Below are 144179 nucleotides of genomic sequence, written 5' to 3' on the forward strand. Positions count from 1 at the left end.
GGTTCAAGGTTCGAGTCTTGCTTGAACATTTTTCATTACTTATCCTCATCGCCACGACACGTCTGAAGAGATAGAAAATCGACCTATTTTTTAATGTTTTCAATGAACGTTGAAGAAGAAACCAAACTAAACAAACAGAATGTTAAAATAGCATTTGGAAACCTAAATAATATGCAATCGATGAGGAAGAATGCCACTATTTATGTGTGTTTGTACTAAACGGTATGTGGTTTCAAGCACTAAGGCTGGACACTGGAATGAAGTTGCTCAATTTTCATGGGGGGATGTTTTAGATTATAATTGTTTCTTGTTAATATGGAGTAATAAGTAAACAACCACACGATTACCTACTGACATAACTCTTTCTCCATTGTTAAAATTGTTAGTTTTTTTCCTGAAAGAAGGAAGCATTATAAATTCCTAAAATCAGTCAAAACCTTATTCAAGGGAACTAACTCATGGCTGTAAAGGTAATTTCCATGCAACGGTTATGGCTTCCACATGCCGCTGCATGTCTAGAACAATTCCCATACACACAGATTGCATTACACCGAAAGACGGTAGCTGGTTCTGCAAACAAAGCAAGTGCCCCTTCCTTCCTTTATATTTTGCAAAGTCAAGTCCCGTTACATTCCCGTTTTAGCTGCTGCGGGTGGCGAGTGACAAGCACAAGACAACCCTCTTGTAACATCCACATCAAAGTTTATTGACTTTCCCGAAAGATTCTTCTCTGATCTGATTGGATCTCGTAGGCAGGCCTCCTGCATTCCAGAAAAGCAAACATATGTTCTAGTCGGCCGCTCGTTTCTGACCGGGTCGAGCCAAGCTGATCCGGATCAGTGAATTCGTTCGCGAACGGATTCGAGGAAACAGAACATCCAGCTTGTCAGTCTTTTCTGAACCGGATCAGTGAATTCGTTCGCGAACGAATCTTTTGAACGAATCCCAGTGCTGAACTAGTTCACAAAGAACGAATCCCAAAAATGAACGGAACTTTCCATCTCTAATTACAATTCTTCTCACACTGCTGAAAGAAACACCACATGCGCGAGCCACCCTCCTTTGCAACTGTTTTTCGGACATACGAACTCCCACCTTGCCTTTCATAAATGTATATACATTATATACAATTTCTCGCCCTTAGCTGTGGATTACTTTCCTTCCCCCGAGTATACTTGCTTTCTCTGAACTGCAAGCTTCCATGATAGCAAGTACACTGCACACAAAACTAGGAAGTTGATCACGTTGTTTCTTCGTGCTCGCACAGCATATATGACGTTCGGCAACCCTGCCTGTGTGCACGATAAGGGGAAGTTCGCGCATGCGCTAGCCGCGTTTCCGACCCAGCACACGGGTGGGAGAGTTTCTTGTCTCACACACAAAAGACAAGAAAAAATAAAATTAACAGAATATGGGGTTATTCCTGAGTAAACAAAAAATAACCGATCAGACAATTCGATTATAGATGGCGGGGAAAGAACTTCCGGTTTGGGCAATTTCCCAATGTAAACAAGTGGAATCAGATCCTCGCCAAGCTTATTTTGGCTCTGTCCGAAAGGTACGAAGTACATACTTGAAGCATGGTTTTGGCGGAAGTGACGTCACCTAGTACAATTCGAAAGCGCCAAGTACAGGAGTGCGCAAGTGTATATCTCGCAGTGCAGATGGAAGCTGACTCGGTCACGTGATTTCCACACTCGTTGTTCGTTTGTTTTATAATCGCGGAGGTAGAAAGCCAGCAACACAGGTTAAATATACGTTATGGGTCAGCAAGTTGTTGCTTAAAGTGCTTCTAATGTGTGGAAATGTATGTGTACGAACATTTGAAATTGCAACGTGCTTTCTATGGTGAAAAACAAGTGTTTATAACGTGGGGAAAACAACGAGTACTCAGCTTTATCTACTGATCGTATTTGGCGCTGCAGTCGAAGTGCAATTCGAAAGACTTTCACTTCCAGTCCACGACTTCAAGACCGCACTCCAAGACCATACTCGGAGGATGCTCGCTTCAAGTACGGTCTTGCACCTTTGGGACACGGCCTCTATTACAAAAGATCGGATACAAAATGGATCACTTGAAATTTTCGAGTGGTATAGAGAAACAAAGGTACCTAGAAAAGATTGGCAATTTCCCGGATCCTTTGGATGAAGATTTACAGAAAAATGGTAGTATTTTCCAGGACAATGTTGATCTTCTACAGTTTCGTGTTAAGACTTCTGCAGGTTGAAATAAAGCTTACATAAATTATAAACATTGAAATACTTCAATTCCACCTATGCTATTAGTACTCATTTTTCAAAATTGTTCCAAATATATTTTACAAAAAAATTAAAAAGCAGGGAAAAACACTCGCAAATAGACTCAAACACACGCTCGAAAATACACTAAAAGACCCACGCACAAAGAATTAAAATCATACACACGAACAACGCATTTTTCGCCGCGGGAGACGGCTTCCGAAATGGTAAGATGCCGACCGAACCGAACCGAACAAATTATGCAGATAGTTAAAGGAAAGAATAACTGGACATTGATAAACCGGCCCTACGGATTGCATCTGACTTTCGACCCGACGTCATATCATGGTCATATCCAGAAGGAAGAACGGACTTTTTAAATTTTGATCTGGCAACTCTGCAGCCGTTTAAGCGCTTTGGTTACTGTTTTGTTTCTTCGTCTCTCTCGTTTATGTTTACCTCGAACACAACACATGAAGGTGTATAAGGCTGGTTATTTTGTTCCCGTGTACGAAAATTAGTACCTTCAGTGGTATATACTTTGGGTGTAATGTAATTCCACTGCCTATCAGTGCCAGGGGTTTATGAAGAATTGTTTATCTATGTGTGTTGTTTAGAAGCATGAAATTAGCATTGAATTCAAGCTGGAAGAGAGCGGAGCCTAAAACCGAAGGGGCCCAAGTTCCTTTTGTTTTATTGCGATTTAATTGCTACGAATGCAATTTGGAGCGAATGAAGAATACAGAGAATGTCTCCAATTTCGTTAATATTTGTTATAGTAACTAAATTTTTCTTTCTAATCACGAATCTGGGTACTTATCCGATATGGCCCGAACACTTCTCACTCGTTTATTTCCTTAATTTTAGCATTGATACTTACCTATTCTGCATTGCGGAAGATTCTTTAGGTGTAGTTATGACTTTTTCCATAAAATAATGTCAACTTTTCATATTACGAGTCATTATTTGTCTTCCTTGTTATGCTTGGGTAACAGACAATGTGGCGTGCACTGGTCATGGAATATCACACGTTGTGCTTGTGTTTTTTCGATTTGGAGTTGGTATGCAGTGTTTCAATCTTCTTAACCGAAAAATACCTACTTTCGTGTTCATTATGTCATCACAAACCATTGATGGATAGCCCCAAAATCCATCCACGGGTAGCCCCACAAACCATTGAATTAGCCCCAAAATCCATCTTTGGGTAGCCCCACAAACCACTGACATTAGCCCCAAAAACCATCCACAGCTAGCCCCACAAACCATTCACACAAGGTTAGGTTAGGTTCCATTAGCACTTATTTCACCCCTAAATTCATCGAAAAAAGAAAGCGCGGCGAACATAGTTAAAAATAGAAATTTTCGTAATAAGAAGGCATGTTTGGAAACACTGCAGAGATCGCGTGACTTTCAACGCTCTCGCCATCTGCACGCACACAATGGAAACAACGGCATAATGTGGCAGGCAATGCCAATTTCTTACGTAAAAAGTGATTAATTCTTGTTTGGCAGCATTAAACCCCGAAGTTTTTACTTTCCGTGAAAGAAAATACCTCCAAAAATGCCCAGAATGCTAAAGAAACTGATTTCATTAAGTACTTTCTCCAGTAAATTTGAAGAAATCCATCCGGGTGATATCGCATATTTACCAAAATAATTTTAAAAAAATCTCGTAAAAACAGGCACGTTTGAAATCACTGGCAAGACCATGTGACTTTCGACGCTCGCGCCATCTGCATGTACATAATGGAAACAATGGCCTTATGTTACAGAAGATGCAAATTCCTTACGTAACAAGTGATTATTTCTTGTTCTGCAGCATTCTATGGTGAAGTTTTCAGTTTCCACGAAAGAAAATACTTCCAAGAACTTCAACAATACTGCAGAAACTGATTTCAGTAAGTTGTTTCTCCTGTAAATTTGAATAAATCTGTTCGGGCGATATCGGATAGTTACCCAAATCTGTTGTTGAATGCTGCAGTCACGTCTGAAAATCGTGAAAAAGCAGATATAATTTGATTTTTTTTTTTTTTTAAATCTGTAACGCATTGTTTTACGGACAAAATTAAAAGGTAACACTTGCATATAGGTGAGACGGATTTCTTACTTTTTACAGGAGAAAGTACTTATGCAAATAATTTTCTGTAGCGTTGTGGAAGTTCGTTAATGTTAGTTTTGTTCCATTTTAATTTGAATGCATGTTGTTTTCTGTGATAATCTCTGCCCGACATGCTGTTGCTGCTGCCGCCATTTGCTTTCCGCATGAGAGCACAATGTTCCGTGTGTTGGATGACGTAAACCCCGGAGTCAGTGTTTCAAACCATACCGTGTTATCGCTACAAGATGATGCATCAAGGAAGCGCCGTGAAGTTGTTGCCAGGTGTGGAAGATGCCGTTGAATTTTTAATTCAACACTGAATCATGAAGAAAGAAGTGGAATGAAGGACATGGAAAGTTAAAATTCAAAAGAATTCCATGTATTTTCTTTCATCGAGAAAAAAAACGATGTTGTCAATATATGCTAAATTGGACGAAATGAGTGCTAATGAAACCTAACCTAACAGGCCTAACCTAACCTCGTAGGCATACCTTGTCCCCATGATGGTTCGTGGGGCTACCTGTGGATGGTTTTTGGGGCTAACGTCGTTGGTTTTTGGAGCTGATGCCAATGGTTTAATAATTAATCTTTATGTCAAACATTGAACTTTTTTCATGAAAAAATCCAGGCACGAAAGTAGGTATTCTTCAGTGAACATGGTTGCAACACTGCATGCACACTGGAAATCGACAAAACACTGGCACAGCGTGTGATGAATGGGTACGCTATCGCCATATTGTGTGTGGAAATAATGAAGAACAGTAAGTACTCGGTAATGTAAGAAATAGACATTATTTTTGGTAGAAATTCATTACTTCACCTAAATAAATGTTCCGCGATACATAGTAGTATGATATCAGTGTAAAAGAGTAAGAAATAAATGTTTTGAAGGTGTCTCACCTATTTGAAAGTAGTACCAATTATTACTGATCAGAAGGCAAATAGTAGTTAATATACCAAATATTAATGAAATTCAAGATAGTTATTTACTCTAAGCTTCGAAAAGGTTTCGTGGCAATATCAGTTAAACCTTTTCCCATTGGGTAAAACACCGAAATCTATCCATTCCACGTCCATCCTCCTCCGCACTCCACTTAAGTAAATCTTGCACATTATCAATTTTATCACCCCTCTCCTCCTCCATGCTTCAACGAATAAATAATGTTCTACAAGTGCAATACAACAACTAATGCTCTGCAAGTAAGGAAGGAACAGTGTGGCAATGCTGTAGACAGCACAACGAATGTTGAATGTCACATTTTCATATCATCAAAGATGGCTGTTATGTTTACGTATGGAGAATGAATGTGGTAATGAAGAATGTAATTTTGCAATATATATAGTCGTAAGTAAACAATTTTTACATGTGACCGCAGCATTTCAACAACAGATTCGTTATTAGAAGGCCAAATGTAGTTAGTATACCAAATATTAACGAAATTGGAGACATTCTCTATATTCTTCATTCATACCAGCAATTTTTACATGGTTCGATTCAATTGAGATTTATGTCTGTTAACATCAGTGATGTGCGGTGACCTTGACATTTGGTGGAGCAATCCGAGGGGTGCCAAAGGGTGGTTGGTGTGGGTGATAGCCCCCCCCCCCCACCCACCCACACACACACATGCACACACACTTTAGTGCCCAGTATTTGTAAAGAAAGTACACAACTCCCACCACCTTTAGAAAATATAAAACGATTTCATTTGACTACTAAACCAGACATCCCTGCTTGCCATGGGTGTTCTTTGTGTGTGTGTCCCTTCATCAATTTATCATCTTCGCAATTAGCCAAAAGTGACAGGAAAGTGAAGTAAAATAAACCAAATATAACAATGAATCAATGATTTGATTTGATTTTTGTTACTTAGCATAGATTTTTTGTCACATTAAGTTAATCACGAAGATGATGCGATATAATTAAGGACTGGATAAACACAAAGAACACCCATCCCCAGGTGGGGGTTCGAACATGGAACTCCTGGTGTCATAGTGCACTGTGATAACCACTCCCCCACGGTTGGTTGATTTGGAGTATTAAGCCCACTTTATGTACAGAAAGGCTAATCGGGAGTGGCCCTACAGCTTAAAGTGGGAATTGAACCACTATGTGCCTCCACTGGGTACCACTGGCCCGCCGTAGCACATCGCGCTAAGACATTAGGGGCCCCAGATTCAAATCCCAGCAAGGGCATGGATGTTTGTGAGTGTCCATTCATCAATTTCATCATGTCAAAACTCATCCCTATTTTCGCAAATTAGTCAAAAGTGGCACAAGAAGCAAAGATTAATAAAGGAAATAAAAAATCCACTGGCTTGCATTCCCTAGATGAAAGGGATAACCATTCAGATACGTGGATATCGGTAAAGCAAACTGCATTTTCCCCCAGTGATAATTTTCAATTTGTTTTTGAAACACCATCTTTGTGTATGATTAACTTTTTTCCAAAAGTTTGCATTGCTTGATTTCCCTTATTTCTCCATTTCACGATCACATTACTGAAAGATCAGATTTCAAGCCCTGGTCTGTGCATGAGTGTCTCTTTGTATCCACCCTTCACCCATTAAATTTAATCAACATTCCATTGTCATTACAGAAGTTAGGTAACGTTATGGAAGAGCAATGCTAACAAAAAGAGGTACTATTATAGTATGGGGGTGACACCTATAAATCATTTATTTCACACTTTTTTACATTGCTAACATACTATTTTGCAATGCGGAACATTTCCTAAGGTGAAATAATGAATTTCCAACTAAGATAATGTCTATTTCTTACATTTACGAGTACTTACTGTTACTTGTTATTTTGATTCTGTAACACACATTATGGCGATAGTGTACTGCTTCATCGCGCGTTGTGCGAGTGTTTTGTCGATTTATGCAGTGTTGGAACCTTGTTCACTGGAAAATACCTACTTTCGTGTTTGGATTATAAATTATGCCTCACAAACCATTGACGTTAGCCCCACAAACCATTCATGTTAGCCCCACAAACCATTCACGTTAACCCCAAAAACCACGTTATCCCCACAAACCATTTTCCGTAAGATTAGGTTAGGCAAAAAGAATTTTAAAAAATTCGAAATTCTCGTCACGTCATGTTCTAGTGAGAACAGGACGAGTTTGAAACACTGACTAAGGTGTTTACGTCATCTAACACATGGAACATTGTGTTCTCGTGCAGAAAGCAAATGGCGGCAGCAGAAACAGCGTGTCAGACAGAGATTTTTGCAGAAAACAACATGTATTCGCATTAAAATGGATCAAAACTAATTCACAAACTTCCACAATGCTACAGAAAATGATTTCCATAAATACTTTCTCCTGTAAATTTCAAGAAATCCATCATCACCCATAGTAAACTATTACCCGAAAAGAAAATATAAATACAAATAATTTTCTCCAAGTGCATCTGCAGGGCACTGTGAAATCTGGAGTCCAGAGTCCTCTGTTTATGATTGCCCTCATGACTTAAGTTCATTAGCTACTTATTGCGATTAAATCTATACAGCTAGAAAAGTGATGGGAGGTAGCAAAAATACAATATATTTAAAGGGATAAACAGGTATCAATACACACCTTTTTGTAGTTTCTTCAATCATATTCATTTGGTTTTTGAGTTTTGGAATACATTTTTCACTTCATTATTCACAACAGAGTACAACACACAGGAACAAGAATACATACTTGTCATGTGTTCGAATCCCAGCCTTTATCATTTCCATCATATATCACTCTCATCCTCATTTTTACAATAACCAAGTGTGGCAGAAAAACGAAGCAAAATAAACCTAATCAACAACAATAATAAGAACACTCATTCTCTTGCCCAAATAAATACATACTTGTTTTCATCGGAGGCCAAGAGATACTATATTTAAATAAAACACTACTAATACGAGAGTGAACGTGAGCAAATATTTGTTATTTAATCATTATGTATTCCATATTTGGAAAAACCATAACATTTTTGTCTGCACATAATAAGTTCCCATTTCATAAATAATGAAACTACATCCCATATTATACATACACATTGTACAACGTGAAAAAATGTTGAAAAAAAATCATTCAGCATTCGAAACCATTACCCACGTAGGGCTGGTGGCCAAATGTACCGCTCTAAATTTATGTTGAATTTTTTTTTCAATTAATATATGTTCATGTTTTACATAAAATTTGTTCACAATCCAGAATCTCGAATATCTGATGTATTTAGTCATGATATGTTTCCCACGTACTTCTATCGTGAAATACTTCCACAATTTTTATGTGTCTGAACCAGTTGCATGCACATTCAAAATGTGTAGAACCATGTGTAAATGCTAAGAAATGCAAAAATATGCAAATTTCAAGAATGTGTTTGCAATTATGCATTGTGTAAATGCTCAAGGATCACGTATGAACTACAAACACAGCCACGCAGGGGCCTACAGGTATATGGCAACAATATGCTAAATGATATTCCTGAATTATCAGCATCCTCGTGACAAGCATTTTTCCAATTTGTATCGAAGGTCAATTTTGCTGACTCTGTGGCCAAGCATATCAATTGTTTGACTTTTAATCCCATCAACAAAATTTTCAGGTTCGAAACTTTGTCTGTACCTTTATCAATTTCATCTGATCATCACTCATCCTCATCATCATGATTAGTAAAGAGTGGCAGAAAATCAAGAGTGATACAACCAAGAAATTGTTGAAATTCTAACAGAATTAAACCAACATGTGTAACTCGACAAAAAAAAAGGTAGAATTATTTTCAGCAGCAGCAACTGAATTTCAGTCGCAGCAAGATCTTTATCATTATCAGCAACTGCCTGTCCAAGTGCCTATTGTTTAATTCCAATTCTTTCATGGCCACTGCATTTTTTACGTAGTAAGGTAAAAGGTAAAGCCCCCTGCTTAGCACCATGCTATGAAGGCACATTTAGGGGATGTTTGGGGTAGGGCCTCACACATTTTCGATCTCTGCTCTTTTGGAGGTGATGTGACCAGCACTATGCTCCATCTGCCTTTATCCCCCAATGTTGTGCCCCAGAAAAAAACCCAGAACCACTTTTTGCAGGGACAAGGCCAGAAAAATTCCAACCTTAGGTCACCCACCTTGGAAACTGAACCTGGGTCTCCCACGTGACAGTCAAATGACCTACCAACTAGAGTGTGAGTGATTTGCTTTCTGTGCCATTTTTTACTAATTTCCGAAGATGGGGATGAGTGATGATATGATGAAATTGATGAATGAACACTCACAAACATTCATGCCTAGACCTGAATTCAAAACCGGGGCCCCTGGCATTGTAGCACGATGTGCTAATCACTCCGTCACGGGCTGGTCCTTACCGACTAGATTGCTGTGGTATATTACATGGTTTGATTTCTAATTATGTCTGTTAAAACATACTTCAGAAGTTTCGTGACTACTTAATACACTTTTTCTGGAGAACAATTTTTCCCTCCCATGCACTTCTATCTGATTGTTTGCAAGCAGTCATTCATTTACTGTTGTCTTAGATACAGACTTCTGCTTCCATCTTATTTCACATGCGTGCGATGTGAAGGAGTATTATTTCACTCCTAAATGTTTTTCTTATTGTTAGTCAGGTTAGGTTTAGGGCTCTTGGTATTAAAAATATATTCTGAAATACTTTGATTGTTAGATTAGGTGGGTCACCTTTAGGTCTCCTAGTAGTAGGAAAATGCGCCTAAACTCTTTAAACACCTGATCACATCTTGATCTGGCCTTGAGCACAAAACTTCCTTCGAGCCTCTCATGATAGTTTGCAAATAATTGACGAAAGTTCAGCAGGGGAAAGAGAAACTACATTCCATCTTACTATTTCACAAATTTTGTATTACATCAAAAACAGGGGTGTTGCTAGTATAATTCCCAACAATACCATGCCTGTCTACATTTAGTGCAATTTTGCTTGTAATTACATAGTGTACATTTCATACTTCTGATGCAGAAATGTAACCCGTATTAACCATGTAAAGAAAACCAAACTAAACGTTTCACTACTCACATGGTTGCAAATTGACCAAACATATATGTACAAAAAAATCCTTTCAAAAATATTATATCAAATTGGCTTACAGGGTGTCGCGAAATGTTCCAACATTTTCACTGAAATGATACTTCCAAATATGTGATTATTTAGTACTTTATACATGTAAAATGTTTCTGAATTTGAAATATGTGTTTATTTTTTCAACTTAAAGCAAGCAACCAAGCTACACTAACTGAGCCTTGCAAGTGCTAATTAGTCTTACATTCTGACTTAGGTGCTGCAGAAGTATCTTGAAACACTAAGGGTGACATGAAATGAAACAGTTTGAGAACCCCTGTTCCATCATACAGTGTTTATTCCATTTACTAGGTCACAGATACATTTGATCACATAAGAAGAGTGCTCCCTCATTGCTTGAAAATGCTTTGTCTTTTCTTTTCAAGAGTATAGGACCCGTTCCGAAAGTTGCACGAGTTTAACACATTAAACGAGTTATGGTAACTGGCTGTCCCACAGCTGCTTCCGTGCATTTCGTGAGATTCATTGTGCTGTCCCAAAAGTCGCATTCCGTACGTTTCGTACAAGAACGAGATTCACCAAACGCACTGGCCACGAGGCTGGTTTGTTCGGTGAGAATCATCTGCTGCTTGCAGACAACGTCGGTACTTGATGGATTCAAACTGAACTACTTCGAAAATGTTTTATAATTTTAACAGATAGCAACATGAAGCAACATGCACAAGATGAGTATGCCTCAACTGTCCTTAGAATGTGATTAGAATGAGTAACAGTGTCCACAGTAGTGTTTATTTTTGCCATTAAAGACATTCCTTCCACAGGACACCATGTGGAAACGTTCTCTAAAAAAAAGCTATGCCTGCTCTTCACCAAATTCACGAGCCCAGTTATTTTCATTGAATGTGTTTGTTTCGTTAAGACTTTCGGAATGCACCCATAATATTGTGCTTATATTAACCTGCAATCGGTCATGGGTGCATGCCACACTCACAATTTAATAAAGTGTCATTTTAATAATATTTAAAATATTGGCCTGCTGCACACACTACCAACTTTTAGAGTACCACTGGAAATACAACAACTTAATTGCAAAATATTAAAATTTGAATTTTAAATTCTTATACAATTAACATTTTTTTTGTTGATTAATGTATTCCTTAACATTTGTGACGTGTGTTTGTAGATGTATGTATTCTGAGCATGAACAAGTGAAATGGCAAATGTAAACTACTCCGCACTTGAAATTAAATATTATATATGTATAAATATATATATGTGAGTGTGTACATATGCCATATAATTGAATTAGTATTTTGTGGATATGTTGTATTGGCCGACACGCATATCTCTGCTGCGATCGGTGCAGCACAATGTGAGAACCAGTGTTGCTAATCTGTTCAATAGAGAAATTGCTACAGTGCACCGAAGCACATCTGTTCATAGAACAAGGAAATTAGAGAACTCAGCTCTATCTAAACATTGAGTTTTAGACACCATGTATTATAATGATTGCTGGAATTAATATGTGCTAACAAGTGGCTTGATATGTACATACATATGGACTAAAACTTTGCTAAATTTGGACTAACACATGCGTAAAATTACCCAAAATGATGCAAAGAAGACTTCTTCATAGTGATTCATTATTTGTGTGATTTCAAATAAAGTAAACACTGTATTATTTTTCCATTGCATTAATTGGCCTGGTGGCATTTTAACTGTTCACTCCCAATAAGCTCATCCACACTGGTACTGGAACTGCAACAACATGTGATACATGACTGACACTACTACTGGTTTGAGAACTAATAATCTGCACTGCGAACGTGTTAAACCTCGACAATTGGACCACAAACACTTCTCCTTATGCAGTATTATTGCCTCTCTATGATGGGCGACAGTCAGCTGCCTTTGTTGTACATTTACAAGCTATACTGGCTTCCGCAACAAGAATAAGAAGAAAACAAGTACATATATTGCCACCAGACGATAAGCTGTGTGGATTTCTCTTTTGTTATGAACTTGCCATCAAAGCATGCCAATTTTAACAAAGAAAACAATATGCATCGCATTAAGCAGTAAAAATACCAGCTTCCTTCCTTCGTACAATTCCTACAAGAACATGTGATGGAGCCAAGAGTTGAAACACAGAAATGCTCATGCATCCACATAATTTCTTTCTTTTGAACAATTCTAAAGAGATGAAGTATGAACAATAGTACTGGAGGCATTATGGAATTCAATGTTTACTAACCAAACACTCACATACACACACAAGCACACAACATCAAACCGGTCAAGTACTTAAAATAATGTTATGGTGCTTCCAATCCAACAAAACTCACAGTCACTTTGTCTTTGTCCTTACGTGATAGAAAAGTACTTCATTAATACAATTGGCCACTCTAGTTTCTAACTAGCCAATGAAAATGCACTGCCTAAAAGAAGTAACCATTACGCCATGCTATATTGTCACATTAATGTCCCTGTTGAACGGTGTGAACTGTGAGCTGGAGCGCTATTCAATTGTTTTCAATTATGTTTGCGCGAGTGTGTCCAGGAATAGAATGACAATCAGCAACAATGGCAAAGGTTGGCGAGCAGGATAGAACATGTGATGCTAAGAGGCAGGGAGATGAAATGAAAATTGTGATCTGCACTGCAGCAGAGATGTGTGTGTTGGCCTTTAATCACACAGACCCTTTAGATTGTTAATTATATTTGTGGGAGGGTGAGAGGTGGTAATATGTAAGGTTGAAATAGAGAAAACATTTACTGAGTAAGAGATGTGAATGTAGCTAGGAAAGTGAGGATATGTAATATATAACTGGAATGACCGAAATATAATAGGAATAGAAATATACAAAGCTTTGTATAATTTAAAAATGCAGTTTACAATAAATTTTACAGGTTTGGTAGGGAATCCAGATGTTCAACTGTAACAATTGCAAAGAGGAATGTTTATATTTTTGTCTCAAGACAAAATATAAAGGGAACATTTAATTTGTAATAAATATCTACTTTTGAGGTAGGTAACTAAAAAAAATAAAAAGGCCAAGGTATCCATGTTTGTTGTGCACACATGATGTGAAGGCACATGGCGTGTGTGGAGGTATAGAGCTCCAGATATTCTTGATCATAGCCATAGTTGTGATGTTGATTAGCATCCTGCCTTTTCCCTACAGGTACTGATTTATATGAGTCTGGGTGAACCTCAGAGCCATGCAGAAACAGGAAAAATTTTCTCTTGTGAAGACCACCTGCCCCGGGATGAGCTTAGGTCTTGCGAGTGATAGCCAGATGCTCTACGAACTGAGCTATGGTGGTTCTTGGTAGATGACTATAATTTTCATAAATACCCTGCATTTACCCAAATTTTATTTAGCTACCCAGTGTTTAAATACCCATGTCCCAACCCTACCCTACTTATGACTTCAGTTTTCTTCATTCTAGGTTTGAGAGGTTGACAGTTTTTCCAAAGTTTGTGTGCTATCCATGCATAGACAAGCCAGAGAATCTTGCAGGACTTCCATAACATGTCTTCTGAATCAGAAAACCTTCTGAATGAAAACCCATCATCTGCAGACGAGAAGCCGAGAAGGGAGATGGGCTTTGAGGTAAAGTTACTATTTTTTACTTGAAGGAGTTGTGATGTACTTAAAAATACAGTCAACCCTTATTTGCTCTTGGGGTGGTAATAGATGTATTTCTAAGAAATGAAAAAGTATTATTTTTACACCTGCTGTTACTATAATAATAATGTAATCATGTATACTTTCTTGAAGAACCACTGTGAAAGGGATATGTAAGTATCAGGGTTCTTGTGAACAAAATTGTGTTTCATATTACACTATTCTCTCCTGTTTGGCACAGCAAATCAATTTTGTGTGTGGCATGGACCTCATTGTACAACTATTTTAAAATACACGAGGAATGGAATATATCTACAGAACAAGATATTGCCATGTTTAAAAATATATTTAAAATTCAATTGAGTTACGTAATGTGCAAGAGTTGCATGTGTTCATTATATTTTACCATACATTCTTGATAAATGTCTATGTTAATGCACTCATCATAATAAAATACTAGTAATGGAAGATGTACCTAGAGTGGGTAATAATAAACACGTAGTTTTTTTTATATATACAGTGTTTCCAAAAGTCACGCAACCCGGTGTTTACGACCGTATAACGTAATAGCGAAATGGAATGAGAAGAAACGCTTTCTGCCAAGAGAATGCCCTGTATATATTGGGAAAATTTAGAGAGACAAACGTATGTAAGGACATGCATGTTTTAATAACAAATAAGCAAAGTGTTGCCAAAGGCGGAAAAAAAATATTTGCAAATCGTGTATATTGATGCATAGAACTCACTGAGGTAAATTATTGCAAGATTTCACAATACCAACGAACAATTTGGATGGCCATCTATTGAATTTTACAGAAAAAGAACTTTGACGAAGTTTCAAAAACATTGCAGAAGGGAATAAATGGGCTGTTCCAAAAATCGATGTTTTCACAATATTACGAGGGACACTGGCAACACTGTTGGTGTCACGTGTCACTAACAGACGTGTTTCACCTCAGGCTATCACACTAAGGCACTTTTAACGACAAAGGAGAAAGTTGGTTATTCTCGAACATATGCAATAAATTACATATAACTTGCAACCCTGAAATGTGGGTATCACCTCAAATTAAAGCAAATGTTTGAAGTGTCCACCATTTTCTTGGATACGTAAGTTGGTTCGCTTGATCATGTTCTCAGATACCTTCCTGAGGGTTGCAGCACCAATATTATTAATTTCCTTTGTAATGTTTCGTTTCAGCTCCTCCAATGTTCTGGGTCCCGTTTGGTATACTTTCCCCTTTAAGTAACCCCACAGAAAAAAATCTCCAGATGTTAAATCGGGCGAGCGACTGGGCCATAAATCCTTGGATATTAGACGATCACCAAAAAATTCTCTCAGCATACGAAGAGATTCATTAGATGTATGGCAAGTTGTTGTAGCCAAACATCACGTTCGTCTTCTTTCAGGAGAGCAACGAATTGCATTATGAGATCCCTATACACAGCAGTATCCACTGTTGTCTCAAAGAATAACGGTCCCACAATACGACGTTGCGATATTCCACACCATATACCGATTTTTGGAGAGTGCAAGGGTAGTTCATGCTACTGATGTGGGTTTTCTGTCGACCAATGCCTGGAATTTTGGCTGTTGACATACCCATCCAATTGAAACCAGGCTTCGTCGCTAAAAAAAAATTATTCAGTACATTGACACCATTTTGTCGAATTATTGAAACCAATGACGGTAACGCAACCATGCCGGGACATCCACCGCTTTCAATTCATGAACAACACAAACTCTATACGGGTAAAATTTCAATTGCCGTATAGCCTTGTGAGCAGTTGACTTGCGTAAGTCCAATTATGAGGCGAGCTTCCGAACAGACTTTTGTGGCAACGTCACCATTCTTTGTTTAACACACTGCAGAACAACATCTCCTAACACAGAAGGTTGCCCTGAAAGTTGCCTGTCATGTACTGACCCAGTTTGGCGAAACCTTTGCACAAGACGAAAAATTGACGACATATCTGGAGAGGGAGTAGTCAGAAACTTGGCACGAAATGCTTCTCTTTCGCAAGAATATGACGATGTTCGGATATATTCTTCAACAATAAACACTCTTTCCTGTGTAGAATATGGCATTTTAAAAACACACACACGACGTCAGCATAAGTAGACACAATCTGGAATGCCGTTCGCGGCAAACAGCAACCACCTAAGGATCAGAAAACATAACAATTGATACATGTTCTTCTGTACCCACATTTCAGGGTTGCAAGGTGTATGTAATTTATTGCATATGTTCGAGAATAACCAACTTTCTCCTTTGTCGTTAAAAGTGCCTTAGTGTAATAGCCTGAGGTGAAACACATCTGTTAGTGACACGTGACAGCAACAGTGTTGCCAGTGTCCTGCGTAATATTGTGAAAACATCAATTTTTGGAACAGCCCATTTATTCCCTTCTGCAATGTTTTTGAAATTTCATCAAAGTTCTTTTTCTGTCAAATTCAATAGATGGCCATCCAAATTGTTCGTTGGTATTGTGAAATGTTGCAATAATTTACCTCAATGAGTTCTGTGCATCAATACACACGATTTACAAATATTTTTTTTCTGCCTTTGGCAACACTTTGCTTATTTGTTATTAAAACATGCATGTCCTTACATACGTTTGTCTCTCTAAATTTTCCCAATATACAGGGCATTCTTTTGGCAGAAAGCATTTCTTCTCATTCCGTTTCGCTATTCCGTTATACGGTCGTAAACACTGGGTTGCGTGACTTTTCGGACACTCTGTATAACATCCCTGATGGAAACCTTTGTTCAGAAGATCAAAACACTGCATTTTATCATTTAATAACCAGTCATAGAAGATATTTTTTAGCTATTGTATATTTTACATAACAAAATCGGATCACACATACACTGGAACCCCAAGTTCAAGTTTAGTTTAGTTTACCTCTTTAGCTACTACCTTCTGAGGAATATTTATTCTAAGTTACACTGTAAATGCATAGCTTGTAATGATTTTCTTAATTGGAGCAGCATTCAGATACAGCATGGACAAAATGGACCAAAGAATTATTTACCACTCTTATATTAGATTGCTCCATTGGAACATGCTGACTGTCTTCTGTATTATTTCAAGTATTCTGCCTGTCTATTGAAGTCTCTGCCCATCTGTCTTTTTACTGAAACCATAGAGCATTTCTCATGCCAAGGTGAGTGATCTGAGGTCAGATCACCCAGACTCAAATATATAGGGTAAAGGCAGCTGGAGAATGGTGCTGTTTACATCACCTACATTGTGAACCAAGATCGAGAATGTGTGTAGCTCTATCCCCCACATCCCGTTCCCCTAAATGTGTCTTAATGACAGTCTTAATGGCACAATGCAATATGCATGGGGGACTTTACTATAGTGTACGCCACAATTGACATTCAAAAGAGTTGCTACATCTGGTTATAGCCAATTTTCTTTGTCCCTGTATCCACTAGGGTGTATCAAACCTCACATCCCCTTTGTTTTAGAAAGTCTTAAGACATGCAGTGTGCAGAAGTTTCTGTGGTGTTTTTTTTTAACAACCTGTGATTTTTTAGGCTGTCAATAAATAATGAGGCAAAGGATATTACACCAAAACTATGGTAGTTAGAAATGGGTCGATGGGCCTGAAATCAAGGTGCAGGTGTGACAAAACTGATTCACACATGTATTCCCGCCGGATGGCGTTACGTGTCTGGCAAGGTATGCGCAAAGGCTGCTAACTGAGCAGCGGCCATGTCCAGTAATTCCATGTTTGACTGTGACGCGTAATGGAGGCATCCAAAGAGGAGCAATGTGGGTGTTGTGTGTTTCTTGACAGCGGAAGGTGTAGGGGGTCATGAAATCCATCGACGAATGGAAATAATATATGGGTATATGGGTTGCACTGTATGTCCCATGCAGGAGTGGAACAAACTCTTTGGCGAAGGACATGTGGAGTGGGGCACCAAAGTGTGTCACAGACCAGCATGTTATGCAGGTGGATGAACTCATCAAGACAGACCGTCATGTATGAGTGGATGACATTTTGGCATCATGATACTGCCCACACAATCATCAAGGACACCTTGATGTTCTGTAAAGTGTGCACTCAATGGGTCTCGCAATGTCCAATTGCCAGGGTTGGCTCAGGTGGGCCCATCCCAGTTTTCCCCATGCATTTTTTTTTAGAAAAACCCAACAAAAAAGACAGACAAAATGTGTAGTTTTTTTAAGAAAATGTTGTAAATTATTGCTTTAAATACTTGTGAGGTTCTACAATTGTCAAAACTTTTTGGAAAACTTGTAAAGAAAAGGCTTAGCAGAGCTTTAAATACTAAAAATGATGAATGTAGTACAAGTCTCAGTGAGTTTTTTCAGGCTATTTTCCTCAAATCATGCTAGAAATGGACTTCTATATATCTGAGAAACAAAATAGAAAAAGTATCACAAATTTTTAGATAAAACTTTTGCTTTTATTGATGTAGCATAGTTTAATAAAGCTTATAATTTTTAAATGTGGGAACATTTTGGTTATCAGTTACTTCCTTATGTGAGTGGAAACGATAGTGGCAGATCATAGTTTCAACTGTGACAATCAATTGATACAATCAATTTTTGCATGTATAAACATTACAAGAGAGAATTGAGTACATTTTATTGAAATGTCGTTAATTGTGGCATAATTAACTTGGAACACACTTTAAATGATTTTTGTCATTTCTCATCCTAATGGGTTGCTTGCCTATGCAGTAAAATGTTTTTTATGTCTGGTTAGGAGCTCTATACCCATGTTAGTCGTGCATCTTCATAATACTGTATGATAGTAATACCTATCATAATTGGAGGATTTGGAAATTGATTAGTACCTCTAATAATTGGGGCCCCCGACATATCCTTCCCACGATTAAATAATATAAGATTTTTACTACTACCACCATCATTAACTCTGCTATTATCAGGAAGAGTTGTAGAAATTGGTGCAGGAACTGGTTGAACAGTGTATCCTCCCCTATCTGCAGGAATTGCACATGCCGGAGCCTCTGTAGATCTATCAATTTTTTCATTACATTTAGCAGGAGTCTCCTCTATTCTAGGGGCAGTAAATTTTATTACAACAGTAATTAATATATGAACTATAGGAATATCTATAGAACGAGTGCCATTATTTGTATGATCAGTAGTAATTACTGCAGTTCTCCTATTATTATCACTACCAGTTCTAGCAGGAGCAATCACCATACTACTAACAGATCGAAATTTAAACACCTCATTTTTTGATCCATCTGGTGGTGGAGATCCTATCTTATATCAACATCTATTCTGATTCTTTGGACATCCAGAAGTATATATTCTAATTTTACCAGGATTTGGAATAATTTCACATATTGTAACTCAAGAAAGAGGTAAAAAAGAAACATTTGGAGTTCTTGGAATAATTTATGCAATAATAGCAATCGGATTTCTAGGATTTATTGTATGGGCACATCATATATTTAATGTAGGAATAGATGTTAACACGCGAGCATACTTTACTGCAGCTACAATAATCATTGCCGTACCAACAGGAATTAAAGTATTTAGATGAATTGCCACACTCCACGGAACACAAATTAATTACTCCCCATCAATATTATGAGCATTAGGATTTATTTTCTTATTTACAATAGGAGGATTGACAGGAGTAGTACTAGCAAATTCATCATTAGACATTGTACTACACGATACATATTATGTTGTAGCACATTTTCATTATGTATTATCTATAGGAGTAGTATTTGCTATTATAGCAGGACTAGTACATTGGTTTCCACTATTTACAGGAGTAATAATAAACCCAGATTGATTTAAAATTCAATTTATCTCCATATTTATTGGAGTCAACTTACCATTTTTTCCACAACATTTTCTAGGATTAAGGGGAATACCACGACGATACTCGGATTATCCAGATGCATATGCAATATGAAATATTGTATCAAGATTAGGATCAATCTTATCATTTACAGCAGTAATTATTATAATTTTTATTACCTGAGAGGGTATAACAAGTGCTCGACCAACATCATTTAACCTACAACAAGCATCATCAATTGAATGATATCAAATATCACCTCCTTCTGAGCATACATACTCAGAACTTCCGATACTACTTATTAACAACTAATTTTTAAGGTGGCAGAGAAGTGCATTGAATTTAAGCTTCAAATATAAGGATTACTCTTATTTAAAAGTGGCAACCTGAAATCAAATAGGACTACAAGATAGATCCTCTCCACTAATAGAACAAATAATATTCTTCCATGACCACACAATATTAATTTTAATTATAATTACAGTATTAGTAGGATATCTAATAACATCATTATTTAATAATAAATTAACAAACTGAATACTTTTAGAAGGACAAGTTCTAGAAACAATATGAACAATTATGCCAGCAATTACCCTAGTTTTTATTGCACTACCCTCACTACGTTTATTATACTTATTAGATGAAATTAATCAACCTTCATTAACCCTAAAAACTATTGGGCATCAATGATACTGAAGCTATGAATACTCCGATTTTATAAAAGCAGAATTTGATTCATACATGACCCCGACAAATGAAATAACAATAGTCTCATTTCGATTATTAGATGTGGATAATCGAACAGTATTACCAATTAATATAGATATTCGAGTACTAACTACATCTGCAGATGTATTACATTCATGAGCCATGCCATCCATAGGAATTAAAATAGATGCCACTCCTGGATGGCTTAACCAAGCAGGAGTAAACATTAGTCGAATTGGTCTATTATTTGGACAATGTTCAGAAATTTGTGGATCTAATCATAGATTTATACCAATTATTATTGAAACTACAACTCACAAATCTTTTATTAATTAATAAAAATTATACAAGAATCATTAGATGACTGAAAAGTAAGTAATGGTCTCTTAAACCACAAAATAGTAATATAACAACTACTTCTAATGAAAAGAGTTAGTTAATACATAACATAGGGTGTCAAACCTAAATTATCTTTATGGATACGTTTTTATCCCACAAATATATCCGTTAAACTGAATTATTCTATTTACAACATTTATATTAATTTATTTTCTATTTATAATTATTAACTACTATAATTATAATAAATTATTAAATAATAACAATTTTAAAATAGAAAATAAACCAAAAATTAATTACTGAAAATGATAACAAGATTATTCTCGTCATTCGACCCAACATCATCAATTATACATTTATCACTAAATTGAATAAGAACATTCTTGGGATTATTAATAATCCCAACTCCATTTTGATTAATACAGTCACGGACCTCTATGTTATATAACACAATAATAGTAAAATTACATGAAGAATTCAAAACATTTTTAGGAATAATTAATTACCAAGGAAGAACTCTAATATTTATTAGTATATTTTCAATAATCTTATTTAATAATTCAATAGGATTACTCCCCTTTGTATTTACTAGATCAAGTCACTTAGTTTTTACCCTAACCTTAGCCTTACCGATATGATTATCATTTATACTATTTGGGTGAATTAATAATAGATCATGAGAATTGCCATTCTTATAGCATTTGAAAGCTTATTGTGGAGTAGTTGGAATAAAGCCAACTTACGAAAGGTGTTCACATTTTGGTATGATTGCATTTGCAAATTCTCTCGATCAAGCAGGAGTAATTACTCGTTCTCTTTCTTATTCAGCATTAATGCTAGCCAGATATTTGGAAGATGTATAAATTATTCCATTTGGATGAAATCAGCCAGACAATTAAAAACGACAAACTTATAATTTGGCATGGTTAATACATAAAGGAGGTATTTATGCTTGAAAAGTCCAAAAAATAATGGGAAAACACAACTGTGAACAAACTGTTTTGAAGCAGATTTAAAACATTGTGTTACATAGTATTTTTGGATTATTTTATGGTCTCTGGCATATGAAATAAATTAGAAAAACTGTGTTTGTAGCATAATTCATTCTTACATATGTACAACACTGCATTCGCAAAATAATTTGTTTCATAAACTGAAGTTCAGAATGGATTTGATTGATTGATTTGGTTTATTTTACTTTGCTTTTTGTGCAACTTTTGGCTAATTTGCAAAGATAGGGATGAGTGATGATGTGATGAAATTGATGAATGGAAACTCACAAACATCCATGCCCAGACCGGGATTTGAACCCAGGACCCAGATGTTCTAACTACTCCACCACAGGGACCGGCGAAGTTCAGAATGAAATATTCACTAATGGTATTAACTGAAAAAGTGCATAACCTTGAAAAACATGTAATTTAACATCTAAATTTGAGTATCATTATGGAGGAAGAAAGTAGCAAACCTAATTAAGAAAATTCCTGCATTATTAAAGTTGTTATGTTATGTTACCGTGTTGTTTGTTAATGCGTTCATCGAAACAACTACTCAAATTTGTGTCATGTTCATAAACGATGATGCATCCAAGTACACACACACACACACATATACATACATATGGATTTCTCTTGTTTGTTGTTTCACTGGTTGATCGATTGATTTGCTTTATTTTACTCCTCTTTTCTGCCACATTTGGCTAATTGCAAAGATGAAAACTAGTGATACGATGAAATTGATGAAGGGACATACAAAGAATATCCATGCCCAGGCTGGGATTCGAACCCAGGACCTCTGGCATCCTAGGCATTTCTCATCTTAGAGTAAAATGTTATTAGTCCTCACCTATAATCAGTTGGCAGTGTAGAGTACCGTTGTTGACTACCAGAAAGACAGAAAACACTGGTAATGACATATTCTGTACCCCCCACCCCCGTTAATTTGATTATTGGATACACCAAAGTATGTGCCTCCTCTGGGAATGCAACCCTGAAAACTGATCACAAAGCAACAGCATTAACTATTACACCATCCAGGAAGAGTTGAATCAAGTTGTTGGACAAATATTTTAGAACAGAAATATTAAATAACTATTCCCTCTGGAGCAAGGGTGCGCATAGCATCAGAAAAGGAAAGGAAATAGAGTGGTCTCAACAGAGCAGTACATGCTGCTGTGAAGGTTGGTAACTGTAGTCGCTTACTCCTCTCCAGGCAATCCATTTCTCTCTCCCATGTTCATTGATGGAGCCATCTCACTTTGCTACTTGCACAGAGACTTGTTTTTGTTTGCTTCCTCCAGAGAGAGTTGGGACAGAGTGTAAAGCAATACAAATTCAATGTTATGATACATTACTACTAGGGGAAAAATGTATTTCATTGAGCTGGCCGCGGTGGCTCAGTCGGTAATGCGTCTGACTACCATGCTAAAGGTCCCGGGTTCGATCCCCGGCCGGTTCAAATCCGGGAACTTTTCTAACGATGGAAGCGGCCCTGGCACCCACCCAGCGTCGAATAACATGGGTACCTGGGGAAACCTGGGGGGTAAAGGCGGTCAGGGGTGTGGTGCTGATCACATCACCCCCACTCACGACCGGATCAAGAAAGTGTGGGGCATTACCCCCACACCCCCTATACGCCTTCATGGCATGGTGCTAAGCACAGGGGAACACTTTACTTTTTTCACTTTTACTTTTTTTTTAAATATAACCTGAAAAGAAAACAATAAAACCCAGTTTTGCCCGGTTTTTATCTGAAAAAAATAATAATGAAAAACTCACCTGGAAAAAACCTGGGCAAAATACCAATCTTGCCTATTGCATGACAATGCTAAACCACACACAACCAACACAACAAATAATAATAATAATATTTTTTGTCATTAAGCTTGTACAGCAATAGACAACATCAAGAACAAAATACATGTAAAATATATTATAAAATAATATAAAATTATAACCCCTTTTATGTTTAAGTTGCACTAGAATACAATATTTTTAATTTCAAAAAATTCTTGAGTTGAGTACAATGGTGTAGCAACTAACCAGGCATACACTTTATGCTTAAATACATTCATAGGCATATTTGTCACATCAAGAGGTAGCTTACTAAATAGCATAACTGTTTAAATAAAAATGTATAAATAACTTACGTGAGTGAGTACTCACTCACGTAAGTTATTTATATATTTTTATTTGAATTGATAGTGAGTAAAATGCACCATTGTAATATGTTTTATAACTGTTCAGGGATTTTGAGAGTCTAGGATAGGGTATATTTATACGCCTGCTATTTCTTGTAGTATATGAATGTGCATCTTTTCTACTTTGTAGTTGTGGCAATTTTTTTTTTACATACAACAACACTGTGTAAATATATAGATTTATCACAGTCATAAATTTTAACTTAATGAACAGTGGTTTACAATGAACTAATTTGTGTGAGATGGTAATTATTCTCATGTCTTTTTTCTGCAGTATTAAAATTTCTTGTACATAACTGCAGTTCCCCTAAAGTAAAATTCCATATGAAATAATGCTTTGATAGAAAGCAAAGTAAGCTGATCTTACGTAATCTTTCGGTACATGACTGTTTAGATTCCTTAACAAATATATCACCCTGGAGAGCTTGGCAGTTATGTATTTAATATGTGGCTCCCATGATAATTTATTATCAATGACAATACCTAGAAATTTCACATTGTCTGAGCTATTATCAATCGGGATGTCTCTAAGACTGAAAAACGTGTGCTGGGTTTTACTTTCATTCAGCAAAAACCATTAGCTCTGAACCATAAAGAAGATTGATACAGGGTATTATCAGTTATGGCTTTAATAGTGTTAAAGTCAGAGCTGGCATTAAAGAAGGTAGTATCATCTGCATACAGTATTGTGTGAGCAGTGACACAAAATTGTAAATCATTCATCATGAGAGCAAACAATAAAGGTCCAAGAACGGAACCTTGAGGTACACCACATTTGACCTCTCCATTCCTATGCAGACAATTTGTTTACGGTTCTGAAGGTATGAATGAAATAGTTTAAGATCTGTACCACCAATGCCGTAGTATGTGATCTTTTTTAAAAGTGAAGTGTTCTCTACACAAAAAAGCCCTGCTCAGGTCACAGAAAGAAGCCTGAGCAAAGTCCTTAGTTTTGAAAGCCTTAAGTACATTTTTGACTAAAGAGTCCATGGCATCAACTGTTAACTTACCCTTCCTGAAACCAAACTTTGATTTGCAAATTAAGTTATTATGGTCCAAGTAATTGCATAATTGAGAATGCATAATTGATTCTAAAACTTTTGAAAATGCTGAAGTCAGTGAGATGGGACGGTAGCTGGCTAAACAATTTTTCTCACCTTTTTTATAAATTGGTACAACACTTGATAATTTCAACACATTTGGAAAAGTTCCTTCCCTAAGACACATATTTATACAAAAGGTCAGTGGAAGAATTATACAATGTATGATTTTTTTCACAAGATTACTGGATATATCATAGATATCTACACTATCTGATGGTTTCAGCTTTTCCACAACATCTATAATTATCTCTGGAGTTATTTCAGAAAAACAAATGTTATTTCAGATTGTCTTACGCTATACTGTTCAAGTAAGTCGGATACTGTTTCAGAGGGTCGTACAATGTTGTTGCGAATTTCCTCAACAGAATTAATACAAAACTTATTAAAGTCATTAGGGGAGATTTCTATAACATCTTTTTTGCTGTATTTGGCAATCAAATTAATTAATTTCCAGCCAGTCTTGCATTTATTCCTGGATGCCTTAATATTAGTTAGATTATACAATTTCTTTGATTCATTTATAGCCCATTTGTATTCCTTTCTTGCCCTCAGGTAGATTGATTTAGCCAGATCTGTCTTATCCCTCTTAAACAAATCTAAGTATAATAAAACCCTACATTTCATACTGACTAACTTAGGAGTGTACCAACCAGCATTATTTTTGGTATTTTCTTCTTATTAACTTTGAGACTAACTTTACACTTTTTCTGGGGAATACCCCTATCATCAATATCTAAATATACTGTTAGAAACTTTTCAAATGTTACATCAGCCAATGTGGGTTCTGTATCCAAGGACTAGAGGTTTACTTAACAGATCTAGCCAGTTTATATTACAGAGCAAGTTCCTGAAGTTTAATATTTTATCATCCGTTATTGGTCTTGAGATCTCTATTTTAGATTCCTTACAGTTACAATCACACGGTTTTAAGTTATATATTTTTAGCCAAGGAGAATCATGATCTGAGTATGCAAATTCAGTTACATCACATGTTATACGAGATGTTTTTATATTTGTAAATATATTATCCAGTCATGCTGAACCCCTAGTGTGTTAATTATTCATATAGTTAAAAGTTAAACTGCCCGAGCAGTTTTTTAAATCCAGTCACACTTTGTTTATCTTCTGTTACATCAAAATGAGAGTTTAGATCACCACCAATTACAATACTAAAGTGTTTCCATTGAGACTTACTGATAAATGTAACATTTCCTCAAGTTTTTAAAGAAAAAGAGTAGGATTACCATTTGGTGATCTACTAGTTTCAGGTCTCTAATAAATGAACATGTGGCTTCAAAGTTTAATTCACTACAGAGGAATTCAAAACCTAACTTATGACCAGCATGTACAAATGCATTTTTTACATATATAGACACTCCACCTTGTTGAATTTTTCCCTACTATAACTGTTAAACAGATAGAAGTCATCTAGTGTTTCGAAGGAATTTTCACTTTTATAACACAAATCCTCACTTAGACAAACAGCATCAAAACTATTTCCATTAGCAAAATCATTAATAAATATCATGTTCTTTGCCGAATCCCTGTATATTGAGATAACCTATCTTTAAATTTAATGGAGTGTGAGAATTAGAACAACATGCTCTAACTTCCCCATGAGCATTCTCAAAACCAAAATTAACACCTGATTTTAAAGAATATGAAGAAGTGATACATTTGGGTTTACTGATGATATTGTTAGGCATATATAAGTTAGATTGGGTTGCAGATATAGATATAGGCCAAGTTTCACTAGTATTACACTTGGCCACTATTACAGGTTTCCCTGCTCCGTATGATCAGTTACAGCAATATTCATATGTTGTCTAACAATTAGCCTATCCTGAATAATCCTGTGTATAATTTTACACAATTCCAATTTTCCATTTGCATTCAAATGTTGGCCATGCCTGGTATGCATTTGTTTAGCAAGTTTGGAACTATCAATAACCGTTACATTTTCAAAATTTTTACATACATTACTGTACATGCTATTAGCTTTCTCTACTTCTTTATTGACAATAGACCAGCTTCTGAGATCATGGCAGTGTGGAACATTTACTACAATCACATTTGTGTGAATCAGCCTCCCCAAAGTCTTTCGCAGTGTAGCTACAGCATCAAATGTTTGATCTTTGCTTACGTCATTTTATCCACCAATTAGTATGGCAAAGTCATCAGATGATAATTCTGAATATTCTTTGTTCCCTACCACCTGTTCAAAAGTTGCACCTGGTTTCACAACACTTTCAATTTTTAGATTATCAGCACATTTTGAAGAAGTTAGCATTGAAGATAAACCATGCCCATGACTATCAGAGTATATCTTGATCCTACCCATTATTTTATTCTTATTTCTTTGTATCTTAGGTTGCACTTCACCTATTTCAACTTTCCCAGTGAGCCCTGGTTCACCAACCTGGTCCCCTTATGTATCCTCCTCTCTGCCCAAAACTTCATATCTATTATCACTAATAACAACACCATCACCCATTATGCGATTCCTCTTCTGGCTCATAGAGTGTATTCTCTTCCCATGTGAAACAATTTGCCACACAGTTGAGCCCTCGATACCACTTCACCACAAGATAATCCCTTGCCCAACTGCAGGTCACATGCCTGCAGGTTTTTATTTAACTGCACATTCTCACCCAGCAATGTTTCAATATCAGCACAGATATTATCTCCAGAAGAGTGCCTTCTTCCCCCTTACCACCACCACTCTGTGCACTCGCCACATGTGTAACGGCCATATTGGACTGTAGACCAACATACCTCGGACACATCCATTCAGTTCCCTTACTTGGCAACTCGTTGTCACTTATACCTACTCATCTAAAAATGGTTCCACAAATTGCATAAGATACCATTTCGAACAGTTCTACATTTAACACACCTAATATCGGTGATCACATGATTTTTTTAAAGAGCTACACAGGATTCGACCGACTCAACTGGTGCCATCTTGTTTCCTCTCATTCCTCCTCAGAAAAAAATCAAGTGGGAAGTCCTGAACCACCTCCCCACCACCCCCCTCTCTATAGTCCAGATCTGTCCCCGTGTGACTTCCACATCTTCGGTGAGCTCAAAAAAGAAAATGCTGCGGAGACAACAGTTTCAATTGGATGATGACGTCAAGGAGTACGTGTCCAGTTGGTTCCAACAGCAGCCAAAGGAGTTCTACGAGCATTCCATTTTGTGACTGGTGTCACAATGGGATAAATGCCTAACAGTGGCAGGCACTACTTCTGAGGGACGTTACGTAAGTACTGTGAAATATCCTCTGCCTCATTATTTATTGACTGAGCCTCATAAATAAAAAAAATCTGATTGTTTTTTATAAGAAGTAAAAAAGACATTTAAATTAAAGATCATAATTTTTAATCCACGCTGCTGTGATTGTCTTTCAGAAGGTTTCTGCATCCTGGTCTGATGATTGTGAAGACAGTTTGGCTGTTCAAGTGTCTGACAGAAGTTTCTCTCCTGTGAAAGTGCTCATAAAGTCTGAATCAGAAAGTGCCGATCCGTTCATTTGTGAACAAACATCTCTGGAGAATGTGTGGCTTCCGGATGAGTCATGTGTCAAGACTGAAACAGAATCATTCAAGGAGCCTCCTGATGTTAATATCTCTGTTGACATCAAACCATCTAATCAGTGCATACAGGATGTTTCTGTTGACATCAAACTATCTAATCAGTGCATACAGGATGCTTCTGTTGACATCAAACTATCGAGTGAGTACATGAAAGAAAATGTAGTTTGTAAAGTGGAAAATGTGAGTGGTGATAGTTGGATTCAATTTGAAGGCAGAAATCAGGAAGTTCCTAGTGGGCAAAATGTTCATGAAAGTGAAGGATTTTATCCATGTTATCATGGACAACTTGTTAAAAAAATGCCATCTGAGGACAGTGACAATGGTGAATTAATTTTAAGTGAAGATCAAGACATGAAGTATTCTGTAGAGAATCCTGATGAGGTGGAAGGCGAAATGGCAGATCCTGCAGATAGGTAGGTGAAGAAAATTTTAGTACAAGGATTGAAAATGAGCATGGCAGTACTAAGGTTCAAAATTGGACCTTATTGCTTGTAGATTATGATTCATGTAATTTCAATTTCTGTATTGTGCCACCAGTGCTGCAGGGTTACTGGTCATTCAATATAAGATTTTCCAAAAGTGTCCATCCCACCATGTCAGATTGGGATAAAATTTGTTACATGATATCCTTAGACATATATTCCTCGAATTCTGGGAATTATGCATGAATTATTGGCTCCGGGAATTATGCGTGAATTCTACTTGAATTTTTTTCCATAGACGTGAAAAATTACAATTTTTATTACCGCCCACAACTTCACCTTTTATGCAAATAAAAATATTTGCATAAAATTTTCTTAGTCTTCCGAACCGCTGTCCCATGTGCCTCCACTGGGTATCGAACCCGGGACCCTTTGATCACAAGGCAACGATGTTACCACTATACCATCGGGGTGCACAAAAGTTGTAAAAGAGAGAATGCATTTGCATCCCGTTAAATTAGTTGCAATGTATTAAATCAATATTGATTTCAGGCTGCAAAAAATTGGATCATTGGAAATTGGTCAAAAGTGGCACAAGAAGCAAAGTGAAATAAAGCAAATCAATAATAATAATAATGTTATAGTAATAACATTATTATTAACACTATTATTATTATTATTATTAGTTTATTCTGGTACTTGCCCCCCAACAAAAATTCGTGGTTTTGCCTCTGATAGTAAATAGAAGCTTAGCACCTTAAATTAAGTATTTTAATTATATTGCGTATACCGTTTAATTGAATCAGAATTTTTGGATGTTGGAATCACATAGACCCTTTATGTTATTAAGATATTTGTGTGTGGATGTTGAGAGGCGGTAATATATGTAAGGTTGAAATAATAAAATAAAATCTGCTTGAATTTTTGGAAAGTTTGCCTTGAAAACCGGGAATTATACTTGAATTTTATCATGGTTCTAAAGTAGCCACCCTGTATAGGAACCCATATATTTATTTTTGCTTTTGGAATATGAACTCTAGTTTTGAATTTATAGTCCTCTGAAATTTCCTTCCATTTGATGCCTTTTTTTATGAGATCAAGCCATGTGTAGAGTGGTGTATCCAGGATTTTTGGAAGAAGGAGGGGGGTTATATATACTTTTTTGGTAGTCAGCCCTCATTTTGTCATCTTTTCCTGCCTTTAATTTTTTTTAGGAATACAAGGCTAAAGGGGAATTATGTCCCCTGCCTTTTCCCATCCCCTTGAGGTTACACAGCATGTAAATATTTTAGGTTCAAGTTCTTTATGTTTTATTGCGATTTCATCATGTGGTACGAATGCAATATTTACATGGTTTGTTTTAAATTTATGTTTGTTAACACATACTGGGGAGTTTTACCATTAAAATAAAGTCCCCAAATGCATTCTACTAAGGTTCTGATTTGCTTCTACATTCATTCCCACAAGTCTACAATGCTAAATGTCGCTTGTCAATGAAGAATACCTTGTCCATGGGAAGCACGCATGCTTGTGTAAGGTAATTTTTAAGTTTTATTTTTCAACATAAATAAAGGGCCTCCCCTATGGTGTGGTGGCAACATCGTCTCCTTGTGGTCAAGGTGTCCCGGTGGAGGCACATAGTGGTTCAGATCCCACTTTAAATTGAAGGTTCAGTACCGATTAGCTTACTGTGCTTAAAGTGGACTTAAAACAACAATTCAATCAATCAATCTACATAAATAATTTTTTTTTAGAATCCAAGCAGTTCTTCTTTAAGAAAGTTTCAAATTTCGAGTGACAATGATTTCCAAAATTCTACGATAATTAGTCTTTCTGCTAGGAGAATTTTTTAAAAAAAAATCATAAAACTGTCGGAACCATTACCATATTTTGGTTGCCTGACAGCAGAATTATACACTTGCATGATGATATGTCATGTGGCGTTTCCCCTTATACTATTTAAAATAGTAGAAAAAAAAAATTAGTTTGATGCAGCATGCATATCACCATGCCAAACAACATAAATGTTGTTATCAATGTTTTAAGCAAAACTGTGTACACTCGAGATGAGATACCACATTGTGGCATTACGTGCGTAGTAGGAGTGTTCAGAAAAAAAAAATCTGTGGTGGAATTTCACATAGTGGCTTATTTTGTTGCTTTCACATTAAAGAATATACCTACCAAAATTCAAGAAGATGGTTTGTGTTTAGAGGTTGCTCAGCGACCTTGAAATAATACTACTAAATTGATTTACGGAACATGTATTTTTTCTATATCTCAACTGCTTTTAGACACTAAGAAATACAATAATTAGTCTAAAATATTGAAGTAAGAGTTTGTAGATGTGTTGTTCATGAAAGAAATCAATAACATTTCTTTAAACTTCCTGATGAACAAATTAAGAAATATAAAGGAAGACATAATTTTTAAGATAAGTAACTAAAAACGTCAATTACACTAATGATTATGTGTCTTATAAGTAACTTTTTGCAATTTCAGGGATCTCTTTGTAGCAGCAGGGATTTTCTTCCTGTTTTCTTCTACAACTTGAATCAGTCTCTGCATTTCAGATTCCTTTTTAGTAATGGCTTCATTAAAACTACTCATGAGGACAACAGACCGTTCTGCTGCATCATTGATGACCTTTAATGAATTTACTATCTTTTTTGCTTCCTTGTATTCTTCAATATAATTCCACAATTGAGGGTCTATATTAAACATGAAATCAGTATTGACTTTCAAAGAGGTTAAGGCAGAAGTAAAGGCAGAGTCTATCAGATCATGTAGGTTCTTGCTTTCTAGTCCATCTGCAGTTGTGAGCTTAATTCCCCGTCTTTTCCAATCTTCTCCACTGCTTTTCATCCTTGCAATAACCAAATTTTTTTCTCTTCAGGAGACAGCTTATCTGAAAATAAACATAGTGGTACCAGATTTGAACCTAAAATACCATAGGAGTGATTCCAATTTCTTTGATGATGCTAGAGCCACAGATTTATTGACTGCTTCATAGTATTTCAGTTCCTTGTAAAGATGCAAATCATTTACTGCGGCATCACTTGCTATGGGAGAGCATAACCAAGCTTTTACATAAATTATACTGGCAAAAAAGCAAAACTCATTGGCTGTTAAATTCAGTTGCTCACGGAACATGTAAATCTCGAAACTGTAGATTACTTTCACCATCCATCTAGCCATATGATATGCTCCAGGAGCTCAGAAGCTGTAAACTTTGCCTCTGGGTAGAACAGCAAGAATAAAAAAACATAGCTCTGCAATTTACAGGTAATCATCTTGAGGTATATATCCTTTTTTAGATGAAAGAAAATCTGTAAGATATTCTGTGACATTTCCTTTTAATCCCATCATATGTGGATCATCAAGACGTTGATTAGAAAGAGAATTGAAATCATTTTGGTTGATTTCTGGCCATTTCAGTATGAATCGTTGAAACAGAGCTATATTTGGATCACTAGTTGGCCCAAACAATACCGAAAAAAATGCAGCTAATACAATTTCATGTATATCCCTGGATTAAAGATAAGATCTACATTACGAATAAGGATATTAATTAGGCACCTGGAATGTTCTGAGCCTTTACCGGCCTGGGGCATTTCAGTGTACAGTTAATGAGGTAGTTAAGTATAAATTAGATGTAGTAGCTGTTCATAAAGTTAGGTGGCCAGGAGAAGGGAATTGTAAAACTAAAAATTATACTTTTTCCAATGGTGGTACTGAAAATCATAATTTTGGAACAGGCTTTTTCATAAATAATAGAATTATCTCGGCTCTTAAAACAGTAGAATTTAATAATTATATCATATCATATGCAGTTTTACAGGGTAGGTGGTGTAAAATTATTTAAATAAACATACATGCACCAACAGAAGATAAAGATGATAATACTAAAGATGATTTTTATGAAGAATTAAAACAGGTCTTTGATAAATTTTCTCAGTATGATATGAAAATTCTGTTAGGTGACTGTAATGCACAGATTGGCAAAGAAGATACATTTAAACCCACGATTGGTAAAGAAAGTCTTTATGAATTAAGTAATGACAGAGGTATAAGATTGATTACTTTTGCAACCTCAAAGAATTTAATTGTGAGATGTACCACTTTTTAACATAAAGATATCTATAAATATACCTGGTCTTCTCCAGATGGTAAAATTCATAATCAGATAGATCATATTCTCATTGATAAGACAAGACATACTAGTATAATTGATGTTCGAACACATAGAGGTGCTGACTGTGCCAGTGACCATTATCTAGTAATTGCTAAATTAAGAGAAAGACTCTCAGTGATAAATCATAAGCAACAAAATCTAAAAGTTATAAAGTTTAATACAGGAAAATTTTCTGATGAAAGAATTAAGAAAGATTACCAAATTAAACTGTCAAATAGATTTGGTGTTTTGCAGGATTTAAATGATGAAAATATAAATGAAACAGACATAAATAAGAATTGGGAGCACATACGTAATGCAATAGAATCAGCAGCTAAAGAAAGTATAGGATACCATAAACCAAGAAAAAGTAAGCCATGGTTTGATAATGAATGTCATAATCTAATAGAAATAAGAAATCAGGCTAGACTTAGGTTGTTAAATAACTCTGATGATACAAATCTAAGCAATTATAATAGAATAAAGCAAGAAGTTAACCACATGTTTAGAAGTAAAAAAAGAGATTTCTTGAAAAGCAAAATTAACGAAATTGAAACAAACAGCAAAAAACAAAAATATCAAAGATTTATATAAAGGTGTAAATGAGTTTAGAAAGGGGGGGCAACCTAAAGTAAACCTGATAAAAGATAAAGACGGTGATTTTCTAGCTGACCCAAGCGATATTCTAAATAGATGGAAGAACTACTTTAATGACCTTTTAAATGTTCATGTAGGAGATAAATCAGAAGTAAATGAAGTCCACACAGCAGAACCTTTAGTTCCAGAACCTAACTTGACTGAAGTTAAAGATGCTATTAAAAGGCTAAAGAATAACAAAGCACCTGGCATCGATTTAATACCAGCTGAGTTAATTAAATATGGTGGAAATTCGTTAATATGTCAAATTCATAAATTAATTTGTTTAATATGGAATAAAGAAGAAATCCCTCTACAGTGGAAAGAAACCATAAATGTCCCTGTGTTTAAAAAAGGTGATAAAATGACCTGCAATAATTACCGTGGAATTTCTCTACTCTCAACAACATATAAAATATTATCTAACATTCTTTTAACAAGATTAACCCCATAAACAAAACAGATCAATTACAGATCAAATTTTTCACATCAGACAGACACTTGAAAAAAAGTGGGAATATAATGAAAATGTCCATCAGCTATTCATTAACTTCAAAAAAGCATATGATTCAGTCAAAAGAGATAAATTATATAATATATTAGTCGAGTTTGGAATACCTAAGAAGCTTGTTAGTATGATAAAAGTATGCACCAGTGAAACAGAAAGTAAAATTCGTGTGGGTATTAATGTGTCTGACAAACTTACAATTCATAATGGGTTAAAACCAGGAGATGCATTATCTCCATTGTACTTTAATTTTGCGTTAGAATATGCTGTTAGGAAGGTAAGAGAAACCAAAGAAGGTCTAAAATTAAATGGTGTGACTCAGTTGTTAGCATATGCAGATGATGTAGACTTTTTAGGGGATGATATAAATACAATTAAGAATAATGCTACAATATTTTTCAAAACTGCTAAAGAGATAGGTTTGGAAGTTAACAAAGAGAAAACTAAATATATGCTTACAGGCCGAAACCAAGTGTTAGGTAATAATCAAAATCTAATTATTGATAACAATTCGTTTGAACCAGTTTCTAAATTCAATTACTTAGGAGTAATACTAACAAATGAAAATTATATTAAAGAGGAAATAAAAAGTAGGCTTAATTCAGGAAATACATGTTACTTCTCTCTTCATAAACTTTTGTCTTCTCGTTTAATATCTAAGAAACTAAAAGTTAAAATGTACAAAATAGTAATTTTGCCTGTAGTATTATATGGGTGTGAAACTTGGTCCCTTACATTGAAAGAGGAACATAAATTGAGAGTATTTGAAAACAAGATCCTTAGGAAAATCTTTGGACCTAAAAGGGATGAGGAGACTGGTGAGTGGAGAAGGTTACATAATTTAGAACTACATAATTTGTATTAATGTCCAGATATTATTAGAATAATTAAATCAAGAAGGCTTATGTGGACAGGCCATGTGGCATGAATGGGAGAGGAAAGAGGAGTTTACAGGATTTTTGTTGGGAAACCTGATGGTTAGAGACCTGTAGGAAGGCCAAGATGAAGATGGAGGGACAACGTTGAGATGGACCTAAGGGAAATCTTTAGGGATGGAAAAGAGTATATAGGTCTTGCTCAAGATAAGGACAGATGGAAGGCCTGTGTTGCTGCATCCATGAACCTTCGGGTTTAAGAAGACTAGAGACAAGGTGGCGACAGACCTGGAAAACCTGGAAAACCGGGAAAAGTCAGGGAATTTGAGGTGTCAAAAAAAGTCAGGGAAATGTCAGGGAATTTCGTCTTCATTTACTTTATTTATTTATTTATTTAAAGATATCGTTATGGAACTCTGCACGGGAACAGGAAACAGGAAATCTCGTTCGTAAATTTCGGCCTCAACTTTTAGGCCCCTTTTATGCGCAACTCAACCACGGCGCCAGAAAACAGTGATGGCAGGAGGAGAGAGAGAGAGAGAGAGAGAGAGAGAGAGAGAGTAATTTTTCTCGCCCGGTCTTCTCGGCGGGAATTTTAAATTCGAACACTCTTTGAAGGAAAATTGTTATAACTCGGGCACTATGGGAGCAATCTACTTCGGATAAGTTTTGTTTTGCAGCTAAAACATCAGCGCATGCAACCGTGTACAACTTAGAACACCGGACCGAGGATGTCGGCTTGGGTGTGTGTGGGGGGTGGGGGGGCACGTACGCCGAATTTCAATGGAAAAAACATAAAAATTTGGAGTTTGCCCCCTCTTCTCCCGCTACCTTGGGGAGAAGGCGCAAACCTTAGGATTCTCTTCAAAGAATGGACGTTTCCAAAGAGATTGAAACATGTTTCATGTTCCTGGGTGCCATACAAGTTGAATAATGAGCCCAAATGTGAAACTCTGTTCGGAAATGTGGCATGGATATGTTGTGGAAAAGGGGGGGGGGGGTTGGTCATCAATATGAATTTCCCAGGCTTTCTCCAGACCTGTGTCAGAGTTTCCACCCAAACATAAGAGTATGAAGGTCCAAAAAGCCCATTCATTTCGTAATCAGCACCATGATACCATATGTATCATCGGGCCAGTATGACCTTACTCTGATGATACCATATGGTATCATCGGGGGAGTAAAGGTTAAGCCTCTAAATATTACCTGGAAAATGCATTGAATTATCATTTTTTCTTGTCCGTATGGGTGTGGTAAGGGGACTTGTCAACAGATGGAGGGGATAAGAGCGGGTGGCACTGTCCGATAGTTGTCTGACGTCGTAGTAACGCATTTTGTTGGGCAAACTGAAGGAACATGGAAACAACTATGTTCCATTGATACATACGATTTTTGTCGAATATCGCCACCCGACAAAGTATCTCACTACAACATGCGACAGAAATTGCATGGACTGCAACATCCAACAAAAATCGCATACATAAACAAGAAGAGCTTTAGACTGCAAATATGCTGCTGGAATTTTATTGCTCTTCTCGCTCACTTCACCTTATTTAATGTAGCAGTGCTTACGAAGGTTTACTTTCATCATCCTGACGTATTACTGGTTTCGCACAAGTTTACAATGACATTGCACTGTTCTTAGATATCAAGAAGAATCCAACCAAACGGGATATATATTGAATACTATCACGAAAAAGTGAAACTTAAATCTGCATTGGTGAATGAGAGCATGCTCCCAACCTCAAATTTACTGCAACACTAGTATTGCAATGAAATTAACGCCACACTCTGTCTTGTCTGTTTAAACTGGTGAGAGATGGTCATTAATCTCTCACTGAGTTAGGTTAATGTCCAATATTATGAAATAAAATACTAATAATAAATACGTAAATATTTTAATATCATATTTACTCGAATCATTCAATCATAAAAGCAAATCACATTCTTCAAGAATTGACTCTTCTCTGCCAGCCCTGCTAAATTTTCACTTTACATCTACTGATTTATACGAGGGGTAGCCAGAAAGTAATTTCCGATTAGTAGGGACATTGATTTTTCGCAAACGCCAAAACCGTGAAAAATGGTAATTGCTGTGAAGTTATGTTTAGGAATGCGCAGTGATGTCTGGACACATTTTTCGCGCTTTCGAAATATCGAAATAATGCGAATTTGGCATAAAATGCGAATTGTTGGCATTTTTACCGATTTTTTTTAAAAGAAATGTCGTAAAACAACGAAAAATTCCATGAAATCCAACATTCTTGTCTTTTCTAGGCCATGTTTGTGTACATAGAACATGCAAGTTTTCCAACATTTTACTCAAGAGTAAACTATAGAGTTATACGTACGTGGAATAATTCCGACAGCCACATTAAATCATTTATTTCCCACGATTTTTTCAACTTCTATCAAAACCATTTGCATCACAGAGCAAAGTGGCAGGGTTCTAACAGGAGATCGAATGCGTATCTACCGTCACACGGGAGCCACATCTTCGTATTTGTCGCACGAGATATGTTTTGAATTACCAAACTAAGTGCTCACCATCGGCATTTGTCGAGCGAGTAATAATGGAGCTCAGTCGTTAAGGCGTCTGACTACTATGCAAGAGACCCGGGGTCGATCCCCTGCGGGGGAGAACCGCGATGTTTTCCACCTATTCAAATTGCTCCAGCACCCACCCAGCATCATATGAAGCTGGTATCTTGAGGAAACTTTGAGGGATAAAGGTAGCCAGGAGCATGGTGCTGATCACATCACCCCCACCTTCAGCCGTAATCAAGAAAGTGTGGGGCCCTAACTCCACACCCCTATACACCGTCATGGAAAAGTGCAGCGGAGCACTTTACTTTTACTTCCTCAAAAATCTGTTCCAACATATCAAACTGTCACGAAAATACGTATTCCATGTGACCTACAATTTAAAATAATAGTTTAAAAGCACAATGGAGTATTAAGTTTCGGTATATTTGGCAGATAAATGTTCTAAAACAAAAACGCGAATTTTGGGAAATGTAACACTAACAAGTCAAAAAAAGATAATGCCAATTTTTCGTGCCATAATATATCGGTATCTGTCACGTGAGATTGATTGGTTTTAATTGTTTGGGTGCGTCGTCACTTATGGTCATTATGCACCCTTCAGTATACCAGCTGGTCCATTTATAATGATAGTATGGAATATCGCATGCAGAATGCATCCAATCGAAGAATTGCACAAAAAAAAAATTGTTACTATTGAGGGGGTAAGTCAATGCCGCAATGTGAAATTTCAAATGGAACACCCCCATTCGTTTTACATATTTGGATTCCATGTTGAAAAAGAAGTATTTTTGTTAGAAAAATTTTGTTAAAAAATTGCAACCTTCAAACATTTATAAACATTTGGTAGTTTCAGTTTCATTTTGTTCCCTTTATGGAATAACAGTTTTGGTTTCCGTTGAGAACATTGCAAAAACGAATTTTATTCATATTCATATTCTTTATTTTGTTCGATTCAATTGTTTCACTTATATGCAAGAGTTAAGTTGTTTGCTTTACAGAGAAGAGAGAAGTAGCTTTATGCATTGAGAAATGAGTCCGCACTCATGGTTCTTGCAAGCAGAGGGTTCCAAACCTCAGTGGAAATATCAACATATAATACCGAGAATGTATAAATAGACTGATAAATTACAAATTGTATTTCTTAATCAATCACTCTTCACTCTTATCTCATTTAGTCGTAACTTTAAAAATAATCAAGTATTTTATTTTAATCTTACTGCGTATGACAAAATTCCGTAATCCTTCCCTAGTTTGTGAATTATAATAATTTTCCAAATTCACTATTTTGCAGTTTGAATTCAAATCATAGAGAATAGAGAAATTAAGTCAATTTCATAGAAGATAATATTGGTACTTAACAAAACCATACGTGGATCTGTATGAATTTATTGTTTCCCTTTGCAAATACATCAATTTACTTTATTTTGTAATTGTCAGGGAAAAATGTAAATTTTGTCCTCGAAAAGTCAGGGAATTTCATTTCTGCTTGTTTGTAGCCACCCTGAGAGAGTTTGTTAGTTGGATATGGTGACAACAAGCAAAATATAGCAAGTTACGATCGATGTTATTTTCGAGAAGTGAACAAGCACCTTTTCTTAGTCCTGTATTTGATGCAGTAGTGTTGAAACTCATCCCTACAATGTCATCACACACTTCCCACAATTGAAGCAGCTCATAAGTAGCTTTGCTTGTGGTTCTCCTGTTCCAGATGGTATTTTGGCAATTCCGAGTATTTTTTCCAAGTTATGGCCAGTGACAATGACAGCCAGTCTCTCTAAACTAGTTGTTCTGGTAGCAGTTTCATCAGCTGTACTGTTTTTCATAATTCTTCCATCTCAGTGAACAGTAAGGGGTGGTTTCGTTGCTTGTGTGAAATCTACTTTTATTTTACCTGTGGTTTTGGCACTATGAGCTGACCTTCTACATTGCACAGTTAGCGTCTGCAAGATCCTGACAATCTGCTTTTGCTACAGCTGCAGCTAAAATTGTAAATTTGGTGTCTGACAAATTAATATGATCTTCTGGGTAACTGAGCATGTTTTGTAAAATTCGGGACTTCTTGGAGGTACTTGGGCCAGGACCATCAGATTCAGCCAGAGATATGTCACTTTTTTTTTATAATACAGTGGTATCTGAATCTGATAAGCGTCATCATCACTATTTGCATCACCACCATTGTCTTCCTCACTGCTAGTGGAAATGCCAACTGCTGCAATGGGCGTCATTTCCTCTTTTCTTCGTTTCTGACATTCCATTCACTTTTCTTCTGCTTCTTTCCGTAATTTTGCCCTTTCTTCCTGTTTTGCCAAATGCACATCTACACCAGCCATTCACATCTTTCTGTCTTCACGCTGATCCTTCAGGAACTGTCTGTCTTCTTCAATCTTGATCAAAGTCATTGCTTCTTTATGAGCAATGTCAAAAATTTTTGACATTCTCTTTGAAAATACTTCCTCCCTGTCTCTCTGTGCTTGTGACACTCGTGATTTGTTTTTCTTGATCAAATTATATTCATCTACAACACCCTTCATCTTCGAGATGTTTGGCTCAAGAGCAGTAGGGATACTGGCTTTTCTTCATATGGTCACCAGCTCCTCACAAGTGCTCTTCAAACTGTCAGAAACTGTCTCTTTCAGTGAGATATGGTAATGGAAGAAGGTTCGAAGAACATCTCCTGTTGTAGGTAACACATAATCTGGTAGATGAGGCTCTTGATGTCCAATAAGCCATACAGCAGTCTTGTTTCTAGTGGTGAGGTTGCTCAAAACAGTTCAGTAACCTGGAAAAGTAATATTATTTCAGTAACACTGTCAACATTTTCAACAGTACAACTGCACACAAAAATATTCATTTCTTCTCAGTACAGAGACTTTCATAGTGTAAGAAAGCTATACAAAAGTAATACCACAGTCAAAATATATGTGCCTTGAGCAACCTCTGAATGTTATCCAATCTGAAAAAAAATTCACTCATTAGTTTATTGGACAAAGTGGAACAAAATGAGCAACTATGCAAAAAGATCAGAAAAGATTTTTTAACCCATATGTGTATGAGCAGCCCTAGTTTTGAATGCAGAAAGGGCATTTCTGGTGTAGTCTTGTGCGATTTTGCAAGTTTAATTTTGTGGACATTATGCCTATATGTACAGTGGGATCCATGAGTATTACCATGCAAATTGTTCATCACCATGTTCATGCCCTCTATTTGACCCAATAATAGCCCGACCCTGTGGCCGAGTGGTTAGTACATCGTGCTGCGATGCCAAGGGTCCCGGGTTCGAATCCCGGTCGGGCTTGGTTGTTTGTGAATGTCCATTCATCAATTTCATCATTTCATCACTCATCCCCATCTTCTCAAATTAGCCAAGAGGGACAAAACGCGAAGTAAAATAAACTAAATCAATCAATTGACCCAATAATAGCTTCAATAATGAAAAGAAAACTCAACACAAGCTGTTGACAACTTCTGCACAAGCATACATAAAAATACATTGCTTAAAATCACACAGGTTGAAAGAGAAATATTAATGAAAATAGTCGTGGACAATTTGCACAGTAATACTCATGGATCCCACTGTACTGTCTAGATTATAATTTTACCTCATGAAACTAACCTGTTTTCTTCTCTCTTCATGTGATGGTTATAACCAAAATCTCATGAGATAACTCAAACCACCTTAACTATGGGACTCACAATTTTTGCACTTCATTTTGATTTATTTATCCAATTCTCAAACAAGCTTGAGTTTTTGCATATTTATTGTGCAAATGAAATATGAAACTTATTTTTTAGTAATAACTCCTGTAACCAAACTGAAGCATATAACTTGACTTTACAATTTTGACCAGTATTTTCCCCTCCCATCCAAAAATTACTGAAGCAAGTATGGACCCAGCCACTAAAGCCCACATCACACAGAACTGGATTTCCAGTAGGTATGCCCTAGTTGGCGCTGGACTGACTACCAATTTACTAGTTTTCGCCTCACACAATACTTATCAGCGTACTTGTCGATAGACTTTTGTTCCCATACGAGGGAAGTTGTAATGGCAGCTGCATGAGATGTAAACAATGTATCCATACGAGGGAAGTTGTAATGGCAGCTGCGTGAGATGTAAACAATGTATCACTTCACATTTTTAAAAGCTGATAACTATTCAACCGAACGTTATTAGATACAAAACAATGGCGCTGCTTAAATACATACTTTACAACTTTTACTGTACACGTATGGAAGAATATTTTACTTGTTTCAAATGTAAACACCATGAACTCAGCATAGATGGTGTAACTCAACACACCTTTCATGCTGTATATGTTATACATTGCTGGATTAACACTCGGAAACCACAGACAAAAGTGCTCTTTGGACACCCACAGATTATCTTCACATGGCAAAACTTTGCTCTGATTGGCTGTTCCACAGAATCCAGTCGAGGAAAGCAAGTAGCAATTAGAACATGTCCTATTCCTCCAAACTAGTGAAGCAGTCAGCCAGGCGGCCATGATTGCTACCTAGAAAGTTAGTTCAGCACCAACTAGGGCATTCCTACTAGAAATCCAGTCCCGTGTGATAGGGGCTTTACATATATGTGTGTGTGTGTTAAACAAGGGAAGTACTGCATGAATGACAGAGCACACTGACCAATATCATCCACAATTTTTGTTTTTGCACTTCAGTGGCCTTTGTTTTTTATTTATAATATTAATGTTTTTATCTTCCAGTACATTTTATTGCCATGTTCTTATAGCACTGATTGTTGTAATCACTGAATGTTAGCAGTAACACAATAAAGAAACTATGGTCCAGATTCAAAATTGTAAATTGAGTAACTGTTACAATCAATGAATGTGTAATTATGTTGATAATGAACACAAACAAAGCATATGGCCACAGTATTGAGATGGCAGTGAAATATTTTACAATACACCCAGTTGGCAGGGAGGAAAAATATTTCTTTGACCATTTGGGGAATCAAGACTTAGTATTAGTACTTATAGACAACACTACGGAGCCAAAGTTTTGTCATCATACAGAAGCGTCATGTGCCTAATATTGGCCATATATTTATATAACCCATGGTGCAACAACCCAATGAAGGCCCAGGCCTACCACCAACTGTCGGCCTCACTCCCACCTGATCCTACTCACTCGCCCGAGGTGGCAGATCATCCAACCAGTTACTGGGGTTCGTGTGGTCAGCATGACGAACCCCCAGTCTTTGCTGTAGGTTTCCATGGCTGGGTTACGCTACTCAATTGTAGCTCCCCAATTTCCTCACGATGGTGGGTGGCCACCGGTCCCACACATAGGCCGAAATCTCTTGTTGCGCTTTCCCTAGGAGACTCAAACCTGTGCATGTCTCGTAGCGTGAGCGCAAAGCATGGCACCTTAGACTTTACAGCCATGGTGTGGGACCATATATTTACAAGGAAAATCATAAAAGAGAAGCGTTTCAATTGTTCAATTTGCAACAAGGATTTCCCTGTAAGTGAGATGTTAGTAAACACATGAGGGTTCACACAAAAAAGAGAAGCCTTTCAATTGTTGAATTTGCAACAAGGATTTTGCTCGTAAATGGGAGCTTAAGGTACATGTGAGGGTTCATACCAATGAGAAGCTTTTTGGTTGTTTAATTTGCAAGATAGACTTTACTCATAAAGGAGTTCTCAGTATACATGTGATGGTTCACTCAAAAAAGAAGCTTTTTAATTGTTCAATTTGCAACAAAGATTTTGCCTGAAAAGAAGATCTTAGTGTACATAGGAGGGTTCACTTGAAAGAAAAGCCTTTAATTGTTCACTTTGCACTGAAGGTTTTGACCATAATGATGGACTTAATGCACATTTAAACATTCACACTAACTACTAGCCTTTCCACTGTTCAATTTGCAATAAATGTTTTGTCTGGAGATATACACTCAATATACATATGAAGCTACACAGTCAAGAGAAATCTTTGAAGTGTTCAATTTGCAACAAAAGCTTTGCAATAAAGGATGTCTTAATTCACATATGTGCATTCACACTAAAGAGAAGCTTTCAATTATACAATTTGCAGCAAATGTTTGGCTGGAGACATAACTTGAATAGACATATGAGGAAGTTTCCCATCAAAGAGAAACATCTTAAATGTTGATTTGTGACAAGGAATTTTCTGTAAAGGTATCTTCAGTGTACATATGATGAGACACACAAAAAATAAGCTTTGTAATGGTTCAATTTGCATAAAATATTTTGTCTGTAAATATAAATTATAATGCATGTGAGGAGATTACACATCAAACAGAAGTCATTAAGGCTGTATGGATGCGAGAAGTAGTGATTTGCCAAACAGTGATCTCTTGACTCTCAACACATCTTACTTGCTTTAGAATCTAAACATCTGTTTTATCAAAATGAATTGTCTACACATCAGGAGGAATGTTTTTATTATCCAGCAGTGATCTCACTTGTACTTTCACAGAGGTCACAGTAGTTGCAAGCCATTTCGTGTGCCCATTCTTTAACCAAGATACCAAACAATGATGCTGCCACAGCAGGCACTCACTCTTACCTGTACATATTGGCTGTTGTGGTCAAGGATGGTATGGCCTTGAGCTGCGTGTAATGTCTCTTTATGTACACATGGTTGTAGTTCTTATGTGACATATGGTTCATAGAGCTGATTACATAATACAGCATGTTAAAATGGTGTTTTGAAAACCACTGATATTTCTCTCACCACAAAGAACTCAAGCTATACTCCTTCCTCTACTGATGCACCAAGATAAATTAATATTATATAATTTAATTTGAATTTAGAATTGATAATCTTAAATTTCGTCTTTTGACTTTTTCCTCAAGTGTGCCTATAAATATCAACAAAATAAGCATTGCTATAGAACTTTGTAGATAATTTATGTTGCGAGAGATACAAATTATAATTTTTAGTTTGTATTCTTGGTTTCACACACTGATGCTTGGGAAATTTTCTTGTGACATTATAAATGTTCATGCACAGAAATATTCCAATGGGTTGTTTTTACAATTTTTAATGTTGATAAAATTTAATAAGTTGATGTAGATACTAGTTCCTTGTTTTCAAATAGTGTCCATATTCATAGTTTGCTCTAATGTAGTGCAGTAAAATTAGATTTTTTTAACAAAACACTAAGTCCAATGGTGCAGTGCCACCTTTCCAACATTGTAAGCCTAGCATCAGTGATTTATCCACACCTTCCTTAACATTTTTTACTGAGGCTAATTTACGGTCATTTTGGCTCTAAATTTACCATTACACCCCTCCCTCTAAATTCTAACTTTTACTCCATCAGATGGAAAATTTTGGATAAGCCTCTGCCCACAGTCCCATGCGAATTAATCGGAACAAGATATTTTTATGCATGATAGAGTCTCAAACTTGACTATGGTTTCATGATGATGAATCTATGACAAATCGTGTAATACAAATTATATAACAGAAAGAAGAACATATTAGCTATTAAAAAATATTACGAATATGTAATTTATTGTTTCTGAATAGTGTAATTTATGAATTAGGGTATAAGTATTTGGTCTAGGAATTAATTTGTGCGTCTGGACAATAGATGGCGTAACGAGCGTATCGTCCCACAGTTCCGTGTGTCCACACATGCGTTGAAAACTCCTGTCAGCGCGCATCGTTCGTAGTATAGGGCAGTTGATTGACGCATCAACAACAGCATTTTGTAGTCAACTGAACATGGCGCAGTTCGTGCCAGATAAAGTGTTTTTGCGGGGTGTTCTGCTTCATTACTTTAACATGCAGAAAAGTGCTACCGAAAGTCATCGTATTTTGGTGGAAGTGTATGGTGACCATGCGCTAGCTGAGCGAACGTGTCAGAAGTGGTTTGCACAATTTAGAAGTGGTAATTTCGGCCTGGAAGACCAAGAGCGACCTGGACAGCCAAAAAAATTTGAAGACGAAGAATTGAGAGCATTGCTCGATCAGGATTCGTGTCAAATGCAGGAAGAACTTGCAGACGCATTTGGCGTTGATCAAACAACAGTTTCCAAACGCCTCAAAGCCATGGGAATGATTCAAAAGATGTCACATTGGGTTCCACATGAATTGAAAGACAGAGGCGTTGAAAGACGAAAAACCATTTGCGAATTGCTGCTTCAAAGACAGAAAAGAAAGGGGTTTTTGCATCGCATTGTTACTGGCGATGAGAAGTGGATCCATCATGAGAACCCGAAATTAAAAAAGGCCTGGGTGAAGCCAGGTGAACCAGGTCCTTCACAACCGAAACAAGATATTCACTGTGCAAAGGTTATGCTGTGCATATGGTGGGATATGAAAGGTGTGGTGTACTATGAGCTGCTGCAACCGGGTGAAACTATTAATGGAGAACGTTATCGACGACAATTAATGCGTTTGAAGCAAGCTCTGGCCAGGAAACGACCAGAATGGGAGAACAGACATGATAAACTTATTTTTCAACATGATAACGCTCGCCCACATGTCGCAAAACCGGTCAAAACCTATTTAGAAAATGTCGGATGGGAAGTTTTACCCTACCCGCCGTATTCACCAGACATTGCTCCTTCGGACTACTACTTGTTCGATTGCATGAATAACGATTTGATTGGACAGTGGTTCACTTCTTCAGAAGATATCGAAAAATGGGTCTCTGACTGGATTGCTTCAATGGATGAGGACTTCTTTAGCGACGGAATCCGTAACTTGCCTGACAGATGGGCGAAAGTGGTGGCTCACGATGGACAATATTTTTCTTAAGGTATTTATGTATTTTGTGTTTGAACTACAGCTTCAATGTGTGCGTAACAAGCGCACGAATTAATTCCTAGACCTAAATACAAAAAAATACATAACGTATGTAGTTATTGTCATATTTCAATCAATTCACACGGGACTGTAGACCTCATTTCTGATTGGCCTACTTCATTTGAAATATTTTCTCAATGTTCATACATTTATTAGTGGGCGAATTCACATACACACACATACAGTCCTGTGTGAATTAATTGAAATACGACAATAACTACACACTTTATGTATTTTTTTGTACTTATACCCTAATTCATCAATTACACTAATCAGAAACAATATATTACATATTCGTAATATTTCTTAATAGCTAATATGTTCTTCTTTCTGTTATATAATTTCTATACACGATTTGTCATAGATTCATTATCATGAAACTATAGTCAAGTTTGAGACTCTTATCATGCATAAAAATATCTTGTTCTGATTAATTCACATGGGCCTGTAGCATTTTGCCTGTTGTATTCATTTCTGGATTTTTGGACAGGCATGGTCAGTGATCTATCCCCATACTTCCAACCCCATATGTCCTATTTTTTTTTTCAAAACAGCTTCCTAGATTTTTTTTTCACAAATGTTCACTTTTTTGTTTTCACTAAATTTACCCTTACACCACTTATGCAAAAGTTTAACACATTAATATTATTATAACTAATAGTATTGTTATATCTAACAATAATTAGTATTTCTGATTTTCCCGTTACTTGCTCATTTTTATGTGTTTCATCTTTTTCCCCTTTTTGTAATTTTTCGGCTTCAATATTCCCTGTTTCTGGAAAAGATCCTTCAGGAAACAACACTGGCTCAAACCAAAATAATGGACTGACTTGACATTCAAGTCTTTTTGGCTCAAACCTCCGTTCCCACCCAGATGCTGCAGTTCCAACAGACAGAAAGTCATCTGCTATTCTTTGGGTAAGAATTTTGACTATATATTGTTGTAATTCCGTCTTACCAGGGATCTGAGGTCACAGGGATGCTTCAATAACACATTTTAGGTAGAGCTTAAATATACTTGTGAGTTGAACTTGCTCCGACTAAGAGGAATGAGATATGGAAGGTTGAATTTAAGGTTATTTACGCTTGTTCATACCTGGCAGGCGAATGATGTTCTTGTCCAGATGCTTCTTGCAGACTGAATTGTTACTGATGTCAAGGTTCGATACTGTGACCCTTGACTCACTATTCCGAGCAATCCCACGCGAAGGGCTGCATGCTTATGCAGTCGTAAACTTCGTACACCGTGTCGTAGTTTAGTTCGTTGTATTGAGTACTAGTAATATAAGAGTAATGAGAGCAAGCTCTAGGCTGAGCTTGCTTTTATAATCTTTTGCTTCAAAAGGTTATTACACCTTTCGAACATGCTGGATCATGTTAGATCCACGTATTTGCCTCACGGAAGTTACGAAGTTTGCGCATTCTTGAGATTGCTCACTGGTCGGACAATTCCAGTGAATAAACAAGCATAAAATAATCTCTTGACGAGGTTTTCTCGTATTTTTAATCACCATATCTCTACAATATGTACAGTTCTTGAAATGAGGAGGGGAAGGGGTTGCTATCCCTGATCTGATAACTTCCTTATTGGTGTTTGTCATGTGTGGTCTTGAACTACATTATTTGTTAAAATGCCACGAATGTCAAGATCGCCTTGCTAAAGAATGCACTCTAGCATTTTCCTCTTCTTTACTGACATCAGTGGAACAAGGAACTTCCCCTGCTTGTGGGAAATTTGTGTCACTTGCACGTGAACACTGTTTAGGAGCAATGCCAACCCCAACATAATGGTGCTAAGTCTCGCACAAGCTTTAACTTTGTTGGCATGTTCAGTATGATGAGATATCTGGAATCAGCAAGTTACCATTGTCAAGCTCTTGACCGCTGTGTATGCCATTTTCCGCACCACACTGTGACTTTCGGTATGCCTTGAATCATTTCTAATGTAGTCCAATGTTGATTGATGTTGATCCAGTTGCATGTGTTGTAGGGATTGTCCTCCCCATCCAAAAGAAGTTGGCTGTGTTCTGGATCATCCTTACTCATATCATGTATCATTGGCAGTTTATAATGATGCCATTTGCGTTGTGATAGACACATGGAGATTTATCTGGGGTCACCTTATTGTGCCAAGTGTCAAGTGATCATTATTAGTTTTTTCACAAGCACTTCCAAAACCGTGGTTTAGTGTGCTGCATTGAGGCTTTTTTACCCGATTATATCATAGTTCGCACAGATGACACTAGATGGCTTACGGAATCGACTGTTTCTTCGCTCAAGCGAATAACGCTTGAGCAAGTAAACCATGAGTATACACTTGAAGCCCAGTAGTTCACGTACACCATAATTTGTCTGTAGTGGTGGGGCTTCAAATAGGCTTCGTGAAGTGAAAGATGCAGTGAAATTGAAACTAAAGTGAAGATAGTCAAGTTGAAGTGTAATTTAGTCTTACCAATACATAGCAATATATGAAAATGAAAAGATGATCATGGGCTGAAACTACCAACACAAATTTTATACATATATTTGTAGGATTATTGTCACATTGAAATGATATTTCGTGTTCTATATATTCAAGCGAATCACGCTCGAGCGTGGGACATTCGATCGAGTTAGAGCGAGCAAAAGTGGTCCAATGCATTACTCTAACGTGGTTGCTTCATTGTAGTAACCACACACACTTTCCCTTTGCTTCAATTTCTAAACGAGTTTCACCACTGCACCACAGATTAACAAGATCGTTTACTTCCTATCTCTTCTTTGTAATCTATGTGTATACCAAAAAGGGCATGTGGAGCCACCTTAGCATTGTCATAGCAACCTCTCCACCAAACACATCTTACTCTTGGCAGTGACAGTTGAATGCATCTCAGCACAATGATCCGCTCACCCCATCCTTCCATTCCTGCTTTTATTTTACGTTTGAATGATTTCTACATCTAAGTTATGACATATACAGAATTAATAGCCCAGAAGCACAATATAGGAAAATAATTACAAATTCCTGAAATTCCTGCACGTAAATCAGTCCGTTGTGCATGAAAAATGGTCTTTGTATTATCTGTGGTAATAAGTATTTTTATTTCGTATTCTCCCTATTATGCGTTGCTTTTCTGACATTTTGGGCAAATTGCGATTGTATTTTGTGTAAACTCTACAGCGATTACTTTGTTCGTAGATCAATGCATTTTACCCCCTCCCTCATCGTTTATTATTAAGGTTGCATTTTTCACTTTTAGGCTAATTGCGACGATGGTATGAAAAATTGATGGCACAAAGAAAGCTCTAACCAGGATTCGAACCCAGGATGCCTGTATTAACTGAACAATGGTATTTATCCTTGTAGAATATTTTTATGTACTTAAATAAAATAAATAATACGACCTTATGAGATATGTCTGAAATATTAGCAGAAAATAAAAGCAGGAATGGAAGGGTAGGGTGAGCGGATCATTGCGCTACCCAAAGTGTTCTAAAGGGCGTTCGAGCCATCTTGGAACATTTCCCAAATTGTCTCTTTCTCTTCATAACAATTGCTGCCACGTGGGTGTCAATCTGCAGGATACAGCACACTTAATATCAGCACCTGTTTCTGGTGCCATCACTGAATGTCTAGTATTATAGAGGGGTCATCTGTAATTTTCTCCCTTGTGTACCATATTCAATTGCAAGATATAGACACTTGTGATTTACCAACGTAGAAAAGTCCATTCATCTGTCTATGGACTCATAAAACAAAAGACAAATGCATTCACTTTCTCTGCAATTGATATCAGTGAAGTACCCATTTGATGCTGAAAATGCCAGGGAAACAAAAGACAGGATTTGGAAGGTTTTGTCTCAGGAAATAAGAATAAAACATAAAACGTATTATTAAAAACTACTGATTGAACATTAGCACTATTCATCTAACGCAACAATTACAAATTGGCTGGGGGCTTGTAGGTATGAAATATACTGGAATAAAATATATGTACATATAGCCAGTACTTGTTTTCCAAACTTAAAATGTGATGTAATATATTAACAGGCCTTTCATCACACATTTTTTTTTATTATGGGCTTGAGTCCACGTGGGTTCAGTCTCTGGGTTTTCAGCCTGTGTATAGGACTGGTGGCAACCCACCATCCTGAGAAAATTGGGGACCTACAAGTGAGTATCGTACCCCAGTCTGGGAAATCTCCTATAACAGCTGAGGGTTCGATGTGCTGACCCCACGTCATCCCATTACTGGTTGAAGATCTCCACACCTCTAGGTAGGGTTGGAGGCTGATAGGCAGTCAGAAGATAGGCCAAGGCCCTTCTAGTGCTGTAGAGCAGTGGATCTCAACCTTCTTCAGTCGGGGACCCACCATAAGACGGGCACCAGCGGAATTACTTCGTAGGGGTGTGCACCCAGTTTATAATCATGTATTTGCTAATATCAAAGTCCTCTTTTACAACAACATGGCCTGAATTTAAATTGTTAAAACAATATATCTAAGTAATTGAATGTAATAGGTTTTTAAAACCCAGTAAACAAAGTTTCGAGCCCAACTTCCCGTCCCACCAAATGTCCCCTCAGAACCCAGGAGTGCATCGCTCCCTATAGGTTGAGAAACGATGCTGTAGAACCATGGGTTATGTTAAAGTCCACACGTTTATTATGTCCCCATCGGCAACCCTTTCATGAAACTTAACACTGGCAACAATAGCAAACAATAGCCAAACCGCTCCCGATAAGCCCGTGCACTCAGACGTTGTTGCCACATTTTCTTTACATTTCTTGTAGTTGCAAGGCGCTTCTCATTATTTTTGTGCCATAACCACGTGCGGGGTTGATTTTTTTAACTAGTTGTGTTGTGTTATTTCTTTGTTGTGTTATGGTGTTGTTTTGTTGCTTTGCTATAGTGTTGTGCTTTTAGTTTTTCCTTAGACTTTGCATAATGCAAGTTGTCAATCACAGCTGCTAGTGAAAATCCCAAGTATGAAGACAACATTGCAGGATATTATTTCCTTCATGGAGAGCAGAGGTGCCCCCCCCCCAGAAATCATGTCATGCGTCCCCCCAAAAAACACCATTCGCGCCCTCAAACCATATTGTAATCCCCACAAAGTATTTAATTACCAAAGTGTGTGTACCGAAAGTAACATTTTTCTTAGCTTTACAGAACACTATACTTGATATGCTCTTATTCCCTAAACAGGGGTGCCCATCACTCAAGATCACCCCTAAAATCATTCATCATAATCTCCAGAAAATAGTTTGGATGAATGTGTAATAGTTGATGTCTATTTGAATGAAATACGATGTTACATTGTCCATAATTTTTTTTTTATTTTCAAAAAAAATTTAAGCTAGCACATTGATTGGTTAAATGTAGTAAATTAAAATATGAAAATATGCATATAAATAGTATTTTTGAGTTGGTTTATAAAACTCAATTTGAGTATTTAACACGAATTGTTACACAACTTAAGATAAAGATATATTAATTCACCTTTGGCAAACCAAATAATATGCTCCAGCTGTATGGCAGATTCAATTTGTTTCACGAGACATTACAGAACCCTAGCTAGAAATTCTTAACCTCAGGGCGATAATATAACAGGGTTCCTCTTTCAAAGAACTCACCCCACCTGCTGTTTTCCTGGGGTAAATATAATTATTTTAGTAACAAACCATAATCCATAACAATAATTACTTGGATTTTATCTTTAGTGCAAATTTAAAATTTTCCTGTGACAAGTTAGAAATGCGGATTCGATATATTTTTGTCCCAAATGATGCACCTGGCTTAAATTAATATACCAACACTAAGCATTATATTTTAAAAAGTGATGTTATTAATGAACATCGAGAATATCGCCTATGTCTTGTAATGCAGCTATAGTACAAAACTTCACATTCACCTCAGTAAAGCACCAAACATGCATTCTCGCAACACATGATTGCGAATGAAGCGAGCAAGAAAATGTTCACACCCATTTCTTTGCAGGCTTTCAAGAATATTAATTTAATGGGGTGTCAATACTTCTATAAGATCCCGAGATATTTAGTCTTTTCCAGCTTCTCTTTTGGCACGTTTGGGGTCGAAAACATGTACATACAATATCGCTAAATACAGTCTCCAAAATTTAATGTTCGAACTCTCTCTGCACTACAGAAATCTCTCGACAATCTAAGATTTAACACTTTATCAAGAGCTTCCTATACCCTCCTTTAAATTTAATACTCAATCCTACCACCAAAATTTCCATGTTAATTTTAGACATCATTGCCTCCTCCAAAAAAATTAATTCTCAGTCTCCACACCAGAATTTCTGCAACAGTCTAAGACAATAGTAATACACAAGAATTAAATACCCCCTCAATTTAATGTTCAATCCCTCTCTAACTAAAATACTAGCCATAATGTAAAACCTAGAGTTGGATACTGCCCCCCACGTTTAATTCAGAATCTCCCCAGAACCCTCATGTCAATTAAGGCCTAATATGTAAGAGTTGGATATTTCTCCCCCCCACCATAATACCCTTAAACACTTCCTTTGTAATCTTTATCTGTATTTCTTTTCTCTTTGCACATTCTTTAATTTTGTTTCTCTTTCTTTTTTCTTTACCATTCCCTTCTGCTTTTCCTCTTTATCTCTTCCTCAATTTGCCAACATCGCTTTCCTACTCCAGTTTGTTGCTTCTACTTCAAGAGAAAACCACCAGCTATGGTGTTTCTTTTAACAAAGAGTACTGCTCCCTTTGTTAACCGCTGGGGATATAATGAACACGCAGACTTTATGCTGTACATAAAAGTAAATATTTTGGAATATTTTACACTACAGTTAATTTCTATCATAACGTACATTCAGTGTTCTGTAGATGAAATAATATTTTGGAAAATACGACATAGAAACTAGTTCCGTGCCATGAGAGAATAGAATAAAATAATAGCTATGAGTTGGGGAAGTTATCAAACAGAATAATTTCTGGAATTAAATTGTAATTGTTTTTAATTCTATCAGTCTATTTCACTGTAAAATCTACTTTGATGATGATAATGAATAGTTATGGGAAAATAGAGTAAGATAAGATCACGCCTTATACTTGCTAACCTAGAATGCCTATGTAGCAACCACCTCATCTCGAAGTTGTAGGTCCTCCCTGATGGTGCAGTGGTAATGTGGTTGCCTTGTAATAAAGGGGTCCCAGGTTCGATACCCGGTGGAGGCACATAGTGGTTCGGATCCCACTTTAAACTGTAGGTCCAGTCCCGATTAGCCTTACTGTGCATAACGTGGACTTAAAACACCAAACCAACCAACCAAAACAAAGTTGTATAAAATTTCAATTTTCTGGTTTCCATGGGAGTAATTTCAACCCATTTCTAAAAACGTATGGATGTTTGTAAGATATATTATTAACTAATCACTGCATGCTTATTCATGTAGTATTTGTCAAACATCCCTAATTTGTAATCTAGAATGGGAGTAGGAATATGTCATACAAGGGAGTTTTGTTTGAAGTTACTTACTGGAACCATTCTACATATTGACTACGATTTCATCATATGGCATTACATATTTCATAGTTACACAAAATTCTGCACTTGAAATACGAATGTCTTAGAATACAAAACCAATGCAGTCATGGAGTATGCAGGATCAAGAATCATACTGAATGAAATTAATTATATATACACCACTGAAAGATCATATTACTTATGATCCTGCATATACATGTATTTTATACATGCATATATTTAATACAGTATTGAACATGATGTAATTCATATATTCAGCATAAATATTGCATGAATGAATTTTAGAGTTGAAAGAGTTAAGTGACAAACAAGAAATGCCCAAATTTCAAGCTGATGACAAATAAACGAAGAGGTGACATATGTCACTCTGTATGTAGAAGTTTTAATGTCTTCTTAACTTTCTAACATGCTGCGCAAATCCCCTGATGGTCCCTTTACAAGCTTGCATTTGTAAACTTTCTCAAGGGACTCTTTACATCCCTTTTCAACTTTAAGGCAAGGGTTTGAGATAAAGAGGATTCTTCCTCGTATACTTTGAAGGGTACAAAATGCTCATACATTCCGATGCACCCTAAAATTTTATCTCGTTCATTCATTCATTTGTTTCAAACATCTTACTTGCTATTCCGAATGTAAATTATATTGTTAACATTAAATATACATGGAATGTAGAATAAGAGACTGAAATAAGTCTTAAAAATCCTAGATCAATTAATTTCCACTATATTCAATGCTGTTAATGAAACTCCAACAAATGAGAGTGATAATAAACAAACACATTGTTATACAGGTACATGTATTTATTGAAACATTGGCAATTAATATACTTTTCTTTACATAACTTATGACAATACATTGAAGTCCTCCAGACTTCTTTATAAAAATATAAGACTTTAAACAGAACAGTAAAAGTTTAAAATCATATTTTATATAAACTTAAAGTAACTTGCAGCATCCCATTTAAATTTCCTACAAATTTTTCCATACATGAAAAAGCATGAAAATAACCTCAAAAATTGTAAGATTGAATGATTTAGATCATGTCTGCAGTTGAGGTCTGTAACTATGGCTAGACTGCACAATCGACTATTGTGTTTTACCGTTTGAAGGTGAAAATAATGTTCGCTAATAGTATATATTTCACACTTCGAATTGCGACTGTTTTTCTCAATTCTAAGTTACACTTCTACGAAATAATGAAAAATTTACTACTACATTACTCACCATAGCTGTTTACCTAATCCGTTTTAAACACACGGTATTGCAGGTAGAACTTTGGTTTTCAACATTGATATTTATACGAATTTCCACTAGGATTGAACTTTTTTAAAATCATGTTTTCATTCGTATTTTTTTTATTTACATTTGTTGAGAAATAGTGTTGCGCAGGTTCTAACATGCCTTTAAAGGGTCTTTTTAGAAAATGGCAGGCAGGCGGAGATTAGCGGAGGCAGGGTCGCAGTAGTGGTAGGGGGTGGTAGGTCAATTACCCCAGGGGCAGAGCCCGGAATTGGAGGGCAATTTTTATGAAATTTTTACATTTCCAATTGTTTCCTCACCTTAAATCATACATTTCTGGAATCCTTGATTCCTACATTTTCCAACGATGTATGATACATATTTCTATTCAGAAGGGTCGATTCGACATCCTTACCGTAACTATCCTTGCACTCTGACCACCACAATGTAAGCTAATGTTAATGTTCTCTACATTGATCAATGACAACTAGTTTCACTACATAACAAGGAACTAACATTTGTGAATGGCATGCAATTAATAATGGCAGTCTTTTTTATTAACATTGAATAACTCGAAACTGATTGTAAAATGAATTTCACTATTCTATTTTGCAGAAGATTTAACTTGATTTTAACCTGGCACTACTTGTGATCAGATCTGCCATGCTGTTATTCGCGGCTGAGCGTGGCACTCAACCCAAGTAGTTTCGTATTTGTAATGAATGATTTTGGTTGCTAAATTAGAGTCAGATGAGGAAGTTTATGCAATATATGTATATTTTGTTTATGAATAATACACTTTTTAATGGTTCACTTACTTTATTTAAAAATAAAATAAAATCAATTGTAACTCATTTGCCACATGAAAATACAGTTAGTCATGAGCGAGCTTCGTGCTCCTTTCTTTTCTCGCCTCTGACACATATGAAAAACAGAGATGGCTCAGAAAGCATTAGCGATGACATATTTTATGTTGTGTTATTTTATTGCATGAGGATACTCGGAAAGGAAGGTTGATGAGAGTTAGGCTCTCACACTTCCATGAAGCTCGAATTACAAGCATTTGAAATGAAAAGTAAGCGCAGCACTCACCCGTGAGTAAAGGCAGGTTAAAGTGTCACTTGCTCCTATTTCCATGTGAAAAGTTCAAGATGTTGCATTGGGTGTGTAACATGCATCAGGGATGAAGCAATTGGTCTTTTACATACTGCATATGTTCATTGATGTCTGCAGAAATTATATGGGTGGTTCCACACTTTTGACTCACCATGTATTTTGTATTCAAATTGGGGTTTGTTGTAGAGGTACGCCTTGCGTATTAGAATATATTGATTTATACATGTTGAAGAATTATGTAAGTAACGAAATACAATACATTCCGAACATTTCAATTTTGCTGGTTAATGTGAACTGGCAGAAACTTCAAAGTATGCTTTCTTTTTCTTTTTTGCACTCCGTATGCAATAAGTGGCTTTTTATAATAAAACACCATATATATCTGTATTATTTATTTTATTATGAATACTTTGGAAGATTGGTGTTGAAATGCACACCTAAGTATTCATCACAGTGAAAACCAAGTACCAAGATTCCGAGGCTTTTAGTTTAAGCATTCACGTCCAGTAATAAGTCTGTCCAATTTTAACTGTCAGACCTAAAGCTCCATGGTCTCGCACCTACATTGGGCTATAAATCTAGGTTCATCCTTTCATCAAATACAGCACACTTTTCATTTTTATGAATTTTTGTATACTTAATTTATTTGTATCTCATTAATATAAAAGTTAAAGTAGACAGCATTTCATTTTATCCTGTCACTAATTTTGCTTTGGTACTGCACCAGCATTGAGCAAATATATTAGCAGTAATCAGAAGGCTACACTTTAAAAGTAGCTTTTCTACAGCTACAGCTAATCTTCCAAAAATGTAGCTTTGTTACAGCTACATCTACGTTTACCAAAAATACACTTTGTTCTATGTGATAATGGCCACCTTACTGCCTCTGTATAAGAAATAAACCAACCATATGGATATTCAAAATAATCTCTTAGCACTTGTGCTTACTAGATAATAGGTTCCGTTATTATTAACATGAGACTCTTAATGGCAACAGACATCAAATCGAAATATTAATGTACATTGATAATATCTTCAAAAATGATTGAATTTTGGACATTTTATACAAAAAAATTGCATTGAATGCAGTTGCTTTTTTTCTCAACTTATGGTGCAATAGCCATAAAGTACAGGGCCTGCCTAATGACTCCCACATGCCTCAGCAGAGGTGGGCGATCATCCAACCAGCTATGATATGTTGTGTGGTCAGCGCAACAAACCCCCAGTTGTTGTAGGTCTCCATGGCTGTATTATAGTACTCCTTCATAGCTCTCCAATTTTCTCATGATGGAAGGTTGCATGGTCCCATGCACTGGCCGAAATCTCATGAGGAAAGTTGTTACAGTTTACCCAGGAAACTTGTACCTATAAATATGTAGAGAATATGTATGGAAGCGATTGGTAATTTCTATGTCATTCATCTTTACAAGGAATTACAATTTTGAAAGCATTGTAGGCCTCCTTGATGGTGCAGTGGTAGCGTCGTTTCCTTGTAATCAAGAGGTCCAGTGGAGACACATAGTGGTTCAGATCCCACTGTAAACTGTAATTCCAGTCCTAGTTAGGTGGACTTAAAACACCAAATCAAAAAAATTTGAATCATTGTAAAGAAAGAGAAGAGGGAATGGTAACATGTACTTGTGCCTAATAAAAGTTTTTGGTGTGGACATAGTGTGGCTGAAAAGGTCAGGTGAATACAACACCTAAATAATTTTCTGAATTACTTGAGGCATCCCCCAATTCCGACTACTGTGATTGAATTACTCTTGCAAATGTTCAGCTTCCAGAGATTGCTCTCCAGCCTGCAAGAGACTCACAAGTGTGAGTTCATGTTAGACCAGGGGTTTACCTTGAGCACTAAGATGGATGAGACCCAGACGGAGTTCAGAGGGCTGAGGGCATGTGAGGATGGAGGTTGAACTTGTACTTTGGCACTGTGTAGTGCAGCCCTAAGTCAAATGGACATATCTGGTCCCAAGTAGATATGGTTGTAGTAACTCTTTTTTACCCTACAACAGAAAGAAGAAAAGGAAGATTGAATGAATGTAACTGTGCGAGGCAATGACAACATATTGTCATACCATTGATATGAACCAACCTTTATGGCAAACCTAATGAAAATTACAGCAAAAATATGAATATTTTTTAACTAAGTGGTAAAAAAAAATATTATGTATTAATTATTGAAGGAATAATATACATTAAATTAGGCACACAAACAGGAGATGCACTACGCAGAACTCTAAGTGAAAAATGCAGCCTCGACAGTTTTCCACAAAGAACAGGAAAAGTGAAAAATCAGGCAAAGTCAGGCCAGATCGGTAGCTCAGTGGTAGAGCAATGGCATGGAATGCCAGAGACCTGGGTTCGAGTCCTGGTCGAGCCTGCATTTTTCCCTGAACATTCTACATAATAATATACATGTATTTACCTTTTCATGAGTACATCCCATCAAAAGTCTATTCTACTCTCCTTTCTTTTCATTGATTTGTACATGTCAGTCATTCTCATTATTTACAAACTGAAACTACATTTGTATCATATTTTTTTCAGCTACCTGATCGAGAACTATGTGGAAGAACAGGTACAAGATGTCCCAAGGTCAGTTCCACATTTGTCAGTGTCTGCAGGAAACTTAAGAGAACAAGAGCAGCCGAAAGAAATTACAGAATGTATCAGTAGAGAAGAAAAATTTGAGGCTGAACCTGCACCAAAAACCCTTGCAAGCAAGGCACATGTTGGTTCCAAGCCTATTAACAGGAGAAATCAATGTATAGCCCCCATCTCCAACACCACCTTCTCTTACAAAGGAGTATTGATAACCCATCAACCAGAGATGCTTTTTAATTGTTCAGTTTCCAAGAAAACGTTTGTCCATGAACCTGAGCGTAATACATTTATGAGTGTTCCTGCACAAGAGAGACATTTTAGTTGTTCAATTTGCGACAAGGATTTTGCCCTTAAAGTTCATCTTAATGAGCATGTGAGAGTTCACACAAAAGAGAAGCCTTTCAATTGTTCAATTTGCAATAAATATTATGCACGTAAAGGTGATCTTAGCAAACATATGAAATTTCACTCAAAAGAGAATCCTTTTAATTGTTCAATTTGCAATAGATATTTTGCCCGTAAAGGAGATCTTAATAAGCATGCGAGGGTTCACACTGGAGAGAAGCCTTTCAATTGTTCAATTTGCAATAAATATTTTGCCCGTAAAGGAGATCTTAATAAGCATGCGAGAGTTCACACTGGAGAGAAGCCTTTCAATTGTTCAATTTGCAATAAATATTTTGCCCATAAAGGAGATCTTAATAAGCATGCGAGGGTTCACACTGGAGAGAAGCCTTTCAATTGCTCAATTTGCAACAAAGATTTTGCCCGTAAAGATTTTCTTAATGAGCATATGAGGATACACACTAAAATGAAGCCTTTCAGTTGTTCAATTTGCAATAAATATTTTCCACGGAAAGGAGATCTTAATAAACATGTGAGGGTTCACACTGGAGAGAAGCCTTTCAATTGTCCAATTTGCAATAACTATTTTACCTGTAAAGTTCATCTTAATGAGCATGTAAAAGGTCACACTGGAGACAAGCGTTTCAATTGTTCAATTTGCAATAAATATTTTGCCCGTAAAGGAGATTTTAATAGGCATCTGATGGGTCACACTGGAGAGAAGCCTTTCAGTTGTTCAATTTGCAACAAAAATTTTGCTCGTAAAGTTCAACTCAATGAGCATTTGTGGGTTCACACTGGAGACAAGCCTTTCAATTGTTCAATTTGCAATAAATATTTTGCCCGTAAAGGAGATCTTAATAGGCATCTGATGGGTCACACTGGAGAGAAGCCTTTCAGTTGTTGAATTTGCAACAAAAATTTTGCTCGTAAAGTTCAACTCAATGAGCATTTGTGAGTTCACACTGGAGACAAGCCTTTCAATTGTTCAATTTGCAATAAATATTTTGCCCATAAAAGAGATCTTAATAAGCATTTGAGGGTTCACACTGGAGAGAAGCCTTTCAATTGTTCAATTTGCAACAAAGATTTTGCCCGTAAAGATTTTCTTAATGAGCATATGAAGATACACACTAAAATGAAGCCATTCATTTATTCAATTTGCAATAAATATTTTGCCCGTAAAGGAGATCTTAATAGGCATCTGATGGGTCACACTGGAGAGAAGCCTTTCAGTTGTTCAATTTGCAACAAAAATTTTGCTCATCAAGTTCAACTCAATGAGCATTTGTGGGTTCACACTGGAGACAAGCCTTTAAATTGTTCTATTTGCAATAAATATTTTGTCCATAAAGGAGATCTTAATGAGCATGTGAGAGTTCACACTAAAGAGAAGCCTTTGAATTGTTGAACTTGCAATAAGTATTTTGCCTGTAAAGGAAATCTTAGTTTTCATATGAATGTTCACACAAAATAGAAGCCTTTCAATTGTTCAATTTGGAACAAATATTTTTCCTGTAAAATTCATCTTAATAGGCATGTGAAGGTTCACACTGGAGAGAAGCCTTTCAATTGTTCAATTTGCAACAAAGATTTTCCAGGTAAATATGATATTAATGAGCATATGAGTGGTCACACAGGAGAGAAGCCTTTCAATGTTCAATTTGCAATAAATACTTTCCTGTAAAATAGATCTTAATAAGCATGTGAGGTGTCACACAGGAGAGAAGCCTTTCAATGTTCAATTTGCAATGAATATTTTGCCTGTAAAGGAGATCTTAATAAGCAATTTGAGGTGTCACACTGGAGAGAAACCTTTCTATGGTTCAATTTGAAACAAAGGTTTTTGCTCGTAAAGTTCATTTTAATGAGCATGTTAGACGTCACACTGGATTTAGACCTTTCAATTGTTCAATTTGTAATACAAATTTTTGCCCATAATGGAGAACTTAATAAACATCTGATGGGTCACACTGGCGAGAAGCCTTTCAGTTGTTCAATTTGCAACGAAGATTTTGCCCGTAAAGTTCAACTCAATGAGCAATTGTAGGTTCACACTGGAGAGAAGCCTTACAATTGTTCAATTTGCAATAAATATTTTGTCCGTAAAGGAGATCTTAATGAGCATGTGAGAGTTCACAGTAAAGAGAAGCCTTTCAATTGTTGAACTTGCAATAAATATTTTGCCCGTAAAGGAAATCTTAGTTTACATATGAATGTTCACTCAAAACAGAAGCCTTTCAATTGTTCAGTTTGCAAGAAAGATTTTGCCTGTAAAGTTAATCTTAATGAACATGTTAGACGTGACACTGGAGATAGGCCTTTCAATTGTTTAATTTGTAATAAAAATTTTGCCCGTCAAGGAGAACTTAGTATACATACAAGGTGTGGCTAGAAAAAAACCGGACTGTTGCTACAAAATATTTTATTGGTTATTTTGTACAATACGAACATTATCCCCTTCAAAGTACTCCCCTGAACTATTGATACACCGCTCCATACGAATCTTCCATTTCTGGAAGCAGTGCTGGAAATCATTTTCTGAAACCATGTTCATGACCTCCGTCGCTTTGATTTTCACAGATTCTACGGTCGTAAATCTGGTTGATTTCAGTGCTGATTTGACCTTTGGGAATAAAAAAAAAAATCGCACGGAGTTATATCCGGCGAATAGGGTGGATGTTCTAACACTGGTATCCATCCCATGGTTGGCCAAAAAAGCCTTGACTGACAATGCCATGTGGAAGGAAGCATTGTCCTGATGAAGAATCCATTACTTGCTTTTCAACAAATCAGGTCGTCGTCTTCTTATTCGCTCACGAAGGGTCATCAGCACCGTAATGTAATAATGTTGGTTGTTTTGCAATAGCTCGAATACTCAAGTGACGATCTTTTCGAATCAGTTCACCGACATTTGCAATGTTTGATTCCGTTTTTGACATGCAAGGCCGTCCAGGACGCGAGTCGTCCGCGATCACTTCTCGTCCCTCTTTAAACCCATGAAACCACTCAAACACTTGTGTGCGTGATAAACACTCATCTCCGTATACTTCCTTCAACAAACCATAAGTTTCTGTGGTGGATTTTTCGAGTTTCATAAGAAACTTCAAATTGATATGCTGTTCCACTTTCACACTTAACATTTTTCCGACGGCGCAAAGATTCACGGTTCACTTCGTTCACAAGCTACAGCGGAACTGAGCGCCGCACACCCTGGAAAATCACACAGTCGATAGGCAGGATATCACGTTATGCACCGCTTGACCTTGACGCGCTTGTCGTTTGTCAACAGCAACATCAATCCGTTTTTTTTCTAGCCACACCTCGTATGACTGTTCACACTAAGAAGAATCATTCCAATTTGTTCAATTTGCAACAAAAATTTTCCAGGTAAATATCATCTTAATGAGCATATGAGTGGTCACACAGGAGAGAAGCCTTTCAATGTTCAATTTGCAATAAATATTTTCCTGTAAAGGAGATCTTAATAAGCATGTGAGGTGTCACACTGGATAGAAACCTTTCTATGGTTCAATTTGCAATAAATATTTTGCCTGTAAAGGAGATCTTAATAAGCATGTGAGGTGTCACACTGGAGAGAAACCTTTCTATGGTTCAATTTGAAACAAAGGTTTTTGCTCGTAAAGTTCATCTTAATGAGCATGTTAGACGTCACACTGGAGATAGGCCTTTCAATTGTTCAATTTGTAATACAAATTTTTGCCCATAATGGAGAACTTAATAAGCATCTAATGGGTCACACTGGCGAGAAGCCTTTCAGTTGTTCAATTTGCAACAAAGATTTTGCCCGTAAAGTTCAACTCAATGAGCAATTGTGGGTTCACACTGGAGGGAAGCCTTTCAATTGTTCAATTTGCAATAAATATTTTGTCCGTAAAGGAGATCTTAATGAGCATGTGAGAGTTCACACTAAAGAGAAGCCTTTCAATTGTTGAATTTGAAATAAGTATTTTGCCCATAAAGGAATCTTAGTTTACATATGAATGTTCACTCAAAACAGAAGCCTTTCAATTGTTCAGTTTGCAACAAGGATTTTGCCTGTAAAGTTAATCTTAATGAACATGTTAGACGTCACACTGGAGAGAAGCCTTTCAATTGTTCAATTTGCAATAAATATTTTGCCTGTAAGATACATCTTAATGTATATATGAATATTCACTCAAAAGAGAAGCCTTTTAATTGTTGATTTTACAACAAGGGTTTTGCTTCTATGGGCCAACTTAACCCTTCATAACCCACTCTGAAATTTTGAATTATTTTCCTTACCAATGAAACAATGGTCTGGAAAGCACTAGGTACCTCATCTACACTTTTTCCATGAAAACAGAGACATTCGCACATTGTTTCTAGTGCTCTTTCAATTGTTTACACGCCTCTGAAGTGACCAGTCATCCTTAGGCGGCACTCAGTACCTCGCGTGGGAATGTTTCCCATCTTAAATCATAGCACTCCAACCATGAATTTTGCGGATATAAGAAGAATAAAATGACGGTACATTGTTTGGAATGCAAATTAATTGTATGAAGAAACCATCGCAGAACCCATACGAAATGTCAGAGTTGTGAAAATAATGATATTGAAAAGTGACAAAATTCGGTTAATTTTATTTGCGTTTGGATATCACTTTCCACGTAGATCTCGTAAAAGTAGAAGGAACATATGGAGATTTGAAAATTTTAATATTTTGTAATTAACTTTGAGTTGTGTTTTACTCATTTCATTCCTTTTTCTGAGATTCAGGAAGTTTTTGACTGAATTTTAGAACAAATAGTTCCTTTCTAAGCCCATATAAGTTGTATGATTTCAAACCATTTTGAAAAACATGTTGAAAATTTTGTAAATGTTGAGTTCAATTTTGTGTTCCTTCATTATATGGGAACATTATAATTACCTTTGAATAATATTTTGGTGCCTTTGCTTCAAGAGTCTAAGTGTATACTTCTGTGTGATATTTTCTGTAATGTTTTTAGATTATATAGTTTTAGTTAAGCAAATGAAAATGTCCAAAATGGACTGTTTTCATTCAAATATATATCGCCTGACTTCCAGTAAGTGCTTTGCATCAATAATTCATTTAAATAAGGTTGGTTTTGCCGAGGCGGCACTGAGTGCTGCATGCAGGACATTTGTGCTACTTTGATGGTGTGGATGACGGAGGGATAATACGTATATGAGCATTCACGGTATGGAGAAGCTTTTCTATAGTTGAATTTCTTAAGATGTTTTGTCTGTAGGTGTACACTTAATGTACACATAAAGCTTGACACTCAAGAGTAATATTTAAAATGTTCAATTTGCAACAAAGGTTTTGGGAATGAAACACATCTTAATTTGCCTATGTGCATTCATGCTAAAGAAAAGCCTTTCAATTGTTCAATTTGTAACAAATATTTTGGATGGAAAGATAAGTTTAATAGACATGTGAGGATGTTTCATCTCAGAGAAACTGAATTTGTGACAATATTTTCCAATAAAGATATATTCAGAGTACGTATGGAGACGCACACATGAAACAAAATCTGTTAATTGTTTAATTTGAATCAAATATTTTGTCTGCAAACTTACAGTTATTATGCATGTGAGGAGATTACACACCAAACAGAAGTCATTAAGGAAGTATTGCAAACAGAGATCTGTATTGAATGTTTAGAAATCATACCATCAGTGTTTCTAAATGGATTTCTAAATAGAAAACTCTTGACTGTGCACATCTCACATGCTTTAGGATCTTGACATCTGCATTATCAGAATTAATTGTCTGCACATCAAGAGGAATATATCTGTATCCTACAGAGATCTCAACCATTCTTTCAAACATGCCACCAGTAGTTGAAAGATGATACTGATGTTTGAATTTTAACAGACGAACCATTTCTTATGCCTATACCTTCTTCAGGATACAAAACAGAGAAGGAAGCAGTAATAGCAGGCACTTTCACCTGTAAATTGTGACCATTGTGGATAGGGATTTTATTGGCCTGATCTGTGCACATTGTCAGCTATGTACACATGATTATATTTCAGGAGATTACATAATACAACATGTTAAAATGATATTTAGAAACCAGTGATGTATTTCATAAAAATATCTTTCTCTCACCAACTTCTGTTGCACTGAGAAAAAAAAAAAATTGTAACATTTATTGTGAGCTTAAAATTGATGAATTTAATTTTCGTTGGTTGAATTTTTCCCAGATGTGCTTCTAAATATCAACAATATCAGCATTCGTACAGAACTTTTTTCACAAGCATTACCTAAACCAATGGTTGCTGCTTTAGTGACCACACACACGTTCCCTTTGCATCAATTTCAGTGCGAGTTTCATCACTGCTGTATGAACAATTAGCCAACCACCTCTCAATGTGTCTGTAGTTGAAGAGATCTGCAACTTTTCTTGCACTGTCCACCACAATGTAAGCTAGAGTCAATGTGCTCTTTGATCAATGGCATCTTGGTACAGTCAGAGAAAGTAGTTCTTGGGCCACGAGACCTACATTATCGTAACATCTTAAAGCCTGTTGTCTATGCAATCCAAATAACAAAATTGTTGCTTAGGTTTGCCTGGTGAACCTGGCGTCTTCGGAAGGACTGAGTATTGACAGCAGCATGGGTCATACCCCCAGGCCCAGTCATAACAAGCACCAGCTGGGTGCCGTGAGTCCACCAGAAAAAGTTTCAGGAATTGTTTCTTAACAACAGCTACTCGTAAGGAAATGTTCTCTTTACTGATATTAGTCATTGTCAAGAAAGTTCACTGAAATGGTGGTTTTCATCGAATCATCATCGTGCAACACACATGCTGTCAACCCAGAAGTCCTTTAAAAAGATTGGAGTTAAAAACAACTACTTGACAAAAGATAAGACAAATCGATATTCATTAGTCTAAACTAATGAATGTAGACATTAATCGTTACCAAGGGCCCCCCTCATTCTGCTTCATTGTCATTTTCCCTCCACTTTGACTGCCGCAATTAACCTGATGTTGATTAATGCAACATTAATTAAGACAACCAACCAATGAAACAATCCACAAAGTGCACCAAAGAGGCTCATATTATGAATTGATAAACTATGTGATATTATGCTAATTTAGTAATAAAATAGTAATTTTTAGGGGTTCAGTTAAGTGGCTGCACATCAATTATGTAATTGCGATATCATGAAATTGTACAAAGCGTTTCTACACCTGCGTAAAGTGCCAGTCCCCGTGATGGAATTTGTAGCCCAAAGCCAGGGCTTTAAGATCAAATTTTGTTTTGTTATTGTTTTCATTAGTAATTACCTCAGTTTTCCTCCTCTGAAGTTAAATTATTCATGACGACGATTTATAATTACATTAAAGACATGAATGAACATACACAATGAACCCATTTTGGTCGGAACTCGAACTCGGAACCTTGTTCCTCTACTTCCATCATTTTATCACTAATATTTTTCTTTATTATACAATAATACATCACAACTACCTAAAAATAAATATTATTTTACATTTTCAAATGCATATGTTTTTTTTACAGTTAGAGTGCGAACTGGCACCTGTTTATTTAGATTGTTCTTTATGTTTCGTGTGTAGTTAAAGATAGGAAAAATGATTGTGGAACGATTAGGGCTCTAAGAATTCCATCCGTGATGGAGTGGTTAGCACAGTGTGCTATGATGTCTGATGTCCTGGGTTCGAATCCCATTGTGCGTATGGGTGTTCTTTGTGAGTGCTCCTTCATTAATTTCATCATATCACCCATCCTCGTTGTCGCGATTAGCAAAAGGTGAAAGAAGAATGACGCTAAATAAGAAAATAAAAAGAGTTTATAAAAAACATTCTTATTTCCAGATGTGTCCTAGATTTTAGAGTTGTGTCTGGCCTCTGGAAGGAATTTGAAACAAATCACAAATGTCTTACACATATTTTTAGCATCACGTAACTTTAAATTAGATTGAGAAACAGAAAATCTGATGGGAGTCTGAGATAACGTGGTGCCTTGGATAATTATGATTAAATCAAAGAGTGTGCATGGTTGCTACTGAATGTTTGGAAAAACAATTACAATCCCAGCTCAGAAATTACTTCCGAATTTTCTAGATCCGGAAAAGTCAATTTCTGATATAATTTATTCCAGCATTTCCTTCAACTTCTATTACCTTGTTATTATCTCCAATGCTTACACAACTTTTTCTTCGTGCTCGACCTTTTGGTTCAGAAATGTTTACAACACCCCCATCTCCCTTATGTAAATAGCAGGCAACAACACTCTGGAAGACCATAATGTATACAACTTGTTTACTACATATTTTACGAAAATATTAGAATGTTATAACTGTGGATTGGAAGGAAGAAAATAAAATACTCACACTGGAACAAGCGCAGGCCTTCTGTGAGTCACTCCGGCATAGAAGATCACTGATCGAAGCAGTTGGTGCTTGCTTGCTACAAGCAGGTGCCTTATCTTTGCTCAAGGAAACACCGAAATCTTTGTTACTTTTTTTTCACCAGACTAATGGTGAACATTTACAGGAACGTAAGGCGTAGTATCGTATTCTATTGGTATTGTTTTTGTGACATTTAAAAGATATCATAACAATATGTAAATCTCTTTTTTGACCTACACTGAACTTATGTTAGTTTCATTGACAAGTGAAAGCGGAAATTTAGAGATCCCTCTTCCTTACAATTTCTAAACAACCAAAGAGTTTGGTGAACGTGAAACCCCTTATTGTTCGCAACAACGATATGTATTATACAAATGGTCTCTAATCAAAAACCCTATTACATCACAGGAAGTGATTTTTAAGACAATTCTACCATGTATCCAACGTAACCAATATTCAGATTGATTCCAAGCATCTGTTTGGCTTATTTTATGTCACATTTTTACCTCTTGCGATAATCGCGACAATGAATATGATGGGTAATGATACGAATGCAATACTACATCTAAGCCTCAACAGGTTTCGAACCTGGATCCTCTGGCTTTGTAGAGAGTTACGGTGATTTTTATTTTTATTTTCATTTGGTATTTTAAGACCACTTTATGCACAGTAAGGCTAATCGAAACTGCATCTACAGTTCAAAGTGGGATCCGAACCACTATGTGCCTCCACCGGATATCGAACCTGGGACTCCTGGATTATAAGGTAACGACACTACCACTGCACCATCGGGAAACCTAAGACAGACGGTTACGGTGACTACACTAATGAAGAATTTAAAGTAGCAGAACGACTAACCTATTCTTTAGTCAATATTTGGATTGTTAATGAATATTATGAATGTCAGTTCAAATTGGGGAAAAAACTATGAAATTTCCAGAGTGCCATTACAAATCGTTATTTTTTCTCTTTCCACACATTACTTTGCTACTAGATATTTGCATGCTAAGATGTAGAAAGTGCTACATTTTCAGTGTGTGGAATTGAGATTTATTTCTGAGAATGGAGTAGTGGGAAAAGGATCACCTTACATGTTTGGATTATACCCCCCTCCACCCCACACACAGGATATCGGCTGTTGTTCTTAAAAGGAAATATAACATGTATAAATTGTGTCAAGAAAAACTGGAGCCTATTCACATCCCAATGGAACTTGGAAGAAAGCCCACATAGAGATTGGGATGTTCTGTTCCTACAAAATCGGGATGTATAATAAATTAAAAAGCAAAGTGCTACCTTGTGCTTTGTACCAAGCCATGAATGCATGTAGGGGGTGTGGAGTTAGGGCCCCAAGCTTTCTTCATCAGGCCGAAGGTGGGGATGATGTGATCATCACCATGCCCCTGGCTACCTTACACCCCCAGAGTTTCCTCCAGGTACTCAGTTTATACGATGCTGGGTGGGCACTGGAGCAGTTTGAACAGGTGGACAAAATCCCGATTTTCCCTCGTCGGTGATGAAACCCAGATCTCTCGCATGGTAATAAAACGCCCTAATGACTGAGCTACTGTGGCACATATAGTATATTAGCCTATGTAATTAAGGCAATAATTGTTTTAACGTTTCGTTCAATGTTTTTAGGCGAATCATTTTTGGAGATATAATGTGTAGCTGTTGTCGGTTCTGCGACCTGGCTTGAGAAAAGGCAATTTTCTGACTAACAACATTCCACCTGACAAGTCACGTGACTTTCCTACATTTCCTGTGCCTGTTGGCTTTTGCATGAAAGACAAATTGCTCTTGAGACAGACAGAATCACCCAATCACCTAAAGGTGCAATGTGTGTTGCCTGCCCTTCAGGCATTATTTACTGCCATTAAAGTCTTATGGGGAATAACTTTTTTCCACCACTGTACACTGCATAACAAGGAACAAACATTGATGAATAGCAGTCTTTGTTTTTAATATAGAATAAATTGAAAATGATTAAGGACATTGTTAATTGTATTTCACCATTTTCTTTTTCCAGAAAATTTCGCATGACTTTGAACTGTCAATTTGTTCCTATTCCGATCTGAAGAAGTTAAGTTGAATTCAAGATATATTTGATTAGGTTTGTAAAATAAGTCTGGGATAAAGCAATTTGTCATCCAGTTGCTTCATATGGTTCCATTCATGTTCACTGATATCTGAAGAAATTATATGGGTGGTTCCATGCTTTTGAATCACACTGAATTTGTGATCAAGTTTATGTTACTCTAAGTGAATCCAAATAAATATATTGTTTTGTGCATGTTAAGTAATTCTGTAAGTTATAACATGTAATATATTTAAAAAGTTCTGTTCTACAGAAATCAGCATATATTTTTACTGGTTCATCTGAACTGACAGAACATTAAAATTATATGTTTTGTTTTCTATTTTTTTCACTCTGTATGTAATATCCTGTATTTTTGTAATAAAATACTGTATATGACTGTCTTATTTATTTTATTGTGAATACTTCAAAAGATTGTTGTTGAAACACAGTTTTAAGTATTCATCACAATGAAGAACCTTTTAAATCCCAACAGTAAAATTTCCATACATTATGTGCAAGTTAGGTTTCACATCAAAGAGAATACTTTTAATTGTTTAATTTTGAACATAGATTTTACCTATGAAGATACTTAATATACATGTGAGACTTCATAGGAAAGGAAATTCAAATGGAAAAAAATATGACCGCCACACAAGAAGAAAGGACAGCATGATACAAAAATTATCAATTTTTTCTTCCTAAAGCATTCATGTGTACTTTTGTAAAATGATTCAATGAAATTAATGAATACTATACTTGAACCTCAGCTTTATTGAATATCATAATTAGGACAGACTTGATACTATTTCCAATAATCTTATAGTCCACCTCCTCCCCCTTTGATCGTGATGATACAACACTGTAACAAATATACACGTTCAGAACATTTATCCATACTGAAATATATGTTTTCTGCAGCAACTGTAATAAATAAAGGTGGCTAATTATGCGTGAATTTTATGTAAAAAATTGCAACTTTTGTAAATCAAAATGAATTCATACATTTACAAATGCCCCGAGGTAAGTTTTTCACAGTTTAGCTTTTTTTTATCTAGGAAGGAAGGAAAGGAAAGATGCATCAAAAATATAACAGCATTTTCTCTCCATACGTTTATTTTGTTAGTGCCCTTTGCAGAACAATCTATCTGACAGACAGATTATTGCAAGATATCATGAAGTTGATTGTGTAATTTGTTTTTGAAATTCTTATACAATTGACAATTTTTCATAGAATGATATATTCCATAACATTTATGGCTTTTGTTTGTACATGTATTTGAAGCCTGAGTATTTGAAATGGCAAATGTAAACTCTACATCTTAAATTGAATACATTGAATTTTATATATACACACCATACTGTTTCATTGAAATAAATTAGAATTTTTGGATTCATAGGAATCGCACAGACCCATTATTTTGTTAATATATGTGTGTGTGTGGCTGGTGAACGTCGGTAATACATAATGTTGAAATAGAGGAAGCATCTGCTTGTACCCTTGAATTTTTTGATAGTTTGCCTTGAAAACTGGGAATTATATTGAATTTTATCATGTTCCTAGAGTAACCACCCTGTATATTGATCTATTAGAGTTCCTCTTTATTACTTTTGAACCAAGATATGCACCGGGATTTTTTTTCCAGTACTGAGTTGCACTGTACCTTTTGGCTTTTTTTTTTTTACTCTGATAGATTTAGATTTATTTCGTGCATGAATCACATTTGCATTTTCATGCTGTGATATTGGACATGTCAGTCAAACATTACAATATATACTAATACAATGAAATATAATAATGTAATATAGATACAATGAAATGATACCTTATCCTATTACAGATTTATACTTGGAGGTGTGTACTTGTATTAGTTTTACTGTCAATACATAAAAGTAACACCAGTTAGACATGTTAAAGTTACAATATAAAAATAATATTCTGTAATGGATTATAATATTAAATATTGAGAGATCATATAAAGATAAGACTAATAACATTATAATATGATACTAAATTTGCACTCATGTGATAAGCATAACAGGTACAGCATTTAAGATTGCATCCAGCACTCTTTTGGATGAATCCATGAACCTCCACTCCATCAACCCAAACTGAGTTAATGGATTAGATGTCCAAAAATTCACTCGCTGAGTAAAAATAATGGTACAACAGATCATTTGTTAATTTCTTTTTGAATTTGGCTACTGGTTCAGTAGTTTTTATATCTGATAACTTGTTGTATTGTTGGATTCCTGTGGATTTTGGACCTTTTTCAAGCAGTGATGTGTTATGCATTGGAACTGCAAGATTGGAGTTATTCTTCGTGTTGTAATGATGTACTTCCTTGTTGTATTTGGAGAACTTTGACAGATCCATTTTTACATGCCATAATAAAGTAAGTATATAGAGGCAGGGTAGTGGTAGAATGCCAAGTTCCCTGAAGATTTCCCTACATGGTTTATTCCATTTCTTTCTCATCATAATTCTTAATAATTTTTTTCTGAAGATTAAATACTTTTGTGCTGTTTGCTGCATTTCCCCAGAATATAATGCCATATGTTAGTTGTGATTGGAACAGACTGAAATATATGGTTTTTATTGTGTTCCTTTCTGTAATATCTTTCATGATTCTTATGCCATATATGATTTTGCTTAATTTTCCTGCTAGATAGTTAATATGGGTGTCCCAATTGAGATTATCTTGTATCCATATGCCCAGAAATTTTGTGGAATTTTCAAATTTAATGTCTTCATTTTCTATATTTACAGTTGATATGTTGTTGCTTTTATTTCTTGGATGGCGGAATTTTATTGCTACTGTTTTGTTTTTATTTATTGTTAGTTTGTTGCTGCTGAACAACTCTGAATGTCTGTCTGTTGTGTGTTTGATTTTAGAATTAAGTGTTTGCTCATTTTTGCTAGTCAGCACTATACTTGTGTCATCAGCATATAAAGTTGGCTCTAAGTTTGATGGCATGTCATTTATGTAGATAAAAAATAAATTGGTCCCAGGATCGAGCCTTGGGGACTCCACATGATACTTTACAAGGTTTAGAAAGGCATCCAGATACAGAAGTATGTAAGATTTCAACAATTTGACTGCGGTTTTGTAAATAAGACTTGAACCATGCCACTGCCCTCTTATAACATAGTGGTTTAGTTTATTTGTGAATTGGTCATGCAATACTGTGTCAAAAGCTTTTGTTAAGTCTAGAAATAGTCCAACGCATTGTTCTCTATTGTCTAAGAGTGTTCTGACATGTTCCATGTATTCAAATATTGCTGTATTTATGGATTTGCCTTTCCAAAAGCCATGTTTTGAATTTGAGATTGTGTTGTTCTTTTTTAAAAAGGTTGTTAATTGTTTGTTCATTGCAGTTTTTATGATTTTAGAGAAGGGGTAGAGTAATGCTATGGGTCTGCAGTTACTTATGTTGTGCTTATCACCCTCTTTGTATATTGGTTTAATTTTTGTCATCTTTAATTTGTTGGGGAAAACTCCTGTGGAGAAAGATAGGTTGACTAGATAGCACAATGGGTGGAGGATATGGGTAAGACTCTTCTTCATGACTGTTGAAGGTATATCATCCAGACTAGTGGACCATTTACTTTTCATATTTGAAATGATGTTTCCCATTTCCTTTTCAGTGACTGGTTGTAGTACATTGATGTGCTACAGAATTTTTTGTTTATTTCTGAATAGGTTTGATGTGGTTTGAGTTTGTTTATATCTAATTCAGTGAGGTACTTGTTGAACATGTTTGCCACTGCCTGGGGGTCTTTTATGGTTAACTCATTGTGCTGCAGTGTGATGTTCTCTTGTACTCTGTTGTTTCTACCTAATTCTTTGTTTACTACATCCCACATAGCTTTGGATTTGTTGGAGTTGTTTGATATTAATTTGTCATTGTGCATTTTTTTTTTGCTGCTTGAAGCACTTTTCTATATATTGATTTATATTTACTGAAATATTCTTCAAAATTTTTAGTTATGGTTGTAGTTTTTGTGGCTTTGTTAAGGAATCTCATTTTTTGGCTTGCTGTTTTTATTCCCATTGTGATCCATGATTTGTCTTTCTGTTTTTGTTTCTTAACTCGTTGTTTTGGAAAAGCTATATCATAATAGTAGGAAAAAGTATTATGGAATTTATCAAATGCCTGGTTTACTGTACTGCACTCATATATATCTTTCCAGTTTTCTTTACTAAGTAATTGGTTGAAGTAGACATAATTATTGTCATTATTTTTTTTTATGTATTCAGTTGTGGCTTCAGTTCCATTTCTTTTGTGAGAGAAAGGAATGGAAATTTTAAAAGATTGTGCAACATGATCAGAAAAACCTGTGTCGTAAACCTCTACTGAACATTGAAAATGTAGTGTGTTTTAAAGTATTTAATATAAAGCAGTTTTGTATTTTTTTGTCACTCTGGTCAGTTCTTTTACCATAGCCTCCAAGTTGAAGGTGTTTAAAAGTATGCTGAGTTTATGGTGTACATTCTGTTTCAGAAAATTAATATTTAAGTCACCTATTAATGCTACCCTTTTATTGGTTTGTTGGAAGTGGTTCAGAATGATTTCTACATTATTGATAAATATATTTAAATCGCTATCCGGCATTCTGTAAATGCATATTATTGTTATTTTAAAGAGAGGTAGTTCAATTATGCAAGATTCGAAATGTTTTTCAATATTGAGATGATCAAATTTTTTGCATTCATTTGCCACTATGTTCTTCTTTATAAATATACATGCTCCCCCTCTCCCCATGTTGCATCTTGAGTAGTTTGAAGCTAGGTAAAAGTCTGGAAAGTTTATGAAGGAAATTTCTCCTGATTTTAGCCAATGTTCTGTGAAGCATACTATGTCTATGTCTGCTAGTTTATCTGTTAACAGTGATTCTATCTGTAGTTTTTTGTCGTTGTTTATACCTTGGATGTTTTGGTGAAAAATATTCAGACATATTTCCATTCCATCTTTCCCTGCCCATACACTGTTTATTTTTACATTTTTGTGTTCCCTGTTTTTAACTGGTTTACATTGATTGATTACCATTGTTTTAGATTGTGTATTACTATCCCTTACAGCTTTAATTTTACTTGCATCTTTATCATTTTTCAGTTTGTCTGGAAAATTCCTAATTCTATCTGATGTTCGTAGAAAAATTTCATTTTGTTTATCTTTAATTTGGCCACTTTTCACTTCCTTACCTTTTTCAATTCTCCCATCATTATCCTTTTCGTTATTTTCTATTTCACTACGTTTCACTTCGTTCACCACTTCATTACTTTTTTCATCATTCACCACTTCACTAACTTTTCCATCTTTCACCACATCACTATTTTTCCCATCGCTCACCACTTCACTACCTCTTCCTTCATTCACCTCTATTCTTTTTCCATCATGTATCAATTCATTATGATTTTCAATATTTTTAATATCTTCACCATAACACACTTCACATTTGAGACTTTTCCTGTCCATTTAGGGGTATTATTTCTTGCACTTGGTTACTGTTTGCATAGCTCATGTTCATGATACATTTAGCAATATGTTGTTTCCGGTCTTGTTGAAGTGCAATCCATGTCTTGTGTGCAGGTTTCCCTGCAGTGTGTCGAGCTTTAGTAATGATGAGTTTCTGAAACGTTTGCACATGTTTCCTATGTCCTTATTTACAGCTCTGATTGCATCATTTACACATGAAGTTCTTTCGAGGTCGTGACATAAGGGAATGTTTGCTACTGTTACTTGGGTATGGGTTAGATGGATGAGGACATGCTTTAGGGTGTTGGTGACGGTAGTTCCTTCATTCTTTGACATGTCGTTGGTTCCACATATCAATATGACATTGTCATTTTGTCCTAAGTCCTTACATTCTTTAACGTTGCTGTTGGTGACCTGCTTTATTCCCCCTCCATGTATCACTATAGCACTGCAGGTGACACCTGTTACAAAGTTATTTATGCACGTGGCAAGATTTCGGCCATGGCTGTCTGCAAAGATAAGTAACATGTTCTTGGGTTTTGGGTCCATTTTGCTGTGTTCACTTTTCGGCAGGCTAATTTCCTCATATCTATGCATTACTGACTCTCTTTGATGTGAGTTGGTAGTATCTCGTTTCCTGATTGCAGTTGTTCAGAGATAAATGTTCTTAATGCTACATGAGCTTTGAAGTGTATCATTAGTATTAATCAATAGTTATTTCATTCTGCCTATATTGTGAAGGGGGGGTCCCATACTAGATGCATATTTTTTTACATAAAGTATTTTCTGAATACTTGAAAAGTGGTAATACATAATGTTGAAATAGAGAAAGTGTCTGCTTTTACCCTTGAATGTTTGGAAAGTTTACCTTGAATAGGAGGAATTATACTTAAATTTATCGTGATCCTATAGTGGCAATTCTGTATATCGATCAAGTAGAGTTCCTCTTTGTCACTTTTGAAACAAGATCTGTACCTTTTGGAATTTTCTTTTACTTAGATATTGTTCAGAGATAAATGTTCTTAATGCTACAGGAGTTTTCAAGTGTATGATTAGTATTAATCAATAGTAATATCATTCTGCTTATATTGTGAAGTGGGAGGAGTCCCATACTAGATACATACTTTTTTACATAAACTATTTTCTGAATATCACTCATGTTATTCAATTCTGTACTCTAAATATAGGTTTTCAGAGGCAAAACGATCTGTTCCTGAAATCAGGCAAATGCAGTGAGTTTCCTTTTCAAAGAAGAGAATTGCTAATTGAATGGGGTTGGAGAGTAAGTCATGTTTCAGTCAGTGCAATAGTGTTCAAGAGTGTTCAGTTTGCTGCGTGGAATGGATATAGCAGCAGATGAAGAGTGAAATTGTTAACCTATTTCAAGCAATTTCAGCGACATTTAATATTGAGAAATTTGTGAATTTCATATTGCTTAAAAGTATTGAAAAGAGGAATCATGTTACCTACTTGGTTGCTTCGAACATCAAGCGGAGTTTCAACGCTCTGACAGCAGCTGTTCTTGAAAACCATTTTGAAATATTTCAACTCCTCACAGAGGAAATTGAGAAAAAGTGAGCAATTCTTATCCCCTTTATATTTAACAAAAGCAATTCAGGATATGGTACTCTGATTGAATTGTCCGCATTCAAAGGACACATAAGGATACTTCAGTTTATTCTTCAGAAAATTAAACTTGGAGGAGTGAATATACCCAATGGGAACCCACATTACATACATCCAGATAAATATATTCCTCAAACATTTTTACAATGCTTGATGAAAAAGGAAATATCATCCTCGCAGTTGTAGGCAGATGCCATGATGTTGCCGAAACAATATCCTCAATTTCATTCATTTCTGCATGGCCTTGCAAAGTTCTGCCATATTACTGTTCTGAGGATCTACCTTGAAATAATACGCCAAAATGACGCAAGTATCGAATATTATATCACACGCAGAAACGAGGAGGGTAAGACTTGTGTACACTGTGCAGCTGAGGGTGGGAGGAAGGAAGTCGTTGAATATCTTCTTGAAGAAGTGGAAGAAGAATGTGGAGACTGCAGTCACTGCTTCTATCCGAACGAGGAAGGATGGACACTGTTACATTCAGCTGCTGTAGGTGGAAATACGTGTTTAGTAGGGTTCCTGCTGTACAAGATCAGGGAGTGTAAGTTCAACATCTTTGCTTACATTCTGCAAGAAACAACTAGTGGACGGAGTGCTATTCATTGCGCTTCCTCTAATGGTCATGCAGAAGTTGTAAAGCTGTTACTTACCATCATAGAAATGAAAAATCGTGTTCTTCTAACAAACATTCTCTCCAAGCAAGAATATAAGAACACTCTGTTACATGTTGCTGCGTCTCATGGTGACGTCAATCTTCTGGATCTTGTAGTGCAGAAGTGTACAAAAAGGTACGAGAAAGAAATGTATGTAATAGTGGTAGTCACAGAAAGAAGTTTCCGAAATATACTGCCAACTTAACAGAAATGAAGAAAATGAAATCTTAAAATAGACAGAGAGTCGCGTAGTGTTCGTGGATTTGACTTACAGAACCACCACATATCACCACTTTACTATGCCAATAGGCACAATACTATGCAGGTAGTACAATATTTGTTTGAAAACGTTGGAAGCAAAAGGGCCAAGATTACTTTTCTAATCAATCTCGTATATTGTTTCCTTGGTAACTACAAGATCACCTTTCCACTATGCACACATTCATTTATCTTGGAAATGTCTCTCTTACTTGATCCAACTAGTCATAAACAGGGTGAAATATTTAAAGAACTTCCTCTACAGCAGAGACCAATATGGTAAAACTCTCTTGCATTATTCCATCTCAAGTGGGAACACAAAAGAGTCAACATTGTTACTGCAGACGATGTGTGAAGAAGAGGGAGAAGATATCTTGCAGTGAAGAATTTCTGCAAAGCCTCTTGAAGAAAAGAAATATTGAATTGTTTGTATTTGTCCTTCGTCTAATGCAGAGAGGGAATGAAGGTAGCATTCTCTCTTTATTTTCTGAACAAATTGATACAGAGAAGATGGTTATTTATTATATGGCCAAGCATGTAGACAGGGAAATTTTGGATTTGTTTTTAAGGGGCATAGAGAAAGAGGGTGGGGACATATTCCACTATCTATCAACACCTGATACTAAAGGGAAAAAACTCTTAGAGGGAGCTGTGTTTTATGAAAACTATGCCGCAGCAGAGTATTTGGTAGGTGTAATTAAACAGAGAGGAAAAGATGCCACTGATTTTTTTTGTAAGGAAGATTTCATCAGACAGATAGTGCTACAGAAACCTGAAAATAAGGCACAGAATATCAGTGACCTGGAATATCTCAATGATTACCTTAACAATACTCGTACTATTGCAATGAGAAATGATATGACTGAAGTAACTAACCTACTCTCAGACGTAACGCAAAGCGTAAACCAAAACTTTCTGAACTATTTACCTCCGGATATGAACGTACAGACACATCTTCATCTAGCAATTAAGACAAGGAATATTGAGATGTTGAATTTCATCCTGAGCACAGTAAAAGGCTTGAGCATTGCAGAGTATTTAGAGTGTCCTCGCAATGCTAGGGATAGAAGAAACGCCTTTCAAATTGCTGCAATATCTGGTTCCAAGGATGTGATGGATTTCCTTTTTAGGAAAGTGAAACAAGAGCGTGGGGGGAATTGCAGCCTTGTAAGGATTATGAGAAGTAGATATATTGACGGATGCACTCCTTTCTATTATGCTGTAAGAGGTGGACACCCAGAACTTGTTAAATCTCTGCTTAAGGCTATAAAGGAGGAAACACTTTCTAATGATAATTACACGCAGGATCATTTGGATTGAGCAGTAAAATCTGAGGGAACCAAGCTGTTTCTACATGTCTCATTTCGCACAATAAAACAGTTCTGTTAATATGTAGAGAATAGTTGCCTACAAGACATGAGAGAATTGACAGTAGAGGTTACTGTTATTCCTCCTCCAATGTAATAATATAACTCTTGAAGTGAAGCTTTTGTCCATCCATAACAATATACTAGCCACAAACATTCGTAAATTAAATATTTCCATGAGATTTTAAAATGTGAACTTATTTCTAAAATAAAAAAATTCTTTGTCCTGCTTTTCAATACGATCATCAGTGGTAGAAAATGTAAAAACTATTAGAAATTACAAACCATCCCATGTGCCTCTCCAATAGCGCAGTAGTAGCGTCGTCGCCTTGTAATAAAGGAGTCCCGGGTTCGATTCCCGTGGAGGCACATAGTGGTTCATTCACACTTTAAACTGTAGTTCCAGTCCCGATAAGCCTTCCTGTGTACAAAGTGGACTTAAAACATCAAATCAATCAACCCACATCATTGTCAAAAGCACAAAGCAAAATCTAAATATCTCTCTTTTGATTCAGAACGAAAGGTTCGGGACTTGTGAGTGGGAAAACGTTATCGGGGAAGAGGGAAGATTTTTTTAACGTAAGAATTAAGTTGCCAATATAATGAAATGATGTCTTCAAAGCTACAATGACTTCAAAACCAACATGGCGGCCACAATCAAATCTGGTAGTCATGACGCGTAAATTTACATTATTGATCTTATTTGCTAAATCTTCAATTGATCTCATGTTAAATCTAAGCAGCATACGCTATTTTATTTATAGTCCATTCATGCTGTAGCAGTTTCTAAGAGAACAGTCCTCAGGATGAAGCTGCAGCGATCAGAGAATGTATTCTTCTCTCAACTAGAGTTCCTCTTTTTGTCGGTGTACCTCATAATTTATTCTTGACGGATGTATGACGAATGTTGCTCATTGTATTTTCTGAACTACAGAGAATACAATAAACTCGTGACCTGTAACCAACATTTTTCAGAAGTCTGTAGAAATCAGTCTCTCTTGCATAGCCTGAGGTATAGGTGCCCAATAATATATCACTGTAATCATTGTTACAATTAATAAACAATTACTTTATTGTTTCATATTCTTCCCTAAGAGCAATAAGCAGAACATGCTGAATTATGAGAAGCTAATAAAAGTTTAATTTTGCGATGTACAGTCACCGGCAATAAAAATGACACCTCTATCCTAAAATACTGGCTTCTCTGCAATGCATTATGTGTGTTGCTTAATTCGTCGGCGACCAGCCGTCTTGAACAGAAACTTTTTGCAGGGAGTTCTGCCATCGCTGTAGCGTTAGATAAAACACATAACCAATGGTGGCGATTGGGATCCAAAACTGGGGGTCGCAAGGTACCAAAACGTGGGGGGGGGGGGGGGCAAGGTAAGTTTACTTTTCCTTGTTACATAAGGTTTAGCATAGTGCATGGGACAAAATGGGCAAAAAGTAAAGGTCAAGTGCCCTCACGCCTCCTCTAATCGCCGCCACTGCACATGACGCATTTGTAGGGAAGCCAGGATTTCAGGATCTTGGTGTGGCATGTTTATTTCCGGTTACTCTATGTGTTTCTTTCGTGGAACGTTAATCATGTTTATTTTCCAAACTCTGTTTATTTATTATCAAAATATCATTTTACCTGTGAAAGTGGCAATTTTTAATCAAATCTAAAATGTTCTCTGTTAATTTTCTCTTTCGTTTCTATTCATTGAATTTTCACGCTGTAGTTTTCACATTCAATAATATTTCCATTTTATGATTTTATTCTATAATTAAACAAATAGTGGATATTCACTATTTTTATTCAAATATTTTAACGGTATTTCTATGTAGTACTTCGTTTAGCATATAATTTCAGTAATTGATTGGATAAACCAGCATCTTATAACTCATAATAATGAGTAGGGTGGAATGAAAATGAGAATTTTCGAAACAATACTTGTAATAGCAGCATTATGTTGTCTCTCCGCTTCAAAAAGGTGAGCTCAAACTTTCACGTCGATATCTCGACTCCATGGTTCGCCCAAACGACTTTGAGGCGTTGTGGGTATGCAACCACGCAATGCATGCCAATCCTAAACGGTTTATCAAACTGCGGGCATTGTTTTGTACCGTTTTTCCTCAACGTAAATCCTCGTAGTTGGAGAAATTTGCTTTCAAATCGTTTGCAAGTGGAATTTATAGCATGGTTGCATACCCATAACATCTCAAAGCCGTTGAGACGAACCTTAGAATCTAGATGTGGACGTGAAATTTTAAACTTTTTTTTCTGAAGATAAAATGAAACATTATTTTGTTCTCAAACTTCGAAAATTTCCATTTCTCACTCCACCGTAAACACAGTACACAAACAATTATTTTTATTAGGGGCGACTCTGACTACATGAACCTAGAAATTATTTCTTTAGCGATTGTTGTCCAAATATTATTCCGTTTCTGCAAAAATAATCCACCAACAGAAGAGGGAAAAGTTAATTATCCCTTGTTAAAAGTTCAGAAGGAACTCCTTGTATCAACCATGGTTTAGTAAATAAGAGCCATATTTGATGGTGCCCGCCATCTTGTTTTGCATCATATGTGACATTCAAGACATAGGGGAAGGTTGCCGAAATTGGACCAGTTTTGTTCTTTCTTAATTCACTTCTGTATTAAGGACTAATTTCAAATATTATTTTTAATAAAGTAGAGAACATTACATTCACTTTCATGGGATATTAATACATTTTAAGTTATATATGTACTAACACTTATAATATAAGAAAAAAAAAATTCGATAAATTGTCCAAATTAAGAAACCGGTTGCCTAATTTGGACATAAAGTTGCCTAAGTTCGACCAAAGAAGTAAAACTGTAAATAACAATTATTAATAATATTAGAACGAATTAAAAGTGTTTTGGCGTTAAACAACATTTTTAATACAACAATTTTCATTATATTTACAACGTATCTATTGAAAAATAGGAAATATGAAACTTATGCTGAAACGATCGACACATGACCCTTAATGTAATGTAGCATAAAGAAACACACAATTTTATAAGGAAATAATATTTGTATGTACTGTTTTTGACTGATGTGCATATATAACACATATTTTTGTTAAAACAAGCAGCTATTTACCTAAGTTAAACATTTTGAAACTAAAGAAAATACATCGGCAACTACACTGAAAGAGAAAAATGTCACTGTAAACAGCATCGCTTGTGCTTGGTTGAAATACGTTTGAAGGGGAAGAAGAAACGCAACATCAAGTGGTTACAATCTGTGGGTTGTGTGCCCGGGTAACTGCAACATAATGATACCGTTATCACGAGCATAGTCAACCGTCTCTATGTTTCTGCTATGTGTGGTTTGACCATCTAAAAATAGTAGTAGGAGTACAGGTGAATCTTTACCGCATTTAAAATGGTTCCTGAAGTGCTTGAGCCATGTCACAAACAACTCTGAATTTATGTACCCCGTGGTGGAAATTTCTACCATGCTCCCTGCCGGGGCACCAGCCTCAATTTACCTTGCTGCTTTTCTTCTGCTTAAAAATAATCGTTGGTGGGATAAAGAAACCCGCCGCATTGACAGCGCAGACTACTGTCGTGTTTACTCCTCGTTCTCCGCTTTCAATGGCTCCAACTGGGTGCATATCTTTTCGAGCGGTTACTTTTTGTTGTCTCTTTTGTACAGTTGTGAATCCGGATTGATCAATATTAAAACTAGTATTTGCTGTAATATCGTTCAAGTCAACGGTTTTTTGAAGTAGGTCAAAACATTTGTTAACATTCTCCCTATTAAACACTTGAGCTCGGGACATTAATGTTCCATCTGGTTGACAGAGGAAAAGCTGTGGATTCCGACTCATAAAATAATAAAACCATTTTCTACTGGCCATTCTTTCTTGTTTGTTAAAGCAGTGAGGTAATTAGTATTTCGCTGCAATATCAGAGACTACCTTACGAACATCTTTGGTTGTGAAGCCGGAAAACCTTTCCTCAAATAACAGAATGTGGTCGGCGAGACTTTGTTCAATTTCTGCAGTAAAGTTTTCTTGCCTACCGAAGCACTTTATTGTATCCGAAAACGTATTTTTACTGTCAACGTGTCTCTTTATTGTAGCCTTTTGCAATCCATATACGCGGGCACCCTCATTGAGTCCATATTCACCGTTTCTATAAGCAGCCACAGCCAACTGCAAATCACCATCGTTCCATTTCCCATACGTGCCTCTTTTCGACATCTTGGGAACCTAAGAAAAGACAGTCCTCCAATTACTTCTGTCGAATTTTAACAAAAATTATCTTTCTTTACCTAACGTCTCCTAAAATTGACCGGACCAATTTGGAAAACACGTGGTGGTCCAACATAGGCAACTATTCCCCTTAAATAAAAATATGACGCTGCACGAACATACGCAACTAAGCTCTTGTTTTACAACATGTGGTTAATGAATGGCACTTTTATAATATATTACAGGACATTTGATTACTTACCCCTACTCTACACAACAGCTTAAGATCCGAAGCACAATAATTGCAACACAAACAATGGAAACACAATAATAGCACCCCTACTTCGTCGAACGTCTCTAGTTGACTGACCGCTGAGTCATTTGCACACGGCACTGTCGCCAACCAGTAGTGCTTACTCACCTGTTTCAAAGACTCGTCTATAGGCAATAACAAAGGCGGTCCAATTTCGGCAACTTTCCCCTACAATTTCATTCAAATGGCGACCTGCCTTAACCCCTGTCACTCTTCCTCTATTAGTTAAAGAGGGTATTGTAATAATAAATTCAATGCTAGAGGATCATAGGACATACACATTTACACTATCACTCCAATCAAATATCCAAGAAATATTAATTTATTTTTAATATTGTTTCTCCAAAAAAAAACAACTAGAACGTGCTTTTTTGATTCGACATTGTGACCATCTTGTGTTTCCTATTGCTCAACGAATTTGTATATATGAAACCTGTTATCTATTAATGGTATCTGAGTCTGTAGTGGAGATAATATACATGCATTTGATGTCACATCGGAAACATACCAAATGTTCTTATAAGTGACGCAGGAATGTTTTCATTGGAGGAAGCAAAAATGTTTTGTATTATTTAAATCTTCTTCAACCAACCTTAACTATTTAAACTTGTCAGACAAATGATCATGGTGGTAACATGTGGATTATGACTTTACTGTGCAATTTCCTAAAAATCTGAGTTTGTTTTGTACTTCTATATATAGATGTGAAAATGTAAATATGTGTGTGTGTACATAACTACTTGAAAGTGTATATAAATACTTATATATGTATTATAAGAGGTTTTATATATATTTATTTCTGTTCTTGAAATTAAGTGCTGCTTTCTGTTACTCTTCATCGCGACAGTAGAGTAGGTGGCCCGGTTCACCAACCGAAAATGAGGCTCGGTGAGGCTTGCCTTAATGGATTTCTCTCGTAAGGCGAGAGCCTCATTTTCTTGCAGTGTTGCCAACTTCTTACTCGAAAAAAATCACCAAGGTTGTTTTTGGGTATAACCTAACCTCAAGCCTGGCAACACTGCTTGAGGCTTGCCTTAATGGATTTCTCTCGTAAGGCGAGCCTTATTTTCTTGCAGTGTTGCCAACTTCTTACTCGAAAAAATCACCAAGGTTGTTTTTGGGTATAACCTAACCTCAAGCCTGGCAACACTGCTTGAGGCTTGTACCTAACCTACCTAACCTAACCTACCTAACCTAACCAACCTAACCTAACCTAACCTAACCTAACCTAACCTAACCTAACCTAACCTAACCAAACCTAACCTAACCTAACCTAACCTAACCAACCCTAACCTAACCTAACCTAACCTAACCTAACCTAACCTACCTAACCTAACCAACCTAACCTAACCTAACCTAACCTAACCAACCTAACCTAACCAAACCTAACCTAACCTAACCAAACCTAACCTAACCTAACCAACCCTAACCTAACCTAACCTAACCTAACCTAACCTAACCTAACCTACCTAACCTAACCTAACCTAACCAACCTAACCTAACCTAACCTAACCAACCTAACCTAACCCAACCTAAGCTAACCTAACCTAACCTAACCAAACCTAACCTAACCTAACCTAAAGCAAGGAGCTGGCAATACTGCTTGAGGCTTGCCTTAATTAATTGCATAAAGCAATTTGCCAACCTACTGGTATTTTTGCCATAGCTTTTTTACAAAAAAAAAAAAAAGAGAGGAGAGAGGGAAGAGTTAAACAACCGACAATGCTGCCACACACCTACCTACAGCTTTTTTACTTGGCAAGGGCTTAGCTAATTTATATACTGGCGTAACATACATGCACTGGGCAATAGAGCCGGTAACAAATATATACTGCCGTAAAAGAGAGAGATGGATGGATGGCAACACAGTATGTGCGTGCGTGTGTGTATAATATGTAGCATTATTAACTAGAGTGTGTTGGCAACCCATCTGCAACTAAAAAAAAAAAGATAGAGATACCTATTGCCGTAAGATAAAGAAAGAGTGACCTATCGCGATTTTTGTAAACCTCTCTTGGGGGAAACACGTGCTATACATACGTGCGCGCTGGCGCCTCTTATTATTTTCGTATTGTGAGGCAAACAAACAAATAAATAATTGTTGTTTTTTTTTTTTTAGATTGCCTGGCCCCTAACCTCGCCAGGGTGCGTGGTGCCCAACCCAAAAAGGTTCTAACGGCTGCGGTTGTAGATAACCGCACCTCTGTAGAGTTTCACGTGTTTTTTTTTTCCCCCAAACTTCCATGAAACCCTACAGAGGACCTCCGTAATGCATGCAACATGTACTAACGACTCTAGTGTTATTTGATGTTGTAATATTTTGGATATAGAGTTTTATTGTGTGATAGATAAAAATAATTATGTTTATTATAATATTTTTTGATGAAGATGGAGAATGTATGTGTGTGTTACAAATAAAGTTGCATGCTTTTTTTTAGTGTGTGTGTATGTGTTTTTTGATGTTCGACAGCATCTGAAACGATAAAAAAAATTTTATTGTTAATTTTCTCATGTAAAAACAACAACAACTAAATTTTTGTGCAAATTTGCTGATTGTCTCGTGCTATAGTGCAAAAACTGATGAGAAAAAAGATATTGTAACTGATAACTGATGAAATTGATATTGTAACTGATCTTGAACTAGTGAAATTTTTGCATTGAGCCATTGAAACTGATTGTGCTAGTACAAAAATTTCTTATTGTGCAAGAAAAAATGTAAAAAACTTGTTAAAACTGCTCTGTGACCCTCTCGTTCTTCACGTCGTGGACGAAGGACTTCTCGGCGACCAGGATCACACTGCATACGGTGTCCTCAGGCAGCGCGTCGTGGAACTCGCAGACGACCTTGATGTTGGTTCGATCGTTGACCACCACCTGCTTCCTCTTCGTGGTATTGATGACGAACATGGGTCTGCGGGTTTTGAATTCGCTGGGCGTGTAGTACATGTCCATGCTTCCCTCGGTCACACGTTTGAAAGAGGTGTAAGCTTCGTAAAGTTTGAGGTAATCGTTTTTGGTCATGTCGAGGTTGTAATTCTCGCGCGGGAAGACTTCGTTGCGTCCATTCTTCAGATAAATGTTCTTGATCTTGCAGTCGTCGAATTTGCTGGAATCTTTTTCCTGGTTGTTATCGCGTCCGGTTTGAAAGAGCACCACGACGAAATCTGGCATGTCGAACTGTATGTTGTTGAACTGCGTCGTCACGTCGAATTCCATGTGACTTCCCGACGCCATCTTCTGCACGCACTGGTAACCGTGAAAGTGAATCGGTACCTGCGGACTCTTCAAGATCTCCGCTTTGTACTTGAGGGCGTAGTTTGTTTCGTATTCCACGATCGGCATTCTCAATTCCATGCTCCGGATGACGCACTTGGCCGCTTCAGGTAATGTGTTGGCTATCGGCGTGCCGTCGGCGTTCAAGTTGGTGTATCGCATCAGTGCGTCGTTGTCGTTGGCCGCTCTTCGAAACGTGACGCGCAATCCTCCCTTCCACATGATCTCCTTGTAGTCCGAGAAGAATCCCGGCAGCAGACGCATGGGAAAAAGCACCGTGTGACTTTTAGTCGATATTTTGGTCCCTGCTTCGAATCCTCCCGCTTGATAGTACGCCGCGTCTGTTTTGGATAATTTCAATGTTCCCACTGCCGTCGACGTGATGCCTGGATAATCGATTCTGTCGATGACGGTGTTGTGTTTCCTCACCTCCACCTGCGAAAACAGGTGAGGCACGAAGTTGTCCACGAGTATCAAATTTGCTGCTGCGGGAAACGCGTCTCCGCTTTCTTTTTTCACCACGTCGAATTGAAGGTAGAGGTCCGCTCTGTGAGGATGAACGAAGCCGTCGCCTACGTCCACGTCGTATTCAATCTCCCTGTTCGCTTCGTTGAGATTGGCGAACGTGCGACGGTTGGGAGGAAAAGATTGCAATTCGTAACTTTCGATTTGCTCCATTTTTACTATGCGTGTTATTTATTATACGTTGATCTCCACGATGGCTGTCGTAGTGGCACCTGCGAAATCCACCACGTCTCCTTTCTCGTTTGTCACCACCAACTCTATGTCGTCTATGCGGTTGCGGCATACTGGAAAATAGATCGGCGAAGAGGGTGTGTAGATGATCGGTTCCATGAATTCGGAACTGGGTTTAAACGTGGCTATGATTCCCGTCTGCTTGTGACTTCCCAGCAACCCCCCGTCCGAAGATTTTGTGATCATGCCTTCCGCCACGTTGCAGTGAACGTTTAGAGTCTCTATGGCCAGAAATTTAGGAATGTTGGTTGCCGTGTGTTTGATGCCAGCTTCGAGTTTTGTGTTGTTCTCGAAACCTAAAAGTTCTCCCATGGTACCCAGGTCCACGGTCTCCGTCGCCGACACGATTTCCACTCTGTGCGTGACCGAATTTTGAGAAAGGTACGTGCCTTTGGGTAACTGAGCTTGCAAAGTGGAAAGATTGTATTGGCCTGGCGTGACGACGATGTGTTCGCTTCCGACGCTAATTTTGTTGTTGTGCTGCGTGACGTTAGGTATGAGGTACATGCTGTAGAATGCACGCAGAGCTACGGATTTAGGATAGACGATGTCGTCGTGCAGCGTGAGTTTCAGGATCGAAGATTCGCTCGTGAGATGAAACACGCCCATCGTGTTTAAGATTCCACAATGCTTTCTGAAAATGTTCCACCGACGGGTTATTTATTTTAGACATGTATGCGAGAACAGAAAGGCATAGGTGGCCGCAGTTAACATCGGTGAAACCCTGGATGCGTTTGTCATTGTAGTAGAGGTTGGCAACACTGAGATACTTCACCAACCTGGCAGGTGGTGTGCCACCAAACGAATCGAAAACAAATGCTTTGTCATCGTCAATTTTGAGGTAGCATATCCAATGTGTACCAGGATTTTTGTAACTGTCCAGGTTGACCACGCCATACTCTTTTTTCTTCACAGCAGAGGGTAGAGAATTGGACATGAAAACACCCCTAAAGTTCCTTATTCCCAACAGTTCGATCAGAGATTCAATATCGAAGTTGGACAGGGCTTCTTCTTTTTTTATATTTCTTCAAAGCATCGAGGTTGCTTTTTTGTTTTTTGGTTATACCTTTCCCCTTCTTCTCCATAGCCAGGTTGTGACGTTTCTGTTCTTCCAATTCTGCCTTGTTCTTCTTCGAGTCGATGACGGTTTTCGCGATGGCAGCGCTACCGCCGGCCAAACTTCCAACGGCCCCCAATGCTGCCAGGATGGCTGGGATGCTGAATATGAAACCTCCGATTTTTTGCTGTTTCCGCGAACGCTGCAAGCGTCTCAATTGAGGTGTGCTGAGAGGTAATTTCATTCCGTGTCCTTTCGTCAAGCAAGAACGTTTCTTCTCACGTTGTTTCTTGGTGAGTAACCCATCGAGGGCGCCTAGATTTTTCAGATTGGAGTATGGTATCTGGTACACGACACCTTTGGGCTTCATGTTGATGCTCTATATGTTATCTTCACGGTATGTTATTTATATATATGTTCTAGGATTATTTTTTTTTGTGTAATTTTTTTTGGTATGTTATTTATATATAAATATTCTGAGATTTTTTTTGTTTCGTGTAATTTTTTTTTCAAGGATATACTCCACGCAGAGTCGTTACACAAATTCTATTACGTGCTTTGTTTTTTTACCAAGAAGTTCTTTTGTACCCTTGTACACGATTCGAGTTTTGTTCTCGATTAAAATAGCTAGCTTCTCGTTGGATAACACGTCAGCGTATCGATCTGGTAAAAATAGACTGTATTGTGCGTTGAGCAACAGACGCGCCTTGGGACCATACTGGGTAGAAACAATTGAACCGGAAGTTATTGTGTAAGGTTTGTCCACTTCTAATTCCCGAATTTTTACATATTCGACTGATGAATTTAGCATTTGTTTTAATGCTTGGGCGTCTAGTGATTGTTTACACATTTTTTTATATGGCAAACACAACTGGAGTTTTTTTTTTTTTACGTAGTGTTATTTATATACCGAAGAAATTTTTTTCCACGGTTCGAGAAATTTTTTTATTTCTACACACCCCATCCAAATTTTTGTTTCGTGTTCATGGCGATGGTGGTGCCCAGTGCTGCAACTCTTTCTCCCAGCGAAGCGTCTCTGCTAACGAATCTTTCGAAAGCTGCGTGCTCTAACTTTCTGTCTGCTTCGTGACGTGCATCTAGATTGGTGCGAGTGGTGTTGTAGGCGATGTCGTGATCTTTGCATGCGGCGTCCAACGGATTCACACCCTTGTCTCCTCTCTTCAATCTTTTCTCGAGTTTGGTACCCGGTCCGCAGTACTGGTAGCCGGGTAAATGCATCTCGAAAGGTAACTTGTTGATGATGTCGTTCACGAGTCCCTTTCCTTCGGCAACGTTCCAGAATCTCGGAGGCAGCGTGTTGATGATTTTGATGAGGTACCCTATGCCTTTGTCGTCGTTCACGATGAAATTGGAAAATTTGGTGCTGATCATGTCCACGATGCCAACCTTCTCGTTGTAGAAATTACGATTGCCTGCATTCTCCTCTCCTGCAATAACCAACAACCTGTCTATGAGCTTGCGCACGTCGTCCACCCACACAAACTCTTTGGGCAGGGTGTTGTAGAGTTTGACGCCGCTGCCTATTTTGACCTGGTTCCATATCGGTTTGATGAGATTCCTGTACTTCTCACCGCTGCTGGATTTCACCCTATTCTGCGTAGCATCGTTGTTTTGGTATAAGGCATCCGTCATGATTAGAATTTCCTTATAACTCTGGTAATCTTCGTCGGTGTAATCTTTCGGCTGTTTTTTGGCAACAAGTTCCCACAGTCCCACCGTACCCGGATACCTGTTCCAGCTATCCTTATCGCCTAAATTAACTTTAATGTCATTGCCTTCGAAGGTCACCTTCGATTTTCCAATCTTCCACACCACACCGCCGCCTTCGTTGCTCTCCATGCTCGGATACAATCCGAACACTTCATCCTTGTCGAATTTCCCTGTGCTCAGGTAGTCTCGTGCCAAAGGTTCCAACTCGATCTTATCCAAAGACGACGACGTGCTACCTATATCTCGACGTCGTGGCGGTACGTCTCTTAGTTCGAACGGCGTCGAAGGAATGCTCGAAATGGGCGTGGGTATGGTGTAACTTTTAGCTGCAAGTGGTACGAGTTCGTTGATCAAATTTTTATTTTGTTCCGTGACGCCTTTAATTTCTTTACCTAGATCGCTGATGGCGTCGATCACAGGTTGATCTTGACGTTTCTTCTCTTCGTAGAATCCGCGATTCTCGGATTTCCAACCTTTGAAGCGTTTCGCGAGGTAATCGCGAAGCTTGAGATTTTCGTCTTCGATTTTTCGTTTCGTCATAACGTTATTTATACACGTCGTTTCTCACAACGTTGCAACGTTTAGAAAATCGTTGATTTTGTTTCTGTATTTTCCGTCGTTGGGTTTTCTCGTCATGTCGATCGTCGCGAATCCGAAATCGCCACTGTTCCAACAGTGGGAGCAGCGTTCCGAAAATTGATTGTAGTTCATGTCTCCGCCTACGTAGTCATCGTACGCGTGCTTGAGGTTGGTGTGATCTTGACGAAACAAACATATGAAATTAGCGTTGTCGCGTACTAACTGTTTTGGAATTTTGGAAAACGTTTGAGCTAGGAAGAAGCAATCTATTCCTTTGTCACGACCTTGCGTGAAAAAATTGCGAATTTCATTTTGATTTTCCAGGATGACGTCGTCGAACACAACGACTGAATTTTCACGACAATCGTCGAGTGGAATGATTTCAGATGCGAACGTTGCAATGTCCAGACCTTTGTACAGTTTTATCAGTTGCTGGTATTTGGATTGCTCCAAACTTTTCGAGAACACGTACAGGTGCCTGTTCTTCCAATCTAACCAATTCGGTGCGAGGAGAAAATTGTCTACGAGCAGTGTTGTTTTCCCACACCCCGAAGGACCTACGATCAGGCAGCGGATGTTGTCGGGAAGCAACTTGCCGTTTTTTTTTTGTTTGACTTTCCAAATCCGGTAGACGTTTCACCACGTTCCACGTACTCACAAGATCACTTCGTTCGCGTCGATCCAACTCTTTTCTGGAAGTCCCAGCCATTTGACAAACAGTTTGTCACCTTTTCTACGCAATACTTTCTCGATGAGGTACGTGTCGGGATGTTTTGTTTTAGAGAGTTCCTCTTCGTAAAATCTTCCTTTCAAAATCTCGCCGCTACTATCTTTTATTATATACGTGTGTCGGTTTCCGGCTAAAACTCGAACCACCGTAAAAAGTTCCGTGCTCCAATTTTTTGTGAATCCTTTCTCGAAGGTGCGTTTGAATTTGCTGATCCTCACCTGGTCTCCAATTTTGAATTTTGATTTCTTGGTAGTCGTGGGAGTGTACTTTGGACAGTAAACTGTAGAAATTAAACGCTGCTCGTCAGATTTCGTAACATCAGCTGGCTTCATGCCTATCGTTCTGTGTACCGTATCATTATAGGTGTCGACGAGTTCCGACAGTATGTCGACCCATTTGTAATTTCCTCGAAGCGTGAATCGTTTCCACATGTGTGTTTTCAAGGTTCGATTAAATCTTTCCACGATGCTGGCTTTGATGTGACTGAAGGTTGAATAATGTCGAATGTCGTGTTTCCGAATAAACTTTTGGAATACGGCATTGTAAAATTCTTTACCGTTGTCTGTTTGCAAAAACCGAGGTCGTCTGCCGCTTTCGCGAAAAATTGTCTTGAATGCTTCCGTGACGCACGTCCCCGTTTTGGCTTTCAAAGGTAGAGCCCATGCGAATTTCGAAAACGTGTCTATGACGGTGAGGAGGTACTTGTTGCCCTTGTTCAATTTATGCACATTTTTTAGATTGCCGCTACTCATCTCCACGAGGTCACTTTGCCAGAGGTCGTCGATTCCCTTGGTCACCACCGCCAAACGTTCGTAGTTGCGGCGTGCAGGTTTATGCAATTCTTCGACGATGGCTTGCCTAGACATTTTTTAGAGATTACGTTTGAAGAGAAGCACCAGCGTGATGGGATTCAAAGAGGGTGGCACTTTGCTCGTGTTTTGAATGATCAGCTTATCGCCGGCACTCACGTCAAAAACGGTGAGATCTTCGTCTTCGTGTATTTCATATATGTTGCGCGTTTCGTTCCAACGTGCCAGAGGAATGTTTCCTGCTTTCTGGACACCACGATTCGATATCAAGGTCATGGTGGGAACGCTAGCTTTTCTGCCGTGAGACCAGTACGAAAATTCGTTTATCTGAATCGTGCCATCGAGGAGAAACTTGTAGTACGGATGATAAGGATGTAACATGTACAGTTTGTTACCTTCGACGAACGTGGAGATTCTCTGTTGATTGGGTACGCTGTTGATTTCGATGGCTTGCAGAGAATGCAGTTTAGCGAATTTAGTATCGACGCTAACGAGGTTGCTGTGAAGCTGTCCCAGTGTATTTTGTACGGGCAACAAATGTTCGACGATGGTATTTGTTACTGTAGAAAATGACGGTTTGATTTTCACTTCCACGTTCAACTGCTTGAAGTTTTCGTTGAGTTCTTGTAATTTGGCACCGAAAGAGGCCAGCGTCGATTCATGCGTGGATTCCAGCACTCCAACTTGATCTCTGATGTTGACGACGATACTCTGAAGGTTCTCGACTTGATTTAATTTCGAACTTTTCTCGGTAAGATCGTTCACGATGCTTCGCATCTCGGTAAACTGCGTGTGAAGGTCGGCGACGCTCTGCGAAGTGGGCAGCGTCGACACCAGCGAAGCAAGTTCGTCTCGAATCTGTTCCACGTTCGCCGTTTCCGTTTCCAGTCGTTTCAGCATACGTGATATGCTCCTTTTCAAAGCGTGTAATTCTTTTGAGGTGGGGAGATTGGCCACCCTACTCTCGAGATCGCTCAATGAACTTTTGATGTCGCTCGAATCGGATAGTGCCGTCACAGCCGTTTTCAATTTTTCCAAATCTTCGCTCGAAGGTACGCTCGTCCGTAACGATTCCAAGTCACCCTGTATGTTGTCCAGTATGTGATGAAAATGAGCAAGATTCGTTTCGACGTTCAAATTTTCTAAATATTCGATCTTCTGCTGAACCGTGCTCAACGTGTCTTGTATGCTTGTCAACGCACTGGCTTCAGCGTGAATATTTTTAATTTCTTCGTTGATCAACTCCAGAGACGCCTGAAGCGTAGCGATGGTGGTTTGAATGTGTTCGAAATCTTGATAAGCCTCCAATTGAATTTTTATGTTCGCGACGCTTTTGCCGATGACCTGCAGTTCGTCTGACGATGGTAGGTTCGTCATGGTATCTTCCAAAGTCTGTAACTTGGATTTAATTTCTTCCAACGTGCTGGCGAATTCTTCTTGTAATTTGGAAACAACGACGTGCAAGCGTTCTACATCAATATCTTTCACGACGGTTTGAAGTTCAGAGAAATTCTTTTCGATTGCCGAAGTTCGTTCTTCGATTTCGAGTTTCAATTTTTCCAAATCTTCATTTTTCGATTGAAATTGCTGCAATTTGGCCAAATCATTTTGAAGCTTATCCACGCTCAACTGTATATTTTGAACGTTGTCGTAAGAAGGTACGTCGACATAATTTTTTATGAGCGTTTTCAGTTCGGAATCGATTTTCAGAATGGGGTCGAGACATTGCGTTTGGAGCGTAGCGATCTCCGACTCTAAACTTTTGTTTAAGGTCTCCTGCAAAGCGATCAAATCGCTCCTCAACTTTTTAATTCTGACATCCAACATGAGAATCTCTTCTGCGTGGTCTACACGCTTAGTGTTGCCGAAAATATCGTTAGGCATTTTGGTTAACGGTTATTTATAATAGGATAGACGATTCGTAATTCTACGAAGAGAGGAATAAGTTTGTCGTAATCTCCTAGGAGTTCCACGTATAAACAATCTCCTGCAGAAACATCGTACGTAATGTTAGAAAGCATCTTGTCGTGCTTGATTCGAAAAATGTTCTTGCCGGTAGATATTTTGATTTCGCCTACGTTCTCGGGATTCATGGTGATTTGAAGTTTTCCATCGATCGGAATTTTGTAAAAATGTAAATTGTTGTTGAAGACGTAAAACATCTTGCCCACATCGTCATCCAATTTCGTCCAAATGCTGTTAAGGTGAACAATCAGTAGACCGTTGAGTTTAGTTAACATGGAAGGTAGAAATTCATGATCTGTCGTCGTGTGGTGTACAGTCTCCATGTTGGTTTGTTTTCGGAAACCAAAGAGATTCATAGGTATGCTGGTTATTTAAAATACGGTCAAAGTTTTTTTTGTAATGACAGTCTGTGTTTTTTTTTGTAATGACTAACAAAATGATTTTTTTTTTTTTTGTTTTTTTTTTTTTTTGTTTTGTTTTATGAATCTTCTGTTGAAGATGGGCATATGTTGCAGGTTTTGCTTTCTGCTAAGCGATAGTGCCCCCACGGCAGTGTGTGGATTCCACACTCGAGGACGTACCTCTTGTCGTCGTTGGGATCCAGGGCAATCTTCCTCACTTTGTTGGTGGTCAACACATGGTCGACGCTCTGGATGCGCTGTTCTGCTCTTAGAACCGACGACTTGGTTTTGAGGCAATCGACGAAGTCCTCGAATGTGAGATGCTCCCGAACCACCTGTCTGCCGACACCCTTGGCCTTCTTGGTAACGCTGCCCTCGGCTTTGATGGTATAGGCCTTGGCGCGAAGACCTGCAAATTCGAGAATCACGTCTCCGTCCTTCTCGTCTTTGAGTTTGCCAGGCACCTTCTTGTTGCGGGCCAGGATATCGTACTGGTTCGGCTGGGGATAGCCCGAGGTGTCGAAGAGTTTAACCAAAGATGGAGCTGTGGCCATATCCCCGTATGCGTCGGCTGTGCGAACGTGGTACACCAAGCTGTCCGTGTCCGTGTAGAGAAGCGAGATGTTGTGGCCGTAGTGTGAACGTAATATGTCGTAGTACGTCTCGAACATGTGGAGCTTGCTCAGATCCAGAACCGCGGCTCCGACGTAGATAGGCTTGGTGAGTTTCACCACACCTTGCCTCATGTGAATCAGAGCCAGCTGCTCGTTATAGATTGTTCGAGACTTGAACAATGGGCTCGCGACAAGCTGACGACATCGCTCTTTCCTCGTCACCAATTTTATGTCCACGCGATTCCGCACATTCTCCATGGTTTTGCCAAACACTGCATTATTCATGAGCTTGAAGAAATCCTTATCAAGCTCGGACGTGGCTGCGGTGCGGTGTTTGGTGTTGAGCTCGATATATGGACGCAACCATGGAGAATGCTCGAACTTGAGGATGCGGTGAACTGTGTGGACTGTGACCCCTCGCTGCATCAACCACCGGAGATTCTTGTAGTGCAGGACGTAATTCTTCTTGGGTTCGAAATCCATGACGAGCTTCTTCTGGTTGGAATCGGGCGGACACTTGAACTCGGGTGCAGGGGGAAGATCGCAGAACGAATCCTGCAGCTTCTCGGAGAACTCAAGGTCCACCTCGGCGAAGAACCCATGTTTCGAATCGTCGAAACCTTCAACGTCGAAGTTGGAAGGATCAGCCCACTCGAACCCTCTAAAAGGGAGTGGCTGCATCATAGAGTGCCCGTACAAGTTATTCACGTCCGTGTGCATGATGTAGCTCGACGGTTGGGTGGAGTCGTAGCCAGTAGCCATGTGATGGTTGTTGGCGCGCGCGTGCCGTTGCGACACCTGGACCATTCCACCCCGCACGGCATGTTCCACAAACAGCATCATGTCCACGTCCGAAAGAAGCTCCAACTCGATTTTCGTCACCAGAAGCATGGCTGACCACGCCAGTCCGGGGAGACTATAGAAGTAGGCAGGATCCAGGTGGTAGATCTTCATTGCGGTCGCCCGGAACGTCTGGAACACGTCGGCAAGGAGCGTCACATCAAGTTTGAGGTAGGCGTCGTGGTAGTCTCCGAGAGTTCGACAACCCAGCTCGTGCCACATGGACTGGGCGTGGTGATATTCTTCGTCGGTGATGTTCGAGCCTCGTAGCTGGCTGTAGAACTTCGCCTGGGGAGGTAGCGACGTCTCCGCAAACTTGGTAGAGTCGGTGATGTATTCGTAGGGGTAGACCCCCTTACGCCTGAAGAGACCGGCGTCCAAGTTTGGAAAATTCGCAGAGGTAATGAGCATTTGCTCGTTGCTCAGCTTCCCTGCAAGGGCATCGAGGCTGGCCGGGAGGAACCTCAGGGAGTCGAGGAAGCGAAGCTCGACGGTAGAGTCTGCTCCCGGGATTCGAACCCATTTGCTCACACTGATGTAACGCTCCTCGTTTTGTGCCAGGACGTTGATTCGCATGTCGTCGTACCCAAGATGCTTGATCAGGTGGTGAAAGTCGTACCCCGAGCCGTTGTGAAAAAACACAGGGATGAAGCGCGGGTCCCGGGCCAAGCGGTTGCAATCGTTGCACCAAGGACCAACGTACCTACCGTTAAAGTGATCGTGGTGACGGACTTTATGGTTTTTGGTAGTGTACTCCTTGACGCAGACAGGGCAAGCGATGGCCTCGTCATGTCTACGTTGATCGTCGGTGGACAGCGGGAGCATAGACTTGGGGGCCAACAATACCTTCCCTATTTCGATGGCCTCGACAACCATCCTCTCGAGGAAGTGTTTGGCTGCGTCGGGACCACGGTACACATAAGGCTCGGGGGCGATGTGCTGGTCTCGTCGCACCACAACGTATGCGAAACTGGATGCCTCGTGGAGTTGGTAAGGGGTAGTGGAAGAAACTTCGGGATCGGGATCGCAAGTAGACAGGGGTTTGAGGAAGGCCTCGAAATCCGCGATGATGATAGCAGGGTGCTCCACCATGGCACCGTGCATGTGGAAACGCTCCACGGTGCCAGGTTTGGGCAAGTCTGCCACCCCCGGTTCGTTGGCATTGCAGTAGAGCTTGTGGTTAGCGAGCTTCTCGGCAGCGATGTTGGGACCTCTGATGCGTTGATAATCCTGCTGTTCTCGATTACGAAATTTAGACAAGCACCTGGGACAAACTTCTATGTGGTGACTATCACTGCTCAGCTGGCTCGAAACAAGCCGAGAGAAGAAGCGAATGAGGGTGTAGTGATGGCGAGTTTCATCTTTGATGAGCAGAAGGTGAATTTTCTGCGCACCATCGTCGTTTACGTCGCTCACCCGGATGGGGTACACCACATTTTCGTCGGTGAGACCGTAAACGTTTATGGCCAACCGAGGGTTGTGTGTACGGGCCTCGAACTTGCGAATGTCCGAGACCTCCACCGGGTAGTCAATCCCAGCCATGGCATCTTCCAGCTCTGGCTCGTAGGGTAGGTAGTGGTTGACTCGGTGTGGTTGTTTTTTCCAGTGAACAGGGTGCAACGCTGCAAGCACACACCATATGAAGCACTTGGCGTCACTGTTCTGAATGTTCAGGACGGCCTTTTTTTCCACAATCGCTTCCCCCCGAGCCCTTAGCTTCATGTTCTTCTTGCTTTGCCAGCAGCTCCTCGGCAAACTTGTTGTAAATATCCTCGAGGTTGTTGACATCCGCCAGATGCAGCGTCTTCGCCTTGGTGTTGTGGCAGAAGCTGTAAATTTCATCAGACGGCTTCTTGTACCAGCAACGAAGCGATGCGTAGAATTTGGTGGAGTGCGTTGCAAGCGCATCGCCGAGGATGGAAATAATTTGGGCTTGCACGTTCTCCAAAAAGCTACGCACGTCGCATGAGCCCTCCGAAGTAAGAGGAAAATCCTCTAACAAATGCTGGAAAGCAGACTGGTTTGCTTTTATCGCAGGCTTGACGCATTTGGCAGGTGGTGCATTGATGGAGGCTGCTTCTGCCTTCCTCTTGGTGGAGGTCGAAGGCTGGGCCCCAGATGTATTTTTGCTTAGGCAAGTAAGCTTATGCTTTTTGACATACGCAATTGTAATATGTTTATTACATCCGGAACACAGTTCGGTGGCAGCCAAATGCTTGCCTGGCACGCAAGTGCGACAATGTCTTGCAAAATTTTTGCTCGATATAGTTTTTTTGCACACAGGGCAACTTTTCATGGAGCGCATTTTTTTCGGGGTATGTTTATTTATATATGGGTGGTGTTGCCTTCCTCAAATTATGTGCTTTAATCAACTCTAAAAAAAATAAAAAAAATATATAAGAAAAATATAATTGTAGATAGAAAAAAACACAATAAATATTGTATGCATGCGTAATTCTATTTAGTTTATTTTTGTTAGACACAAATTTTCTTCAGATTTTATTACCCATTAGTATATTTTTCCACCAATCTAGTAGAGGTATGAAACTATGAAAATATTCTTGTTTATATATATTCTATTATTTTGGCTGATATAATAGCAAATACATATATATAGCTATTTTGAAATTCTAAAACTTTCAGGTATACTTATTTTTACATGCAAACCTACATCATAAAAAATTACACAATCGTATTTTTTTTCCATACACACATTTTTTTTATTTTCAGAAAACAAAATTATTTTCGATCTTTATTTTTTTAAATCAAGCAATAAACATTATTTGTGTTTATAGTATTCGTCGGGCAATAGCAGATAAAACAAGAATGGGTTTTCTACGACCCATACTTTACGAGTTACAAAACAACTTAGAAATTACATCTTGAAATTTAAATTTAAAATAACTCCAAAACAGTAAGCACTAATCATTATGTTTCCAATAGGTTGTAGAGTACATTCAATTTTTTATCAAATATCATTAAAATTTTCGAAATAGGGTAAAAACTAAGCCAACAAATCAAGTTTCTCAAAAAATAAAAAAATTGTCTATATTTTCGAAACTTGAGGGAGTGGAATCGATTTTATTTGCTAGTCGAATAGTTTTCGTCGAATCCTATCCAACAAACCTAAAATCATCGTCCTAGCTTAATTAGGAGCTGAGAAAATTAATGTCTTGGAAAACGTCTTAAGACAAATGTCTTAAGAAAATTTTCTTGACAGACCGGAAGTAACATCTTGACAGACCGGAAGTCGACTTTCTTAAAGATTAAGATATTTGTCTTAAGACGTTTTCCAAGACATTGATTTTCTCGGCTCCTATGGGACTTAGAACTATGTAACTTTGGTCTATGTATATACTAGTACTTGCCCGACCCTGTGGCCGAGTGGTTAGCACATCGCGCTGTAACGCCAAGGGTTCCGGGTTCAAATCCCGGTCGGGTATGGTTGTTTGTGAATGTCGATTTTCATCAATTTCATCACTCATTCCCATCTTCGCAAATTAGCCAAGAGGCACAAAACGCGAAGTTAAAATAAACTAAATCAATCAATCAATCAATTATTAAGTTTCGTGTTGCAATCATGAAATTAAATTTTAATTAACTTTTTTTTTTCTATCCATCTCTCAAATCTATATAGCCTGTTCATATTTGGCATGTCGACCATTTTGTTTACGTAGCAAAAAAATCTCAAGCCATTTTTGTGAATGTTCGTTGTAGCTATAAGTATATTTGGATATAATTGTCAGATTTTATTTAACTTTAGGTTTAAAAATCAATAAGCGTGCATAAAAAAACTAAATATTTTAAATAAATAAGATTCGAATAACTATGTACTTTCCACTAGCCTTTGTGATGGCGCAGCGGTAGTATTGTAATCAAAAGTTCGATACCTGCACAAGTGGTTCTTGAAACTGTAGGTCCAGTCCCAATTAACCTTACTGTGCATAAAGTAGACTTAAAACATCAAATCAATCAGTACTTCCACTAGCCTCTGCGATGGCACAGCAATAGCCTTGTAATCAAGGGTTCGATACTTGTACAAGTGGTTCTTGAAACTGTAGGTCCAGTCCCAATTAGCCTTACTGTGCATAAAATAAACTTAAAACATCAAATCAATCAGTACTTCCACTAGCCTCTGCGATGACACAGCAATAGTCTTGTAATCAAGGGTTCGATACCTGTACAAGTGGTTCTTGAAACTGTAGGTCCAGTCCCAATTAGCCTTACTGTGCATAAAATAAACTTAAAACATCAAATCAATCAGTACTTCCACTAGCCTCTGCGATGGCACAGCAATAGTCTTGTAATCAAGGGTTCGATACCCAGTAGAGGTACAAATGGTTCTTGAAACTGTAGGTCCAGTCCCAATTAACCTTACTGTGCATAAAATAAACTTAAAACATCAAATCAATCTGTGCTTCCACTAGCCTCTGCGATGGCACAGCAATAGTCTTGTAATCAAGGGTTCGATACCTGTACAAGTGGTTCTTGAAACTGTAGGTCCAGTCCCAATTAGCCTTACTGTGCATAAAATAAACTTAAAACATCAAATCAATCAGTGCTTCCACTAGCCTCTGCGATGGCACAGCAATAGTCTTGTAATCAAGGGTTCGATACCCAGTAGAGGTACAAATGGTTCTTGAAACTGTAGGTCCAGTCCCAATTAGCCTTACTGTGCATAAAATAAACTTAAAACATCAAATCAATCTGTGCTTCCACTAGCCTCTGCGATGGCACAGCAATAGTCTTGTAATCAAGGGTTCGATACCTGTACAAGTGGTTCTTGAAACTGTAGGTCCAGTCCCAATTAGCCTTACTGTGCATAAAATAAACTTAAAACATCAAATCAATCAGTGCTTCCACTAGCCTCTGCGATGGCACAGCAATAGTCTTGTAATCAAGGGTTCGATACCCAGTAGAGGTACAAATGGTTCTTGAAACTGTAGGTCCAGTCCCAATTAGCCTTACTGTGCATAAAATAAACTTAAAACAACAAAATCCAATCCAGAGTATCAACAAATTCAAAAAAATAGAGTTTCTCCTGTACACTTGTATAATTGTAAACTCCAAGTTCGATACCCGGCAGAGGTGGTTTGGATCCCGCTGTAGGCCCAGTTTCGATTAGCCTTACTATGCATAGCAGCTTGTGTGTGTATAACTTATGCTGATATGGTACTCACCTGACAGACCAAACTAATTCGGCTTCTATTACACTTGATATTACACTTGGTATAGCGTACACTTTTATGCGACTACCTAGTAGCAATACTCGACTGCAACTGATGTGCGAAGAATAGCGAAAAAGCAGGCAAAAGCCTTGGCATGTATCACACCCCCGATTCACCAGACGTTGATTAATACCCGAGTGCTTCTGGTATGCCCAGCAGCGAAACCGACACAATACCAACGAGGTCACCCGCACAAAAGCCGACCTCAACTGAGCCAGGTGGACTCTTCGGGTGGGGATAATGGCGGAGGACACAATCACACGCCATCGCGCGACGGAGCCAACACAATATCGTCGAGGTCACCCGTGCAAAAACCTACTGGAACTGTGCGGAGCAGACCTTCCGGTGGGAATAATGGCGACGAAGACAATCAGACACCATCACCTCACGTTCCCACGCTAACTCCTCCAATTACCAGCAGCACTCTGCCAAAAAAAAACACGTGAAACTCTACAGAGGTGCGGTAATCTACAACCGCAGCCGTTAGAACCTTTTTGGGTTGGGCACCACGCACCCTGGCGAGGTTAGGGGCCAGGCATCCTAAAAAAAAAAAAAACAATTATTTATTTGTTTGTTTGCCTCACAATACGAAAATAATAAGAGGCGCCAGCGCGCACGTATGTATAGCACGTGTTTCCCCCAAGAGAGGTTTACAAAAATCGCGATAGGTCACTCTTTCTTTATCTTACGGCAATAGGTATCTCTATCTTTTTTTTTTAGTTGCAGATGGGTTGCCAACACACTCTAGTTAATAATGCTACATATTATACACACACGCACGCACATACTGTGTTGCCATCCATCCATCTCTCTCTTTTACGGCAGTATATATTTGTTACCGGCTCTATTGCCCAGTGCATGTATGTTACGCCAGTATATAAATTAGCTAAGCCCTTGCCAAGTAAAAAAGCTGTAGGTAGGTGTGTGGCAGCATTGTCGGTTGTTTAACTCTTCCCTCTCTCCTCTCTTTTTTTTTGTAAAAAAGCTATGGCAAAAATACCAGTAGGTTGGCAAATTGCTTTATGCAATTAATTAAGGCAAGCCTCAAGCAGTATTGCCAGCTCCTTGCTTTAGGTTAGGTTAGGTTAGGTTTGGTTAGGTTAGGTTAGGTTAGCTTAGGTTGGGTTAGGTTGGTTAGGTTAGGTTAGGTTGGTTAGGTTAGGTTAGGTTAGGTTAGGTTAGGTTAGGTAGGTTAGGTTAGGTTAGGTTAGGTTAGGTTAGGTTTGGTTAGGTTAGGTTAGGTTTGGTTAGGTTAGGTTGGTTAGGTTAGGTTAGGTTAGGTTAGGTTAGGTTGGTTAGGTTAGGTTAGGTTAGGTTAGGTTAGGTTGGTTAGGTTAGGTAGGTTAGGTTAGGTTAGGTTAGGTTAGGTTAGGTTAGGTTAGGTTAGGTTAGGGTTGGTTAGGTTTGGTTAGGTTAGGTTTGGTTAGGTTAGGTTAGGTTAGGTTGGTTAGGTTAGGTTAGGTTAGGTTAGGTTGGTTAGGTTAGGTTAGGTTAGGTTAGGTTAGGTTGGTTAGGTTAGGTAGGTTAGGTTAGGTAGGTTAGGTACAAGCCTCAAGCAGTGTTGCCAGGCTTGAGGTTAGGTTATACCCAAAAACAACCTTGGTGATTTTTTCGAGTAAGAAGTTGGCAACACTGCAAGAAAATAAGGCTCGCCTTACGAGAGAAATCCATTAAGGCAAGCCTCAAGCAGTGTTGCCAGGCTTGAGGTTAGGTTATACCCAAAAACAACCTTGGTGATTTTTTTCGAGTAAGAAGTTGGCAACACTGCAAGAAAATGAGGCTCTCGCCTTACGAGAGAAATCCATTAAGGCAAGCCTCACCGAGCCTCATTTTCGGTTGGTGAACCGGGCCACCTACTCTACTCGCGACGATGAGGATGAAGGGGATTAGAGTCCAACACAGATATTTCTGCCGTGCGATGTGCGACACAACCTAAAAAGCAGTGTTGCTAATGGAGCAGATAGAAAAATCGCTGCAGTGCGCTGATGCACAGCTGTTACGTACAACAAGAAAATTAGAGAATTCAGCACTGGCGTCTCGTCCCTTGGGGCTTCCGGGGCTTAGCCCCTAAAGAAAAACGGACGTATTGACGTAATTTTCAATCACCATAATACATACACACAATCTTTTAAAAGGCGATTTTTACCCACATAAGTTCATCGTCTGCTGCAATGGATACGACAGCGCTCCTAGAGGCATTGATGTCAGTTATCGGTCTCGGGGCTCGTCGCAGAGGAAGGCGTGGTCTACGCTACACGCTACAGTGAAGGTCACGTGCTAGCAGAGAGAGCGAATTGAAGAGTGCAATGGGTTTGGGTGTTGATTCGGGGCAAGTTCCGTCGCGTCGCGTTCGTTCGATCCCGCGTGTTTTAGTGTAGCGTTGTGGTGGCTTTTATTCGCTATGAACAAAGTGGATTTCTTGTTGGCAACACCATTTCAGACATTGAGTGACCAAGAAAAGCTTGTTGTTAAACAATTAGGTCCTGACCATCCGAGTGTTACATTAATACAAAAACACAAATCACAATCACGCTCTTTCAATCCAGACTGGTACAACAGAAAACCGTGGTTGACAGCTAGCGAGATCAAGAAAACTCTATTTTGTTTTAATTGCCTTTTGTTTTGTGGTGATGCTTCATGGACAGTTCATGGTATAAGTGATCTCAAACATCTTTCTGAAAGAATTATGTCACATGAAACTAGTTCTTCGCACATTGGAAACTCGTTAAAATTGAGTTTGTTTGGAAAGGTTGATGTTCGAACACAAATCGATGAAGGATATAGACTGTCAATTACAAGGCACAATGAATTAGTCCGGAAAAATAGGCATATATTAAATAGAATTATCGATATCTTAAAATTCTGTGGTCGACATGAACTTGCTCTACGAGGACATAACGAAAGAGAACAATCTTTAAACAGGGGCATCTTTATAGATTTAGTAAATGAGATTGCTAAGCTAGATAACAGTTTGCATGAACATTTAGAGGAATCCAAAGTAAATAAATACACATCAGCCGTGATACAAAATGAGTTTTTAGACTGTATGTACCAGGTTTACAGTGAGGCCCCCCAGGAGGATGTAAACAAAGCTATGTTTGTGTCTGTACAAGCTGATGAAACCAGCGACATTTCCAATAAGACACAATTGGTTATTGTGATTCGTTTTGTTCAGTGCTCGCAAGTAGTAGAGCATTTTCATGGTTTCGTGCAACTGACTGACAGATCTGCATCAGGGATATCCCAATGTATATTAGATGCATTAGAGCAGTACAAACTAAAAGATAAATTAGTTTCTCAAACGTATGATGGTGGATCTGTATTCCGAGGGGTACGGCTTGGAGTACAGAAACTTGTAAGAGATGTTTATCCGTGTGCTTATTTGAACGATGTTTCAGCACATTGAAGTGCATTAAAACCTGCTTAAGAAATGCAATGGGACAAGACAGACTCAATGCCTTGGCAGTGCTTAAAATAGAGAAAGAATACATTGCAAACATAGAGGGCTTCAATGAAAAAATAATTACAAAATTTGCTGAGCAGAAGAACAGGAGAGCACAGTTCTTGTCTAAATGAGAGCCAAGGTTCGTAGAAAGGTACGTTTCACAGCAATACCTGTTTCTTTTGTAATTCATGTGAATGGTCATTATATTTTAAATTCTTTAAAAAAATAAGTCCAATTTTGTAGTTTAGAGGAAGATAAATACCTGTTTCTTTTTGTAATTCATATGAATTGTTATTACCGTTTAAATACTTTTTTAAAAAAACAAGTCCGGTTTTGTAGTCTAGAAGAAGAAAAATACCTATTTTTTGTAATTCATGTGAATTGTCATTATATTTTAAATTCTTTAAAAAATACGCCCCGGCCAAATTTGAGGCCACGAGATGCCACTGGATTTCAGGTCTATCTACCGTTGAGTTTTAAACGTCATGCATTATACCAGGACTAGGATTAATATGTACTAACAAGTGGCTTTGTATGTAGCTACATACATATGGATTAAAAATTCGAAAAATATGAACTAACACATACGTAAAATTACCAAAAATGCTGCAAAGAAGACTTCTTCATACGATTCCTTATTTGAGTGATTTCAAACAAAATAAAATAAATATTATTTTTCATTGCATTAATAGATGGTGGCGTTCTAACTGTTCACTCCCAAAACCCGTATACACTGGTACGGAACTGCAACGGCAGATAATAACATGCCAACGTGTTAAACCGCGACAATTGGACCACAACACTCCTCCTCAAGCAGTATTATTACTTCCTCTCTGTGATCGGCGACAGTCGGTTTTTCTTTGTTGTACATTTACAAACGATGCAGGCTTCCACAACAATAACAAGTACATATACTGCCATAAGCTGCGCGGCTTTTTCTTTTGCTATGAACCAGGGCCGGCGCTAGTCATTTTGCCTCCCTGGGCGGTGGCGGCAGATGCCGCTCCATTTCGACCCACCCCCCCCATCGTCATTACGCAGCAACGGGAAATTGAAAATCAATATATTCCTAAGTAAAACATCAAAATATAAAATAAATAATGAGACTTCTTATGCTATTTCAATACTATTAAGCGCAAAAGTATCTCCCTCGACCTCAGTTTTCAATAGGCTTATTTTTTTCTTCTCTTCAAATTTTGCCGCCCTGGTCGCTGGTCTTTCTCGTTCTTTCCCTGGAGTGTGGAATGATGTGGAGGGGCTTTCTGACATCTCAAGAGATTGTCTTTCGTTCATGATAGCCCTGATTGTTCGTTCAGGAACTCCAGTCGCAGCCGCTGCTCTCTTGCCAAAATGCTGTATTGGGATGCTAACACCATCACTGGCTTCCTCCTTCATGAACTCGTGCACGTTGCTTAGAATTTCCCGAGCTTGGCTATGCAAGGTTTTTTGATTTCAACTTTGACAGAACTGGAGGCATTATGGAATTTAACGTTCATTAACAAACACACACTTTCACATACACACACGCAATACACGCACACAACGTCAAACCGGTCAAATATTTAGTATAAAATAAAAATATGGTGCTTCCAATCCAACAAAACTCACCGTCACTTTCCCTGCCTTTCCCCTTCCGTGACAGAAATAGTGCTTCATTATTACAGTTGGCAACACTAGTTACTAGCTAGCCAATGAACATGCACTGCATAAAAGAAGCAACCACTATGCCGTGCTATATTGCAAATGATGCAAATTCAAGAGTTTGTGTAAAATGGTCTTGTGACAAGTAGAAATAAGCAAGAGATTCGCTAAGCTTAGCGCATTGAAAGAAGAGCCCAGTTCTTACCCGCGTGCCCAACCGTCCCGCTACGTTTCCTGTTGAGTGCAATGGTGTCAGGAGGACCAGGTCATTCAGCAGGATTGCGAATCCAAGGTCCTTCAACCCTTTTCCCCCGCTCTTGAAGGTCTGGTAGTAGGAGACCTTTTTTCTCAGCCCCCTTGTTTACGAACGCGGCAGGGTTTCTGTGACGTCATCAAGATTGAACTTCTCAGAATGTCCAGCACAGTAAAGCATGCAACGCTCTTGTTTTAAGAGAAAAACACATATTGAAGAGCATCGCAACGCAACTTACACAGAATACATGAAAGTAATGGTGTATAGAAAAAATATATAAGTAAGCAAAAAAATCACCACGGTTAGTGCTAGAAAGAACTGGAAAACAAAGCAGTTCTGGATCCATTGAATTTTCTTCATAGTATTTCTCCTTTAATTTTTTGGATCCTGCGGTTCAAATATCGATTTCGGAAAAAAAAAATCTTGGTTTCCAAAACACGAAGTACATCATGTTGTTTTGTTTACTATGCTAACAAATGACAAGACTGATTAAGATTTTTCTTCTCGAGGTGTGAGACTACTTACTCAATCAGAACCTTTTTCCTAACATATATTACTTTCACATCAGGGATGGCCAAAAATATCAGGATTCCGTCAAATTTAAAATCTCTATTCGGAAATTTTACTACCCGGATTTCGGAGACAATCCGAATTTCGGAGAGAGATGTTGAAAAAATTTTCCATTCTTCGATTAGAATTTATTAAGAAAGTTTTGTCTTCCTTAATTTACGATCATGTACTCCATAGAGTAAAATGAAATTGGTCATCTCTACTTCACACATCATGTACGAACACTGTTATCATAATAATAAATGTAGGAATCGCCCCCGTCCCTCCCCCCCTTCTGGGTTGAAAGATTGACCCTGACGTTTGGAAAGTCTCGCGATGACTAACTAAAAATGTCACGCTTCGCCACTGTCGGGTGACATATCAAAAGAGGCACATTAGAAGTAGAAACAGCTCCAGAAAGAGACTTAATTGCTAAGTCGTTTGTGGTGTTACTAGGAGTATTATTAAAGTTATTAGATAACAGTATACAGACTGACAATTCACAAAATCAATATCAAGAAGGAAATAAAAAACAATAACATATTGTACTGTATCCACTACGCTCAAATGCAATCACAAAAATGCGATTTGAAATGCATTCTCTACTTTAATATGCCTCATTTAAGCCAAATATGGGTAAATCATCATCACCGTCATCTTCAGTATTCTAACATTAATGGAATCCAGTGTATTTAATGGAAACTTAAACTAAACTTAATGGAGACATTGTCCACCAACGTTTCACGAAATCCTCTGAAAATGTTTGGGACTACAACACTGCCTATATGTATGAGAATTACAAAGAATTGGTCTTCGTCTGCAAAGGAAATATAGAACAGCATTAATCAGTATGATATTATATGTAATGAATAAATTTGATAAATTATGTTGACGATAATATTAGGTTAAAGATTGGATATAAACTCCGCTAAAAATTGAAAAATACACCAGTTCTTGCAATGAGAACGCCAAAACTACCTGAATTTCCTTTACATCTTCAATCTACACCTTTAAAAAATATATTGTTTGGACTATGGAAGATATTTATTCAGCACCTTGCAATATGAAGAATAACGATGTAATTAGTTTTACATCTAGAAAGATTGTCTCTTCACTTTTAATAATTTGAACCTCTCGAAAACACTGCATAGGAAAAAAATATACTACAAAAGTATTAAGTAAACACTATCTAATCTTCTGAAAATTGTTGATTTACTGAGGCACTGAAGTATGACGTAATTTCATTGTGTTGTGAGTAGCTATTGAAAGATAGGCAATGCAAAGAGTTACGTAAAACCACTTACTTCTTCTTAAAATTGTAGCGCAATCAATAAAGTTATCTGTCGGTTTCTGCGTATGAGGAAAATATCTCAAGAGATCCGTTGACGAACGAAGTTCTGAACAAATACAAAATGGCCATTCTGCAGATGTAGATATGAAGATCCTTAGGCACAAAGGTGAAAATAATATTTAAGTTGTTGAAGTGAGTTTGATAACCTTCATTTAAGATTTTATATGTGCTTGAGAATATTCACAATCATTTTGGAGCTCTTCAGTTATCTAAACCTTTCCATCAACTCCAATGTGTTCTCGCAAAAGGTGCCCTCAAGCTATATTTGTGTTATGATGTTCTAAGAATGCACGGCTATTATATGATACATGTTATTATATTATTATATCAACATAAACATAACACTTTTGAGCGCATTTCCTGCTCAAATAGACTTATCACTACTGAAGCAAAAGGGTCTGAACAACTGTGGATGTGATTTTTGTTATCTAGCGTCGCCTTTCCACCACTTTTGACTAACCGCGACGATAATGATACGTGATGGCGTTGCAGCATACTCTGCTAACCACTCCACCGTGGAAATCGACGAACAACTTTGGGTAAGGGTTACGAGTTTTTTTTTCTAGGAAAGTGAGATTTCACAATCATAACTCGGCTACAATTTAAGATATTATTAACTTCCTGTAATTATCATAGGATGACCATTCTCTTTCTGAGAGTATAATTAATTAATTACAAGAAAGAATTATTAAGTAAGTAAAGCTTCATTTCTCTGCTGTGCATAGGATCTATTTGTTTCCATTGCATTGATTGATTGATTGATTTAGTTTATTTTACTTCGCGTTTTGTGCCTCTTGGCTAATTTGCGAAGATGGGGATTAGTGATGAAATGATGAAATTGATGAATGGACATTCACAAACAACCAAGCCCGACCGGGATTCGAACCCGGTACTCTTGGCGTCGCAGCGCGATGTGCTAACCACTCGGCTACAGTGTGAACTTATTTAAAAGAAATTATTTTGTCGTTCTCTCCAATTCGATCATCAACGGCAGACAACATATAAACTATTTGAAATTACAACCCAGCTCATTATCAAAAGCACGAAGCAAATTCTAAATATTCCTTTTTGTTGTAGAAGGAAATGGTCTGGGCTTGTGAGTGGGAAAACATTATCGGGGCAAAAATTACTTTTGAAATGTAAACATTAGGTTGCCAATATAATGGAATGATGTTTCTTCAAAGCTACATTCACTTAAAAATCAATATGGCGGCCGCAATCAAAAAGTTAGCCATCGTAACGAGTAAATTTTCAATATTGCTCCTATCTGTTAAACCTTGAGCGGTTCTCAGGCGAAATCTAAGCAGCGTGCCGCCAATATATTTATGGTCCATTCATGCTGTAGCAGTTGCTGAAAGAAAAGTTCTCGTGTTGAGGCTGCAGCTATCAGATAATGTCTTCTGCACTGAACTAGAGATCCTTCTTTTATCTGTGCATCTCACTTTTATTTCTTGACGGATGTGTGACGAATGTTGCACACAGTGTTTTCTGAACTACAAGCGGGACGCTGGGAATAAAATAAACTCAGGACCTAAAACCAACATTTTTCAGAATTCTGTAGAAATCAGAGTGTATGTTCCTTAGCCTGAAGTATAGGGCCTCAATATAATAACACCGTAAACATTATTACAATTAATAAGCAATAACTTTATTATTTCATATTCTTATGTAAGGGCAATAAGCAGAACATGCTGAATTATGAGAAGCTTATGTAAGTTTATAAATTATTATTTGTTATTTTCATTCGTTATGTACAGCCACCGGCAATAAAAATGGGACACCTCCATCCTGAAATACTGGCTTCCCTGCAATGCATTATGTGTGTTGCTCAATTCTACGGCGACCTGCCGATTTCAATAGCGACTTTTTAACAGGAAGTTCTGCCATCGCCGTAACCTTAGATAAGACACATGACCAGTGGCCAAAACTTGGGGGAGAGAGGGGACATAGAGCGGGGACAAAAGTGGCATAATGGGGGGGGGGGGGCAGGCGCCCCCACTGCATATAACGCATTGCAAAAAAGCCAGTATTTCAGGATCTTGGTGCGGCATGTATATTTCCGGTGACTGTATGTACTTCTCTCCTGCAACGAAATCATATTTATTTACCAAACTCTGTTTATTTTTTTATCAAAATATCATTTTACCTACCAAAGTGGCAATTTTTGATCACATTCAAGAACATTTTCTTTCATAATGTTCTTTCGTTTACTTTTCATTGAATTTTCACGCTGTAGTGAATTTGCAGTTTTCACTTGCAATAATATTTCCATTTCATTCTATAATTAAGCGAAGAGTGGATATTCACCATTCTTGATTACAATATTCTAACACAATTTTTATATAGTACTTCGTATAGAATATGATTGTAGTAATTGTTGATGCTTTTAAGAATGTCACATCAATTCACGTAGTCGGGAAAATCAGAATAGTTACTACATTGGAAGTACTAGCATCTTAATAAATATTAGGGTGGAATGAACATGAACATGGCTTTGAAGCGTTGTGGGTGTGCAACCAAGCAATGCATGTCAATCTTAAGCAATGTTTCAAACTGCGAGAATTGATGTGTATCGTTTCTACCCCGCATCAATGCTTGTAGTTGGAGAAATTGCTTGAATATCTCTAAAAAGTGGAATGTGTTGCGTGGTTGCATACTCACAATGTTGAAAGCCGTTTGGGCGAGCCTTGGAATCTAGAAGCCGATGTAAAAGTTTACAGTTTTATCTATGAAGAAAAAAGGAACCATAATTTTGCAATTTCAAGTCAAACTTCGAAAGTTTTTCACTTCACCGTAATAAACAGTACACAAGCAATTATTTTTGTTAGGGGCGGCTCTGACCACAGGAACTTAGAAATGATTTTTCAGCGATTGGCAACGAAACAATATTTTGTAGACTAACGTCTTCCGTTGGAACGACGGTAAGAGATCATTATTTCTACGAAAATAATTCACCTATAAGCACCAAGAAAAGAAGGAAAAGTTATACAGGGTTAGTCAAAAGTATCGGGACAGGCCAGTAATAACGAGATCACATGTTGCAAGTGGGTATTGGTACGGAAACTGCATTGAATGGGAGGTGTGGCCATCATGGCAGCCATCTTGGATTCCGCCATATTGGATATCACACAATATTTTCAAATAGAAAGGGGTATGTATGATACATCAATTTAGGCTAGAATCGTCCCGCAAACGACAATCCGAACTCATTTTTGGACCTATCGCCATTCGTGGAAGAGATAGGGTGTGCTACGCTTGACTGCAAAGAAAAAAAAAAAAAAGAAGAGATTTGTCTGAAAGAATTGTTCGAGCATGAACAAGAAAACATGACATTGACTTACAGAATGCCTCAAAGCAAGTACTCACTCTGCTTCCCGTCGACTGTCTGACAATACTATGCCAATCTATCGTAAAATCTGCTAAGTGCATATCCCGAGAGAGTCCTCTTGTTTAGTTCACAATGCGATTCCGTAGATCATTCAGGGAGTGTGGTTTGGTGCGATTCACTTTGTCCTTCATGTGTATCCATAGAAAGTAATCCAGGGGTGATAGGTCGGGATATCTTGCAGGCCATTCGATCATACCTCGTCTTCGAATCCATCGTTGTGGAGAGGTTTCATGTAAGTATTGTCGAACATCCCGTCCATAGTATGGCGGCGCTCCATCCTGTTGGAACCAAACACTATTAAAGTCCTGTGTGGACACTTGGATGGCAGGGACAAACTGCTCACGAAGCATTGTCAAATACTTCTCACCTGTCAGATTGCCGTCAATGAAGAAAGGGCCAAGAATGATGCCTCTTATCATTCCTACCCAAACATTCAATTTCTGTGGATACTGGGTTTGATGTTCCATCATCCAATGTGGGTTTTCATCGCTCCAATAGTGACAGTTATGTCGGTTTACCTGCCCGTTGAACATAATGTTGCTTCATCAGAGAATGCAATGTCATTGAGGTGAATACTATCGTTATCGATATTTCGCATCATTACTTCGCAAACTTCAATACGTCAGTTCGTGCACTAAATCCACTTTGTAGGGTTTAAACTTACTGCGCAATAAAATTCGATGCACTGGACTCTGGTAAATGTCCAACGTATTGGCAACGCTGGTTGTCGATGTATGCGGCTTTTCCACAAAATATTGTAACACATCCAAAGAAACTGCCTCGTTGCTACACGATTTCGGCCTTCCTGATCGCATACGTTCTTTAACACTTCCACTTGCTGCAAAACGTCGAATGGTTCTTTCAACGGTTGACTTCGAAATTGGGTTACGTTCAGGAAGTGTAGCATTAAATAACTGTCGCACCTCGGTATACGATCGCTTGCGATCTCCATAGCCACGCATCATTAATAACGTAATACGTTCTCGTTCACTCAGCTCGATTCTGACCACTGACACGGACACAAATCTCCTTCCTTTGGCATAACACTTACCAACATGAGCGACATGCAAAACGTTTGCAAGGACGATAACAAATGCAACTGACCTTCAAGGAAGTTGACTACAATCTACAAGGGATGTGTACAAGTAGAGTCCATATCCAGACGAACACTGTTATTGCTGTCCTTGGAAGAGAAAGTAAAATAAATACGTACCTGATGACCTTAATTCGTCGAATATAATTGTTAGCTACAAAAGAGTATGCTACTGTGTTGTAAGGAAGGATTGTTTAGACTGGCATTCTTTAATTCGGTAATTTGCGATATTATGTTGTTTTCAACAAACTATCAAGACGAAACAAGAGGACTTTCTCGGAATATGCCACAACGTACACTTTGCAGTTTTTACGATCGGTTGGCATAATATTGTCAGACAGTCGACGGGAAACAGACTGAGCACTTGCTTTGAGGCATTCTGTAAGTCAATGTCATGTTTTCTTGTTCATGCTCTCTGTAATTTGCAGTGTACAGTTACCCACAGGAATACAGTGAACAATTCTTTCAGACAAATCTCATTTTTTGCAGTCAAACGTAGCACACCCTATCTCTTCCACGAATGGCGATAGCTCCAAAATGAGTTCGGATTGTCGTTTGTGGGACGATTCTACTTGTAGCCTAAATTGATGTGTCATACATACCCCTTTCTATTTGAAAATATTGTGTGATATCCAAAATGGTGGAATCCAAGATGGCTGCCATGATGGCCACACCCCCATTCATTGCAGTTTCTGCACCAATACCCACTTGCAACATGTGATTGTCCTCCGTCCACCCGTCTCTTTCAGACAAATCTCATTTTTTGCAGTCAAACGTAGCACACCCTAATTCTTCCACGAATGGCGATAGCTCCAAAATGAGTTCGGATTGTCGTTTGTGGGACGATTCTAGCCTAAATTGATGTGTCAGACATACCCCTTTCTATTTGAAAACATTGTGTGATATCCAAAATGGTGGAATCCAAGATGGCTGTCATGATGGCCACACCCAGAATTCATTGCGGTTTCTGCACCAATACCCACTTGCAACATGTGATTGTCCTCCGTCCACCTGTCTCTTTCAGACAAATCTCATTTTTTGCAGTCAAACGTAGCACACCCTAATTCTTCCACGAATGGCGATAGCTCCAAAATGAGTTCGGATTGTCGTTTGTGGGACGATTCTAGCCTAAATTGATGTGTCAGACATACCCCTTTCTATTTGAAAATATTGTGTGATATCCAAAATGGTGGAATCCAAGATGGCTGTCATGATGGCCACACCCCCATTCATTGCGGTTTCTGCACCAATACCCACTTGCAACATGTGATTGTCCTCCGTCCACCCGTCTCTTTCAGACAAATCTCATTTATTGCAGTCAAACGTAGCACACCCTATCTCTTCCACGAATGGCTATAGCTCCAAAATGAGTTCGGATTGTCGTTTGTGGGACGATTCTAGCCTAAATTGATGTGTCAGACATACCCCTTTCTCTTCGAAAATATTGTGTGATATCCAATATGGCGGAATCCAAGATGGCTGCCATGATGGCCACACCCCCATTCAATGCAGTTTCCGCATCAATACCCACTTGCAACATGTGATTTTCCTCCGTCCACGCGTCTCATTATTACTGGCCTGTCCCGATACTTTTGACTAACCCTGTGTGTATATATATATATATATATATATATATATATATATATATATATATATATATACACACAGTACTCCCATGTGCTTTGCACCATGCCATGAAGGGGTGGGTATAGGGTGTGTGAAGTTAGCTCCTCACACTTTCTCGATCACGACCGAAGAGGGTGATGTGATCAGCACCACCTTTAGCCCCCAGAATTTCATCCAGGTACCCCATTTATACGATGCTGGGTGGGCGCCGGAGCTGCTTGAAGAGGTGGAAAAAATCTCCGTTCTCCCCCGGGATCGAACTCGGGTCTCTCGCATGGTAGTCAGACATCATAACGACTGAGCTACCACGGCTGAGCTGGTTCGGATTCCACTTTAAACTGTAGGTCCAATCCCTATTAGCCTTACTGTGCATAAAGTGGACTTTAAACACCAAATCAATTAATCAATCAACTCTCTGTGTTTGTGTGTATATATATATATGTGTGTTGGGGGGGTGCACGGGTGTGTGTGTGTGTGTGTATATATATATATATATGTGTGTGGGGGGGATGCACGGGTGTGTGTGTGTGTGTGTCTAAACACACACACACACACACACACACACACGAACAGGCAGTTACAATGTTGGGTAACAAATTGGAAAAGAATAACTAGAGACCGTGATAGTTTAATTCGTCACCGGTTAAGAATTTCTTGTCGAAAACGTTAAAGCTATACCCTTTTTGGTGCTAGTAGCAGGAAGGATGGGGTCGTATCCTAGCAACTGTAGCATGCTTCTTGCAGTTAGAAGGTTAAGAGAAGGGGTGAGGAAAACTACCTGAAGCGCAGTAAACAATCTCCTCGTTTAAACTCATGCCACGTGAGGTCACTTGGTTTACGTTGTAGTTAATTATTGCTTGTATGGAATAAATTTATGTTATAAGACGTGGCATTAGGGGCAGAGTTTTAGTGAAATAAAACTTCATGATTTGGTTCCTATGGAAGAAAGGCTCTAATAAAATTTCAATCTGTTTGGCTATTAGTGAGAAGACATAATGAGTTAATGTGTAATCAATGGATTCTTAATGTAATTGCATTAGTTTAATTTAAGTCAATTTATGCTGAATAGACGTTTGTGTCAGAGAGAGTGGCAATTGCATCTGTCTCTATCAGAGTAACAAACAGGAGAAACACTAAACTCTGCCCCGGGAATCTCTGGAGCAAGTCTCTGCGCGATAGTGATTCGAGGGGGCTCAACCAATGAACAAGTTCGAGGAAACGGGATTCCACGGAGGGGGGAAAGGGACTGGAGTTACCAGCCTTTGCAGCAACGTACTGCTTCGCTCCGTCCACTCTGTTTATCACCCTTCTCTGCTATTATGCTCCAGAGATTCCCGGGACAGAATATACGTAGCATACCCGTTCGATTAAGAAATATTGACCCTGGCAGACCTTGTCAGCTCCTGCTCAGAAATGTGTAGGGTAAGCCTTTCACAGGAAATGGGAAGAACACTGGCCTTTGGCAAGAGGTGACGAGAGGCGAAGCGAGGGTTTAAATAGGTGCGCATGAGAGCGACACGAGGTCTTTTAATCTGGAATCATCGGAGAAGCAGGAGCTACTGGTCTTATTTCTAAACCGAACAGGGTAAGCTAGTCTACACCCTATTCTGCCATTCGTATTGCTCACTTCAGTCTAAATCAAATCATGAGTCTATTTTAATGATAAGTTAGATATTTGTACCTGTCCGTTCAGGGCTGTCTCTACCATCAACAAGTATTAATCGGGAGGGGTAGGTTACATCCCTATTTAAGATCCCCGCGTTCATGTTGGAACGCTACGTATAGACTCAGTCCGTTACCTTCGCTTGTTTCCCAAGGGACTGTGCAGGGGCTTCCCCCTTTCAGCCCCTTAGGGCAAATTACACAGTTTGGTGGGTCCGCGGGCTGGCTGAGAGACCTCTCTGTGTCAGGTTGATGATACGAGTTTCATTAATGTAACTACGGTTGTAAAAAATGATATAATGAAAATTAAATTCTCACGGAAATTAAAATATATATGTATAGCCAAAATGAATATACATCATGTAACGTTGTTATTCGTACATATAGAACTTCCGTGGAAAAAATGTCATATCTACTAGTAAATATAATCATTTTCACATGTACCTACAAATTAATGTTAACGAAGGTTTCGCCAACAAATGTCAATAAAAATGTATGTTCAAAGTGTATAAACAGAGCATATAATTTGTGTGAAAAGAGAAAAACACGCTGTTTCATGCAACATTGTTATTCGTACAGGCAAGAGTTTCAATCTTCCTTGCATACAGTGGCACCGCTATTCGAGCGATTTCGTGCAGTTTGCAACTTCGTAACAAGTTTGAGCAGGCGCGCTCCCCGTCAAGCGGAATGCTGGCGTAGGTGTTGTTGTAGGACTACCGTCTATCTATCAGCGTGTTCGAAGTGGGCAAGGTGAAGGAACTTAGTTCTGATCTGAAGGATGTTATTATAAATTTGGCCCTTAGAGGTTATTCGTTAAGCAAAAATTGGACAAACAGTCAATAAATCACCCTCCACAGTTCAATACATATCAAAAAATTTAGAGAGAAAGGTTGAACACAGAATGTGCAGAGAAAACCAAAAGAGAGACGGTTGAATAAACACATTCCCTTCCCCCGACCTGTTTTCAAGGATCGATCCAGCATCCACCTCACAGAAATTTCCATCTCGATCATTGCATATTAAATGAGTGTGAGTCTTCGTGAATCTTCCCTGTAATGGAGATCCATAATTTGCTCTAGAACATGTGAAGATGTGAAGATAACTGAAAGCAATACTTGTGTATATAATTTCAATTTTGAACTATTTATTCATCTGTTTACTTCTTTCATTGTGGGAGGGAGACTGGCAGCCGGGAGATAGGCCAAGGCCCTTCCAGGGCTGTATAGCCACGTTTTTTTTATTTACATCTTTCGGACCGGGGTTCCATACCCGGTGGAAGCACATAGTGGTTCGGATCTCACTTTACAACGTATGTCAAGTCCCGATTAGCTTTTCTATGCAAAACGTGGATTGAAAAAATTACTTAGTTAAAATTTGTGACAGTTAGTTACTGATCGCAAGTTGCATTGTTGCAGAATATGCGGATACTAGACGTGTTCAAAGCAGAGGTGTTCATTTGGAATCAAACTTCCTCACCCTCCGAGATCGCAGTCGCCCTCACCCTCCACCGCCCTCACCCTCACAAGTCTTCCGGAGGGTGAGGGTGAGGGTGAGGGTGAGGTCTGCCCTGACGAGGTTGAACACATCTGGTTCAAAAATCACGACGATGAGGATGAGTCATGATATGATAAAAGCACACAAAAAACAATGCCCAGGCCGGTATTTTTTTTAAAAAAGGAATACACCTATTCTGTAGTATCCCCCGTCATTCACACATTTCTCAAACTTTCACACATGTCAATTTTTACTCTAATTGTTTCTCGGATATGAATGGGATGTGCCTCCCCAAACGCCCCGTCAAACAAAAAGCGGATTCTCCCCGACGAACACATTTTGGATCTGATACCACTCATAAATTCAGTGTCTAGAAACAGATATTAGGTATGAATATACGATGAAATACTCCTTAGCATTACATATATTTATAAGCTAACTCGTGGCCGAGAGTTAGAACGATGTGACTAAACTTCCCCGCTCTTGCTTCGGAGTTCGAGGCCTGGTCTGTGCATGGAGTTCTATCTCTGCAGTGTTTCCTTATCAATTTAATGTAATTATCATCCATCTTCATAGTTGCGACAAATTATAAATGTGTCATGGTAAAAACAAAGCAAAATAAGAAAAGAAATATTTTAACATTACTGCAATGTCAGAACTACGTTGGCAAAAAAAAGTGAACACCAGATCATTTTCGAACAGGCATTTGGGGAGAACTGTGTAGAGGTAGACAGACAACATGCTCCCGAAAGTTGACAATCGACATGACTTTCGGTACTGAAGTTGTGCGTTGAGAAAACTTTGCTTGAGGCTCCTCAAGCGTCTTATCACAAATGCCTCGGTGTTTGCAGCATTGCCAACTCATTTTTCGTCGAGAAAATCTTTTTTTTCCTAATTCATTTGCTGTTGATTGTACGAGGTCTATTATTTTTATTAATTTAAACACAGTGGAAAACCTATTTTGACGATGTTTTTGTTGATTTTATACTATTGCAAATCTGTGAATTTTTACCTGACAGTTCGTACGAGTGTCCAGGCCTATTGTTTTTATTAATTTAACCACAGTGGAAAACCTATTTTGATGATGTTTTTGTCGATTTTATACTATTGCAAATCTGTGATTTTTTCATCTCGTACTTGATACGAGTGTCATAATTTCTTACGAGTTAAATTACGCAACATTGCGATGGCTCGTAAGGTAAACTATTGCGCAATGTTTACGAAACAAGTTATTACGCAGACCCGTATCTAGCATGTTGTTGGTTATGGCGTAATGGGTGTCTTCTGATTGACTTCATCCGCGCTTAGGTTACTTCAAGGGTTTTCGCATTACAGATCAGTCAGTATCGTGAGAGTGTTTTGAAGAGTACGGATGTGTTGGTGAAGTGTTAAAAGTTATGTATTTAATTTGTTTTAAAGCCACATACTATTTTATTATTTTTAAGTTTAAAAAAGTGTATCAAGTGATTTTTTCATAGTAATTTCGATCAGATTGAGTTTTGGTGTATTTATTAATTTTTTTATACTTAGTACAAATATATATTTTATATATAATAAAAAATAGCTAATATAAAATAAAACGTCATGAATATTTTTGGGTTTAAGAAGCAACAACATAATCAGCCTGTAGAGAGAATTCCAGTAAACATGGATGTATTTAGAGAAATTTATCATCAATTGAAAGGGTTACTTCTTGTTCACTTGAACAGTATTTTGTCTCATGTTGACGAGGATACTGGAAAGCACTTATTTGTATTTATTAATAACTTATCATCATATAAGTTACCTGTTAGTGGGAAAATTCAAATAAACATTTCACCACCGAATGCGGAAGTTTTGCACATAGGTCGAAATTTGTATAGAATTAAACATAGTACATTACTTCCTGATACGTCTTATGATGTGTAATCTGGTGAATTTTTGTATGCTGAGATTATTGGAGAGTATGATAAATTGATTCTTCTGTTTATGGAAATAAGAATAATCTATCCTCTTATTAATATATAAAATACCTAAAAACAAAAAAAAAACATGGATATATTTGGTAATAGAAGGCGACAGGAGATACCAAATAATTCCTGCAAGATTGCTAGTTTAGATGTACGTCTAAAGAAACTGAAATCAGATTTACTCATATTACAGAATTCGCTAAATCTAAATATTCAAGCAGAGATTACAAATCTTCAAACTCAACTGATTGATCCTATAGTAAAAATTGACGGAGAACTTAAATCTTTGCTTGAGAAATATACAAATTTAGCTTCAATAGATAATCTTCAGAACTTAGAAGAGAATATTGCCAACTTGAAAAAAGAACTTGATAAATTTAGACAAATCCTGAGAACGAATACTGAACAGCTGAAACAGCAATTAAATGACCAGGCAAATAGTATTCGTACCGAACTGCAAACCATCATCCAGAATATCAAACTCAAGAAGAATATGAGCAGGTAATACTAGTATTGCTAAATTGCAAGAACAGTTTCAATCTTTCGAAGTTCCTACATTGCAAAGTATCAAATCTGAATTACAGACAGATGAACTGCATACAGCTATAACAGAAGTTCAATCGAAACTACAGACATTGGATGATTTTATCAATAATTTTCCTTCATCTTCTGAATTAAATGCTATTGCTCGGAGCGTTGCTGGCATCAAATTACAATTGGAGACTTATGAAGATTTTGGGTAGATACAAGGTAACATAGCTCACATAGAAGATACTATGGCAACTATGAGAAATGAGCTAACAAGTGTACAGGAAACTCTGGAATCGAAACTGCCTGGTATTACTGATATTCTAGCTATAGTTCAACAGCAAGTTACTAAGCTTGAAAGTTTGAATACTGAATCAGAATTATCGCATTTCCATTATCTTATTGACGACATTCAGAGTAAATTATAGACACTGCAACAGTCTACACCTACACAGGATGACTGCAAGAAATTTTGAAAAATGCAGCTAATGCAACAGAACTCGATGCTATAAAATTAACTCTTACCACACTTCAGAATACTGTAGCTGCTTTGCCTACTTCTCAGGAAATCAGAGCTATGAGGAGAGCAGTACATCGAATTTTAAAATCTGAGTATATCAAAAACATTCAAGCAGAAATTGCGCAAATCAGAGAAACTGTTGCTACTCTCCCCAACAATAAAATAATTAACGAACTACATGCATTCTTTACAGAAATCAGAAGTCAAGTACACAATCTTGCTACCCAGAGTTCTAAATTGAAACTTGTAGAAAATTTACAGGAGATTATTTCTAATATTACGTTACAAATTACTACTCTTGAAGCAAGTGAAGAATCTGCTTTATCAGGTTTTGCTACTCAACTCTACGATCTCAAAGAGGAATATAAACAACTGAATGTTGATGTAAAAATCAAACCTAGCTACGATGAGTTGGTTCGTACTATCAACGAACTCTTGGAACCGGTATTAAGCAGACTAGATGACGTAGATACTCGTCAATTTTATTCTATGGAAATTGTTAGGTTACAAAGTGTTCCAAATGCTCGAGGGCACTGGACGTACGCCAATGCTGGCAATGTTTACAAATTATATCCGTACACTCAGGTACATGAATTTTTTGTTGATGGTAGTTTACGATTTCTGAAGTTTAGTTTTCTAAAACATGGAAAACATATTGAAGTTCCTCAGTTTACTATAGTGCGAAAAGATTACATACTCAAGGCAGTTCAAATACCTATTGCATACTGGGATGAGTCTACCAATAAATATAAAGTACATGACGACGAACAATTATCAGTTTTTGATATTGAAATTGGTGACAAGCTAGTATTTGACATAAAGCGGTATTCTCACTTCGAACTCGATGTCAAGACAAGATATAGTTCATGAATTACACAAACCAGCCCGTCGCAATTACAAGCGATTAAGTGTAGTAACAAAAGGTGTAAATGATTTGTTTCAGGCTGATCTGATCGAGATGGCCCCTCCAAGGGGGACTTTAAAAAAATTGGATAAGATAAATCATGTTTACAAATATATGCTTACAGTTATTGATACATTTAGCAAATATGCATGGGCTGTTCCCTTAAAATCCAAGTCTGGTACTTGTGTTACCGAGGCTTTTAAGTCGATATTTAGTGAGGGAAGGATACCAAAATATTTACAGACAGATAGAGGGAAAGAATTTTACAATTCTACATTTGCTAAGTTAATGCAACAACATAATATTAAACATTATTCTACATACAGTGATCTGATAGCTAGTATAGTGTAACGATTCAACAAAACATTAAAAAATCGCATGTGGAAGCAATTCACTCTACAGGGCAATTATAAGTGGGTGCAAATTTTACCCGAGCTAGTTCATGATTACAACAATACAGTTCACAGTACTATTCACATGAAACCTTCTGAGGTAACCAAATGTGATGAGCAACGATTGATTTCTACTGTTTATTGTAAAAAGTATACATACACTACCAAGAAGCCAAACTTTAAAATAGGGGATCAGGTAAGGGTTAGTAAATATAAACAGTTATTCGAGAAGGGTTTTACTAAAAATTGGAGTACGTAGTTATTTTCAGTGGTTCAAGTTTTACCAGGGAATAGAAACACATATATAATAAAAGATAATCATAACAAAATATTGAAAGGGAGATTTTATGAAGAGGAACTCATTAAAACAAAATATCGAGATACATATCTAATCGAGAAAATATTGAAGAAGAAAAATTAATAAATTTATGTGAAATGGTTAGGTCTGCCAGACAAAAGATCGATCGAAGCAAATCAGGTGATTCTTTGACACCAACATGGAATGTGGTACAGCGTTTACCAGATGTAGTGGAAACTAATAAAAAAAAATGGAGAGTTGTTACCTGATAACATAAGATGCCTCATTGCAGGCCCATCAGGTTGTGGAAAAACTACTTTGCTGGTTGATAATTTCTAGCTTGCCCCAATTGGCTAGATTGGAAAAATAGACACTTGTATGTATTCTCTAAAAGTTGAGAACAACCGAAATACCAACAACTCATGAAGCTGTACGAGGGACTGGGCATAGCTACATTTGCATCAACAATAAAACCTCTCGACCAATGTTTGAAAAATTCTGTTGTGGTATTCGATGATGTTATTCTGGAAAATCAGAATGAAATTATATTTTTTTTGCACAGGGTCGTCACAAAGAAATAGACTGCTTTTATTTAGCTCAAACTTATTCCAAAATTCCCAAACAATTACTACGAGATAATACAAACTTAATCTTTTTTTTTCGTCAAGATCATACTAATTTGAAACATGTATACGATGATTATGTTGGAGGAGACTTAAATTACAACCAATTTTCAAAATTCTGTTCATCTTGTTGGAACAGCGACGATTTTGGTTTTGTTACTATCGACATGACTCGGAAACCCATAGTTAAGTTTAGAAATAAAATCAACGATTTTTTAAACGTTGAAACGATATAAAATAACCATTAATTAAAAAAATAAATGTGACGAAACATAAAATAGAAGACAATTCGAAATTACGAGAGTACTTGTCCAAACGTTTCAAAGGTTGGAAATCAGAGAATCGAGGTTTTTACGAACAACACAAGAGTCAAGACCAACCTATTATCGATGCAATCAGTGGTCTTGATAAAGAGATTAAGAGTGTTACAGAACAAAATAAAAACCTCATCAATGAATTGGTACCTCTTACTGCTAAAAATTATGCAGATTTCCCTCCTACGCCATTGTCTAGCATCCACACTCCTCTGGTACTCAAGGAACCACCTGCTAGAGCAGCTATAGAAGAATCAGAGAAAATCGAGTTGGGTCCCCTGGCAAGGGATTACCTGAGTACAGGAAAATTCGAAAAAGATGAAGTATTTGGATTGTATCCAAGTATGGAGGGAAATGAAGGCGAAGTATGGAAAATTGGTAAGTCTAAAGTTACATTCGAAGGGGACAACATAAAAATTAATTTGGGTGGGAGAAACGGCTGGTCCAGATATCCTGGTACCGTAGGGCTATGGTAGCTCATTACCAAAAAACAACCAAAAAATTTTACAGAAGATGATTATCAAAGTTACTCTGAAATTTTGACACTCTCTGATGCTTCGTACCAAAATAACAATGCCAGTCAAAAGCGTGTGAAATCGAGCAGCGGGGATAAATACAAAAATCTGATTAAGCCTATCTGGAATCATCTCAAAACCGGTAGTGGTATAAAACAATACAATACTCTACCTAAGGAATTTGTATGCATAAACGATGTGAGACAACTTATAGATAGGTTGCTGGTTATACCAGGGGAGGAAAATGCTGGGAACAATTATTTCCATTAAGAGAAAATGAGTATTGTAAACATGATTAGTGACAAGTTAGATAATTTTATTGTAAACGATCCCAAAGGTATAAGTAGTAACGCACCGGCGTTGACGAAGAAAACTTCGTATAAATTTCGTCTAAACCGGAAGTAGATAAGATAAGAGATAAGGAAGTAGATAAGATAAGGGGGGGGGTTGTTTGTTAATTGGTCTGGGCGGAAATGATAAGTGGATGGAGAGGAGAATAATTGTGTGTGAATTGTGATCAGTGTTGCCAAATGTGAATAAAAAGAGTAGTGTTTCCAACTGGGGTGTATTTTTTCTAAATGTGTATAGATTTGAATAGGTGAGTTGTTAAAGCGTTAGTGTTTAAAGTGAATGGTCCAGGGGTTCGGGGTATATGTTTTTTTATTTAAATTTTGTTGTGAAAGATGTGAAAATGGAATGTGTATATATTGATTTCCCAAAAAAATGGATTGAGAGGAGCAGAGTGTGAACAGTGTTGCCAATTGGGATTGAGATTGCGGGAAGTGTTTCCTGTTGTTAATGAGTGATTGATATGGGTTTCCGGTGTTGATGAGATAGGTGGCTATTTTTGGGGGCGTTTCCCGTTTGAGACCGTTGATGAGTCTGAGATTCCTGGAAATGGGTGTAACGGTTTTCTGTCTGAATAGAACATGTCCGAACATGTTTTGGGCGTAGGTTTGGATGAATTTGCAATTTCTGGGTGGTGTAACGGTTCTGTGTGAACATGCCTGAACATGTTTTGGGCGTAGCCTTGTAGTTTTAAGTTTGTTTAACGGAAATGGTGACGTAGGAGGGAAAAGGGTATAAATAGAAAGGAAAGAGGATGGATGTAAGCGGTACACGTTTGTCTGATAATGGTGTGAATTTCTACGAGATCAGCTACGAAGAGTTCTGGGAACTTGTTCGGTCTTGCGGCGATCTGGACAGCGATCGAACGGTCCTGGATCGGTTGCTGAGTTATTTCCCGTTTATGTATGTAGCGATACCTGAATCTCCCTGGTGTGGATGTTACCTGGTCAACGGCTCAGGAAAAAGAATTCACCGTCGCTGCGAGACTTTGAAGGAGATAGAAGAGAGGAAAAGAAGAGGTGACGAGAGAACAGGATTTCCGAGTCACCGGTGTATCTGCGAACTACGTCGCAGGAAGGAAGAGTTGGGCGAAGCTTTGAAGAAGAGAGTGAAAGAGTGGCTTTCTTTGTTGGCAGACAGAAATTCCGTGTGGTGTTCTGGCTGTGATCGTCCATTGTTACTTAACTTAGAAGGTCATCCTTGTTTCCCTGTGGTTCCTCCCGAAAGTTTCGATTTTCGCAGACGGCTGTTCCCCGACGATCCTGAGGATATTCTGGCTGAACCTTTATCGCCGATAGCGAGGACCCCGTCACCTACAGTATCTGATTTTGAGAATATTCTGGCTGAACCTTCATACCCGATGCCAAGGACCCTGTCACCTACAGAACCCGATTTAATTCGTTTTTACCTCGTATGAGAGTGTTTACTCACCACGATTGCTGGACTCGCACCGAGCCGTATGTTATCGATTACCTGTCAGTGATTCGAGATACAGAACATACAGAAAGTGGCCTATAGGATTATGCCAGACTCCGGAAGAATTAGTGACTGTAGGATTTTACTATTCAGGCTTTAGCGACAGGGTATTATTTTTTCATTGTTCGTACGGACTTTGCGATTGGACATCCAAAGATTGTCCTATTCTAGGACATTACATGTTGATACCCCAGTGTCCTTTCATACAGAGTGTTGCGGCGTTACATCGTAACTCCAAAAGCTGCCGTTTGTTAATGGGGGGGGGGGGGGGGTAAATATGTGTTATAAGAGTGGATGTGTCTAATTGTTTAGGGGCGTTTGTTATCATGTTAGTTCAGATAGATGGTGTTTGTGTAGGAATGTGTTATAAGACAGGTGCGGTTGGGACTGTAAATGCAAAGATAGAGAAAATGTGATACTGTTTATTTGCTGGATGGAGAACGGAAGGAAAGAAAAGAAAAAAGTACGTTTCTCCGAAGAGGTGGAGGTGTATGCGATACCGGGGGAGGAGGATCGACGAGGTACGTGGGCACTCGACGCTCTGCGCGAGAGGATGCGCAAGGAACTTCAGGGAGAAGTTATCAGCGAGGAAGAGGAGGGGTAGATAGGTATATAAAGAGTTCCGTTGTGTTTGAATTTCACTATTCACCAGACATCTTCAGCTGTGTACATCATTGGAGATAGTTGTTACCGGAGGAAGCGATAGAACCCCTATTCGAAGGTAAGTATGATGGGTTTGGTGTCCTGGGTGTTGACGTTTTTTGGTGGGGTGATTGGAAAATTATCCCCAGCTGAACCAGTTTTGGATTGTAGTAGTGACGTACCTGCTGCTGAAAGTTTACCGGAATCATCGATACGTCCAGGTGGGAGTACGGAAGAGAAATGGTATGAGGGTAGTTGTATTAGCGAAGTAGAATTTCGACGTAGTTGGGAGGGAAAAATGCCGGAATATCTGCATTAATATGAACTGTGTTTTCATCATGTTGCCTATGGTAAAAAACTTTTGCTGAAAACAAAAAACATATGTCTTACTTTTTGTTTCTTATTTCCAGATGGCATCCCTACCGTTCGAATTTGACCTCCTACACGCGAATGTGAAAAATGAAGCTGAACGTGGAGGTGAGAGAAGGAATCTATGGAGCAAGACCCATGCGAAGCAGGCTGAGAAGCAGATTGCGTGCTTTGTAGATTTTTGCGAGGAGAATGGTTTAGCTGGAGAGTTGTTGGAAAATCTGGAAGAGGTGTGCAAGGATATGGAGGTTAGACTCGACAGCCTCGTCAAGCTGTTCACGTACATATTCGACAAGAAACAAACAAGTCCGGTGTTTGAGGGATTTATTGAAAATATAAGAAAAGCTACCTATGTACCATCCCACTTCAGCATGAAAGTGTGTTTTGAACTGATGGAAGTTTTCAAAGGTGTGCGGAAGCAGAAAGGCATAGATAAAATGGGGGGTACAGAAGGTGAAATGGAGAAGAGGATGCTAGAGATTTTGAAAAAACGAAAATTGGATAACTAAAAACTAACAATGCTAACACACTAATCATCTTATTCCATTTTTGTTATTTATATATATGTAATGTATATAAGTTGACATGTGTGCAGAGTAACACTGTTTTTTCTGATCCATATATGTATTTTGAATAAATGGAAATAATAAACATATATTGAATATATATATAAATGATTATGTTAATTATTTACTTGGAATACTTACAAAGTTCTCTCTCTCCATATTCTTGATGGCTTCTATAAGATGTCAGAACAAACACTGTCAGTGTATTCGACAAGTTTCATTTTCCATTCGCAATATCAAAAGGAAATGGGTGGATGTTGATATCTCTGTAAGGAAATGGGTGGATGTTGATATCTCTGTACGGAAGTGGGTGGATAGCGGTATCATATTCTGCTAACGAGAATGACAAACAATTCGCAGTATGTCACAGAACCTGCTAACACACATAACTCATGGTTAAAGTGTAAACCTTTGTAACCGTAAGTTAATGACCGCTAATAACAGTAGATATATATATATATATATATATATCACACACACACACATATGTCAGAGTATATATATATATATACATCTTGACCTTGACCTTGACCTTGGCCGTGACCTTGACCTTGACCTTGGTCGTGACCTTGACCTTGACCTTGGTCGTGACCTTGACCTTGGCCTTGACCTTGACCTTGGTCGTGACCTTGACCTTGACCTTGGCTGTGACCTTGACCTTGGTCGTGACCTTGACCTTGGCCGTGACCTTGACCTTGACCTTGGTCGTGACCTAGACCTTAACCTTGACCTTGGTCGTGACCTTGACCTTGACCTTGGTCGTGACCTTGACCTTGACATTGACCTTGACATGACCTTGGCCTTGAAATGACCTTGAAACTTCAAACCCGGATATCTCGGTAACCGGAAGTGCTAGACCGGAAATAACACCATATTCGGATTCTACGCCTCGAGATCTATCGATTGGACAACTTGACCTTGAAATGACCTTCAAACTTCAAACCCGGATATCTCGGTAACCGAAAATGCTAGACCGCAAATGACACCATATTCGTATTCTACGCCTCAAGCACAATAAATAGATAGACTCAATTATTTCGAGGTAGTCACAAATCGGCCGGAAGAATGCGTGATTGTGTTATCTTGCCTAGTTAGAAGATTGCGAATTATCTCGAGGAAGTGCAAAACCAACCGGAAGCGAATGTGCTATCGTGTCTACATATAAAACCACATTGTCCCCTCCACTAAACAGTCTCAGTGATACGATCGTGGTGGAACCATGTACTGGCAGTTATCCGGTGACGAGTTGCTTGCGCTATTTCGTGATGGGTATTTCAAAACACCCAAACAGCTCCAGGAAGTTTTGTTACATATTGCGCAAAAGATCATCTTGGGAGAGACGATCACCTTAGTAGAGGAGTATGATCGGATGCTGCAAACTGTGACAACGACCGTACCAGAGCTCTCCGGGGAAGAATGGACGTCTTCGAAGGGGACTGCATCTTCCGAATCGCATCAAGGCGCATCCGACCCTCTTTCACCACCAGAAATGGTAGGGGATGGTGCTCCCACACCGGGGATGGAGCCTCGCCCAGGACCGTCTTGGAGACCCGATCCGGACTTTTTGGAGAAGGAGGTGGTGTACCCCCAAATGCCCCGGAACCTGTACCAGGACCTTCATGGAGGCCTGATCCAACGCCTTCGATCGAGAATGTGCCTGACCCTACATCTGAGTCTTCTGGAGGTAAGAAGAGTAGGAAAAGGAAGCATGTGCCTTGGGTGGACCAAACTATTGGTAACATTATATTCCACAATATACAAGAACGTAGTTATCCAAAATTCCGTGCTAAAGGACAACGTGTAGAATTTAGTTTTTCCAAGCAACCCGAAAATGTAGACCCCCAGACCTGGATACGTGAGGGTGTGGAAAATTTACTGCTTTATGTGAAAAAAGGTGCCAAGGATAGTGATCAGATCGGTCTCACACTTTCTAATGTATCCGATGTGACAGTGAAAGATATTTATGTGGGATGGCATAGATGTGATCAGTTGAAACCTGATATGGTTTGGGATATTCTGTCTAAAATACTTCAGAGTGCTAAGACCTTTCACTTTACAGACCGTTTAATGTTAAAAGCTGACCACGTTAACATACCGGTTGGTGGTGGTGGTGGTAAACGTGTGTATTGTCTCCCGAATCACATGGCTTCAACAGTGAAAAGAAGTGTTGTACGTGTGCGAAATAGAGATAAGCCTTTGTGTTTGGTTGAAGCTCTGATTATAGGGAAGGCACATGCAGATCGAGATCCTGCCTATAATGCCTACAGAGCCGGTTTCAAACTGCAAAAACCTGTGTTTGACCTGATGATTAAAGCTGGTGTGAATCTGACAGCCGATGCATGTATCGGAAGTGGGATACCTGAACTCAGAAAATTCCAACAATACCTTAGCGATTATAAGATAATTGTGTACAACAGTCTTCGAGCTCCTAAAGACATACTCTTTGAGGGGCAAGTACAAAATGTGTCTAAATGCATCTACCTCTTGTATGATGACGTTCAGCAACATTTTGATGTTATTGTTAATCGTGTTGGGGCATTTGCAGCAACGCAGGAATGTCGCGGGTGTAATGAGTTGATATTTGGTAAACCACACAGTCACGCTTGTAAACAGATATGCTCTATGTGCCGTGCCACACCACCATGTGTACCCCAATCTAACACCTCCATCACGTGTAAGGTGTGCCATAGAATATTCAAAGATCGTGTATGTTTCACTAGGCATATGTCTACATCGTTTCGAAATGGTACAGTGTGTAGTGAAATTCAGCAGTGTCCAAAATGTTACAGAATCGTATTCACAAGTAACAGACATGAAAAGAAACATGACTGCAATGCAAAATACTGTAAAACGTGCAAAAAGGTAAAACCGATCAACCATCACTGTTACATACCAATTCCGAACCCCCAACAAAGGTCCAAATTTTTGTTGATATTTTACGATTTTGAATGTTACACTGATGTCCCTTATACAGAAAAAAACAATTCTTTTCTTCATGTTCCAAATCTGATCGTGATCCAAACAGCCTGTCATGCATGTTATTTACAACAAGATTTATCAATACCTTGTCGAGTTTGCGGAATACGTCAATATGTATTTTGGGATGACCCAGTCGATACATTTTTATCGTACCTGGAACTGCAACACAAATTCAATAACGTCACTATTTGTGCACACAATGCACGTGGATATGACTCAACATTTCTGTTACGCAGAATGTTGGAAAGAGGAATGGCAGCTAGAATTGTTTTGAATGGAACGAAAATCATGAGCATGAAGTATCAGAATCTACATTTCATCGATAGTTTAAACTACGTTCAATCAAACCTTGCTGGATTTTCCAAACTCTTCGGCTTACCGATGCAGAAAGGATATTATCCACATTTGTGGAATACCTACGAACATCGAAATTATGTAGGAGAAATGCCACCGCCTTCAGCATACGGATATGATCACATGAAATCTGTGGAAGATCAAACTAAATTTATGCTATGGTACGAAAACGAACGCAAGAACAATGTTCCTTTCAACAACAAAGAACAGCTGTTGGAATATTGCATTAAGGACGTGACACTATTGAGGCAGGGTTGTTTAAAATTAAGACAGAATTTTATGGATATTAGCAAAATAGACATCTTCCAAAAGTGTATTACAATAGCATCCGTATGTTCATTAATCTACAGACAGCAGTTCATGCCTAGTGAGAGCATTGGTATAATCCCCCAAGGAGGTTACCACCATGCCGACATAATGTCGAAGGCTGCATTGAAATGGTTAACATATGTCGAGGAGCAAAACAATTTCGCAATCATCCACGGTGGGAGAACCCGTGAGAAATATGTGTTGGGTGCACGCTTCAAAGTAGACGGTTTCCGTGAAGAGACACAAACCTGTTACGAGTTTTTCGGGTGCTGGTTTCATGGCTGTCCACGATGTATATCCACAAACAGGTGTGTATATCCGGAGTTTGACAGAGAAGTGGGAGAAGAGGATGGTAGCAACCAGCAGGAGAAAACCCAAAACAACAATTATGTCGACCGTGTGAACACGGCAGCATTTCGATATGAAACAACATGTCGTAAAATCAGCGCTCTTCAGTCTGAAGGATATAATGTGGTAACTATGTGGGAGTGTGACTTTAAGAAAATATTGGACGCTGACCCACAACTTGATAAATACTTGTCATCACATCCAGTTGTGCAGTGTACACCTCTAAACCCTCGTGATGCATTATATGGTGGTAGAGTGGAGACTGTGAGAACTTATTATAAAATCAAGGAGGGTGAACAGCTGAAATACTATGATTTCACCAGTCTCTACCCCTATGTTAACAAATACTGTGTATACCCAATAGGACACCCTACCATATTCCTTGAAGATTCCATGCCTTCTGTACCGGAGATATTAGCCATGGAAGGTTTTATAAAATGTAAAGTCCTCCCACCTCAAACACTTCTTCACCCTGTATTACCCACAAAAATGAACAAGAAACTCATGTTTGTTTTGTGCAAGGAATGTGGATTACAATTAAAATGTGAAGGTACCTGTCAACATTCTGTAGAACAACGTGCACTTTCAGGAACGTGGGTGATAGCGGAAATGCGTAAAGCATGTTCTCTTGGTTATACCATACTATCGGTATCTGAAGTATGGAAATATGAAACAGCTGTGTATGACCCTGCCACAAAAACGGGGGGGCTGTTTACGGGGTATGTGAACACCTTCTTGAAAATAAAACAGGAAGCAAGTGGATGGCCGATGTGGTGTAAGACGCAAAAGAATAAAGAAACCTATATTCAGCAATATTTTGAGAGGGAGGGGATTTTGCTGGATGAAAATAACATTGAGGTGAACCCCGGTAAACGCACTCTCGCAAAACAATGCCTGAATTCTTTGTGGGGAAAGTTCAGCCAACGGCAAAACCTCTCACAAACTACAATCATCACTGAATCTAAGGATTTCCTTGATAAGATAACCGATCCGAACATTATTATTGGTGGAGTTATATTTATCAACCAGGACACGGTAGTGGTAAACTGGAAATATGTCACCGAGGTTGCTCCACAAAATGACAAGGTGAGTGTTCCCATCGGTGCATTCACAACCTGCCATGCACGTCTTAAATTATACGAACTTCTGGAAAAGTTAGGCGATAGAGTGTGCTACTGTGACACAGATTCTGTAATCTACATTGATAACCCTTCGATGGAATACCACCCACAATTAGGTGATGCGCTTGGTGAACTGACTGATGAACTAACGGAGTTTGGTTCGGATGCGGTGTGTGAAGAATTTGTCTCAACAGGGCCAAAATGTTACAGTTTGAAAATATGTAAACCTTTTTCTGAACCTGAATATATTTGCAAAGTAAAAGGTATCACGCTGAACGTGTCAAGTTTGACATTGGTGAATTTTCAAACAATGTGTGATATGGTTAAAGATGGAAAAGATGAAGTTGTTGTGGAGAATATTTTCCGAATTAGACGAACAAAAGAATTCCAGGTCATCAGTTCATTGGAAACACGTCTGTATCAACCTGTCTTGGTGAAACGATGTTTTGATGATAAATACCTCTCGTATCCTTTTGGATTCTGTATGAAGTAAATATATTTCTTGTACATACAATTATTGTAAATCTGATTCTGTATAAAATGTCTGTGTTCATTGTGTATAAAGTAAAGTCTTGAACATATATTATAAATGTGCTTATTTGATTCTGAATAAAATATATATTATGTTAACAGAATGAATACCTATCATTTCCCCCACAGAACTCTCAGAGCACAAAACCCGTAAAGTAATTTGTGTAACATAATGTTTCCGAAACTCGTTCATCCTTTTACAATGATGGTCTGTGGAGCATCAGGAAGTGGTAAAACCACCTTCGTAACAAACCTTGTCGTTTCTATTGTTCATCTTGTTGAAGGACCTATTAAAAAAATAGTATGGTGTTACGATCAGGAAAATAGTATTCCGAAAAAAATGTATGACGTAGATTTTCATAAGGGTATTGTTAATTGGGAATCGTGGAATGGTAAAACTCCGACTCTTATAATTCTGGATGATCTTATGATGGTTGCTCAAGGAGAAAAAGTTGCTGATCTTTTCACAAAGGGTAGTCACCACAAAAATATCTCGGTGGTCTTCATAACGCAAAATCTTTTTCATCAGGGTAAAAATTGCAGGGATATTTCTCTGAACGTGAAACATTTTGTTATATTTAAAAATCCACGTGATATGAACCAATTTACTGTTTTTGCACGGCAACTCCACCCACATCGTATGAAGGAACTCGAAAAAGTATATATAGATGCAACAAAAAAAACCTTTCAGTTATTTGTATATTGATCTCTCCCAGTCAACACCGGATCCTCTACGTTATCAGACAGATATTTTTAACGAGAATTACTCGACAGCATATCTTCCTCAGGAATGCTTAAAACATCGAGATGAAGAAAACGAGGAAGAGACGTACCAGTTCACATTCTAAACATAATATTTCCTTCAAGAAACATTCACCCTTTTTACACGTGCTGAAAAATTCTCCATCGAAAGTTCGTAAATCGTTATTGAAGACCGCACCTAAAAAGACAATTCGTTTCATCAGTGAATGCTGTCTCAATGTTTTAAAAGGTAACGTAAAACTTAAACCGTCTGCAAAACGCCGTCTGGCACCTTACAAGACAGTTTTACGTAATCTTGTAAAACCTAAAGTGAATATCGAAAAACGGAGAAACATTCTAGTTCAGAAAGGAGGATTTTTACCTTTGCTTCTGGGTTCATTGCTATCGGGTCTTCTAGGAACCCTTATTCCACATTAAAATGTCATCCGTTTATAAGAAAATGGTTGTTCTGTCGCCAGAACAGCTAGAACGCATTCGAAACACCGAATCGTCTGCGAGTCTGAAATTATCTATTCTGGATAAAAGAATGAACGATATTATGAAAATGAAGGATATATCTGACGATCAAAAATGGCGTCTGTACAGAAAGGAACTGGACGAGTATTTATGGTTGAGTAGAAAATCAAAGGAACCATTACGAATTCCCATCGTTCAAGATAACAACGATTCAACTGTTTCGCCAGATTCATCGTATTTCCCTCCAAACCTGGCAGAAACATTGCCGCACAATACGCGACAGGAATTACGGGATATCATCGACGAATATCAATCCACAGCGCAACGTCTAATAGACGGGCGTCGGGAAACAGAACTTCCGAAACCTAGGACGTTGACATATTCGACATCATCGTCAACGGAAATTCCTGGGCCCTCTCACAGCCAGCAGCAACCCAAGAAAAAGAAGAAGAAGAAGGCTGGTGTTCGCGTTTCCAGAAAAACTAAACCCTTCCTGAGAACACCCGATGCATACAAACTCGTTCCTTTAAGGAGAAGTCGAAGACGCAGAGATCTATCATGGGAGTCCCTAAATTGAAGCACAATAAAATTCTCTCGAAAATATATTACGATCCGAAACATGGTGCGTCATTTTCATCCGTGGATCGTTTATGGAAAGCGGTAAGAGATAAAAATATATCACGTGATGAGGTGAAAAAATGGTTGATGCATCAGGAAACATATACACTCCACAAAGGTGCCCGAAAAAGGTTCCCGCGAAATCACTATAATGTGTGGAACATTGACATGCTCTGGGAAGCCGATCTTAACGATATGACATCAATACAGAAACACAACGACGGCTTCAAATACCTTCTGACGGTTATCGACGTATTTTCAAAGTATGCCTTTGCATTACCTCTGAAAAATAAAACTAGCAATTCGGTAACCGAAGCTTTCAAGAACATTTTCGAGGAGAGTAAAAGGAAGCCTGTCACGCTGCAAACTGATCAGGGGACAGAATTCACAAATTCCACATTTCAGACGTTTCTAAAGAAAGAACAGATACAATTCTCTACTGCCTCTAATCACCCCGTCAAAGCTAGTGTAGTGGAACGTTTTAACAGAACGTTAAAGGAGCGAATGTGGAAATATTTCACCTCGAAACAGACAAGACGTTACATAGATATTCTACCACGACTTCTCGATGGCTACAATAACACTATCCATAGTTCTATAGGAATGGCTCCTCGAGACGTAAACGAGACAAACGTTTATGCAGTGTGGAAACATCTTAACAGATATAACGATCATATTTCACACCCAGCTTCAAATTTGAATGTGGGGGATATGGTACGAATTTCGGTTGTTAAAGGACATTTCGAAAAGGGTTACGAACAGTCGTGGTCTCGAGAAGTCTTCAAAATTCATGCCATCGTTCAACGTACACCTGTGCCAGTTTACGTATTGGACGATTTAAATGGTGAACCTGTAAAAGGAACATTCTACAAGGAGGAAGTTCAGAAAGTTTATTCAGATCCTAACGAAGAGTATAAAATCGATAAAATTTTGAAAACACGCGGTAAAGGTCGAAATTTGGAATATCTCGTTCGCTGGCTCGGTTACCCACCCAGTTTTGACTCATGGATCAAGGCATCTTCGGTAAAACAGCTATCGAACGGATAAATTACATATTTATATCAAAACATGCACCTTCCACGTTTCAGTGAGTTTTTTTAACTCGGTGAGAATGGATGACGATTTCTACGTCTACCTCCCGTCATCTGCATCGGAAAAATATTTTCCAGACAACACGCTGACCCATTTCACAGTAAAACTTGCAAGACGTATCGATCTGATTCCCGAATTATGGGAAGTCGGATTAGCAGAATTACACCATTCAACTCTATACGATAATGTTCTGGAGACCGATTTTGGATCGGTGATTTTTCCTGTTCGAACATACGCAAATGCGAAAGATTTGATTACCACGATTGCAAATTCCCTTCCCGATGATCAAGAAATACGAAAAACCATTCTTAAGGAATTCTGGCATTTTCTAATCGAGCCGCAATGGGGTTCACCTGGATCATCCATTTCCACGGACAACACACTCTACATCAACGAACAGCCGTTCTATTTTCCTGCAGCAAATTATACGGTGGAGGATCTTATCTCTTTTTTAAAAACTAGTCCTGCCAATGTAGCTGTGCCTACTCATCTTCGATTCTACTTTAAAGAAGCATTGGTTAAATATCTGAATGAGGTGGGTGTTTCGCACCCCGAATCGGACGGTCCTGTGGACAATACAGTGACACCAATCGACGTAACGGACGATTATGCTAAATTTCGGTACGATATATTGAAATCTATCTATTCTACACACATAACATCTAATAACACTGTGGATAAAAATCCTTATATATTTATATATTCGGATATTGTAAAACAGCAATTGGTTGGTGAAGAAATGTTACGACTTCTACGTCTTGCTCGAAAACCATGTTTTGAAATCAATACACCCTGTATAGTACCAGTAGCCCATCACACATTCGATCCAATTCATTACGTTCCTCTGGATAAAGGTTCTTTTGAAACGGTAGAAATCGCCTTGAATGATAGAAAAGGAAATTTTATACCTTTAAGAAGCAGCTCCGTTCCCACAATTGCTGTTCTACATTTTCGTAGAAAACGAAAACCTTTTTAAAAAACAACAGAACATCATTTATTTCAGTCTATGTCGAAAACCAGATGAATCATCATGTATTCACAAGTCGATTATTATACTCACCAAGTACATGGAGGAATCGGACCCATTTTTCGTTCTAATAGAATCCAGAAAGGTAGAGGTCTGGGTTCTCTTTTTGCAGGACTTTTTAGAATGGTGAAACCTCTTCTCTGGAGTGGCGCAAAAGCAATCGGCAGAGAAGCTTTAAAAACCGGTGCTAATATCATCACCGATATGGCGACAACGCAGCAAACTCCGAAAACCATTGTACGTCAAAGAATACGCGAGGCAGGTCAAAATCTTAAAACTAAAACGCAACAGAAAATCGATTCTCTGGCAGGATCGGGTATAAGAATGAGATCAACAAGAAAAAATACTCATTCGATGTTAAAACACTCGGCCACCCGTACCTCAACACTTCGAAAGAAAGGTGGTACATCTGCAAAACGTCGACAAACCCGCAAACGAGGAAATAAACAGAAAAACACCGTCAAAGATATTTTTGGGTAATAATGGAGAATAACGCTTGCATGATATCACAACTGGATCTGTTCCAGAAAAAACCTATCCAGCAGAATGTTGAAAAAACATACACCGTTACCTACAAACCGATTGTTTCCATCGATAATCAAAACGTAATTCTGTTTGTGTTACCTGCAACGGGAACAGATTTCCTCGATCTCTCATCTTGCTATCTACGTATGGAACTTGAAATGGTCAATCAAGATGGGAGTCGCATGAGCGCTTCTCCAACCGACAATGCAACCACAAAAAACTGCGGAGTCATAAATTATCTTCAGAATACTATGTTTTCGCAATGTAACGTTATGATCAATGGCATATCTGTAACATCTGCTGATAACAATTATGCATATAAATCAATCCTCGAAGTGATCACCAATTACGGTTCCGATGCTGCCAACACACATCTCACGAACGCCTTGTATTACTTGGACACACCAGGACAGCAAGATAAAATTAATGCTGCAAACAAGGGTTTTACTACCAGAAAAGATTTTTTCCAATACATTCCGACAACCGGAAATCCTACAGAAGTAACATCCACAGTGGAAGTTATGGGAAGACTCCACATTGATTTCTTCAATCAACCTAAATACCTCGTCAACGGTGTTGAAGTACGTATCGAACTTATTAAGGCACGTGATTCCTTTTACATTTGGGGTGATCAAGATTCACCTACCGTAAAAGTAAGAATATTAAAGGCAGTTCTCGAAATAAATCATGTCATTCCTACTCCTACCACAAGTTTGGCTATAGATAAAGCACTTTCTTACGCTCCAGCTCACTACCCTTTCACGAGAAGCATCATTAAAGCTTACTCTTACGTTACCGGGACACAGCAGATTTCCATCAATAATGTGTTCCAAGGTCCTTTCCCGAACGTTGTACTACTTGCTATGGTGTCCACTTCCAGTTATCTCGGTAGTGCCAAGACAAACCCGTTTGACTTTAGAAGTTTTAATCTATCTTCTTTCCAGCTTGTTAAGAATGGAGAACTCATACCTCACGAACCTTTGAGGATAACAGCAGAAGGAAATGGTGGTTTGGTGACACGTGCCTATCAGACACTCTTTTCGGGTACAGGTATCCACCACGGTAATTTCGGTCATCAGATCACCAGGGAAATGTTCCAAAATGGATCATTTTTTCTGATTTTCGACATTACATCAGATTTTTCAGGGAACGATACACACACCAGTCTTCAGGAACAAGGTACCTTAGGAGTGGAGATGCAGTTTTCTCCTCAACTACCCGAAAATATAACCTGTCTTATTTATGCCGAATTCGACGCTGCAGTGGATATAACAAAAAATAGAGATATCATCGTTCACTAGTGTAGTGTTTATAAATTGCATGTACTCCTGTTATCAGCTCGCAGTGGGCTCGGTACAGTCGCGAAGGAAACATCGGATCTGTGATGGAAAAAACTGACGACCCGTTTTTGAAGATTGAATATCGGAATAGCGACTTATCGAAAACATTATTCCAGCAAACTCGTACACCTTGGTTTCACGCTTTGGACAACGGTCTCATCCAAGTGACTAAAAACAGGGATATTATCATCAACGATGAATACGTCGCAGATCAGACACGTCCTCACTCGCAACTGCTCATCCAAAAAAATCTTTTGTGGTGTTTACCCCAGAGACCTTCTACCTAGAGCGTTCTGCACCCCTGCCTTGATAATTGCAAACACAGACACTTCCGATTCCCAGGGGACGCACTGGGTTGCATTCTATTTCGATAAGAACAATGTGGCCGAATATTTTGATTCATACGGTTTCCATCCGTATTACCAAGAATTTGTAACATTCTTGAATCGACATTCCTCTGTCTGGACTTACAACAATACCCCCTTACAAGGGATATCTGCCACAACATGCGGACATTACTGCTGCGTATATGCTTATTACAAAGCACGTAACATCACAACCAAGGATTTTATACAAACCTTTCCACCAGTCATCGATAAAGATGAATATATTCGACAACGTTTCCATGACATCTTCAAACGTTTACCGAACTGCAAGTGTCCTAGAGGAACCCAAGTGTGTCGTTCTATCCAAGCAGTACGGGAGTGTACGTAACACGCATGTATAAGACATCTGTGCATTGATGTATCTTGTTCAGTGTCTCCTGGGAAGTTCTAGTGACAACATCATGGAACCTGTTATGAACGTTCCTGTGAACAAACACGAAAAGCTCGTGGAACGTATGACTCGCAAGACCCGCAAACGTCTCCTCCCACTCGAGATCGAGACAACTAATCTCAGCAACAAAAAATCACCCGACAAAAAAATGGCTGTGGCAACGGAGAACGATCAAGAAAAAATACCTGACGCAATCAACTTGCCTCAAGACAGCAACGAATGTTCGAAACTACATAACGTGGATGCCTGCACGGATCTTTATCTTGCAAACATATACTTTCTGAACAGTGAAAAAACCAAGTATGTGGCAATAGGTTTCAAGAAAGACTCCCCTTACAACCTTGTGTGGGAATTTTCGCAGCAGGGAAGATCACCCGTATATATGGATTTGGCACAAATTCGTGAAATGTATACTATACAATCTGATCTGCTAACTTACGTCGATACAGGTCGACGATTCAATTATTGGGTTACCGGAAATATTACCATCAATGGAGTAAACTTTTTTGGAAAACGTTGTATTTCTATGTATCGTCATTCTTCACCGGATGCATTCATTTTTACTCCCGATGAACTGCACATATTCCTATGTAAACTGCTGAAACCTTTGAAAAAATTAATGAGGGAACGTTATCAGAAAATACAACCCTACGTGGAGGGTTATGTACATAATATCATGAAGAACATGTATTCGGACAAAAAGGAACCACCCGAAAATCTGCTGAATCCTTTCTACATTCTCTGGTACAATGAACTGATGACCGAAATATATCTCGTCAACGATCGGGGTCACACACTGACATTGTAAATCAACTGTTACTTACCATGCATCCATATTGTATTGTTATTTGTATTGTACACTAGAAATTGTAAACCTTTCTATAAATTTTGTAACCTAGAAATTGTTGTAAACCTTTCTCTATAAATAAAACATTTTAAATATTCAACATCTTTTATTTGTTATATTATTATTACAATAAAAATCATACATTTTCCAGGTATTTTCAACTGCACAGGTTTTCCTCGGGTTTCTACATCGAGTATGGTCTCTGCATTTTTTCCCCATCACATGTATACTGTTCAATTTAGGACATTCAAGATCTTCCATGTTCTGTACAAATACATTCCTGAGTCCTTTTTCCCCGATGCACTTTTCCACAAGTACCACTTTTTCCGTACCTTTAACATACACTGTTCCTGGTGGAAGTACAGAATATAAAAGATCACCTAATTTCTCATAGGGGACCCAACCGTTTTCCCAGTCAAGTCCGTGTTTGAAGTCCCGCAGCCAGTAATTTGTACGGCGGTACTTTTCACTCACTAAATGTAGACCGTACGGGGGTTTCACCAAAAAGTCAAATGTACATTCAAAAGGATATTTCAATACCCCCACTTCTTTCCACACAAATTCACCATCTCTCCCTCGAAGACCCTGAACATCCAGAAAACACACACCCATAGTTCAACAGGTAAACACTGTGATTGTGTCTTCAATGCTGGTTCGGCATATGGCACACTTATACAATTGAGAAGAACAAACTCTGCAGGATACAAAATGACGGCACGGAAGAATTACAACACTGCAGGGTTTTTCAAAACATATCTTGCACATAAACACAGAATCCACACTTGGGGAGTCTTCCTTCACTGATTCTGGACAGTCACAGTATCTGCAACTTTTCGAATCACGATGTAACGCTGCAACACTTTGTATGTATTTGCAGCTTGGTATCGACTTGTAATGTTCTATAATCGGACAATCTTTACATGCCCATTCGCACACTGTGTACAAACAATGGAAACAGGTCACTCTATCACTAAATCCTGAATAATAAAAACCTGCAGTAACTAATTCTTCTGGAGTCTGCCGTATTCCTATCGGCCACCTTTTATACGTGTGGTATCTATTATTCACTGACACATAATCGACAGTATATCGGCCGTTATGGAACACCCGAGAATGGTAACCGAACACTCTCATATGTCATCCAATGGAAAACAATCTGATACTGTGGGTGACGGTGTTGCAGGTTCTAGCGGTGATAGACATTCATCCAGGTCACAATCGAGATCGTCAGGAAACAATTGTTGACAGATATCTGGTGAACAACTCACTCGGAAACAGGGGTGTCCTGCTAATTTACTCAACAAAGTACGATTGCATGCAGAACACCATACAGAATTTTTCTTCTCCAGCAGAACAAGCCACTCTTTCACTCTACCCTTCAAAGCTTCATGGACACTACGCTCATCCTTCCTGTGGCTCAGTTCGCACATACATTTGTGGCTCGGGAATCCTGCTTCTTCGTCCACTCTTCTTTTCCTCTCGTCTATCTCCCTCAGCGTCTCGCAATATTGGTGAACGCCGTTTCCAGAATCGTCGAACGTGTAACAACCGCACCAGGGAGTTTCACGTACCCCTACGTACATGAACGGGAAATAACCCAACAGGCGGTTCAGGGCAGTGCTGTCACGGTCCAGGTCACCGCAAGAACGAACAATTTCCCAGAACTCTTCGTAACTGTATTCGTAAAAATTCAGTCCTCCACTCAACAATCCTGTACCGCACTCGTCCATTCTCTCACACACCGATCACGCCTCGACCCACTATTTATACCTTCTCCCATCTACGTCATTTCCTCCAAAAGGCAACGCCCCAAACAAGTTCATTCCTGTCCTCCATTCATAAGCATGTTCGAGCATGTTCCAGCATGTTCTGCTCGGAAAATTGTGCCAACCATCGAAATTACAAATAACCAACTCCCATCAATCACCTCAACACCCCACACCCTATTCCAATAACAGTATATCAGAAATCAATACACATTTTCACATCTTTCATACAATTTCTTAATAAAAAAAAAAAGACCCAACAGGGAATCGAACCCTGGACCATCCCAACATAACCAATGACAATCAAGAATTTAATCACGTGACACTTTTGTGAAATCTACTCCCATGACGTCATCATCAATAAATCAATCACTGAATCACGTGACTCGGAAATCACCGATCTGAGTTGGCAACACTGCTCTTCCCAATTGGCAACACTGTTCACACTCTGCTCCTCTCAATCCATTTTTTTGGGAAATCAATATATACACATTCCATTTTCACATCTTTCACAACAAAATTTAAATAAAAAAACATATACCCCGAACCCCTGGACCATTCACTTTAAACACTAACGCTTTAACAACTCACCTATTCAAATCTATACACATTTAGAAAAAATACACCCCAGTTGGAAACACTACTCTTTTTATTCACATTTGGCAACACTGATCACAATTCACACACAATTATTCTCCTCTCCATCCACTTATCATTTCCGCCCAGACCAATTAACAAACAACCCCCCCCTTATCTTATCTACTTCCTTATCTCTTATCTTATCTACTTCCGGTTTAGACGAAATTTATACGAAGTTTTCTTCGTCAACGCCGGTGCGTTACTACTGTATAGGATACTTAATTAAAATTATCAATACTTTACCTCCTAAATTCTGGAATATATCAGAGGGTCGAGGTTTATTGAATGATATTATTAACAAACTTCCGCTCGAGTTACACGTACCTGGTAACCAATATTGTGGTCCTGGTACGTGTAACTCGAACGGAAGTTTATTAATAATATCATTCACTAACCTAAGTTACTATTAAATACAAATAAGTGCTTTCCAGTATCCTCGTCAACATGAGACAAAATACTGTTCAAGTGAACAAGAAGTAACCCTTTCAATTGATGATAAATTTCTCTAAATACATCCATGTTTACTGGAATTCTCTCTACAGGCTGATTATGTTGTTGCTTCTTAAACCCAAAAATATCCATGACGTTTTATTTTATATTAGCTATTTTTTATTATATATAAAATATATATTTGTACTAAGTATAAAAAAATTAACAAATACACAAAAACTCAATCTGATCGAAATTACTCTGAAAAAATCACTTGATACACTTTTTTAAACTTAAAAATATTAAAATAGTATGTAGTTTTAAAATAAATTTAATACTTAACTTTCAACACTGCAACAGCACATCGATACTCTTCAA

General features: G+C 38.1%; 2 protein-coding genes across 2 annotated transcripts; both read left to right on the plus strand.

Moving 5' to 3' along the window:
* Positions 1-2691: 2691 nt before the first annotated feature.
* Positions 2692-70385, plus strand: LOC145982936 (uncharacterized). The gene is made up of 4 exons (XM_083116233.1): positions 2692-2746; positions 13825-13988; positions 28587-29185; positions 69987-70385. Exons 2-4 carry the CDS (start codon positions 13908-13910, stop codon positions 70033-70035), a joined length of 729 nt encoding a protein of 242 aa, XP_082972359.1. The 5' UTR covers positions 2692-2746; positions 13825-13907; the 3' UTR covers positions 70036-70385.
* A 67575-nt stretch (positions 70386-137960) lies between these two features.
* On the plus strand, positions 137961-139304 carry LOC145982937 (uncharacterized protein F54H12.2-like). Its single transcript, XM_083116234.1, has one exon. The coding sequence runs from the start codon at positions 137961-137963 to the stop codon at positions 139302-139304; it is 1344 nt and encodes a 447-aa protein (XP_082972360.1).
* Positions 139305-144179: the final 4875 nt, after the last annotated feature.

Source organism: Lepisma saccharinum, unplaced genomic scaffold (assembly GCF_977018435.1).
Source record: "Lepisma saccharinum unplaced genomic scaffold, izLepSacc3.1 HAP1_SCAFFOLD_471, whole genome shotgun sequence".
NCBI classification, from domain to species: Eukaryota; Metazoa; Arthropoda; class Insecta; order Zygentoma; family Lepismatidae; genus Lepisma; species Lepisma saccharinum.

Bases quoted from the DNA above. Each gene is read 5' to 3' on its own strand.
- LOC145982936 (XM_083116233.1), top strand. From the start codon at position 13,908: ATGTCTTCTGAATCAGAAAACCTTCTGAATGAAAACCCATCATCTGCA. The intron at 13,989-28,586 runs GTAAAGTTACTA...ATTGTCTTTCAG, and splicing joins GAAGGGAGATGGGCTTTGAG to AAGGTTTCTGCATCCTGGTC. The intron at 29,186-69,986 runs GTAGGTGAAGAA...TTCTTTTTCCAG, and splicing joins ATGGCAGATCCTGCAGATAG to AAAATTTCGCATGACTTTGA.
- LOC145982937 (XM_083116234.1), top strand. From the start codon at position 137,961: ATGGAGAATAACGCTTGCATGATATCACAACTGGATCTGTTCCAGAAA.